Source organism: Leptonychotes weddellii, chromosome 12, assembly GCF_054177405.1.
Source record: "Leptonychotes weddellii isolate Sample4059 chromosome 12, ASM5417740v2, whole genome shotgun sequence".
Lineage (NCBI taxonomy): Eukaryota > Metazoa > Chordata > Mammalia > Carnivora > Phocidae > Leptonychotes > Leptonychotes weddellii.
The window spans coordinates 76,267,660-76,411,838 of record NC_138380.1 but is presented as its reverse complement, the minus strand read 5'-3'; the positions used below and the strand labels follow the sequence as shown (position 1 = coordinate 76,411,838).

Sequence of the window (144,179 nt, the reverse complement as noted above, 5' to 3'; positions counted from 1 at the left end):
CCCTGACTAGCAGTGGCTTATGGAACCCAAACTAAGTCCATCCTCGTGAGACTAGTTTGTTTCCTCCTTTCCTTCCTTCCTTCTTTCCTTCCCTCTTTCCTTCCTTCCTTCTTTCCTTCCCTCTTTCCTTCCTTCCTTCCCAATTAAAAATTTTAAGCAGCCAAAATTTAACCAAAATACATTTGCCCTCAATTCTGTGGAAACTAAAAGATGACAAATTATGTAGCTATTTCTATGATCTTTATAGTGATAGTGTTTATCTTTGTAATAGTTACTCTGTAGTTGTCACAAAAACTCATTTTTGCACCTGTTTAGCCTTTATCCTTAAAACATGTTAATTTGAGTTTTTTTGGTGGATATGTGTGTACATGTGTATACAACAGTACACACACACACACACACACACACACACACACGGCAGTGACAGAGGATCAAGACATCCTAGCCTTTGAATTCTTTTGGTTATGGAATTCTTTTTACTTGTAATGTTTTCCGTCTTCATCTGTATCCTTGCGAGTTGCCTGAAAAATTTAAAGGCCATGTGAAATTATATATTGTTTTAATAGGTCATGTCATGTCTCTAAGTTGTGGCTCTGAGTCACAGTGTCAGTCAAACTGTATGATAAAAGTCTTTGAGAATAGAAACATACCCGGATTTTTATCGTAAGTTTGTAACCTATCTGTATCCGTTCTTTTGCTGTAGAAAACAAAACCCTGAAAACCTAATGCCTTAAAGTGATTTCTCACAGTTCTTTGGGCTGTCTGGAGAGTTCTTAGGGTCTTTGTCATCTTGTCTGGGGCTGGGTGGCCTCATTTACATGTCTGGTGGTTGGCAGGTCAGTTGGTCTTAGGAGATCTTGCTTGTATGTCTGGTGGTTGGTGCAGTATCACCTGGAGTGATGATCCCATTTCTCTAATCATGTAGCGGGTTAGCCTGAGCTCATACACATGATGCTTGTTGTTGGGTTCCATGGAGCAAAAAGAGGGCAATCCCCAGTGCACAAGCCTCTGCTTGTGCTGTGTTTGCTAATGTCCATTGGCCAAAGGAAGTGAAAAGGCCAAAACCACATTCACTTCATGATGATAGGACTGGTGCAGTCATGTTGCTCAGAAGTGAGCATACGTACTTGAGAAGAATTTTTGGCTATTTGCAACCTCCACATTTGTTCTGATTTTTCTACCATCTCCACTTGGCTCAAATATTCATTTGATAGTAGGGAAACAAAAAGGCAAGTGAGATAGGAGTTTTATCTGTCAAGGAATAAATAAGATTTCTTTCTTGTTACTCAGTATTTAAGCAGCATATACTCTGAACCCTGTAGTTAGAGCTGTAAGGATATGAAAACGGAGCAGTTGTCTTCTCACCACCTTTTCCCCTCCCCCAAACTCTAAATCTTGTTTTTATTTTATCCTGGTTCTAAGTTGTTTGTATCAGGTAACTTAGGTCAAGGTGTTAACTAATCATGACTAAGTGGCTAATATCTAATAGTTAAACAGTTATTAAATCTGATCTGATCTGTTAAGCTTTGCCCCTCTGCAAAATGGAGAATTAACTTCTTGCTAGAATCATTCACTGTGCTAGGCAATAAAGATAATTTGGTATGCCATCTTTGAACCATTGGCTACCTTTGCACTAAATTCTCATTTTGACCATTTGTGCCTGTCACATCTTCCTTGAAAGCTTATGAGCTGATCTGTACAAAATATTACTGTGGCTGGTACCAGATGCTCTAATTGAGAAAGGGGACTTTTTCCTTTATTGTACTGATTTTAAAATGAATAATAACACTTTCATCCTTATTTTACATGAAATTATATGGATATTTTTGAAATAGAATGTTGACTAAATGTCATTACCTATTATATTTTGATTTGGAAGAATATGCCAGATGTGATGGGAAATGGCTCCCTCTTGTGGCACACTCATTTATGTTAGATTTTAGATTGCCTCAGAAAGAATGTGATGAGCTAAACCTTGTTTTTTAAGATAAGACTTTCCCTCACCTTCACCCCTCCCCACAAAACACCCAGAATTGCCCTCACCCCCTCAATTTTTGTTCTGATAACTATCCTGTTTTTGTATTTTCTTCAGATTGATGCTTATGCTAGGTAGGAACATCTGTAATATCTTCTGTATTTATTATGGTTCACCATTGTTCTGTGGAACTTTTAATGTCTTGAGATGTTGATAGGTATGCTAAAACAACTATGAGAAAAACAGGTTTTGAAGTCAGAATACTTTGTGTAGTACTGAGCCAAATAAGTTATGTTTACCATTTAAGACCTCTCAGAAACTCAGTAATAGTGTTGTGTGGTAAACCTCCCAAACAGAAGAGTTTCCCAAACTTAGTGGACTATATAGAATCCTCTTTTCAGGGGCTGCCATATAAGGTAACATATTTTCGGAAACAGCAAGTCGTTTCAAGTGAGTCATTCATGGTTTTTTTGAATTACTTATTACCATATTTGCTTCTTCCCTTGTTGTAGCAATTTTTATACATAAAACAGTCTTAAGTCTAACAGATTTATTTTTGGCAATGTATTCCCTGTCAGAAAAGCTACTTTATTCTTTTTATAGCGGGCTGACCTCAGAATCATAAGGTCTTTTGTTTGTTTGTTTTAAAGATTACTTTTCATAGAACGAGTAATGAATAGGATTTTAGTTTATTTTTTAAAGATATTTCAGAGAGAGATAGTACAAGCATGAGTGGGGGCCGGGACAGAGGGAGAAGCACACTCCCCACTGAGCGGAGCGGGGGCAGCCATGCAGGGGCTCAATCCCAGGACCCTGGGATCATGTCCTGAGCCGAAGGCAGACGCTCAACTGACTGAGCCATGCAGGCACCCCTAGGATTTTAGTTTAAATATAATTTAATTAAATAGTTCATTTCTTGTTAACCAGTATTTCTGAGATTTTGTTATTGGCACTTACTGGCAGTGGGTACAAGAAGTCTCCTATTTCCTGTTTTTTTCTTTCCCTCTATAACATTTGTAGAGAATATATGAGGGGAAAGGTAAACATGCAGTTATGATATTGGTAGGTTTTTTATTTTATTTTTATTTTTTTCTAAAGATTTTATTTATTTATTTGACAGAGAGATAGAACAGGTAGGCAGAGAGGCAGGCAGAGGGAGAGGGAGAGGCAGGCTCCCCGCCGAGCAGGGAGCCCGATGCGGGGCTCGATCCTGGGGACCCTGGGACCATGACCTGAGCCGAAGGCAGCCACTTAACCGACTGAGCCACCCAGGTGCCCCGATACTGGTAGGTTTTTTACCAGAGCTGGGGATGGCAAGGGGAGGAGCTGTAGGGAGGAGATTTAGATTAAAATCTATCTATCTGTTCTAACAGGCACTATTTAAATGTGAACTATTGAAATATAAGTATTTGCAAATATATAAATAAGTATTGTTTCTATCTTTTACTGTGTTGTCTTTTGAAAGAGCTATACCTAAATTGGGAGGAAAAATATGTGTACTCTTTGTAACCATGCATTTTTCTTTTAGGAAGCATATAGAATATGTTTTAAAACAGTGACATGTTTTGATATTTTCTAGTAATTATTTTAATTGCATCAGAAAACTGATGGTTTGATTAATGTTTACTGAAGTGGAAAAAAAGCAAATACAGTAATCTCATGTCTAGTATTACCATGATGTGAGGTTTTCGAGATAGGTGATTTTTCTAGATAATGGAAGTCTTTAGTTTTGGGTACCAAGATTTTAGTGAAGCTATCCTTTTTCAGTCTAGGTTTGTCATTATGATGCTATAATAAATCCTAGGGGAGCTGCAGCTATGTATGCTTGCTTCCTGCTACTCCTCCCCCTTCAAATTTGTAGTTTCTTATCCTTTATGATTTTAGAGGTTAGTGAGAATTGTGCCTAATGTAGAAACATGTGTCAGAAGAGACCCTTTTATGAGTCATGGTCTTACGGCATTTATTTTGGCTATCTAGAGATTCTTTAAACCCTTATCTTTTTCCTCCCCTGCCCATTGCCCTTGAGTGTAATAGTAGTTGGATAGATGATTTTTGGAGAATTGAGGCTTTTTAATCTTATGATATTGTAGATTTTATTTCATTCCATGTAGTAGGGGATATTTGTTATATAGTATTTAATAAAATAGGTGTCACCTAAATTGAGAACTATTTCTATTTTTCTGAAAGGTGTGTGGATTGTATTCTTATATTTTGTTTTAACTGCTTAAGTGCCATCTGTATATTTTCTCAAGAGATACGTGTTTTTTAATTTGGTTGCATTGTTTTATGTAATTTGCCATGTTTAAAACATTAAATTAATGATTCCAACTGACTTAGTGAATGTTTGAATATTGGGTTATTAAACTAGAAAGTTGGGTTAAATGGTATATAAGTAAAAGTATTACAATGTACTTTATTTTTTAAGATTTGTTTGTTTATTTTGGAGAGAGGAAGTGCATGCCACACACGTGGAGGGGGAAGGGGCAGAGAGAGAGAGGGAGAGAATCTCAAGTAGATTCCCCGCTGAGCATGAAGCCCCACTTGGGTTCGATCTCATGTCCCTGAGATCATGACCTGAGCCAAGATCAAGAGTTGGATGCTTAACCTACTGAGCCACCCAGGCGCCCCATGAAAGGAAGTTGTTTTGCTTTATAAAGATTCTTGTTTCCTAACATTAGGGTATGAAAAGGCATAGATTTCTTTGCAGGATTTAAATGTGCTTACCAGAATTCAGGTATCAAGATTCTTTTTTTTTTTTTTAAAGATTTTATTTATTTATTTGACAGAGGGAGAGACACAGCGAGAGAGGGAACACAAGCAGGGGGAGAAGCAGGCTTCCCGCTGAGGAAGGAGCCTGATGCAGGGCTCAATCCCAGGACCCTGGGATCATGACCTGAGCTGAAGGCAGACGCTTAATGACTGAGCCACCCAGGCTCCCCTACCCATGTATCAAGATTCTTGAGGTGCAGGTGGTTTTATTTCAGTTGATACTTGAATGCTACCCTGCTAGCATTGTGCGGGTGGCTTTATAGCTTTACGTAATTATTAAATTTCCTTCAGCAGTCTGAGGTAGATCATTCCACTTAAGGAAACTAAAATACAGGAATTTGTGTGATTTCTGAAGGTCACATAGCTGCTAGATAGTAAAGGTAGCATTGTGACCTAGCACTCCTGATTCTCAATCTCTAGTAGTTTTTCTCAGAGTTAATCATAGAAATATAAACTGGATCCTAATTAATATGGTATGATCTAGATAGAAGGGAAGATCATTCCTGGCGGCTTTTCAGACATACAAACCACTGGTAATGGTTAAATGTAACATTTCAGGCAGTCTACTTTTAGTAAGTCTGATAAAAAGATATGAACCGTTTAGGAAAATGTAGGTATATGAACTTTTGACTATAAATTTCATTGGCCTTATAGATCAGATAATAAACTGTATAATGAGGAGAAGTTATAGTCTGCTATCTAGAATTATACTGTTTATCTTACCTGTGTTTTCATAAGCAGTGTATAGGAATAGCTAGAGAAGGTAAAATAGCTTGCTCTGGTATGGATTTTTTTTTTGCCTTATTTTTTATTTTATTTTTTTACTGTTTGTAAAGGCCTTTTTGTTTTGATTTGCTTACCTCACATTATGTTCTAATATTCTCAGACAATATAATTTGTTGTTACACAATGATAGCAAGCATTATCTTATTTATAACCTTTAATTAAATCCATATCCTTCAGGTAAAAAGAACATATTCTCACGGTACTTACAGAGCTGGCCCAATGCGGCAGATCAGCTTGGTGGGAGCAGTTGATGAAGAGGTGGGAGATTACTTCCCTGAATTCCTTGACATGTTGGAAGATTCACCGTTTTTAAAAGTAAGAGAAAACAATATCAAGCAGTCTAAATTGTGGGTGTCACTCACATGCTGTCGGTGACCAAATCATAGTTGTTTCAGAAATATAATTCTTGTATAGTGTGTGTGCATGTGACTCAGATATTAATTATAATGGCAGAGCTAAGTGGTGAACCAAAAAATAACGCTTGTTGCTGCCACTTTAGGAAATTAGGTTCCATCTGTTTATTAACTTTTTATAAACTGAGTATCAGAGGATTTAAGAAGTATAGGAAGGATGCCTACTAAATTAAATGTTTAGGACAAAAGAATGGCAATTTGGCATTGTGGAAAACTGGCTTGGGAAATCGTACATCTGTATTTCAATCTTGACTCTACCTCGCTGGGTTGGGCAAGCCATTTAAACTTTCTGGACTTCAGTTTCCGCATCCATAAAACATTGCATTTAGGCTACATAGCTTTAAGGCCCCTTTGAATTCTTTAAATGATTTCTAGCCAAATTCTTTTTATTTTTTCAGTAATCTGTGCATTCTAGAAAATATTTCTTCTTGTGGGCTGCTGGGGCTATCCCACTGAGAGAGAAATTTCTGAGCTGTGTAGTTATTTAATCAGTAATTCAGAGGTCAGAATGTGACAGAATCCATTTGTCTCTAATATTTGCCACGTAATCTGTTATAGATCTGTTCTTTTTTCACTTCCTCTTGTTCCATTTTCTAACTTTTTCTAACTTATCTTTTTGACTCCAATCCATTCCCCTTTCATTTCCTTTTTTATTCCTTTTAAACCTTTTGTTACTTTTCTCTTTTTCCCGACTAGTAATACTATGGAATTTGATTGCATTTATTTTGAGTGGTATTTTAAAAATACCATTATTTAAATATTTATGTTTCAGATTTTAATTTTAAAGACAAATGAGCTAAATGCATTCTTTTAGGAGAAATTTCATGTGACAGTTCTACCCTTTCTTAAAAGGGGATGGGATGAATGGTTTTTTAAAATAACCATTCTCACTGTTCCATGGACAATGGCCCTTAGACATTTCTCTTTTTTTTTTTTTAAGAAAAGTTGCTTTTAGACCAGCAAACTCTTTAAGAAACTACTAAACAAATAAATTTTGATTTTGATTTGGTTTTCCTTTTTGTTTTGTTAAATTTTCATTATAGCTAATCAAAGAGGTGTCCATTTTTTTGAGATTTCTATTTTTTAAAGCAAATTGTTCATTTTTATAGATTCTCATGGAGAACACTTGCTTATTTTGCCAACTTACTAACATCATATGACCCTTATTATATTTGGTAGAAGGAAGAATAACAAATGATGAATATAGTGAATCATATTTCTGGCAGGGTTAAAAGGAGGGCGCCATCCAAGAATAATTACTCTTGGTATGTTTGAAATCCTACTTTTGAAGGAAAATATATGACTACATAGGAATATGTTCAATGTAGGTTTGTATTTCAAATGTATAAGTATTAAAGGTATATACGAAAGTTTGTCAAGGGGGCAGTATTTAATGTATATTTGAAGATGCGTTTTGAAAATAATTGGTTTCTGTGTAATTATTTGCCTCTAGTGTACACTGCCATGGGGGACCCTATCTAGTCTAAAATTAGAGAGTCGAAAAGACAGTGATGATGGTCCCATCATGTGGGTACGCCCAGGAGAACAAATGATCCCTGTGGCTGATATGCCAAAGTCACCTTTCAAAAGGAAAAGGTATGTTGAATACCAATTTTTATTGCCAGGGATAGATGTACATTGGGTGAGTGTGTGTGTGTGTGTGTGTGTGTGTGTGTGTGTGTGTGTGTTGAAAATCGGAGAAAGAAGAAAGGGAACGTTTAGAGCATACTTGGAATGTGAATTCAAAAATGGCTACACATGCTAATGAAATTTCTTGTAATATATCAAATATAAATAAGGCTTGAAAAATGTGGGCAAATGACAATAAATTGTAATTAGGAGTGGAAAAAATGTCCTTCACAACAAAGACATTGTAAGCTTTTAGAATAAATTTAATAAAAAATATTCAGAACCCATACTAAGAAAGCGTAAACATCTTCTGGAGGGTATAAAATAATAGTGAAACAAATCAAAAACCCTACTATGTTCCAGATTGGATAAAAATGATAGTCCTTTGAAATTTTTGGCATTTTAGTTGAACTCACACTTTCAGCACTGGATTTAATGATTTTAAAGTTTAGAGGGAAGGGGCGCCTGGGTGGCTCAGTTGGTTGAGCGACTGCCTTCAGCTCAGGTCATGATCCTGGAGTCCCGGGATCGAGTCCCACATCGGGCTCCCTGCTCAGCAGGGAGTCTGCTTCTCCCTCTGACTCTCCCCCCTCTCATGTGCTCTCTCTCTCATTCTGTCTCTCAAATAAATAAATAAAATCTTAAAAAAAAAAAAGTTTAGAAGGAAGAATAAGTAAAGTCAACAAATAGCCAAGAAAACTGTGAAAGAGAAGATAAGTGAGGGGGGCCTTGTGTTACTAGATACTAAAAATTATTATAAAGCTCAAAAAGATCACTGGAGTAGGGTAGAGTACCCAAATAGATCAAAGTATATTGAGAACTTAATGTATGAGATAGATGGGAAAAGGAAGATTTATTTAATGAGTAAGGGTGGTATAATTGAAGTCCATTTGAAAGAAAATAAAGCCATAGCCCCTATCTCATATAAGAAGTAAGTTAGAGATTTGAACATAATAGATAAAAAAATTAAAATATAAGAATAAAGTTTTTAAACCTAGGAGAGACCTTTCTAAGCAATATAAAAATATGTAACGACAATACTATTAGAGAAAAGTTAACAAAGTTCAGAACTGTGATACACTTAACTAAAACATTTTGTAACATGTGACAGACTAAAGTTAATAGACATAGAGCATTCCCAAATTGATAAGAAAAATGTAACATATCCCAGTAGAAAAATAGGCCTCAGCCAGTTATATTAAAAGAATTATGAGATATTATTTTTTACCTATTACACTGGCAAAAAAAGTAGAACAATAATATTAGACTCATAGGTATGTGAGGAAACAGGATCATTTATATATTATTGGTAGAAAGATGAGCTGCTACAATCATTCTGTAAAAGTAATTTAACAATAGCTCATGAAGTTTAACACATGTATACATGCATACATTCTTTGATCCAGTGCTACCACTTTTGGGAATCTGTCCTAAGAAATGAAAGCACTAAAGGTAAATGTATAAGAATATTAATTGCATCATTATTTGGAGTGAGAAAAAGAGTTTAAAATGGTCTGAATGCCCATAAACAGTGGAATGGTTGAATTCATTTTGGTACATTCCTATTAAGAATATGGCGAAATAAAATCTTTAAAAAAAAGACAACCCCAAAACCCCAGTATCCATTCCTTTGGGGCTGCTAGCTAGCTCAGTCGGTGGAACATGTGACTCTTGATCTTGGGGTTGTGAGTTCGAACCCCATGTTTGGTGTAGAGATTACTTAAAAAAATAAAATCTTAAAAAAAAATATGGTGAAATAGTTCAAATAAATGAGTTATTTATGTGTGTTGATCAGGAAGATTGTTCAGGACATTTGAAAAGAGCAAAATATAGAGTAATATGGCCAGTATGATTCTGTTTGTATGAAAAGAAATAAACATGTGTTAAGTGTATATTTATGTGAACACAGAAAAGTGTGGAAAAAATGTACACAGAATTAACATTGGTGGGAATGGAGTGGGTGATAGATACCTTTTTTTAGGTCTATAAAGATGTTTTATTATTAATTACAGTGATTATTAATCTTAAAAACCAGGGAAAATGGTCACTGAGTAAACTGTAGGTTGCATGAGGACAGGAGCCCATGTTGTACTTGTTACTTAATGTGTCTCTAGCACATAAACAGAGTGCCTGCTGCTTAATAAATATCTGTTGAATGAAATTTTTACAAGTTAATTTATAAGCTGGTAGTAAATGATAAAATTGGCGTATTTCTCAGTGGTTCTTAACTAGGATTTATAAATCATTTAGAGATCTGAAAGCCTCTCCCCAGAACAAGTACAGATATCCACAGTTTTACATGTAATTTAAGGGAGTTCACCAGGCCTCTGAGGAACCTGCTTGTATGTACTTCAGGAATTAGCATCCATGTAATGTGATTTCACATCACATTGTAGTCTGAGCAACTACTAACACTGCCCAAGGCACGGTGCTAAAGGCTTCATATAAAGTCTTTTTTTTTTTAAGACTTTATTTATTTATTTGATAGAGAGCAGAAGTAGGCAGAGTGGCAGGCAGAGGGAGAGGGAGCAGGCTCTCCGCTGAGCAGGGAGCCGGACATGGGGCTCAATCCCAGGACCCCAGGATCATGACCTGAGCCGAAGGCAGCCGCCTAACTGACTGAGCCACCCAGGTGCCCGGCTTCATATAAAGTCTTAAATCATTAGAATGTGGTGTTAATGACTACATCAAAAACTAATGATGTAATGTATGGTGATTAACATAACGTAATAAAATAAAATTTAAAAAAAAAAAGTGGTGTTAATGGGACCAAAGTTGTAGGCTTGAAAGTCTGTTAGCTTTCCATAGGAATTAGCTTTCCATAGGAATTAAGGTCATCATCTAGCTTTCTGACACCTATAGAACATCAATCACAAAGGGCAAAAAAGGTATGTTGTAGCATCACCTGTGTGTGCGAGTGTGTAATACGACTGTAATACAAGAGTGCACAAAGAGCAGTAAGTAGTAGAGATTGAGAGTGGGAAATTAGAGAACTAGTAAGAAAGGGTGATTCTAGGTAAATTAGAGAACTAGTAAGAAAAGAGTGATTCTAGGGAAATTAGAGAACAAGTAAGGAAGAGCGACTCTAGGGGTTTAGATGAGGATGAGAGGAGAAAATTGTGGGGGCAATCTGGAATTGTCTCTGAAAGCAACAGAAAAACTCTACAGAGGGATAAATAAGATGATGACTCCCAAAGGAATTCTCACTCATTTTTCCCTTCTGCAGCAAAATTAGAGAGGGTTTTTGCATTGAATGAGGCTAAGTAGCAGCTTCTGTGTGCATATCTAGGTGAGCAGTAGCTCTGAGAGAGTGCCGGTGGCAGGTGGTTGTCCTTCAAGAGAGAGCTAAGGTTTTCTTTCTGCCTCCAATAAGTCCTGCGTGTTTTGTGGAAGTAGTTATCATTTGGTGTTTTCTTGCTATTTATTTGTTGGTCTTTCTCTCACTGGAGTATGAACTCTCATGAAAGTGGGGAAACTTGTCTGTTATTTTCATTACTGTCTTGTTCACCAGCTGCAGTGCCTAGATAGGACCTGGTATTCGATAAATATTAATCCATTTTTAAAGTTACCTGTTTGTTCCAGATATATATCTTACGTTAACCATGTGACTTGAGTGGGGGCATGGTTCTACAGGTAAGACCCAAACAAACCTCAGGTAAAGATTCTGGACAGGGGAACTTTCGGGTAAACCACACCATCTGTAATTCAGTAGTCTATCCACACTACAGCTGCCACTTTTGTGAAGCGTATGTTAGAAAAAGGAGGGGATTATATATGTTTTTGTTTGTACTTGTTCATTTTAAAAATAGAACCTGATTTGGGAGCAGGTGATTTAAAATTTCCTTCTGTCTGAATTACGTGATCTAAATGCTTCATGGCAATTAAGCCTCAGTACATCAATACAAATGTTTGAAGGCAATTAGGCCTTAATACATAGGCCTGCCTCTCTCTCCCCACCTCCACTTTATATTATATATATGTAATTTTATTTTAACAGAACTACCAATGAAATAAAAAACCTGCAGTACCTACCTCGAACCAGTGAGCCCCGTGAGATGCTCTTTGAAGACAGAACAAGAGCCCATGCAGATCATATAGGACAAGGTTTTGAACGACAGACTACAGCTGCTGTCGGAGTGTTGAAAGCTGTGCACTGTGGAGAGTGGTATATATTAACTACTGCTTTTTTTGTTTGTTTTTGAACTATTGCTACTTTAATGATAGGTTTTCTTGGCTTCTAAAATTTTTCTTGGGAAGTTTCTCAGTAATTCTCCTTACTGTAAGGAAAGTAAGTTTCATTTTTCACTGTATTTGGATATCCTAATTGTATAATTGCACCAAAGGTTTTCAGTTGTTAGAATGTAGTCTTACTCTTTGGGTTTGACTGGAGAGGGAGAAGCAGGCTCCCTGCTGAGCAGGGAGCCCGATGTGGGACTCGATCCCTGGACCTTGGGATCATGTCCTGAGCTGAAGGCAGACGCTTAACCGACTGAGCCACCCAGGAGCCCTAACATTTAGATTTTATCACTGTTTTTGGGTTTTTTTTTTTTTTTTTGAAGATTTTATTTATTCACTTAGAGACAGCAAGAGGGGCAGGGGGAGAGGGAGAAGCAGGCTTCCTGCCGAGCAGGGAGCCTGACGCGGGGCTCAATACCAGGACCCCGGGATCATTACCTGAGCCGAAGGCAGATGCTTAACAACTGAGCCACCCAGGCCCCCCTTTATCACTGGTTTTTAAAAATTTCTTTATGATTTGCCTTGGTATGATTTTTTTCTTTTTTTTTTTTTGGATTTATGTTGCTTGGAATTTCATTTCAAAATCCATTTTTGAGCATCTTCTGTAAAAATGTGTTTGTATATTGCTAGCTAATTGAAGAATTTGGGATTTTTTTTAGAACTATATTTAAAGACACTATTAACTCCCACAAATAGAGTGATAATAGTTTATTAGCACTTTTCTAAATGAAGGTCTCTTAATTTATTAAGGGTTACTTAGGAATTTTAGATATAACTGCAGTTATATATGTCTTTATTAGAAGAAAGTACTCTTCTCCCCATATCTACCTCTAATTTTTTTTTTTTTTTAAAGATTTTATTTATTTATTTGAGAGAGACACAGCGAGAGAGGGAACACAAGCAGGGGGAGTGGGAGAGGGAGAAGCAGGCTCCCCGCTGGGCAGGGAGCCCGATGCGGGGCTTGATCCCAGGACCCTGGGATCATGACCTGAGCCGAAGGCAGATGCTTAACGACTGAGCCACCCAGGCACCCCTCTACCTCTAATTTTTATGTAGTAGTTTCATCTTTAGCATTTAATTTGTTGAAGTATTGACCTTTAAGACAAAGCCCTTAGTTTTTTGATTTGCATAATTAACCAATTCAGATTATTTTAATTTTTCAAAATATGGTTATATACATAGCTATAATAAAATGAGGTTAGTTTTTATTTGTGTTTAGGTCAAAACTCATGGTTTTATCCCTTTGTTTAAATATGTAGAGTGATTTTCTAATTACATTTTAACTTTATTTCTAGGTACTTTTGTTTTGACCACAAACTATTTTTGCTTTAAATTTAATAAGGACTTAACAGAGTGAAACATTAATGGAAGATTCTTCATTATCTCATGTTCTTTTTTAGGCCTGCTCAACCCCGAATAACCAAAGATGTAATTTGTTTTCATGCTGAAGATTTCTTAGAAGTAGTTCAACGAATGCAGTTAGATTTACATGAACCTCCACTGTCCCAGGTATATCTTAAACTATTATTGTCTTCAGTTTAATTTTTATTGTAGAAAAGACTTAATGGTATTCCTGTTTCTTTTTTTTAGTGTGTCCAGTGGGTTGATGATGCAAAACTTAATCAACTGAGGAGGGAAGGCATCCGCTATGCCAGGATTCAGCTGTATGATAATGACATTTATTTTATTCCAAGGAATGTTGTTCATCAGTTCAAGACAGTTTCAGCAGTATGCAGTTTAGCATGGCATGTTCGGCTCAAGTTGTATCACTCAGAGGAGGAGACTGCTCAGAATACAGCTACTCACGAAACAGGCACATCACCAGATTCCACAACATCAGTTCTTGGACCTCACACTGACCATGTGATTTGTGCTGTAAGCAAAACCTCCTTGGATTCTAATTTTTCAGACAAACTTCATTCTAAATCTGAATTACAGCCGATTAAACATGAACCTATTGCAGCTGTAAGAGTCAAGGAAGAACCTGTGAATGTTTATATTCCTGAAAAGACTAGAGCACCGAATAATACGGATGGCAAGAATGTTAAAGCAAAATTGGATCATGTTCAATTTACAGAATTTAAGATTGACATGGACTCTAAATTTGAAAATAGCAACAAAGATTTAAAGGAAGAATTGTGCCCTGGAAGTCTCATAAGTCTAGTTGATACAAGGCAACATAGTTCAGCACATTCAAATCAAGATAGAAAAGATGATGACATTTTGTGCTAAATTTGTACATACCATTTAAAATTCTTTTTTTTTTTAAAGTTAATAATGTAATAAAGATTCATGAATTCAGAAAGCAAGCCAAGGACTTGCTCCCAAGTCTGTTACAAAATAGAGTTTATGTAGCTTTGTAACATTCCTCAGTGCCTGTCCATAACTGTGAAGGATCAAAGCACTTAGGGCCAGATGCACTGTAAATATTACAGGTTTAAACAAAAGGAGTCTTTAAAGAATCATTTGATTTGGAATTGTAGGTTTTAGAATAGAGCTGACATTAACATATATATATATATTTTTTGTAATATGAGCCAGAATTCTTTTTTGACAATTTAAGGCTTTTCCATAGAGCTTATTTATACCAATTTTTTTTTTTTCATTTTAATGTGTCAGCACTGTAGTGTAAATAGCTTTTAAAAAATCTTTTTAGTGTGATTTATACTGAAATGGGAGCCACTTAATAAAGGTTCATAATAATAAAATGTTTTATGTTGGGTCTGCAAAAAGACAAACTGACAATTCAGTTAAGTCATTTATTTGGTCTATTACGTTTCTGCTGGTGTATCCATTTAGAGTGGTAATGGAGTGCAAATGTAAGTATTCGAATCTAGTGAATATTTAAATTCCCCACACTGTGTAAGCATTTTTGAAAACAAGATTCAGTTATGAAAGCATATTTATATAATGCGTGTATGTATGGGAATATATATAGATATGTGTATCATATTTTGCATAACTTCTTAAATTGCTGAATAAGATGAATATGTGAAACTTCCTAGCCTCACTCCCTGGAATACATTTTAAAATATTTATATTCAACATTCAGAAAGCAGTTTAGGTAATAGAAGCAGTTTTATAAAGTTGGGAGAAACAAGGTCTGTGAGTGGTATTGAACTCTTCTAACTCCTGAAGTTATGTGGCCAGATTACACAGCCGTAACGTAAATCTTCTCTATATAGAGTGTCTGGAATGAGAAAAAGTTGAGAAAATGTTCTTACTAATAAGCACCTGTACTATATTTAATAGTAGCTGAGTAAAAATCTTTAGTTACAGAATGTTTAGTTGTGAGCAGTTAAAATCCTCTTTTACATTTTTCTCGCAGAACAGGAGGAAAGTCTGACAAATACAAAACCTTAAGGGCCATGACTCAACTGCCATATACAGAGATATAACTAACAAAATAAGATGCGTTACCTCATTTTTCTAAGGATCCTTCTCCCTACCTTTTTCCCAAAAAAGCCCTGGAAAGTAAAATTCGGGTAGGATTGCCAGTGCCTAGCTAAAGATTAAAATAGATCTCTTCAGTGATGGGCTTCAGCACTATTTGAGACTGCTTCCGCTACTGTAATTAAAAGTCAAACAAATGTCTTTAATGTATGCTTTGGTGTAAGGAACACTGCTCATTGCACATTTATTTTATTTATCTTTGGTATTTTTCTGGGCTCATACTTTGGTTGATGTCTTTTAACTGAGATTCTTTGTGCTGTCTTTTGTTTAGTGTTGCTGTTGAAATTGTTTCTGCTCCAGCCTCATTTGTGGTACCCATAAAACTGCTTATCTTTATGGTTAGGGAGAAGCCACTAAAATCAGTTGCAGCAGTGACATCATTTCTGGCCCGCAGTTTAAAAGGGTTAGGCAAATACTGTAGGAAATCTCAGTGGTTTATAGGAAATCAATATATTTGCAATATAGGAATTTTCATGGGTTAAGGAAGGTATAAATCATGATAATGTAAATAGGGATTTTGTTTTATATGTTACCATCTTAGCCTACTCCTCACCACTTTAATCTTCTCTTTTAAGCTAAATTTATCATTTGCATCTACTTTTTGGGGATATAAACGTTCATAGCAAACCAGTATTGAGAAATAGGAGAGCATGTGGTTAAAATGTTTTCTTTTTTAATTGAAGTGGTTAAAATGTTTTTTTTTAATTGTAGGGTGATATATTTAACAATATTTTAGTTTTCCAGTAGTATACACATAGATACATGAGATCATACAGTAATAAAATGTCTTTAGGGTATCCCTCCAAAATATCTTGAGCCTTAAACTTTTAACTAAAAGACATATCTAAAACAACCACAGTGGTTGCTTTTACGTAGAGTTTCTTATATAACCAATACTCAAACTTCTCCATATTTTGAAAATTTATAAAGTTTTGTAAAATACATATATGTATGCATTTTACAATATAAATATATGAAACATAAATCAGTGGGCTCAAGATTTCAAGATACAGCTTTGTCACCTTGAATAATGTTACATCCCTTGTCTTACGGGTTATAATTTTTCAAATCCTCTTTGGATGCAATCTAAGAACTTGCTGATTACCTTTGTTAAACACACATAATTTCTATTTCAATATTGCTTTATATTAATGGTTTCCTAGTTACTACATTCCAGTTCTTTACCTGAACACACGTTTTTTTGTTGATTTTTCCAATTTCTTGGACCAGAACGATAAAGCACTTAAGATGTAGTTTCTATATGATCTTATGCTATATAAACAGTTATTATGTAAATTATTAAATCGATACACAGACCTTTAAAAAAAACTAAGGGACCTCAGTGGTGTCTGCTACAGTGCTTTTTTTTTTTTTTTTAATTACTTTGGTTCATACCTATTAGCTATTGAAGAAGTAGAATCTTTTCCATTCTCAGGTTAGCTGGTTAGCTAGCAAAAGAATTAAGCATTTGTGATATTTAGTTGAAAACTTGACTAAAGCCATATTCATTATTCATTATCTCCCTTGTCCCTAAGGCTGCTGACCTTAAATAAAGATTAGGTTGATCAGGCACAACACTCGTGTGTGTGTGTGTGTGTGTGTGTGTAAGATTATTGGAAATACTGTTTATTCCCACATATATTCATTTTCAATCGTGTGTGTGTGTGTGTGTGTGTAAGATTATTGGAAATACTATGTTTATTCCCACATATATTCATTTTCAATCTATTCTATAACTTTAGGGAGGGAAGGGCCAGAGAGGTAGGACGAATTTTATTTCTTGTGTTATGTCCTCAAGGTATTTCATTAGTGTTCCTGAGTGTGAAACGGTTTTTTTCCCCAAATACATAATGGCAGGTGAGATCATTTTTGTAAATAATAGATTAGCACTGTTTTGGTAAATTTGCATTCAGTTATTTTGTTGGACAAGTTTATTGTCATGTAAAGCAAATATCTAAAAATTCATTTTACATTTAGCAGATATGCAAGATTTGTTTTTAGAGTTTGAGAGGAATTTTCCTTGTCTTCCACCTTTCAATAAATACTAAAATTGATAACTGTAATCTTTTTACCTTTGTTTTGTATTATTTTCTTATATTTGACATTTTATTTTCATCTCGTCATCTTCAAAAGTTGTTTCTTTGTCTTCAAATGAAACCATAAGATCTTGAAAGTGATTCCAATCTGAAAATCTTTTTTTTCTCTTAAAAATTATCAAAAGGTGATTCATGCCAACCTAGAATATTGAGGGTTACCTTAAGCAAGGCTGTTAAACTAGTTCAGTGTGGGTGCTGGGATGGCATGCTAAATCACTTCCCTTCTCTCTAGACAGGACTATTTCTGTCCCAGGAGGGGAGGACAAAAGTGCATTGTTTTCAAGATACTTTTAAGCTGGTAAAAAGTGACATGATGGGTTTTAGGTCTTCAGAGTGATAGAAGAGCTCTTGATTATTAATATTCCACCTGATGTAACTACTTTGATATGTAAACAGAATTTTACTGGTTTTAGAATGCCTTTTCTGTTTCATGAAAGAGTTATGTTTGACATGTTTGGCACTGACAGTGTACCTCAGATAAAATAATTAAAAGGACAATTCGGAAGAAGTATAAATCTCTATCTCTGCTCTGGCTTTTCTTTTTTTAACATACTGCATATTGCAGATGGAAACCATCGCTTTTTAGAATGTCAAGCACAAGAGGCTAAAAGCAGAGATGGCTTTTCTTCTTTACGTTTACAGATGTTCTAGGTCATATCTCTACTGGAAGATAGGGAAAAAGGAGGGGATAACATCTTGCATTTCAGGTTATCTTCCCTTCTAGGACTTTAGGCCCAATCAGGGAGTGTGAATGAGCTGAGAATAAAATGTAGGCAAATAGAATTTATGTTAACTAGAAATTAAAAGTAAAATTAAAACATACTACTTATATGTTTTATTACTATTATTTGCCTTCCAAGAACTGCACTATTAAAATATTAGCACTCTGGATCCTTCTACACATTTTGAAATTCAGAATTTATGCATCTATATTTTTAAAATGTTAAATCTGTATGCTTTTCTGTAAAGTTCATTGCCTTGGTACTACTGAAGACTACAAGAGGTATGGAACAGATTCAGAGACAAGTCAGTATAGTTGCAAATATTTTGCATAATATGGTGTTTAAAATTTTATTTGGACAGGCAGTTCTACATCCTCTCTCTACCCAAGTTTCTTCTTTCTTTGAAATTTTGTTTTTGTTTTTAACTGAGCCAGACATTTATGTGAAAAATCTCGAGTCTTCTATCTTCTTTAAAAAAACAAAAACAGAAACTTTAGTCTGGCTTTTGTTTATGCTGTTGTTCCATACCTCTTCCTGACTTCACTTCCTCATTTCACTATAATTTTGTCTTAATCCTCAAATTTAATCACCCGGCTGAAGTGGTTCTCTCAAAGGTCACCTTTTGACTGCCAAATTCATTGGCTTCATTTCATACTTCTGTTTGTTTATTTATTTATTTGACAGAGACACAGCGAGAGAGGGAACACAAGCTGGGGGAGTGGGAGAGGGAGAAGCAGGCTTCCCGCTGAGCAGGGAGCCCAATGCAGGGCTTGATCCCAGGACCCTGGGATTATGACTTGAGCCGAAGGCAGACGCTTAATGACTGAGCCACCCAGGCACCCCTTAATACTTCTGTTTAATCCTTGCGGCACTTGTTAGCAATCTTTTACTCCCTAAAACTCTATGTATGACCTATCTGTTCTGTTTTGCTTTTCCATTTCTTTGGATATCTTCTTTTGCCTTAGCCACCACTATTTAAAGCAATCTCAGGTTCTTTAGGTCTCTACACTTTGTCCCCGAATTATCTTCGTGACCTCATGACTTCAGTTAGCCTTGATTTCTCACTTCAGCTCTAAGGATCTGTGTAATCAGAATTAAATCCTTCTCTTCTCCCTTGCCCCCAAGCATTAGCTCTTCCTTTCCCTCCTAATTTGGGTATCGGCATCACTATGTCTCTACCTAGTCATTGCAGTTATCTGATTTCTCTTTTCTTCTAACTATATACAATGTGTCATGAGATTTTCTTGAGTTGACCCTGGAAATGTTCATAATTTGTCTACTTTCTTGTTATAGTAGATGTTCATCTTACCTGGACTCTTAAAATAGCCTAAAATGTTCCAGGCTGCCTGCAGTCCTCTGCCTCTACCCCCATTCCAATCCATTCTTTGTTACTACCAGATTAATCTAAGATAGATATGATTGTTACTCTTTTGCTTAGAAATATTCCGTGGCTCCTTTCCTAAAGTCTAGAAGCCAAATCTCAGTATCACACCAAAAAGCCTTCATGATATGGCCCTTCCTTTCCAGCTTCATCCACCAGTCTTCCATTAATGTGCCCAATTTTCAGCTTTACCAGGAGCCAGGACTTGCCATTTCCTTTGTGTACTTTTAAAATTCTTTGCTTTTGCTGGGGAAATCTCTGCTTGGAATATAATACCGTGAAATCTTTTTTCAAAACTCTAGTTAAACATCTTCTCTTCTGTGTCTTTTACTGAGTTCATCTGTTCCAACTGTCCCCTCACCCCAAAGCTGGTGTAGAACCATTTCTTCGCTCTGCTTCTTGTGTCCCTTTGTTCACATCATTTAATGTACACATTAGTTAAGTACACGTTGGGCTTTACCTAAACCATGAACTAGAAGTTACAAGTTTTTTCTTTTTTAATCCCTTTGAATCCTTGACACCTAATATATACACTTGGTATTCAATAAATATTTGAAGGAACAAAAGTTGTACCTTAACTTTACTGGGGTGGGAAAAACTATGTGGGTTTCTATGATATAAAAACTGACTTTATTTCGTAATTAATTCTAGAATTGCAATAGAAAAGTGGAGAAAATTAGATTAGCAGGCACTATAAAGAGACCGAGTTTCTATTTTGTACTTCAGTCTTATGAATAAAGTTTAAGAAGCTACCTGTTAAATATCTAGGCCCATTGGGCAATGTGGAGAAAGTATTGTAAAGATCGTTAAACCTGTAAAACTCACCCAACTTTTTTCTTCAACTAGAGATACACTCATTACAAATTGAGGGTAATTTTAAACTAGACCTAAAGTGATTAAAATGGCAAATATCATATAAGAAGCACCTTAATATCTTAGTCTGAATCAGATTTTTAGCGTGGTAAGTCTTAACTTGGCAAGATAAAGTCTCCCTATTGATATAAATATTCAAAAATTGAAAATATTGAAGGTGATAACATGCACTCATATTTTTAGTCAATATCCATTCTGTTGCAGGAGTGGGACAAGGACATAAAGGTGGCACATTTTCACAGACCTTCACTAGTATGACACTATGCTGAGGGCATTTGAGCAGTACAGCTATGGCTCATGAAAGGGGAATACACTTGTATAACATTGAGAAATCACTTAGCTTTTATTTCATATCAGTAAAAGGGGAGGAGGGAATACCTATTCTGCTAATTGGTGGTGAAAATTAAATGACAGAACATGCCCAAGGCTTAGTGCATTGGTTTATATATTGTAGATACTACAAATGTTAGCTTCTGATTCTGGAATTAACATAGTAAAAAGAATAGAAGAGCTATGTTCTGGGTCAGCCTAATCATTTTATGCCTTTCTCACTATCTTTTCTCTGTATTCCTCTAATTTTGGGCAAAGGATAGGCATCTGGGAAGAGGAAGATGTTTATCAAGGGGTCATGAGGTATGGTGGAGGTAGGTAGATTTCCAAAACATACTTGTTCCTAGTTCACTATTTTGCCCAGGGCCAGCAATTCAAAAATCATGTTACAGACTGCCTTTTCCTGATTACAAGTTTGGGTTTGTAGTATATAGATGATAGTGGTAGTAAATTTACTTTGTGGTGTAAGATATCAGTATGATTACAGTATGGTAATTTGAACATAGGACAAGCAAAATGAGAGTAAAACATTAAAGTGTAAAGTAGATCCCTCTCATAAAAGTTTTTAGCCTAGGGTTACTTTATTTGGCATTTGATAACTGGTATGTATCTTCCATGGATGAATTCTTATTTTTTTTTTCTTCAGTAGCAAACCTATTTTGGAAATAGCATTTGGAGTTAAAACTTCTCCATTTATCAATGACCAGGGACTGATTTCATTTCATTTATCTGTGCTTTAGTTTTTCCATCATTATTATAATGAGGGTTTTTTCTTTGTTTTATCCTGTTTCTAACACTGTAATTCCCATGTACCTTCACTATGTCATGAATTATAAGAACACCAAACAATTGACATTTACTGTGCAAACATGACCAATCAAGATTAAAGGAAACTCCTTTTGTAGTTTGTGGCCTGTTTCTTAATATAATGCTAAAAAAGGATTCTGATTAATTTTCTCTCAGTAAAGAGAACTATTCTTGATGACACAGGTGCATAGTAATATGCCTGCCTCTAATGAAAGTTCTGTGGTCTCCTCTCCTTTTTTGGCCATCACTTCTGTTCATCAGTCACATCGGTTTCTCTAATTTGCTGCACTGTAAAAAAGCAGAGAGGAAAGCAGATGACCTAATTTGTAAGGTGGTTAATAACTTTTAAAATCACAGTAAACTTTAGCCCACAGATGGATCTTTACTTCTAGAAGCTGTGAGCAACAAATTTTCTTGGTGCTTGAAAGCTCTCTGTTGGTGGATTTGTGCTCATGTTTCATGTGGTGGATTGATGGTACCACCATACCCAGCCTCTGTGTTCATGAAATATTGCTGAACAAGTTGTGAATTCTTTGAATATTTTCTACTTTTCATATTTTCAAGTCTTAAAAAAGTTATTTTGTTTACAAGTTGCTTTTACTCAGAATTTTTGATAAATCTTTTGCCCCAAACCAGAATAAGTTACTTCTTGTCCATACTGACCTGGAAAATACTGGCTTCATAAGGAACCTTTCATGTTTAAGTTAAATCTTTGTATTATAAAGGAAATATCCTAGAACTAAAAACAAATGGGAAAGTATTTTTCTGCAATATTGTTTATATATTATTCCGTTAGTTTTGCTTTTTCTATCTGTGAGCATAATTTCTATCTGCTCTGTCTTTAATTATTTAATGTTTTAAATGTATTCCAACCACTGAGACTGTGACATTGTAATGTATAAGAAATATACATCTGGTCTTTATCCTTATTCTGGGCACAGGAATTCCTTGGAATTTCCTGTTAGCGTGATAAAGGTGTCTTTTGAGCTTATGTTAATGCGGTGACTTGGAAAACTCCTAGGTAACCTAAGGATGGGGGCTGGTTGCCAGGGAGAAACAACCATGTGATTAAAGGGTTGGAACTTTCCTCCTTCCTTATCTCCCAGGGGAGAGGAACTGGAGATTGGGTTCAGTCACCAATGGCCAATGATTTAATTTATATGCTATGTAATCAAGCCTCCATAAAATCCTAAAAGGACAGGGTTCAGAGAGCTTCTGGGATGGTGAACACAAGGAGATGGGGCAAGAGTGGTATGCCCAGAGAGCATGGAAGCTCCTTGCCCCTTCCCCATACCTTGCCTTACCATTTCTTCCACCTTGCTGTTCCTGAGTTATATTCTTTTATAATAAACTGGTAATCTAGTATGTAAAATGTTTGAGTTCTGTGAGCTGCTCTAGCAAATTAATCAAGAGAGTCGGAACATCCAATCTATAGCTGGATTTGTATTTGGTATCTGAAGTTTGGAGGGAGGAGGAGTCTTCTGGGATTGAACCCTTAACCTGTGGGATCACATAATATTTCCAAGTAGTGTCAGAACTGAAAGAATTCCTTGGTGGTATGGGGATAAAACACACATTGGAATTGGTGCCAGAATCAAGGAGGTGCACGTCAATAACTTAATGCTGCTTCAAGTTGTTTATTTAGTCTGTCAGTATACTAATTAAGAAAAAGTTCTACTTTCTGGGAACCTCTCAGACACTATTACAATTAATTGATCCTCATGGGTCAACAGGTTGGTTATTGTGCTGACTTTTAGATATAATTCTTACCCAGTTTCTCTTATTTCCTTGGAGACCTGTCCCACCTTTTCTCTTAGAAATCTCACACAGAATTTCTGCTTTTGCTTGTTTTATGACCTAGCTTAGAGGTGTTTTTTGTATGGCTGTGAGGCAATAGTTTTTACAGCTTTAAGTAATTGGAACAAAAGTCGAAAGAATACTACCTTGTGATATGTGGAAATTTTACAAAATTTAAGTTTCATTGTCCATAAAGTTTTATTGGAACATAACCCATGGTTTATGGCTGCTTTTTCATCACAGAGCTGATCCGAGCTGTTGAGATAGAAATGATATAGCCCACAAAGCTTAAACTATTTACTAGATAAACCTTTACAGAAAAAATTTTGCTGACTCCTGACCCAGCTAATTGTTTGCACGTGGTGCTGTCCTTTTCCTTTTCCCTGTGAGAGATCATACTTAGATAATACTTGCACAAATACAGCTTTTGCTGAATTTCAAAATCCTCCTATCTGGTTTCTCACTGAGATGAAAGCGTTTTTCTACTTTGAATCTATCATTAGAGAGACCAAATTTTTTTGGATCTCTCAGCTGAATTAGGAATATCTAATCAAGTCTGGAACATTATGTTCCCCATATTAACTATCCTTTTCCATCCTATTTTTAGATGCTCAAAATAGGAATATATACCAATTGTAAGACAGGAAAACGCTTGTAACTGATCAATTTTTATTTATTTAGCGTAGCTCTGTAGTTTCAAACAAGGAGTTCAGCTATATTAATTTGTGGTGTTGTAGTTTAAACTTTGTCATGTTATCTGCTTTACAAAGGAGAACTAGACCAAAGTGCTATATTCAAAGCAATCCTCTCAAGTACTAGCAGCCAGAAATCACTTTCTTGTGTGTTAGATATTTTTAAAACAGACAAAATACTACTTTGGGTTCTTCCCAAAGCTAAAAGTGAGGGCTGTATAGGTCAAGAACAATCACCTGCTTTAGAGTTATAATGTACATAAGACTGTTTGGAATAGTTAATGTCACCTATGCTTCACTGGAATGGGTTGAGTGCCTTGGTAGGATCATCTATAAATTCTCAAGCCAGGACACTTTTAAGAGTGAAAGGGGAGGGGCGCCTGGGTGGCTCAGTCGTTAAGCGTCTGCCTTCGGCTCAGGTCATGATCCCAGGGTCCTAGGATCGAGACCCGCATCGGGCTCCCTGCTCAGCGGGAAGCCTGCTTCTCCCTCTCCCACTCCCCCTGCTTGTGTTCCCTCTCTCGCTGTGTCTCTCTCTGTCAAATAAATAAATAAAATCTTTAAAAAAGAAAAAAAAGAGTGAAAGGGGCACTAACTTCCTGAACCCCAGGACAAAGGCATAAATAGGAACTGTCCTGATTCAACCATGATGAAAGGTCCCTCTAACTTTAGGAAGAGGCAAGCCTCTGCTCTGTTTTAATATGCCACCTGTAATTCATGGGTCATAAAGGGAGAAGTAGCAATGATGTTAGCTTAGATAAAAATCTGTCAAACTCTCAGATTCCTTCTGAATGTAAACATGAAGTGGCACAACTATTTCAGTAACTAGGTTTTTTTCCTCCGTAATTTACAAGCACAAATGATCATTTACTTTGGTCATAATGAGGCTATGATCTATTAAAACTTCTACCCAAATAATGTAGATTAAAGACTTCTTATTTATATACTTTAAAAATTGACCACATATGTACAACAGATTATTAAGAGTCAAGTAGAAAAATAAGGTCAAAAACAAACTTTATTTATATAGGGATAATAAGGATATTAATAACTGAAATATTGAATAAGCTTTGGATTGACTAGAAGTCCATGATTCACAAAGACTATTTTATGGAAGCAGTATAAAACTACATTTGGTTATTTTCTCAGTTCTCTGGTATTCTTCAAGCTTGCAAGGATTCAGAACACTTTAATGATAGCTTGTTGAACGGCAATAAAATGAATGATGTCCTTAGAAGTCAGTCTCTCACAAAAAAGACGTTATATCCAAGTTCTATCAAAGCCCCAGCCAGTAAGGCCCATAAAGGAATGAAGACATAGGACAGATTCATGGTAGTAAACTGTTCCAGTTTAGCACAGAGTGCAAGGCAGAAGGCTAATTTAAGTAACATTGCAATGAGGTACCAGGCTTTTTTTTTAATATTGTGTGATCCATGTCGAGGGTCAAAGCCAGACTTACATCGCCCAGCCATTTTCACAATCAGCATAACAAGAAGGATAGTATCAAATATCCAGACTGGAATAAATATGAGGAACCAGTTCCAAGGTGCCTTCTCATCCAGTTTCAACACCAACATGATCAAGAAGAGTAATGTGAAAAGCCAGGTGAGTAGTACTCTCTGAGCCAAGGACATTCTCATTTAAACAGTTTAAAGAGGCTGTTGCAGAGTCGAAAAAAGGGAAATATACCCTAAGAGAAGGAAAAAAAGTCAGGATTGTTTTGATACCAGAAAAAAAAAAATCACTTCCATTCCTGGTGAACAAAGCTTGTTCTTCCCCACTCAGAGATTTCCTAATTTTGAAAACATTCTATTCTTCCTTTCAAACCCTGTAAAATTTGTAGACATCTTTGACAACATTACATTCATCATTCCTTATAGCCCATGACAAAATACAATAAAACTTTTAGTATATCAACTGGGCGTAAGCTCTATTCAAAATGTCTCAAGAATAGTCTGTTCCTTTTCATTGCTGTCACTCAAGTCCAGGTACTCATGACTTTATTCCTGTACCTCAGGGATATTCTTAAATTCTTTTTGTACATCTGTACATCTATAAATTTTCATTCAATTTCAAGATGTACTAAGAAAAAGCATTCAAAAAGTAGTGAAAAAGGAGGAAGTGCTTATCAGGTCAAGGGAGGCGAGTTTTAATAAGGAGGGAATGGTTAACAAAAATTCAGATATTAAATAGAATTAAGAGTGTGAGGAGATCTTTGGGCTAAATAATACAAAATATATTGGTAATACTGGATTTTCACACAGCTTAGTCTGTGGGTCTTTTTAAATTCAATTTTCTCAAGGCAATTCTTATAAATACCTATTAGTCTGAATTTTTCTTTTTAATACTACTCATTATATATTTTTTGGTTTGTGGTATAAATCCTGATTTTTTGCTACTTGCTATCCAATAATCAAGACCACTTAAACTTTTGACATTTTGTTATTATTAGATGCTAAATTATTCAATAATTTAGGCTCTTTCTCTCTCTCTCTCTCTCCCTTTTTTTAAAGAATGTGGGGCTTGAACTTAGGCCTCTGAGATCAAGAGTTGCATGATCTACCAACTGAGCCAGCCAGGCAACGGAAAGTTATTTCTTACATCCCTAAAATATAAGATCTGTCTATAGATCTGTCCTACTGACCTATATTTCTGTTTTGCACTAGTACTATATGACTATGATTAGGTATGTTCTAGGATATACTCTAATATCTGAAAGGACTAGTGCCTACTACTCATGGATTTCTTTTCCAGAATATTTTGCCCTTTCATTTTTTTTTCACTGCTAAAACCATTAATTCTTAAAAACTTGGAAGTTTGATTGGGACACATTAATCTATAATACATAGGTATAAGCATTTATTTAGTCTTCACATACGGGGTTGATAGTATGTTCTATACTTGTTCAAGCTTTTTATAACAACCTTGTGACCATTTGGAAAAAGGGTAAGTAGAATGGAAATCAGAAGCCAGACTGCAGCAGTTGGGTGAGGAGTTAGCAAAATGTAAACAGTTGACAACACTTTATTCCTCTGAAACATTTGAAGAAGAGAAGATGAAAGACAAGACATATAATGAGATTGAGAAAGGGTCAGGAAGAAATTTTTCAGTAAAGGAAGAATCTAAATATGATTATAAACTGAGGGAAATAGGCCACAAAGGAGAGAGAGACGGAGAGAGGATACCTGATGGAAAGAGGTAAACATCAGAAGGTGGTGGGGTAGCAAAAGCATGAGGGGTAGGAGTAAAAATGCAGGAAGAAATAAGAAACAAGGAAAAAGTGAAGAAACTGGCTAGATGAATAAAATGCCCTCGACTAGCATGTTTAATTAATTATATTTTAAAACTAACTTTGAGGGGCGCCTCGGTGGCTTAGTTGGTTGGGCATCTGCCTTTGGCTGGGGTCATGGTCTCACAGGGTCCTGGGATCAAGCCCCACATCAAGCTCTCTGCTCAGTGGGAGGTCTGCTTCTCCCTCTTCCCTCCCCCGCTCGTTCTCGCTCTCAAATAAATAATCTTAAAAAAAAAAAACTAATTTTGATATTGTTTGCTACACCTCTACTACTTTAAAGAGTGGGTGGCTATCATGGGGCAAGAGTGCATATCTGTTTTACTATAATAGTGACTTACGGATCTCCTAAATCCCCTTTCCCGACACCCATCTGCTAGCACTTGTTTACTTAGCTGGCAGATCGGATGCTTCATACTGCAGTATGAAAAGCAGATGCTTTTGCTCCCAGGAGGGCATTTTCTCCAGGTCGCCTTTCCTGACCAAAGGCTGCCATGGTGGGATATGGGGCTGAATTTGGAAGAAGAGGTGCAAAGGGTGTGAACTGATTATTAACTACAAATGGATTTCATGCTGGAAATCAAGTTTGCTCAAACCTGATCTCCAATCTATCTGACCATTTTTTGTGAACGTTTAAAAAGTTTATGATAATACACTTGCTTATTTTTTTAAAAGGTTTTACTCATTTATTTGACAGAGTGAGAGAGGGAACACAAGCAGGGCGAGTGGGAGAGGGAGAAGCAGGCCTCCCACTGAACAGGAAGCCTGATGAGGGGCTCCATCCCAGGACCCTGGGATCATGACCTGAGCCGAAGGCAGACGCTTAATGACTGAGCCACCCAGGCGCCCCAATACACTTGTTTAAACACAACTTTTCCATCAGCCATTGGGTAAGTCAGGGTTCAAATTTCTGCATATAGGACTGAGTAAGCAACTGCTCATAGAAACGGTTGCTGCACTCAACATAGGTACTTTAGGGATGGAGATGGAAGAATGATAGAGCACAGTCCTGTGGCTTCAAGTTTTATAATGTGGGATGCAACAAAGTTCTGTATGCACTTATACTAAAATGCCCTCAACTGGGAAGCACTATGCCGATATTTAAATGAGGTTTGAAGAATTCTAGATGCAGGGCGTTACAACGCCAATTTTACTTGTTCATAAATCTTCATTAATTGAAGTAATTTATTTCCTACTACTGGCCGTCTTTTATCTCAACAGAGGGGGCTGCATGCTCCAAAACAAAAATTTGCTCTAGTAAAGTCCTATTTGAGGTGACTACTTCTGGTACCAGGAAGATAGTTAAGTATTAGTTCATATGCTTTCTCATCCATTGTCAAAATCTTCTGCATTGTCCCAAGATGGAAATCGAAAGGGCTCTGCCCACAATTCCAGCATCTAGCAGTTGTGTGTGCACTCATTAATTTGCCCACAGTGCGTTCTACACAACCCCCATTTCCTTCTCTGGCTACTGCCAGCACTCTTCCAAATGAACTCACCCCATCCCAAAGACAGTTTTGCTTATGAGCCCACAACACAATTCCTCTAAATAATGAGTCGCTTTCGAAAGGCTCCTGCTTCAACAGCCTTGTCGAACTTAACCCTCCTTCAGAGGAACAGCGTTCTGCTTACAACTTACATGATTTTTGGGCCTACTTGTCCCTAGAACTTCAGGACGTTCCTAAACTATCCTCGCCCTCAGTCTTCCTACACCTACGGTTCGCCCTAATTCGGACTATTCCCATTCTGCGCTTTGGGCCCAGCACATTTTGGGAGCTGAACGCGGTTTCTTGCACACGATCCAAAACGCACGCAGAAGCCTGGTGCCAAGCAGGTGTCTGTACGTTTGGCAGGAAGTGTAAAGGGGTGGGAGGCAGCGACAAACCCCCTGAGGCATCGGGAAGCCAGCTCCGGGGCACCGGGTGGGCAAATGCACCTCGGGAGAATGCCGGCCCACTGGAGCCCGGGACTCACCTGGCAGCGCCGCTGGCCGGAGAGCGGGGAGGGGCGCGAAGATCAGAAAACTCGCCAGTTTGGATCCTTGGCCTTTTCCACGCTTTCTCCTCCATTAAATCCAGAACCCGTCACATGATAATCAAGAAAAAGACCTCAGTTCCGCCTCCCCAAACCACCGCGGTGGTGGCTCTGTGTTCTACCTCAGGGCCACACCCACATCCGGGGCAGGTTCCCACCGCCCCTGGGTCTACCCTCTCTACCTATAGGTAGAGAGGATGCCAATCTAGTTTCAGAGGCCCTTTTCCCTGTGGTAATTGGACCATTTGGCCACCAGTGCGAACCAACCGACCTTTTCTTACGTTCGGGTTTGTCAAAAAGGCTGCTCTACAAGAAGCCACTAGGCCCGCCTCCCTACCGCTACGGGCTAGGAGGAAAGTCAGTCTAAGCACAGCCTGGAGTATCCGTGGTCCCATTGGCCCCACAGATGCCAATCAGACCAGCCAACGCTCGGCTCCGCCCCCGAGGGGCGCCCCGCCCCTTCTCTCGCCCTCCCCGCCAGCGCGCGGAGACTGCCCGCTCCGGCGCAAAATCCTGCGGGAGAGGGGGTGGGGCGACAGCTGTGGAGGCAGCGCTCCCGCCGGCAGCCTCGTTGTGACTCCTCCGGCTCCCGCAGCGGCGGCGGCGCTCGCCTCGGAGTCTCCCGCGCGCACCCCAGCCGCCTCCTAGCGGCGCGGCGCCCGCTCCTACGGTAAGAGCCGGCATCACCTCCGTGCTTGGGCGGGCCGTGTGGAGGTCTTTGGGTTCTGACAGAATCCTGGGGATGGAGCAGGACGAGGGAGGAAAGCGGAGGGCAGGATGGAGGTGGGGGCTCCGGGGCCAACGCATCGCCCTACGCCGCCGGTGACTTCCCCGGCAGCCGCTGGCACCTGCGTGCCGGGGGCAACCGCGGTCCCCTCCCATCATTTGACCGGTGGCAGAGGCTCAGCCTCCCTCCTCCCGAGCCCGTGCCGTCCTCGAGCCTAAATGGTGACGGGCCGAAGCTCAGCGCCGCCTCCCGCCCCTCCGCCCCCTCTCGCGGCCCCTCTCCTCCGCTTCCTTCCCCTGGCGCTGTGCTGGGGGCGCGCCGGGTCTTGGAGGGCGTGCAGGGGCATCGGGTGGCGGAGCCCGGGCGGGCGGGGGAGGTCAGCTAGCCGCCGGAGGAGTGGGCTCGGGCGGAGGGGGCGACTGTGCGCACGCAAGACGCAGGCTGGAGGGAGGGTCTTTGCCCTGCACCCACTGAGCAGGCAACAGTTTAGTTCTGATTCCAGCACTGCGGAGCGGGTGCTGAAATTCTCTCAGGGGCCTTAAGGGCTGTTTTCCCCTCTGGAAACAATACTGCAGTCCATCAGCTTGCTTTACCTTTTCTTATTTTTATCTGCCTGATATTGACAGCCAGTATTTTGGTATTGTTCCTTCGAGTCATGACTTTTAAACTCAACCTCCTTCTATAACTTCGGAGATCATTCTGTCACTGATCCATCACTCTTTATTTTTAGCCTGATCAAAAAAAAAAAAAAAAGAACTGCTTTATATCACCATGTACTGACTGGGAAGTACAGAATCTGGAATAATTTATTAATCTAAGTATTTATATACCAAGTAGTTTTTAAATTCGTGAATTATTAAATATTTTGTAATTTATACTTGCTGTCTTTGTTTATGGTATATCCTGCCTACTTTGAGGTTATTTTGTTAATTGTGTGCTTTGATTTTATAGTTTTTGGTTAGCTTGAGCCAACTAGATATTTTAGGATTTTTCTTTTTTTCCCCCCTAAGACTTTGGGCATAGCCACTTTATTTGCTCTTGTTATTAGAGATCATGTATGTTTTAAAAAAATTTTGTTTCCTCCCCAGCTGGATTTTTTCATAGCATTTTAAAGTTGGAAGGGAGCATTCTGAGAATTTGGAAACCATGCACTTTAGCCTAAAGAGCTGTAAAATAGCATAACAATTTGAAATCCTAACTTCTTGGAGTAAACATTGCTAAGTTTAAGAGAAGGAAATGTTCAGTTATAGTGGCTCAGCCTCCAGATTCCAGAGGAAAGCAATCTAGAGGTCTGAGGAGAATGAGCCATGCCTGAGACCAGACACAAGGTGGTTCCAGGAAAATTTCTGGCTGGGGAAATAGCCTGTCTCCCATGCAGGTTAGTTGTGTGCATGCATCAAATAGTATTAAGTTAGGTGTTAGTAAGGTAGAAAGTGTCTTTTCTGACTTTTACCACTTTCTGATAGGCCATGAAAACATAGTAAGAGAAAAAAAGTATAATGGGGGCACTCTTGTATAGTCAAACCTCCCAGAGTAAACTCTTTTTTGAGTCCAAACTGGCAGTGGACAGTTGGCCCTAAAAATCAAGTAGGTGGTCTGAGCAATTTTTATTTTTTTATTCTATTATTATTTTTTAAATGTTTATTTGTTTGGTTTAAGTAAGCTCTACATCCAATGTGGGGCTTGAACTCACAACCCTGAGATCAAGAATCACATGCTCTACTGACTGAGCCAGCCAGGCATCCTGGCCTGAGCAATTTTATTTTATTTTACTTTTTTTGGCCTGAACAATTTTTAAACCTATGAACCTTTTTGCCAGCCCATTTAATAAAATTTCAAGGAATTTGTAATTAAAAAGGCTACACTAGACTAAGCCAAAGAAAATTTAGGGTGGCATGTAGAAAAAATGAGGATCGAAAAATAGTTGGATTGCTTCCATACTGTCTTGTTTAATCTTTATAATGCTGTGAGGCATGTACTGTGATTACTGTTCTGTTTTATAGATGAGTTAACCAAAACTTCGGTTAACTCATTTGTTCAAGATTTCTCAGCTCATAAGTTGGTGGAGGTGGGATTCAAATCCAGGCAATCTGATTACAAAGCCTAAATTCCAAGCCAGTATGTTTTACCACCACAGTGGCTTCGTAGAGACCTGGTACAAAGGAGACTAATCAGTGAAAACTAATGCTGCAAAGTCATAAACTGAGTAAGAATATTGTACATATTCAGTAACACTTTGAGTCACTGTATAGTAGGCATTGTTGAGTATTGTTGGGGATGTAAGGATGGAGTCACCTGTCCTGTCGTTAGTGGGGGAGAGAAATAAACAAATAATCATAATACAATACAGTGTATACTATAGAAGAGTGCCATAGAGTTTGTGATTTAATAGAAGAGAATTCAGTTGAAGTTTAGGCATAGCAGCATTTGAATTCCTGTTTGGCTTTGTGACCTTTAACATGATAGTAAACCTTTTTCAGCTTCAGTTTTCTTATCTGTTAAGTGAGATGAATTACTTCAAAGCAGAGTATTAAGCATTAAACAGAATATGTAAAGTACTGGCACACTGGTAAGCCCTGAATAAAGAAGACTGAATAATATTCAGAGGCGGAGTGGAGAAGGGTTTGGAGGTGTGGCTACCACTGGAGCCTTCAAGGGTAAGTAGTAGTTTTCATGGTTGGGGAAGGAGGGCATCCTACACAGATAGAACAGGAGGCGGGGTCACAGAACAGGAATGTGGATTGTTGAGGGAATGGCAAGTAATCGTAGCTTTGTATAAAAAGTATTTGTGAAGGCCAAAATTTAAATGGTAATTGTGTATAAATGTGGCTAGGCAAGGTGAGTACTACCCAATTTTGATTAAAATTATAGGAAATCCTCAACGGTTTGGGAATTGTTACATTTTTATTTAATATTTACCGTTTAAGACTTTTTTCCCCCAGTGACAATTAAAACTTCTTTTCCAAACGTGTCCAGCTGAGCACTTTCATTATTTCATTGCAGTAGTTCATTCTGAGCTATAAAGGAAGACTTACACCACCACTAGAGGCATTTGCACATAATTTGTGGAATGTATTTTGGGATTACTTTAAAAAGAAGAATCTTAAAGTGACTGTTGCTTCCCTTAACCCTTTTACCGAGTATGTAGCCACATAGGGCCACTGTTGCAAACTACGCTTTGTATATATGCCGACTGCCTTTTCTGAATCCAAATTTGAGACGTAACGGTGAGACAGAATGTTTCAAATTGGGGCTGTTCTTAAAAAATCTGAGAAAAAGTCCCATGTGTAAATCTTCCCTTCAGGTTAGCACAGACCCATGAATACTTCCACTGGATTTATAAATGTAGATTTATATGTAATGTATGTATGTACATGTATGACATGTAAATTCATGACCAGAATTATCTAAGTTGAAAATATTAAATGCCATTTAGGAAAGCTGCTTTTGTATTCCAACTTGTTATTCTCATACAAATTGCTAAAATGACACAAAGATCAGATTTCACATGAGAAAAACGGACTGCTTCCTAGACCAGGTAGTTTTAGAGTACTAGGAAAGAAAATATGCTGGACTTCATTCTGAGTGGTGAACAGGAACTGGGCAGGAAATGGCTGTGGCTGAACCACTACCTGATAATAATCATAACATGATTGAATTTGACATTTAATGAGAGGAAGTAAAGGAGAGAAAAAGTGCACTGTATGCAGCTTTCCAGTTTCAAAACAGTAGGGGAAAAGGACTGTTAAAAGTGTTTCTACAAAAAAAAAAAGTGTTTCTATAGAAGTTTTGAAGGTATGTAGTAGGCACTGATATTTGTTGCATGAATGAAAGCACCTTAGTAAAACATTCCATAAAAGGTCTGTTACAGATAGCAAAAAACTAAAGTTGTGTGGCACGAATTTTGGTGCTCTGCAGACCTACGTTCAAGTCTCAGTTCTACAGTCCATCAGTTGTGTGACTTTGGGCTCATTATGTAATCTTTTCGAGGTTCAGTTTTATTTAATCATAAAATGGAGATACTGTGCAAGATTTTGAGAATTAAATTAGCTAATATACGTAAAGTACTTGACACATTGTCTGGCTTATAAGACATGTTCAAAAAACAGTTGTTGCTGTTATTTGACTAAGTTGAATAGGTGTGATTTTTATTTTATTTATTCATTCATTCATTTATTCATTTATTTTAAAGGGTGGGGTGCAGAGAGGGAGAGGCAGAGAGAGAATCTTAAGCAGGCGCCACACTGGGTGTGGATCTTGAGACAGGGCTCAATCTCACAACCCTGAGATCGTGACCTGAGCGGAAATCCAGAGTCGGAGGCTTAACTGACTGAGCCACCCAGGTGCCCTGAACAGATGTGTTTTTTTTAAAAAAAATACAATTCTCAAACAGAGTAAGGAGAGCCAGAAAATGGCAAACAAACAAATAAAACCTTAAGAGGAGATGATAGGATGTTACACAGGCAGTAGGCACAGTTGAATAAAAAAAACAAGTCATTGCAGCCACATACAAAACAAGGGAAAAGATAGGGAAAGGGCGTCATATTCTCAATTTTTTTTTCCTGAAGAAAGTACGTCAGACTCATTAAACCAGATAAAGTAAATAAGATTTTGCTATTCTAAATGGCAATAAAAAGAATACTGAAATTGGGTCTCTTGTACTGTGAGTTTACTATATACACGGAAAGGGACTTTTTTCCTCAAATCCCTTAGCCACATTCTTATCTCTGAAATTCTTCCAACAGATAAAAGCCATTAATTTTACAGTCATAGAGAAGGCTTTAATTGCAAGTAATCTTGGGAGATAGAGCCAGTTAATTTAACTACATATATTTCCCAAGTATTGATTCCATATATCTCATTGCCTACTATATATCTTTTGGGCAGTGAATGTCTAAATGTATTATATGTTGGAAAATAAACATATCTTCTTGTTCCCAGATCTGTTTCTCCTCTGTATTCCCAATCCTAATGAATAGTTCTTCTATTGTTCAAGCCAGGAATCATGGAGCATCCTTACTCTTTCACTGTCTGTACCTTTCATATCCAGTCAATAACTACATCTGGTCTTTCTCTTTACTGGTCTTTCTCTTTACTAGCTATCCATCTTTTAATCATGCCCTGTCCCAACACCCACCCCTCATTGCCACTGACTTATTTTAGGTACTCATCATTTTTCCCCCAGATTATTATTAGTCTCCTTGGTTTTAATTTAGCCTCATATTAATCAGTTCTTCACACAACTTCCTTCTAGAATGATGTTGCTGAATACTAATAAGTCATATTAAAGTTATATTCTTAATGCCAGCACATGATGATAATTAATAAATATTAGATCCGTCCATGTATCTTAAACTTAAGATAGTACTAAGTGACTTGTATACCTATACCTAGAGTTTTCTTTGTGAGAAAGGTTTTATTTATTTATTTTTTTAAAGATTTTATTTATTTGACAGAGAGAGACACAGTGAGAGAGGAACACAAGCAGGGGGAGTGGGAGAGAGAGAAGCAAGCTTCCCACCAAGGAGGAAGCCTGATGCGGGACTCGATCCCAGGACCCTGGGATTATGACCTGAGCCGAAGGCAGACGCTTAACGACTGAGCCACCCGGTGCCCCGTAGGAAAGGTTTTAACAACTACTTTATTTTCATCAATAGAGGGCTACTTAGTTTATTTATTTGTTTTTGAATGAACATCAATAGTTTGTATCTTTTTTTTAAGATTTATTTATTAGAGAGAGAGAGCATGAGTAGGGGTGGGGGGTGCAGAGGGAGAGGGGAGAGAGTCTTAAGCAGACCATGCTCGGGACTCCATCTCACGACCCTGAGATCATGACCTGAGCTGAAACCAAGAATTGGATGCTTAATGGGCTGCTCCATCCAGGTGCAGCAATAGTTTATTTCAAAGAGTTTGTCTGTTTTATCTAAGTTGTTAAATTGGCATAAAATTGTTCATAATATTCTCTTATTATATTTTTAATGTTATAAGATCTATGGCTATGTCCCCTCTCTCGTTCCTGATTGTTAATTTGTGTATTTTTTCATTTTTTTTCTTTTCAGTTTGGCTAGAGATTTGTCTGTTTTATTGATTTTCAAAGGAGCAGCTTTTGGTTTTCTTTATTGATTTTTTGTTCGCAGTTTCACTGATTTCTTTATTATTTTCTTTCTGTTCTTCACTTTGCATTTTATTTGCTTGTATCTTAAAAACTTAGCTCATTAATTTATTGTCTTCTGATATAAATGTTTAATGCTGTAAAATTTCCCTCTAAATAGTGCTTTGGCTACATCCCGTGAATTTTGATACGTTGTATTTTCATTTTTGTTCAGTTCAGAAATCCTTGCTGATTTTATTTGTGATTCCTTCTTTGACCCCATTGGTTACAAATGAGTATGCACATGGGATTTTTTAGGTATTGATTTCTGATTTAATTTCATTGTGCTCAGAGAACATACATTGTAAGATTTGAATCATTTTAAATTTATTGAGACTGTTTTATGGCCCAGAATATGGTCTGTCTTGGTAAATGATTCATGTGCACGTGAAAAGAAAGTTGGGTGGAGTGGTATAAACGTCAGATCAACTTGATTGATAGAATTGCTCAAGTTTTCTCTATCCTTACTGATTTTATGTCTACTTGTTCTAGCAGTTTTTGAGAGAAGGGTATTGAAATCTCTGAATATCATTTTGGACTTGCCAGTTTCTGCTTATACTTTCATCAGTTTGGCTTTGTATATTTTTAAGTTCTCTTACTAGATGTATGCATATTTAGGATTGTTGTGATTTCTTGATGAATTGGATCCCTTTATCATTGTGAAATGGCTCTCTTTATTTCTGGTAGTATGCTTTGCTCTGAAATCTACTTTGACAATATTGCCTCTCTAGCTTTCTTTTGATTGGTATTAGCATGGTGCATATTTTTCCATCATTTTACTTTTATCCATTTGTGTGTATTTGAAGTAGTTTCTGGTAGATGGCATATAGTTCAGTCTTCGTTTTTTAATCCAGTTTTCTAATTCTTGCTTTTTAGTTTAGACCACTTATATTTAATGTGATTATTGATATTGTTGGGTTTAAATCTGTTACCTTGCGATTTGTGTTTTATTTGTCCCATCTCTTTTGTTTTTGCTTTTTGCCTTCTACTTTGTATTATTTGAGTATTTTTTATGACTCTCCTTTATATCTTTTTTTTTTTTTTTGCTTTTTATCATCTATAGGTTTTTGTTTTGGTTTGTTTTTTGGGTTTATTGTTTGTTTGTTTATATATATCTAACTTATCACAGTCTGTTTTTGGGTAAAATACCACTTCACATATTATATAACAACCTTAAAACACTATAGTTCTATTTCTCCTTTTCATTCTTGTGTTGTTGTCATACATTTTAGTTGTACAGTATGGTTTTAGTTTTTTAGCTTTAAATGGTCAGTTCTCTTAAGTGGATTTAAAAATGATATTTAGGAAAGGGCTCTTATTTTTACCCACATTTGTCCCATTTTCAAGGCTCTTCTTTCCTTTGAAATTCCTTTTCCATCTGGTATCATTTTCCTTCTGCCTATGATTACCTTTAGCATTTATTGTAAGTTGAACTACTGCTGAGAATTTTTTCAGCTTTTATATGTCTGAACCCCCCCCCTTTTTTTTTTGTACTTCAGTTTTCAAATGTATTTTTACTGGGTATAGAATTCTAGATGGACAGTTTTTTTCTTTCAGGACTTTAATGATACGACTTTAATGATGCTCCGCTATTTTCTCATTTGCATGTTTCTGACATGAAATCTACTGTTATCTTTATTTCTTTATACTGAAAGTGTTTTTGGTCTCTGGCTACTTTTAGAATGATCTCTTTACCACTGGTTTAAAGCACTTTTTAAAGATTTTATTTATTTATTTATTTGAGAGAGAGAGAGAAACAGCATGAGAGGGGATAGGGTCAGAGGGAGAAGCAGGCTCCCTGCTGAGCCGGGAGCCCAATGTGGGACTCGATCCCGGGACTCCGGGATCATGACCTGAGCCGAAGGCAGTCGCTTAACCAACTGAGCCACCCAGGCGCCCTAAAGCACTTTTATTATGATGTGCTTTGGTGTAGTTTTATGTCTCTTATGCTTAGGGTTAGTTGAGCTTCTTGGGTGTGTGGATTTGTCATTGTCATCAAATTTAGAAAAATTTTGGCCATTATTTCTTCAAATAGTTTTTCTCTATTCCTTCACTCTCTCCTTTCATTCTGGTACTCCAGTTACACATACATTGACAAATAGATATTGTTCCACACCTAACTGATCCTGGGTTTTTTGTTTTTTGGGTTTTTTTCTTCCCCTCCTTGTTTCAATTTGAATAATGTCTATTGCTATGTCTTCAGAATTACTAACATTTTCTTCTACTGATTTCTAATCTGCTGTTAATCTTATCCATTGTATTTTTCTCGTTAAACATTGTATTTTTCATCTCTAAAAGTTTGATTTGAATCTTGTTTATATCTTCCATGTCTTTCCTTAACAGTGGTCATGTTTTCTTCTTTTACTTTCTTAAATATATGGAGTCTATAATAGACGGGTTTTTTTTTTTTTAAATCGTGGTTAAAAATACGTCACATAAAATTTACCATCTTAACCATTTTCACCCTTTTTACTTAACCAATTTGAGAGTTTTAAGTATATTCACATTGTTGTGAAACAACTGTCTGGAACTTTTTCATCTTTTTAAAAAAAATTTTTTTTTAGATTTTATTTATTTATTTGACACAGAGAGAGAGAGCACACACAAGCAGGGGAAGTGGCAGGCAGAGGGAGAGGGAGAAGCAGGCTCCCCATTGAGCAGGGAGCCCGATGCAGAGCTTGATCCCAGGACCCTGGGACCACAACCTGAGCCGAAGGCAGATGCTTAACTGACTGAGCCACCTAGGCGCCCCAGAACTTTTTCATCTTACAAATCTGAAACATCTCCTCTTTTCTTCTCCCCCCAGATCCAGGTACCTACTCTTCTACTTTCTGTCTCTATGAATTTGACTATACTGGTACCTTATATAAATGGAATCATACAGTATTTGTCTTTTTGTGACTGATTTATTTCATTTAGCATAATGTCCTCAAGATTCATCCATGTTGTAGTTTATGACAGGATTTCCTTTAAGGCTGAATAATATCTTATTGTACGTATATACATCATTTTCTGTATCCAGTGATCCATTGGTAGATGTTTGGCTTACTTCTACCTCTTGGTTATTGTGGATAGTGCTGCTCTGAACATGGGTATGCAAATATCTTTTCAAGACCAAGCCTTCACTCCTTTTAGATATATATCCAGAAGTGGGATTGCTGGGTCATAAGGTAATTCTGTTTTTAATTTTTTGAGGAACCTCTATACTGTTTTCCATTGTGGCTGCACTATTTTACCATTCCACTAACAGTACAAAAGAGTTCCAGTTTTTCTACATCATTGCCAACAGTTGTTATTTTCAGTTTTGTTGATAGTAGCTATCTTAATGGGTGTGAAATGATATCTCATGGTTTTGATTTGTATTTCCCTGATGACTAGTGATGTTGAGCACCTTTTCATATGCTTGTTGGCATTTGTACATCATCTTTGGAGAAATGTCTATTCAGGTCTTTTGCCTGTGTTTTAATTGAGTGATTTTTTGTTGTTAAGAAGGAGTTCTTTATATATTCTGGTTATTAACTCCTTATCAGTTATATAATTTGCAAATATTTTCTTCCATTCTATATGCTTTTCACTCTATTGATTGTAGCCTTTGATGCATAAAAGTTTTAAGTTCGATATAGTCCTATTTATATTTGCTGTTGTTGTCTGTACTTTTGGTGTCATATCCAAGAAATCATTGCCAAGGCCAAAATCCTGGAGTTTTGCCCCTTAGTTAATCTAGGAGTTTAATAGTTTTAGCTTCTTTATTCATTTTTTGTTAATTTCTGTAACTAGAGAGTCACGTGCATTCTTTTGCACGTGACTCTCTAGTTCTCCCAGCATCAGTTGTCAAAGAGTGTATTCTTTTGCACTGAGTAGTCTTTGCATTCTTGTCAAAGATCATTTGACCGTATATGTGAGGGTTTATTTCTGGACTCTGTTCTATTCCATTGGTCTTTTTGTCTGCCTTTATGTCAGTAGTACACTGTTTGGGTTAGTATAGCTTTGTAATATGTTTTGAAATAAATTGTGAGTCCTTCTACTTTCTTCCTCTTTTTCAAAATTATTTTGTCTATTTGGGGTCCCTTGAGATTCCATATGAATTTCAGGATGGATTTTTTTTTTTTTTTAAGATTTTATTTATTTATTTGACAGAGACACAGCGAGAGAGGGAACACAAGCAGGGGGAGTGGGAGAGGGAGAAGCAGGCTTCCTGCTGAGCAGGGAGCCTGATGCGGGGCTCAATTCCAGGACGCTGGGATCATGACCCGAGCCGAAAGCAGACACTTAACGACTGAGCCACCCAGGCGCCCCAGGATGGATTTTTTATTTTTGCAAAAAAATACTGTGGAATTTTGATAGAAATTGCACTGAATCTGTAGATCACTTTGGATAGTGTGGACTTCTTTAATAATACTAAGTCTTCCAATCCATGAACATAAGGTTGCTTTCCACTTACTTTTGCTTCCTTTAATTTTTTTCAGCAATGTTTTATATAAGATACCGGTTTTAATGTCCTTCCTTACTTATCCTGTCACTTATGTTATTCCTGGGTCCGTTTTTAGAACTGATTTTTCTCCTTATGATGGATTGTATTTTCCTTTTTCTTTGCATGCTTGCTAATTTTTGTTTGGATATCAGACATTGTGAATTTTGTTGTTTGGAGCTGCCTTTCCTCTGTATTATTTTTAATATTTTGAGATTTCTTCTGAGATACAGTTAAGTTACTTAGAAACAGTTTAATTTTCTAAGCCTTGTTTTTTAAGTTTCGTTAGGTGAGACCTGAGCATCCTTTAGTACAAGGCTAATTTGTTCCTAGTACAGGCACAATGCCCTTCTGGATATTCTAGCTATTGCCCATTGTTACAGGATTTCTTCACTCTGTGAATTCTTATCATCCCTAGGTGAACTTTGGTAATTGTTCTCCTTGCTCCTTTCTGGTGGTTCTATCCCTGGTTTCAGATAGTTTCCTTGCATACATGTGCTGATCAGTATTCAGCAGGAGACTCAGGGGAAATGTTCTACAGAATTCCAGAGCTTTCTTTGTGCTTTTTTCTCCTTCCTGGTACTTTGCCCTGGGAACTGTAGCTGCCTTGGTGTCCCTGAACCCCCTTATCTGTCTTCTCAATTTGGGGAGTCTGTCTGGATCTGATTTTCCTATCTTAGTATTGTATCCCGGAAACTCTACCCTTGGGAAGTCATCCGGCTTACTTTTATTGCCTCTTTCAGAGATTGTGCTGCCTGTTGCCCAGTGTCTGAAAACTTTTCACTATTGTGTCCATGTTTTTAGTATTTAAGATGGGGAGATTAATCTGGTCCCTGATACTCCATCATGGTTAGAAATGGAAGTCCCTGTATATTAAGTTTTAAAGTAATAATTTTAATAGAAAGTATATAAAGTACCATTTTTTTATTGTTTTAATTAAGTCCCATGATTTCAGAATGTATTAGTTTTGCATATCCAGAACCAAAATATACCGTATGTTTTGACTGGATGAATGTGTCTATGTTCATCCCCCTTACCATTTCTATTTCGTTTAAAACAAATGTATGAAAGTATGATGAGTTAAAAGGTGAGCAACTAATTGCATTTTCTTCTTTTAGAAACCCAGTTCTCATGACAAAAATTGTGTGAGTGTGAAAAACGTGACTAGATTATTACTAGGGGAAATTAATGAGAAGTGTTTATTTCTCTAAGAGTATAATTATTCAGTTTTTATCATCATTGGAAAATACTTGTAACAATGACTAAAAATGCTGCTATGATCCAGAGTTTTAGTTTATATTTTGAGCAATCATTTTAACTTAACCTTTGAAGTAATAGGTATTAAATACACTGTTAAAAATCTCTGGAGGAAATGGGCTTTAAGATATTAGAAGAGTGTATCTAAAAATCTGTCTCCTCATTGATCATAGGCAACTGAGTATGACCTTTTTCTTTTGATGGAGGTGGATTTATAAATTTGTAAAATCAAAACACAGGGATAGTTCTCTTGTGCTTATCCTATTCTTTTCCATCACTGCAACCATACTAAATGAGAAAATAAGCTTGAGGACGGCTTATGTATATTAAGTTGATAGTTTGTGTATAGAAAATTAACATGAAAAAGGAGGTATTTTAAAACTGAATTAAAGCTTATTATAGCTATTTCTTTTTTATTTTGACATAATTTCAAACTTTAAGGAAGTTATATAAGAAAAGTATAGGGGTGCATAAGGAAAAATGAGGCAAACTCTTTTAATGGAGTGAGCTGCCTTGAAAACTTCAAACTCAGTTATTACCTCTGTAAAATCAGAGGGAAAGTTTGCCCATTTTTATATAATTAATTCATGCTGTGGGAATTTGGAACTACTTGAAAGACAGCTTAGTATGCTATATTTAGTGGCTTAGTTAATTGTATGTCTCACAAGATGCATCATGAGGAAAAGATTCTGTTCTAAATAAGTGTAAGACATAACGTGTACATAGTCTTCTTTTGGATATTTATAATGCACAGGAGAAGGCTCTGAGACGTCCTTAAGTAAGGAAACTTTTATCTGAGTTTTTCTAAACCAGTAGATTTAGGGGACAGGTTAGGCTGCTGATGGAATCTACATACCTGGTATTTAAACCAAGGTACCTGAAGTGATCATCAAGGGACTAAATAAAGCCAGAGAAGATGTCCAAGTGCTGAGCTCAGGGAGAAGAAGAAAGCCAGCAAAGAAACTTGAGTAGTAGCCAGACAGTTAGGAGCAAACCCAAGAAAGGTTTCCTAGAAGCTACATAAATAAGAAGCGGCATAAATAAAGTGTTCCAAGAGGAGGGAACATAATCGGCTACATCATATACTGCAGGTAGGTTGAGTACAATGACCATTGGATTTAGCAACTAGAAGTCATTGGTATCCTTAAAGAGAGCTTTCAGTAGGTTGTGGGGAGTAAAGGCATGGTTGGATTGAAGAGAGAGGGTGGAGGAATTGGAAGAGATAGCAAAGCTTTGCTGTGACAGAGAGAAGAGAAATGGAATAGTTGCAATTGTTGAGCACCTGCTCTGGTCTTTTATTGTTGAAAAGATAAGGCAAGAATGAAAAGAATAAACTATACGTAGTTGAGCTAATGATTCTGGTTTAAGTAGTAGTTGTAGCATGTTTATAGAGTACTTTTCTCTGTGGTATGGATTTGAATGGGCTGGAAATTGAACATTGGTTTCTTGATTTATAGAAAATTCCCTCAGATTAGAAGAATATTGTCAGTTTAGGGACGCCTGGGTGGCTCAGTTGGTTAAGTGTCTGCCTTCATCTCAGGTCACGATACTCATCGGGTTCCCTGCTCAGTGGGGAGTCTGCTTCTCACTCTTCCTCTCCCTTGCCCCTGTCCTCCGGCTCATGTTCTTTCTGTGTCTCAAGTAAATAAAATCTTACCAAAAAAAATGTTGTAAGTTTAGTGGCTGTTAAATTGTGTTGCATTCTTGAGTTTCCAGGCAGTTTAGGCCACTTGGCTTGGTAGTTAGTAGTAATATGGAACAAAGCCCCCAGATTTCATTTTTATTAATCCTGACTTGATGATGTGGACATATTAATAATGGTGTTACATAAAATAGTGAGATTTGTTGACCAGCAGCGTGTTCATCATTTTAAAAATGACTTGGTTTCCAATGATAATTTGTCCCCTAAGAAGTATTCTGGTGCATAAAAGCCATAAATCCTAGTTTTAAATTGGCCACTGTAACTATAGGATAAGAAAACTCAGGGAACACAATTTAGTTCTCATTTTCTATTTTACCATTAACTCTCCATCTGCTTTCTGAGAATTAAGCCCAGTCACTAAGTCCAATTACAGTTGATTCTTGTTATTCACAGTAGTTGTGTTCTATAAGGTGGCAGCAAACATTGAATTCATGAACATTAAAGCATAGCTCCTAGGGGTAATTCAGGGTTAAGTCTCTTGTTAGCCACCGGTCACAACATTTTCATCAACTGATCAATACATAACCTTGTTTCATATGTGTTACTGTTTAAAGACATCTTATTTATTTTTTATTGTTGGTTTATTAACATTGAATTCATGGTCAACAGCACTATAACTCATGTAAATGAAACTTATCTAACACACATTTTCTTCATAAGGTATATAGCAAAGCCTTCTTTTAAAAAATTTTTTTATTTAAATTCAATTTAGTTAATGTATACTGTATTATTAGTTTCTGGGGTAGAATTTAGGGATTTATCAGTTGCATATAACACCCAGTGTTCATTACATCACGTGCTCTCCTTAATGCCTATCACCCAATTACCTCATACCCCCCACCCACCTCTCCTCCAGCAACCCTCAGTTTGTTTCCTAAAGTTCAGCATCTCTTATGGTTTGCCTCTCTCTCAGTTTTCATCTTATTTTATTTTTCCTTCCCTTCCCCTATGGTCATCTGTTTTGTTTCACATTTGAGTGAAATCATAGCTATTTGTCTTTGACTGACTTATTTCACTTAGCATCACCCTCTAGTTCCATCCATATCATTGCAAATGGCAAGATTTCATTCTTTTTGATGGCTTTTTGAGTAATACTCCATTGTGTGTACACACACACACACATATATACATATATATACACCACATCTTTATCCATTCATCTGTTGATGGACATCTGGGCTTTTTCCATATTTTGGCTATTGTGGACATTGCTGCTATAAACCTTTGGGGTGCATGTGCCTCTTTAGATCACTATGTTTGTATCCTTTGGATAAATACCTAGTAGTGCAATTGCTGGGTCGTAGGGTAGTTCTATTTTTAGCTTTTTGAGGAACCTCCATACTATTTTCCAGAGTGGCTGCACCAGTTTGCATCCCCACCAACAGTATAAGAGGGTTCCCCTTTCTCCATATTCTCGGCAACATCTGTTGTTCCCTGAGTTGTTAATTTTAGCCATTTTGACCGGTGTGAGGTGGTATCTCATTGTGGTTTGATTTGTATTTCCCTGATTCCAAGTGATATTGAGCATTTTTTATGTGCCTGCTGGCCATTTGTATGCCTTCTTTGGAGAAATGACTGTTCATGTCTTCTGCCCATTTCTTGATTGGAATTTTTGCTTTTTGGGTGTTGAATATGATAAGTTCTTCATAGGTTTTGGCTACTAGCCTTTTATCTGTTAAGTCATTTGCAAATATCTTCTCCCATTCTGTAGGTTGCCTTTTAGTTTTGTCGACTATTTCCTTTGCTGTGCAAAAGCATTTTATTTATTTATTTATTTATTTATTTAAAGATTTTATTTATTTATTTGACAGAGAGAGACACAGTGAGAGAGGAACACAAGCAGGGGGAGTGGGAGAGGGAGAAGCAGGCAGGGAGCCCGATGCGGCGCTCAATCCCAGGACCCCGGGATCATGACCTGAGCTGAAGGCAGACGCTCAACGACTGAGCCACCCAGGCGCCCCTGCAAAAGCATTTTATCCTAATGAAGTCCCAATAGTTCATATTTTGCTTTTGTTTCCCTTGCATTTGGAGACGTGTCCAGCAAGAAGTTGCTGCAGCCAAGGTCAAAGAGGTTACTGCCTGTGTTTTCCTCTCAAAGCCTTCTTTCATTAGGAACACTAGACAGCACTTCAGCCCTACCCTTGGGGGCCATTTTAAACAAAAAAAAATTAGCAACAAAAAGCAAAAATTGAAAAATTGTCACAAAACAGACCACAAAAAGGATACTTAATTATAGTATGAAAGCTGTCTTAAGAAGACAGAGCATCATCTTGTTCGATCTCAGCTGGTAACCTGCACATCAGACATCTCAATTTTTTTGCTACTCTGTACATGTCTGGAAATGATTAGGAAAGTACTATGAGTATTGATTTTGAGCTTACAAATTAAAAATTAGATAGCAGGCAAATTTGTATATAGCAGAATCTGTGAATAATGAAGACTATATTAGGTAAGAGGTGGTTGTCCAAAATGTTAAATGAATATTTTGGAAGATATTTATATAACCAAATCATATTTATGAATATTAGGATTCCAGTTTACTGAAACTGTAACTATTTGGAAATTGAAATCTAAAACTTGTAATTTTATCAAAGTTCTACAAATATGTATCTTAAGAGTATAATTCTGGCACCAATTCCAGTGTGTATGTTTTTCCCGCACCATCAAGCAATTCTCTAGCATCAGCTGGGTGTCCTGTAATTCACCTCAATTCTGACACTATCACCTGGAGGTAACATCTCATCCTACCAGTTAAGGGTTCGGTCCCACAAGACTGCTACCCGCCCCCCCCCATGCCAGTCACAAGTCCAGTTGTCACCAGTGCTTCTTACTTACCTGTAGATTGGAGGTTCCCATGACCCCTCCTGGAGTTCAGTTAATTTGCTAGAGCAGCTCACAGTACTCAGAGAAACATTTTCTTTACTAGATTACTGGTTTTTTACAAAAAGATATAACTTAGGAACAGATAGGTATGAGATACATAGGACATGATATGGGGAAAGGGCACAGAGCTTCCATGCTGTCTGAGCACACCACTCTCCCCAAATCTCCACATGTTCACCAACCTGGAAGCTCTCTGAATCATGTACTTTTGGGTTTTTATGGAGGCTTGATTATATAGGCATGATTGATTAAATCATTGACCATTGGTAGTTGAACTCAATCTCCAGCCGCTCTCTGCTTGCAGGAGGTTGGGGGAAGGTAGGGAGTACAAGACTGAAAGTTCCAACCCTTTAATCACATGGTTGACTCCGCTGGCAGCCAGTACCCTTGTTTAGGTGCTTTCCAAAAGTCACCCTATTACAACAAAACACACCTTTATCACTCTCATCATAGGAAATTCAAAGGGTTTTAAGAGCTCTGGGCTGGTAATAGGAACGAAGACCAAATACAGTTGACCCTTCAGCAACAGGGGTTTGAATTCCGTGAGTACACTTATGTGCAAATTTTTTTTTCATAAATACGGTACTGCAAATGTAATTTTTTCTTCCTTATGATTTTCTTTTTTCTAGTGTCCTTTACTGTAGGAATACAGTATATGATACATATAACAGACAAGATTTGTGTTAATCCACTGTTTATGTTATCAGTAAGGCTTCCAGTCAACAGCAGGCTATTAGTAGTTAAGTGTTGGGGAGGTCAGAAGTTACGTGTGGATTTTCAACTTTGCAGGGGGATCTGTGCTCCAACCCTTGTGTTCAAGGGTCAACTACATTTCTTACTATGAATCAAAATATCACAAAGAGATGGTTATACAAAGTTTAGGAAAAATAACAGCCCTAGAGCACGTTACCCACATTTTCCCTTTTCCAGAGGCAAATACTTTTAACTTTTTTAGTTGATAAATTATACTTACCTGTCTTTGTAGAGATACACATAGGACTTTGTCATCTGCAGGAACATGGAGAAATAGTCACACAGTGGTATGCAGTGAGAATGCGGATCTGCTCTTTTAATAGCTTTCAACTAGACCTCCTTTCAGTCCCACCTTTACTCCCACTTCAAGTGGAACCTGTGCCATAGTCTTTGAAAATTTGTTGGTTTTTATGGTGTAAACTGGGTTGATATTCTCTTTGGTCTACTGTTGTTTTCTGCTGTCTCAGACCTTCTAGGTCAGTTACTAGTCATATATCTTATTTCAAGCTTCATTTTAATTTTTATTTTATTTTTTTATTTTATTATGTTATGCTAATCACCATACATTACATCATTAGTTTTTGATGTAGAGTTCCATGATTCATTGTTTGGGTATAACTCCCAGTTCTCCATTCAGTACGTGCCCTCTTTAATACCCATCACCAAGCTAACCCATCTTTTGTTTTTAGTTATATATTGTAAAGGAGTAAAGTTAGATGCCTGTGTTTAGTCTGCCTTTTTTTCCCTGCTAGTTTGAAATACTTAAATCTAAAATTACTCTTTAAGTAATTAAGTCATTTGAACACCACTGCTGATATGTTCTTATAATTTAATTTCCTGATGATCGTGGCGTAGAAGAATCTGATATGACTTGTCAAGTAGGTCAGAACAGAGAGAAAGTTACTTTAGACAGAGAAAATGTGGCAAGGACTAGAAGGCAAGCATGAAAATGTATGGTGCATTAAGAAGTTGGCTCAGTTGGTTAAGCGACTGCCTTCGGCTCAGGTCATGATCCTGGAGTCCCGGGATCGAGTCCCACATCAGGCTCCCTGCTCAGCAGGGAGTCTGCTTCTCCCTCTGACCCTCCTCCCTCTCATGCTCTCTGTCTCTCATTCTCTCTCTCGCAAATAAATAAAAAATTAAAAAAAAAAAAATTAAAAAAAAAAAAAAAAGAAGCCCACATGGCTAGATTGTAGGATATGTATATGGATGGCAGATTGGAGAGGGTAGGTGAGAGGTTGTGCATGGGAGAAGATAAAGATGATGGATGCTACTGATTGTAAAGGTGATAAATCTGTGATTGGGTTGTTAAAAAAAAGATCTTTTGTCTACTGTACTGATTAAACTATTTTCTTAGGCAATGGGAAATCATTAGATAATTTTAAGGAGGAGATAGACATGATGAGGTCGGGAGTTTAGAAAATGAAGAAGTAGTAAGAGGCTGTTAGAATAGTCCTGGTAATAGATGATGTGGACGGGCGCCTGGGTGGCTCAGTTGGTTTGGCGACTGCCTTCGGCTCAGGTCATGATCCTGGAGTCCCAGGATCGAGTCCCGCATCGGGCTCCCTGCTCAGCAGGGAGTCTGCTTCTCCCTCTGACCCTCCCCCCTCTCATGCTCTATCTCATTCTCTCTGTCAAATAAATAAATAAAATCTTTAAAAAAAAAAAAATAGATGATGTGGACTTGCACCAGGTCTGCTAGTGGGTCAGGGAGGGGTTATATGAGAGGTGTTTTTGGCAGTATGACAAATAGACTATATTAATTTATTCCTTCATATTTACTAAATGGTTCCTATGTGCCAGATACCGAACGGGTGGTGGTAGGAAAGGGAGAGAGACAAGAAGGATTCTAGGGTTCTGTGCTTGAAGAGCAGATTGGGTAGACAGTAAAAAAGGAGTCGATTTGAGGAGGGAAAATGCATTTTATTTTTTTTTCTTGGAAGTATTTGTAACGGGTTCACAGAAGAGCTTAATTTATGGTCCTGTATTTTCTGTTTAGTATCTTCAATTTATAAGAAGTGAAACTGGGTGTCTTCCCTTTACTTCCTCTGTTAGGACTAACAGAAGTAAAAGTGCAACTGTTGTTAGTTTTGTTAAAAAACAAAATTCAGCTGAGTGATTTTAAAGATTCAGTTGGCTTTGTTCAGTGATTCTTGAATTGGGTGGCGTCCCATCTAGCAAATAGAAAGGCACTCCAAAGAGCAGGTACCTGTGATCCCATGCCCCCATCCCCCTTTCATACTCCATCTTGAACCACTGTCACTTATGTCCATTATACTTGTGGCACATTGGCTTCCTTTCTGTTCCTTAAAAATACCAAGCTCATTCCCACCTCAAGGTCTTGTGTTTGCTCCTCCCTCTGCTCAGGATGCCCTTTCTCAATTCTTTGTGTAGTTGGCTCTTCTCATCCTTCAGATCTCAATTCCCATGTCATCTCACGGGGACTTCTTTGACCACTGTTTTCAAAACTTCCCACCGCATCCCAGTCATCTCTCCCTATGTCCTTCCTGGCACTTCTTCAGCACAAAATTATCTTGTTTGTTGTTCATTTTCTATCTTTTCTCTTTGAAGTGTAAGTTTCATCATGACGGGGACCTTGTTTCTTGTTCACTGTATCCTCAGTGCCTAGAATAGTGCAGTATTTGTAATGTTGGTAAATAAGTATTTTTATTAGATGATCAGACACTGGATTAAATATCTCTGAAGTAATGATTTTCAAATTTTATTCATAGCATTTTTGATGAGATATAGTTAACATTTTTTAATCTCTAAGTAAAATCATTTTTTTTTAAAGATTTATTTATTTATTTGAGAGAGCGAGAATGAGAGAGAGAGAGTACATGAGAGGGGGGAGGGCCAGAGGGAGAAGCAGGCTCCTTGCTGAGCAGGGAGCCCGATGTGGGACTCGATCCAAGGACTCCAGGATCATGACCTGAGCCGAAGGCAGTCGTTTAACCAACTGAGCCACCCAGGCGCCCTAAGTAAAATCATTTTTAAGATCTATTAAATCTTTAAGCCATTTGAATATTATTTAGTGCATTATTATTTTGATAAAGAGTACCTGGACCACTTATTTAGTTAATGTTTCTACTAGAGGCCAATAATAACATATCCATATTTGAATGGAGCCTGGTTGGTTGATGGCAAAAATTTCTTGGGAGTAAATGAGGAATTTAAACCATTTAAATGGATTGTAACTATTTGATTTTTCCAAGTGGCACAACAGTTAAATAAAAGTATTAAGTATTTTTTTTTAAAAAAGCACAAAAGAATTCTTCAGAAATAGTAGAGATGTTGTGGGTATATGCTAAGGTTAAGATACCCTGAAATTTACAAAGTTGCATTAAAGGACATACAGGGTGGGTTGGTTGTACCCATCAGGAAGTTCACAGAGGTCTTTGTGGGTAGTATTAAAATGAGAACTCTAGAGATTCTCTTAGATTTCACAATAGCCCAAAATGTTTTTGTACATACAGCTTTAGAGAGAAGTTACTTGCCTATAATTTTCCAATTAGCTTTTATCCTCTAGCCTAAAATACACAGACATTGGAGCCATGCAGGAAAATAAAAATTATAAATATTCTTTTTATGAACTGGTTGGTGTAAGAGGAAATAGATAGCTCTTTTTATTAGACCTCATTTTGCTTTTCATTTTTCTATCCTAAGATTGAAAACAACTTTAAACATGTAGTATGTGGTATTTATTCCTCACAACATTTCCATGAAATCATATCCTCATTCCAGCTTAAAAACTTTCTAAGAAATTGTAACAATTTATAGGTCACATGATTAGAAAATAGCAGCCTGGAAATTAGTAGATTTCCTTTTGCCCATACCATGTTCCCTCTACCACAGTTTCACTGTTTTCAGTATCAGCATAAAAATTTTGATTTGAACCTTAGCATTTCTTATCTTTTTAAGGACAGGACCGCTTTGTTCCTAGTTTCTGAAGTAAAGAAACTGGTTATTTTAGCTGTGGAGGAAGCAACTGAGTTATATTTAATTTTAGCATTTAGAAATGAAGTTAGACTCGATGTGGCAGGTTTGGCTTTAACTCCTTTTCATTGTACTTTTTAAATCTACAGATAGTTATATATTGGTTGATTGACATGTCAGTAAAAACCCGCCGTATTTATTATACTTCACAATATATTTTTTTTAAGTTTTCTTTATTTATTTGACAGAGAGACACAGCGAGAGAGGGAACACAAGCAGGGGGAGTGGGAGAGGGTGAAGCAGGCTTCCTGAGGAGTGGGGAGCCTGATGCGGGGCTCGATCGCAGGACCCTGGGACCATGACCTGAGCCGAAGGCAGACGCTCAACGAACTGAGCCACCCAGGCATCCCCACAATATTTTTATACCTCTTAGTGTTAGGAAAGAGTGTGTTTTTGTGTTTATGCACATGTCGCGGTAGTACAGGAGTTGGAACAGGTAGAATTTTCAGTTCTGGTCCTTAAATTGGTTCATCTGTGAGGGTATTTTGGCTAGCAATTTTTAAATTTGGTTTGTAAACATTGTGTTTAATATATACAAAAAAGCTACAGAAGAATTCAGAGATAACGAAGACATTAGACTGCTCTCAAATTTATGGATGGGATGGGGGCACATATCAACAAGTACATAAAAAACAAAACAATATATTAAGTATAATGGGAACATAGAACAGGATAAGCAATCTTTAGTGGAGGAATTTGGGAGAAACCCGTAGAGAAAGTGGAATTTAGGAGGCCTTCTTCTGGAAATCCCTTGTGTTTTGGAAAGACGTGTTAATTTGGGCACAGAGGTAGAAAGTGTAGGAAATGTAGTGTGGGGGCGCCTGGGTGGCTCAGTCGTTAAGCGTCTGCCTTCGGCTCAGGTCATGATCCCAGGGTCCTGGGATGGAGTCCCACATCGGGCTCCCTGCTCCGTGGGAAGCCTGCTTCTCCCTCTCCCACTTCCCCTGCTTGTGTTCCCTCTCTCGCTGTGTCTCTCTCTGTCAAATAAATAAATAAAATCTTAAAAAAAAAAAGGGAAATGTAGTGTGGTTGAAACAGGATGTGTGAGAAGATGGATGGTAGCAGTAATATTGGTAAGTAGGCTAGGGTGAGATTTTAGAAGGTCTGAATATAATTCTAAAGGGTAGTGGGTCTAAATAGTTTTCTAAAGGCAGTAGGGAGTGATCTAAGGTTGTTGAAAAGAATACCGAGATCAGGGCCTAAGGAGATTTACATAAACTACCTTTTAAAAATAACCTGTGTTCGGGATGCCTGGGTGGCTCGATCGAGTCCCACATCGGGCTCCTTGCTCAGCGGGGAGCCTGCTTCTCCCTTTGCCTGCCACTCCCCCTGCTTGTGCTCTCTCTCTTTGATAAATAAAAAATAAAATTAAAAAAAAAATAGCCTGTGTTCCATTTTTTCTAAAAGTTTCTGCTGTATTAAGTTCTGTATATGTAACATTGATTTAACTAATAGTAGTGTTTTTGGGTGAGTTAGTAAAGGAATTCAGAGAAACTCCTGTACGTTATTGGAATTGTTAGCCTTTATTGATTTGTGGAATGTTTGGCTAGATGGCAAACATTCTCTTAGGTGAGAAACTAAGGCCCAGAGAACTCAGAAATTTATTCAAAAGCACATAGCATTTAGTGTCAGAACTTGGATCTAGAACCCATTCTCCTGACACTTAGTCATAGCTTTTTCTCTGCTCTACTTCCTCTCCTGCATATTATAATGTACTGGAGGATTAGAATCATGAAGGAGGAAAGATGCCTCTTTTTTTCCCTCTAGGTGTTTATATATAATCAAATGACGTGTAGGTATACTGCTTTTCTTTTATTTATTTATTTAGGATTTTACTTATTTACTTGACAGAGACAGAGAGCACGAGCAAGGGGAGCAGCAGGGAGAGGGAGAAGCAGACTCCCTGCTGAGCAGAGTCTCCTGGGATCATGACCTGAGCCACCCAGGCACCCCTCGTTTTTATTTAAATACCAGATTTATCAGTACAGGTAAGTGCTAGAAGAGCCATCAGGCTTCAACACTTCTTTCCCAAGTGAACACTTGTAGGAAGCTTCATCTTAGAGTAAGTAGGATTTGAACTGACTTAAGAGGATGGATGAGTGGAAAAAAGGAATGAGAATAACAGCAAAAGCCAAGTGTCAGGGACGGACATAAGTTGTTTCCGAGCACAGTGAGAGTCGTTACTAGAACGGAGAAATTTGTTTCAGAATCATGAGAGAAGTGCATTGTAACATGTAGTATTTGATAGACTGCCTTTTTTTCTAACATAGGGAATGGTTAAAAATGTGACCATTTCTTTGGCTACAAAGAGTACCCCTGGGTATTACTCTATTTGATAGTGAGATTTTATAAAGGCAGACTTAACATACGATCTCCTTGTAGTCCTCCTTTTCCTCTTCCCGGGCTTTTACATCATCAATGCATTTTGTCTGGTCCTTGACATGGTAAAGAATAATTTCAGATGTTTTGACAAGGAGTAATGATTAAAGCAGTGTCAAGGAGAGAATTAGCTCAGAGTAACTGTCTATACCAAGATTTAAATATTATGCCTACAGTTAGCTCTGTGGTTTTATAATTGGATTATTTCTATATCTTAATACCCATCCTTCTATCAGATCAGTTGATCAAAAAAGATTAAGATTCTCAATTCAAGGTACCCAGTAAGCTTTCTATGCTCTTTTTCTTTTCCTGTGAATTAATTCTAATTTCATAATTTAGCATTAAAACAGTTGGTTCAAACTGTCATGAGAATAGACTGTAAACCTGTGTTCCTGGACTGTCAGAATCAAAGAAGTTGGAAAGGCTTTGGAAATAATCTTAATTATTCATGGAATGATTGGTTGACTTATGCTTGTTATTGATATTCATGTGAAATTTGGGTGGCTCTGGGTGTGCTTTGTCAGATGTCTGATTCAGAACACTATCTCAGCATGCTGTAAAGCCTGTTTTAAAAATAGGTATGAGCCACTTGTGTCACTGAAAGGTGGTTGACACAATGGAAAAACTATTAAATGAGTTTGCAGAGCAAACCTTGCCATTACTGAAGAAAGGCTTGTGTTGTTTTTTTTTAAATAGAATTTTTACTTCTGTAGATCCAAATAAATGTAAATAAAATATTTATAACATTCCATATACCTTGTGTCCTATTATAGTTGATTTTTAAAATTTATTTCTAAGTGTAGCTTGGTATAAACCAAAGTGTATTAAAAATTACCTTAAAAGATAATAAAAGATCATTTTATTTGAAGGAGGCAATGTTTTCCTCACTTCCATTGAAGCTTTTTAAAAAAATTATTAGTACTTATATGTACCCACTTAAATATTCCCCGAATATGTTAAATATCTCATACAATTAATACATGGAGTGAATAAAAAATCCTTTTACATTTTGTATATGAAATGCATATTATTTACACTCTTGGGGGATTAGGAGAGAGGATCTTTATCTTGGTAGATAATCTGGAATTTTTGTCAGTAAAGATTGGGTGAAGTGAAAGGAGGATAAAGTGAAAAGTTGATATTCTCATAGTTTTTGTACCATTTTTTTGTAGTTTGCAATTGGCAAGGGGGGTGACAGGAGAGGGGAGAAGGAGAGTTCTAACCAGTTTGGAAAACATGTGTCTTGACAAGCATGTGTCTCAACAAATATAATGAAGGTGTAATGTTGTCATGAACAGTCCTGTAGCAGAATCAGTGGAAAAAACTTGTGGGATGAAATGTGTTAAAGCTGATGAATTACCCCCAGAGGTCTCCAGGACAGAAAACCCAAAATGGGGGATCTTAAGTCAGTAAGGGAAAGCTTCCCTAACTGGTGGGAGAAGTGAAAGTAGCCACACCTGACTGAGAAACTTCAGTGGAGGTGAACTTTGAAATCTCTAAATACTCCAGGTACATATAGTTGGGAATTGACATTGTGATTTTATGATAGTCTGGTGGCTATTTTTATTTTAAATGTCAACAAAAACTGATTGCATGCATTCCTTTTCTAAAACGTTTGCAATGTTTTAAAAAGGAAATACAAATATTTCCCAGTTCCTGGCTTGCAGAATTTTTAATATAAAAACTAATAATAAAAATAATTATAATTGAACAGCTGCTATATATCCTGGACTGTGGTAGGCATTTTATGTATCATATCTCATCAGTCACAGAAACCCTCCAGGGGATGAATAGGTAGTTATTCCTATTGTACAAGTGAAAGAAACTGAGGTTAGAGAGACTAAATTACTTCTTCAATATTATATACTAGATAGTATTTGAATCCGAGTCTTTTGACTCTCTGCTCCTTCTGTGACAAATGCCAGGGCATTTGTCGGGAATTTCAAAACCTAGTTTGCTTGAATTTTGTCAGTTAAAGACAGAATTGTTATCTTAGGAAAGGTAATAAAACAATCTGGTTTACAACACTGTCAAAAATACAGGCATCAAATAAATTCTGACTTAAATTTAGAGATTGATCATCTGAACATTTGACCTTCCTGATAGTAATTTTCTTTAAATTTGAATCCTAATATGCTTCCAAGAATGATTTATAAACCTCTGGTATTCTTTGGACTCTGGGCAAACTCTGGGGCTGTAGCATCTGTCTGTACAGTCACAGATCCGTGCGTGCGAGGATCAGCTCACTACGGTGCGTTACTCCCTGGATTTTTCCAAAATCCTCTGTGGCCTTGGATGATCCTGGTTTGTAATGAGTTCTGGGGCCAGTGTCCGCGTTTGAACCTGTTTAGGCTCATCCCTAACACCGTACCAGAGATGCCCTCCATGCCAGCCAGGTCTTATGACCAGAGAAGTATTCCAGAGTTAACTGGAATCAGCCTGGAATTAATTCTTTCCAGGGCTAAGGAACCATTAGGTTTAGTATGCAAAACTGGTTTAGGCAAACACAAACAAGATGCCTATGAAATGGTCTGTGGTAAATTTCTAAATATTAGCAAACTGTGATATCTGGGAAGTCTTTAATATTAATTATTTCTGTGTAATTAACTCTAATATTGGTTTAGTATTTAACATAAATTAATTAAGTTTTTCCAGTTATTTGATTTTACTTCAAATTGGTGTTTACTGAGTGCCAGGGAACATTAAATATGATTATAGATTTTGGCATCTTTATCAAGCCATCCTTTAGCAATGGTAATTGGCGTTAGTTCCCAGATGGGAACTATAGCAAAACCGATCTGTTACGGAGTGAATGAATTGATTTCTATCATATATGAATTTATAAATGAAGAATTTGCAGTATAACCTGGGAGATTCTGAAATTTATTTAAAAGGCTTATTTTTAAAAAATCCATCGTGTTAGAAAATTCGGGTGTTTAATTCACATAGAAAGATCCTTTTATTATGGCAACTGATTTTTGTTTGCTTAAGAAGAACCTGTTGCTAAAATAGTAATGAGGAAGGGTGTAATGTAAGTATAGTCATACACCCCTTGCTTTGCAAGTAACCAGAGTGCTATATACGCATGTTGTTCAGTCTCCTTTTGGAAGGTGGAAGTAAAGTCGTCTGTATGTTTTTCTCTCTTGCACAGCCTAAAATGACGAATGTGTGATTTCACTGGAATAAATGGCGTCCAAAGTCACAGATGCTATAGTCTGGTATCAAAAGAAGGTAAGTTCATAGTCAAAGTTTTCAACCTTCTAAATATTCTTATTCTAAAAATGTGTACTTTTTCTTTTGGTGCCATGGAATTATGTCAACTATTACCTGAAATAATGACAAATAGATTTCAGGATCTTTCAAGTGGAAGGGGGAGCATTTTGGTTTCCCTTGTGCTAATTTTACTTCTAAAGAAGTTAGAAAGATGATGCTTAACACTATTTTTTCCTCCACTTTTTATTCCACATTATTAAAGTAGCTAGATTAATTATTTTCAGCTATAATATAAGCCAAATTTCCAGGATTTTGAATATAGTTAGCATTTTATAAAAGCATTACTTTTTTCTTGCATTAATTTTTTTTATCGCTACGTTAGCAGAGCTGTTATAATTTTATAACTGTTTTATATCGAGAAACTATAATCTTAATCTGTTTCTTGTAAGTCACAATTCAACAGCTGAATCTTTTCAGTAAAATAAACCTTTGAGGACTGTATTTTTCAAACCAAAATATTAAAATGTTTATTTTGATGTTTTAGGATTAGTTGTCATAACTACTTAACTAGCTGTGTCATCCTATACGTTTCAAAATAAGTTTTGCAAAGTAATTTTTTATGAAGTGAAAGAGAATAAATTACTTTTTTGAAAATACAGTATTTACTGTACTTGTGTAGGAGAGTTTACTCCTGAGGAGTGTTGTTTACACTCTTTAAAATGTATGTTGTTATATGTGGTATTTTCAGTTTTTAGTGTATGTAGTGAATTATGTTTCTTTTCATACTTTAAAACATTTTTGGTGCCTGATTCTTCAGGTCCCTGTTCACAAAATACAATTATTTATATATTGAAAGCTTTTCCCATGGGGGGTAAAATCAAACAATTTGTAAATTTAGTTGTTGAATTGGAAGTGGTAGTTAGAGTGCTTTAAAGAACCTAAGAATACAGTCCATCTTTAGATGTGTTATTTCTTTTCTGTGTAGAACATACCACAGATACACACTATCACGTTTCATACTGATTCAGAAGTACTGACGTTGATCATACTATTTATTTAGTCTTTTGTAGCTCTATGTTAGTGTCATCTTTGCCTTTGAACTCCAGTCAGCTTAAAAGTGAATTAAATAAAACTAAAAATTATTTTGTCTTTCCTACATAGATTTTTGAAAGCGTTTCTCTTATTGTCTACTTATGAGAGTAGTAATGTTTATTGAACATCTAATCTATTTGGCTTTTTATGTTAAACATTTTGAACTTCACTGAAGATCATTTGTAGAACATCCTTGGTGGACCTTTCTTGGTAACAGAGGGTTTGAAATATTATACTTGCATTCAGTGAGTACACTAATACCCTTCTTATCTGAGGGTCATTTACCTAGCAGCTTTGGATATGTGCAACCAAAAAATTCTCCAGAGCAACCATTACAGATGTCACAGATGGTATCTAGCAAATGTGATCACACATTTTATGTTAGTGAGCCACCAGAACTATTAACCAGATTTTTATTGTTTTTTAGTTGTGCTTTTAATTTTAATTTTCTTGAAGAAATACATGTGAATACTTTGAAATATTACTGTTTTAAGGCCTATTAAAAAAAAAATAGCAGCTACTAATACTGCCTTTCTCTATCCTTACCCAGCCTCTGGAGTTTTGCTCCCCAGAGGCAATTATTTTAAATTCTCTATAGCTTAAACCAAAGTTCTACTCCTTATCCCTGGTAGGGAATTAGGAAGGATGGGTTGCAAATGTAGGGTGAAATTTATTACTTTTGGGGGAATGCTGACATTGTGGGTTGGAAATCAAAGATACTAAATGTCGGGGCGCCTGGGTGGCTCAGGCGTTAAGCGTCTGCCTTCGGCTCAGGTCATGATCCCAGGGTCCTGGGATCGAGCCCCACATCGGGCTCCCTGCTCAGTGGGAAGCCTGCTTCTCCCTCTCCCCCTCCCCCTGCTTGTGTTCCCTCTCTCACTGTGTCTCTCTCTGTCAAATAAATGGATAAAATCTTAAAAAAAAAAGGATACTAAATGTAATACAATACTCTAAACTAGGGTTGGCGAATTTCTTCCATAAAGGGCCATATAGTAAATACTTTAGGCTTTGAGGGCCATAGGGTTTCTGTGACAATTACTCAATTCTGCTGGTTTATAGTACAAAAGCAGCCATAGATAGTATGTAAGTAAATGAAAGGAATGGGGACGACTGTGTTCTAATTAAATAATTTACAAAAACAGGCAGTGGGCTAGATTTGGCCCACAGGTGTTAGCTTGCTTATCTGTGCTCTAACATAGCCCCACACAACAGAGAATTGCCCTGCTCAAAATGCAGTAGTGCTCTGTTAAATTATATTGATTGTTTTTTTTTAAATGGTATTTGTTTTATGTTTTTATGCTTTATGATTTATGTTTTTAAACCTTGCTTTTTCTTGATTATTTCATTAGAGATGTTACTTGTTGACTTCTGACTGTATGATAAAGATTTAGCCCCAGTCTTCCGTCCTCCAGTCCTCCCAAATGACTACAAATTTTGGTGAAATCAGTATGCAGCCTTTGTTGTTTAGAACTGTGTCATGTAATATACTATGATATTTTCTGTCTGCAACTTTTTTCCCCTTTGGCTTGATTTTTCTAATTCTCCAAAGTCTCTGATAGAACTATAAAACTCCTTTTGTTGTAGTCTCTCACATTCAAGTACTCCAGTAGTTAACTCCAGTAGTTCCTTTTTTTTCCCCGCCCCTTGGGAATGGCCTCCTAGAACTCTGCCCCATGCTCCATGCTGGGGGGGTTGTTAGCATGTTACACCTCTCATCTGCCATCTTGGTATTACTCCCTTTTATCATCAGCTTGAGAGCTCCTTTCGCTGCTCTTAGGTCATACAGACTTGTTTTTTTCTTAAATGTATGTTTATTTAAAAAGTCTTTTAGAAGGGGTTATGTTTCAGTGCAAAGAACGCTTGGGTACTGATGCTGATACTTGCTGATTATTTGACCATGGGCAAATCATTTCATTTCTTTGAGGTTCACTTACCACTCTCTACATTAACTTGATAAAGTTCTCAGCCTCTTTTCAGTCATGCATCCCTTTGAAATTGTGATGAAATTTCCAAGTTCTCAGGATCTTATTTCCAGAAAAGTGTATATAATATATAAACACAACAAAATTTCACGTCTGATTTGAACCTCATTAGTCTTAGATTAAATAATTTTTGAAACATTAGTATTTGAACATTCTTTGATTTTATGACTACCATTTGATAATATTCAGCTTAGTATCACTATAAATAAAAACCAAGCAATGTTCACCTTGAATTTTCTTGAAAAAAAACATATATATGTATATATGTTTAGTTGTAATTCACTTTAGTGTCACCTTTCCCACTAGAAAATGGTGACATATTTATATTTTTTTAGTACTGAGCACTAGCTAACCTGAAAGACCATGACTTGATTTGTAGACTGTTGTGACCATGAACTCTAATATCAGATGTGAAATTTCCAAGAGAAAATAAAAACAAAAATTTTTAAAGTATTAAAATGTGTGTAAAAGATCTAATTAGGTATCAGATACCTTTTAACAAATTATTCTGTGCATTATTTATTTTGAGATTTTTAAAAGTTCTTTAACATCTGATTTTAAACTTCATTTTGTACTATTAGAGCCATCCAGAGTCATGAATAATTTGAAAGTTCCTGTTGAAACAAAATAATTTTCAGTCATTAATTCAGAGGAACAATTAATGCTTCAAGAATGGAATTAGGAGAAACCAGAGTAGTTTGTTAATATTGGGCTGTTAAATGTTTTTTATAACATAATACTGTGCTTTCATATTTCTAGTTTCTTGTTCCTAAGGAGAGGGGATTATTTGTCTTTTGGAAGTCATTCTAAATAGGGGCCTGGAGTTACGTGGTTTCAAAGATAATTGACACACTACGATGTTGACCCATAGGATTTCGTTGTAAATACGCAGGTCAAATTATGAGAGAATGAGGTTTTATTTTCAGAAGGTGAATACATAAGAGAAGGGTGGCCCAGAAATAACCCTCAAATCTAACTTCATCTGTAGAAATGAGAAAGAACTGTATGATACAGATCTTGGTCCTTACCTTTATGGAGTCAATATCCAGCAAGAAAGTTTGAATGAATATGCCTAGTGGCTTTTAAATATAAGCTAACAGTGGGATTCATTTAAGGTTTAGTTTTAAATGAGAAACTAGCCTGAGTAACATCAACTTGACTGACACTTGAAATTCTCTACGTTTTTAGTAAAGTTCAGTTTTGTGTGTGTGTGTACTAAGTATTTACATAGAGCATTTCAGAGTTGCACAGATGATTAAGTGTTATGTCTTGGGGCTCCTGGGTGGCTGTCAGTTGAGTGTCTGACTCTTGGTTTCGGCTTAGGTCATAATCTCATGGGTTCTGAGATCAAGTCCTTTGCTCTTAGCAGGAAGTCTACTTAAAGATTCTCTCCCTCTGCCCCTCCCCTCACTTGCAAGCTCTCTCGCGAGTTCTCTCTAAAACAAATAAATAAACCTTAAAGAAGTATTAAATTTCAGCTTTTAGGACGCCTGAGTAGCTCAGCTGGTTAAGAATCCGACTCTTGATTTCGGCTCAGGTCATGAGCTCAGGGTGGTGGGATCGAGCCCCACATCGGGCTTCACACTCGGCACAGAGTCTGCTTGGGATTCTCTCTCTCCCTCTGCCCCTACCCCCTCTCATGCTCTTTGTTGCATGCGCGCTTTCTCTCTCTAAAATAAATAAATAAATCTTTAAAAAAAGAAAGACAGGGTCATGTATTCCAATTCTGGCTTAGGAGATGTGAAGCTTCTGGGACAAGTCTGCCATCTCTTAAAAAGAGACTCAACAGTAATAATAGCAAAAGTTACATGACATTTATTGTGTGCCAGGCATTTTCTAATTGCTTTACATTTATGAACTAATTCAACATAGGTAAATAAATGAAATGAAAGAGAAGGTCTGGGGTTACCTGGCTGGCTGAGTCGGTGGAGCATGTGACTCTTGATCTCAAGGTTGTGAGTTCAAGCCCTGTTGGGTGTGGAGCCTACTTAAAAAAAAAGAGAGAGAGAGAGAGAGAAGGTCTGTTGCCTGTTTCTGGACATTGGTGGGTGAGGCTTTGCTGCCTGAAGCTGTCATAGTGACCTGCTCCCATGAGGGGAGCTTGTCAGCAGGCTGGGGATGGCAAAGGTGACAGATGGAAAGAACCTGAGTTTTCAGGATTTTTGAGCCACAGAATTAACTCGGGAAATGTCCTACTTAGGAACTTCTTATTGTGAGAGTTAATAAATACCTTATTTTTTCAGTCACTTGAGCTGGAGTTTTATTTCCTTGCAGCTGAAAGTATTCTAAGTTATATACGAGAAATGCATTCTAATGGGATGTTGATTCCCATGCAGTCCTCTTTTGCCTCTGAATGGTTATAGTAGTAGATAGCAAATTAAGGCTTACCAAAATAGAAGTACTGAGCCTCAGACAAATGGTTTATTATATTTTCTCTATTAATTTTTTCTTTTTTTTTTTTAAAGATTTTATTTATTTATTTGACAGAGAGAGACACAGCGAGAGAGGGAACACAAGCAGGGGGAGTGGGAGAGGGAGAAGCAGGCTTCCTGCTGAGTGGGAAGCCCGATGTGGGGCTCGATCTTAGGACCCTGGGATCATGACCTGAGCCGAAGGCAGACGCTTAACGACTGAGCACCCTAATTCTTTTTCTTGAACCGTGTTCTCATATGTACAGTTAAGTCTTTAATGTAATTTTAGACTACTGTGACTCATAGTATGTTATGGTTGAAAGAACACTTGGTATTTGATGTTGTGACATCTATCAGCTTGTAATATTGAACATGTTACTTAATCTCCTGAGCCTCAGTTCCTTCTTTTGTAAGCTGAAGATAGTCATGGTTCCCCTATGTGCCTCACAGGGTTATGAAGGAGTAAATCTATTTTAACTATGATTTTTAAAAAAATTTTTAAAGTGGTTTATGAATTGTTTAATATATACGAAACATCACTCTTAAAAATAGTATTATGTATTTTATGAGTTAGGATATAATTGATGAAGAATTAGAGTGGTTTTGTGTACTGAACAGTTTCTTTAATAACCATATTTATAGTGCACGTATTCCTCCTTCCATCTGGCCAAAGAGGTGGCTATATGGCTAAGATAAGACCAGAGATGGTACCTCATCTCCTTGGCCATAGTAATTGGCCCAGGTATATCTGATGACCCAACTGTCCTTCTACAAACCCTTTTTCAATTAATTAGAGAGAGAGTGCACATGGGCACGCGCTGGGAGTGGAGGGTAGGGGCAGGGGGAGAGGGAGAGAGAGAATCCCAGGCAGGCTTGAGGCCCAGCGCAGAGCCCGACAGGGGGCTCAATTGTACAACCTTGAGATCATGACCTGAGTGGAAATCAAGAGTCGGCCACCCAACCGACTGAGCCACCCAGCTGCCCCTGACCATTTTCTTTTTAATTAAAGCTGATTGAAAAGACCTTTTTACTTCTTTTAAGGAGCTAGAAGGATGAAAATCAGCAGCCAGAAGAGAATGAGACAGCACCAGAGTGGGTCAGGAATTGGGAAAAAAGAGACACCACAGGCCACCATGGTGCTCTAGTCCCTGGATTCAGTCCACCCTGACATTCACTCTACCCCTGAACTTTGAGTTGTTTAGCCATGTCAGCCATTAAAGCCTCCCTTTTTGTTGCTGCTAGTGTGATTTGGAGTTTTACTTGTAAAAGAGTTCTGACTAATGCAGAGGCAATATATACACATTTTACTGAGGTACAACATACTCAGAAGCTCACACAGATTTTAGGCTTTCAGCTTCATGAATTTTGACCAACTGAACACCTCTTTGTGTCCTGTTTGTGAAACAGAACTCAGGTCAAGAAACCATGTTATGAGCTCTGCAAAGCCTTCCTCGCCCCTTTCAGTCACAACCTGCCCTCTTTGAGGGTGACCACTATATGAGGCAGTGTATCTTAGTGGGTAACAAGAACATAGGTTTTGGGGTTGGAAAGCTGAGATTTGAATCCTTGTTCTTGGAAGCCAGTATGATTTTGGACAGGTTGCTCAATATCTCTGAGTTTTACTTTCTTCATATATGTAAATGCTATTTTTTTTGTACTTATTTGAGGATTAATTGATGATACATGTAAAGTATTAAGCCAAGTGCTCCACAGGGTAAGCCTTCAATAAATGAAAGTTATTTCAATTACTCTTACTTCATATTCCCCTTACTTATCAGATGAATTGCTCCTCAGACTTATTTCATGGATTCTAAAAATTCTTATGAGGCTAAAAAAAGATCCTTACTCTTACTTGTAAATGAAAAACCTAGAATGTCAGGCTTCTAATATTCAGTGTGAGAACAGCGGGTATTTGTTGATGTTTGCTGTCTAACACTCACACAGTAAAGTCATGATTAAGTGTAATTTATGAAGCCCAGCTGTCTTTACTGTAGTCACCAGTCATGTTTTCCATTTCTTCCTTTTTCATGTCACTTACTTGCCAAAAACAAGACTTGTCCTACCAGAAATAGATTGTTTGGTTTAGTTACTAAAATATTTGCCTTTTCACTTAAGATTTTTCTCCCCGTTTTAGTCATGAAGTTCTTAATTTTCCACCTTCATCCACTCCCAGGTTGGCTATTTCTCTTAATTTTCTTTTTTTTCCTTTTTTCTTCTTTTTTGAAGGGCACCCACGTTGGCTATTTCTAGCATAAATAATTTGAGTTTCAGTTTTGTTTGCAAGGAAGAAAAACTATGCTGTGCAGTAGTCACAGTAGTTGGACTTTAGAGATCATCTAGTTTCTGTTAAACTTTTTGCTTTATAGATAAGAAACCTGATGCCTGTAGATCTAATAACTTGATCACGGTCATGAATTAGTAATAAAGCCAAAACTCGGTGTACTGACTTTGAGGTCATTCTTCCTTCTGTACTAAAGTTGCTTTGAAAAATGAACTGAAGAAACTTCTATAAAATTTCCTTATTTGATTTGAGAATTTTTTTTTAGATGACTTCTGATTTGAACGTGGGGAGGTATACATCTTCTTTTAAGATGATGAGTATTATATATACACATCTATTGATTTAACAACAGTAATGACAGTGATGATGATAGTACCACCACACATTTAAATAGCATTTATTTTTCAGAGTGCTTCTATTTCTGTTTTTAGGTTTCATTTATTATGATAATGAAATGACTTAACTTAGTGGCTATGTCAAGATATTAAAAGAAGTTTTATAAGGTCCCTGGGGCTTTCATAACACAGGACCACAAACTAGATTGCTTAAAATAGCAGAAATTAATTTTTTTCACAGTTCAGGAGGCCAGAAGTCCAAAATCAAAGTGTCAGCAGGGTTGGTTCCCTCCGTAGGGAGGCTTGAGGGAGAAATTGCCTCCTGCGTCTCTTCTAGCTTCTGGTGAACACAATCCTTGGTGTTCCTTGGCTTTCTGATGCATCATTCCAGTCTCTGCCCCCATCTTCACGTTGCCTCCTTCACTCTTCTTACAGGGACACCAGTCAATGGATTTAGTTCCACTCTAAATCCAGGACGATCTCATCTTGAGATCCTTAACCAATTACATCTGCAAAGACCCTATTTCGCAATGAGGTAACATTCCAAGGTCCTGGGCAGACATGAATTTTTGTGGGATACTGTTTTCCCCACTACGGAAGTATGTCTAAAGCGTAGGATTGGATTGGTTTGAATGGATTCCATGTGGAGATGTGTAGCTTTATGTCCTTCTTTGTAGCTGTATCCTAGACCACCAGTATTGGACTGAGTAAAAGAAGATCAGGATCCTCAATATTGTCTTCATATTCTTAAAAGTTAAGGTTGTGATTTACTTAGTTCCTCCTATATGAAATGTTAAGGAATAAGTTTGTAGTAGAATTAGGCACAATTTTCTGCATCTAGTTCTTATTAAATACATAGATATTTATGTTCTTTAATTATATGAGGTTTAGTGTCTTATTTATTATAAATAATAATAATATTCTTTCCCTTTAAAAAAGTGCATGTAAATTATACCACAATGTGTATTTCTCAATATTCTAGTCCTTGAGGGTCGTCAGATCTACTTTTTGATAAATTTTTGACTGTCTCTTAAAATGCCAATTGTTTCTATTTGAACCAAACAATATTGTATATAAAAGTAAATATTTAAATGTGTATTAAATATTAATCTATTGTTCCAGATATAAAATTATAGCAGTTGAGTTAAAGTATGAAGTTTGAAAAATTGAAACTTTTTTTTTTTTTTTTAAAGATTTTATTTATTTATTTGACAGAGAGAGAGATAGCGAGAGCAGGAACACAAGCAGGGGGAGTGGGAGAGGGAGAAGCAGGCCTCCCACTGAGCAGGGAGCCCGATATGGGGCTCGATCCCAGGACCCTGGGATCATGACCTGAGCCGAAGGCAGACACTTAACGACTGAGCCACCCAGGCGCCCCGAAAAATTGAAACTCTTATTGAATCAAATGTACAAGAACATATTTTTTTCTATTTTTTTCCAGTAATTGCTACAGACTTTTGAATAATCCTCTATCTCTTTGATGCTTCAGGGTTTTGTATTTGGGGCTAAATATGTACAACACGTTAGACTGATTATGTGCTGGAGGACAGATTTGGCTTTCCTGAACGATTTTAGGTTAACGGATTTCATTTTTATTTTGCTAAGCTTGAGTTAGTTTCTTAACTTTACTGAGCTTAGTTTGTCTACATTGTTGAGATGAGAATCCGTAAAGATCGCTATGATAATTAAATGAGATAACATATTAATACCAAGTACACTGGTGTATAGTATGTGTTCAGTAAATATTGCTGAATAGCAATTCCTCTGCCCTCTGTTCTCTTTCATTAAATATGGAGTGTTGATATTAATAATATATTTGGATAACTAAAGATTTTGGTTAGTAGTTCTTCTAAACTGAACATTTTGTGTCTATTAAAATAGAAAAACATCAAATTTTTTTGTATTTTTGAGAATTCTGTACTTGAATTTAATTGCTCTTTCCCTTATCCTTTGCTTTAATTTCTAGCACAAATAGTTTTTTTTCTCAGCCTATGTCATTATGTGTTTGAGATCATTATTTTCTTTCATGGCAAAGAGAGGTGCTTTGGGAAGGAACAAAACAAAAATACATTAAAAAGTGGATCGATTAGGCTCACCTAGGTGGCTTTGTTGGTTAAGCATCTGACTTGGCTAGGGTCATGATCTTGGGGTCCTGGGATCAGCCCTGTCAGGCTCTGCGCTCAGCAGGGAGTCTGCTTGTCCCTCTCCATTTCCCTCTGCCCCACCCCCACTTGTGCTCTTCTCTGTCTCTCAAATAAATAAATAAAATCTTTAAAAAAGAGTGGATAGATTAAATATAGAGAAGGACAGGTGCAGTTTCTTAAGTTTAATACCACCTAGCTTTACGTGGTATTTGCAAACACACACTGCACTATTTGGTGAATTTTCTGGGTATCTTTCCTTAAATGACCAAACTTTGTTTTATTTTTGGCTCTTTCCAAAAGTTCTTTAATACTCACTGCAAATGGAATAGAAATGGCCTCTTCTAATATTTTCCTGAGCAGTGGCTGTTTTTATTAATTACAGCTTTGGTGTACAGCTTTGGTGTAGAATGCATTGTGATTTATCTCTCTTCCTTTGCTGTGAATTTTCATTTCTATGGACTTATCTCCATTTGTTGTTTAATCAAGTAGTATAATTGTAGGTAAATTAATTGCATTGCCCTGAAGCAAAACCTGAGGGAAAGCTCAAGGGAATTTCAATTTGGGTAAAAATTCAAGTACTCCAGTGAACGGATTTTTCAGACAGGTCCTTAAATGGTTGAGAAACCTTCATTTCCTTCTTTCCTTCCTTCCTTCCTCCCATATCTCTTCACCTGAGGCTATACCTGAGGTTGCTTGGTGCTAGAATCTAGCTTCTTACCAAGGAATCAGAAATGTAGAGAGGGAAAAGACCTTAGAAAGTAACCATTCTAGTATTTTGAGTTCACAGATGAGGACACTGAGAGATAAGGGAACAAGGTTTTGTTTTGTTTTTTAAATCTAGTCTAGAGATCTTGTCAGCTGTACCATGAGTTATAGAATTTCACTTTTTGAATGAGCAGAACCTATACTTAATTGAGATAGCCAATTCAACTCCCATGGGTAAAGAAAATGGAAAAAATAGAAAAAAAAAAAAAAATACCTTGCACTGTTCCCTAGCAGTGTCCTTCTGGGTTGCTACCCAGTAATGTTTACAGACTGCAAAGGGACCTATATTCAGTACTCCTAAGTATAAAAGTACTGGTTTTACAAAAACACTTTCAGTAGAAAATTCTTTATCTATTTTTAAAGTTTTTGCAACATCTTTTTACCATGTTTAGATACTGTGAATACATAAACACCTCAATAGTTATTATTTATGTTTGTCCTCTTTAGAAACTGAGTATTTGGTAATAGAAGATTTTTGTTTTTGTTTTGCAAATACTTTGATACGTCAGAAGTAGGAATTTGTACATATTACATAACTTCTTTGAAATGCTGCGGTTTTCTTAATTTGCTTATGACTTTTTTTTTTTTCTTTTGGATAAACGGAGTAAGTTATTCCATTAAAAGGAAACATCTATTTGCCTACAGCAGTTGCCATATACAGGGCCTAATAATTAAAGTAGTTGTTTACACAGGTATGAGAAAATCCAAGAAACGGTGTTATTTGACTAGAGTTGAAGTTTTTAATGGATAAAACTTTGTATATCTCTTGTGAGTTGGGAAGAAAATTATTTTATGACATCCTGGAAAACTAGTTTCTAACCATTTTCATTTTCTGATGAATAGATTTAAAATAGAAATGTTAGTCAAGGATATAATGTTTGCCAGTTATATTCCAAATGTCTTGCAGTCAGTTTGTCTTTAACCGTGGTAACAGACATAGTGGTGAAATAAGTTGGTAGGTTGCCACTGACTGCCTAAAATTAGGCAAATGTACCAGGTTTGAAAAAGCCTGAGAATGTCTACAACACTGGTGTTAACCTGCTGTATGTTTATAGTTCCACAAAGAATAACATTTATAAATGCTGTTTAACAGAGTGACTTAGAAGCTAAATTGCTCTTTGCCATATGGCCCGAAGAGTTTATTCAAATGAAAGCTGTTAATTCAGTACCAAGGATTGATTCATAAGAATAAAATGCTGAACAAAGTATACAACTTAAACATTTAAGTTGTATTCATTCAAATTTTTGCCTAAAATTAATATCCTTATCAAATGGATATGTCATACTTGTTCATTTAAAGTGCATCTTACTTTAGTTTACTTTCTGTCTTTAGTGTCTTCCCTACCCCACCCCATGATGGGATTAGAAATACAGCTAAAGAGTTCTGGTTTACCTTTTTATGGAGAAATGGGTTGATATGTGGCTGTAACCAGGTAAAAGACAGTATTATAAAGAGAAAGTCAGGTGGCCTTATTAAAATTTAATTCTTTTAGAACTTTAGGAAATGAGAAGATGAGGTCTTATTTTTGCAATCTCAAAATGATAGACAGCAGGATATGTTTTTACTACTGCCTTATGGATAATGTAGTACTTTCTTATATGATTTATTTTTATTTACTGGTAGAAAACTAAGGAAATTGCTAGGTGAAGCCTTATTATATTGACTTCATATAGGGAAAATTCAGTACATTTAGTTTAGTTTTTTTTTTTTTTTAAAGATTTTATTTATTTATTTGACAGAGAGAGAGCACAAGTAGGCAGAGTGGTAGACAGAGGGAGAAGGAGAAGCAGACTCCCCGCTGAGCAGGGAGCCCCATGCGGGGCTCGATCCCAGGACTCTGGGATCATGACCTGAGCTGAAGGCAGACGCTCAACGACTGAGCCACCTAGGCGCCCCAGTACATTTAGTTTTATCCATACAGTTTGACTTTTAGGATTAAAGACTTTTATTACCAAGACACTCTCTCTTTCTCTCTCTCCCTCTCTCTCTCTCTCCCCAGAAACATAATGTCCTGGTAAAATTTGCATCTCTCTACACTTAAATAACATTTGTGGTAGACCTACTATGTATCAGGCACTGAGTACTTATCTTAATACAACTCTGCATCATGGGGGAACCAAAATGCAAATAACTATTAGACTTTATGGTAAATGCTACAATAGAATTATTTTTAAAGTGCTGTGGGAAGTCACAGAAAGTTCCATCTAAATTTGTTTTTCCAGTCACTGTTCTGTCACTACATTTATCTCCTAAATATTTTTCAGATATGCTATGATCTCCCTTTCTTCTTTGTTTTCTTCTTGTTACAGTTCAGTACTTTCTCCTCACAACCACCAGGGTGGTTTATCGTAAATAAAATTTGACCTTGTCTTTACCTACTGAATAGCACTCTTCTAAGACTTCCTCTCAAGTGTGGTAGAAACTCCAAGTTTCTTCACAAGGCCTTTAAGGAATTTTTTAAAAATCTAATTTCAGTTAGCTTTCTAGCCTCATCCAGCCTTTAGGTTTTTTATTCACTAACTCTGTCCTCCACCAGATACAACTTGCTGAAGTCTCCCCATGCTGTTTTTCACCTTCCTGCTTGGGATGCCCACCTCTGTTTTTTATTTCTCTTTCTCTCTCTCTCTCTTTTTTTTAATCTAACTCAAATTGATCCTTAAAACTCAAAGCTAGTCTTCTCCCTCAAGGAAATCTTTCATAATCCCGTGGAGACTGGATTAGGTCCCAAGTTAGTGCTCCTCTACGAAAGTTGTATGTGCTCTGTTCATGGCAGTCGTGGAGTGCTCTTTTTTTTTTTTTTTTTACCTTGATTCTTTCTCTTTTTACAAGTATACAAAGTAATGTGGTAGTTACCTACCATCCTTCAAATATCAACACTGTTATTTGTTTGTTTTTAATTATCATTGTGAACTCTTGGCCTAAAGATATTTGATGTGATTCAGCCCGTTGCACTTGTTGATGCTCAGACTGTTCTGTCTTGCCACAGGAGCCTATTTAGGTGGCTTCTGAGTCTCTAGTCATATTGGTGTTCTTTTGAAGAAACAAATTTGAAATGGGAGCAATCCTTTCTGCATAGAGACAGGGAAAGCTACAGAGAGATTTTGATCCTTTTTACCATCAGATACAAACATGCTGAGTTGGTGGTAGAGTTATAAACTGAACTCATTCTGCTCCATCCAAGAGCAATTTTAGGGAACTCTTTTTCTATAAAATCAGTTTTTCTTCTATCTCTTTGTTACAGTGGTATTTTGTGTATTCTGGCATTTATCACTGCTCGACTTGCATTATAATTAATTTCCTCCTGCTAATCTGTGAGGGTAGAAATCATTATTTTTGTATCTCCATTATTCTAGTGCCTTATCTTATAGTTGGTACTTGGTAAATGTTTGCTGCTTTGATAACAGTGCTGTCAGGAGACAGTACTTATATTAAGCTTCTATTTAGTTAATGTAGTTCTTCATTATTATATTGAGTGCCTAGGAGGTGGCATGCACCAAGCTAGACACTTATTCAAGTAACTTATTTAGTAGTAATAGTAGTGAAATAGTCCCTATACTATATCTATTACATTAAGTGCTAATAAACATAATGCTTTAGCCTATAACAACATTTCCCAAAGTGTGTACTGCATAATGTTAACAGGTGTTAGTAGAATAGAGGAATTTTGTTGTCAAGAAGTTTGGGAGATACTGAGCTAGACAAAGATAAACAAGTTTTTGATTACAGGATTTTATTATGCAAATATGTGTAGTGTTACTTACTGCCGAAGAGGCAGACAGGGAAGATATCATTTCTCAATTTACTGGACTTAGTTTTTTTCCCCTAAGTGTTTGTGGAACATACTTAGGAAAATGCTGGCCAAGTTACATCAGAGAATGTGGTGGAGTGGAAAGGGCATGGAGTTGTAAGTCAGAACTTGGGTTTCTGCCCCCAAATACTAAGTGTAGAACTTTCTGACACTTCTTAAAATCTCAGTTGTCTTATCAGTGTAAGAAGTTAATACTGGTCTATACGGCGTAAGACTGCAAATCCTTTACAAAACACTTGACAAAAATTGGTACTTTGTACAGTCTTAGTGCCAAGATAAATAGTTCATTATAAATTTAACAAATACTGTAAGGGAATATTTTATTTCTTCCTCTGCAGAGTTTTTCCTAAATCTCTATACTAAAGATTAACGGTGTAACTTCTGTAGATATACTTGAGTTTTTTTATTTATTTGAGAAAGCGCGTGCATGCACATGGGGCAGGGAGGAGGGGCAGAGGGAGAGGGAGAGAATCACTCAAGCAGACTCCTGACTGAGCACGGAGCGCAATGCGGGGCTCCATCCAGGGACCCTGAGATCATGACCTGAGCCAAAATCAAGAGTCAGCCCCCCAACCAACTGAGCCTCCCAGGTGCCCCACAGCATACCTTTTCTTGACCAACGATGATGATGGTCCAATTCCCTTAGATTCTTATTCTGAGGCATCTGGACTAAGCACCCAGAAGCAATTTATCTTAATTTTTTTCTCCATTTTAATGTTATCCTATATAGATAAATGGAAGGAAGCCAAACAAATTAATGTATTTGATTTTGAATAATTTAGATCTGTTTCATGGTCTCATTTTTTATTTCAGATGATTGAATGAATAGCAGTAATGTTAGGTATTTTCTAAAATACAAATGTACTTAAATAAACAATATGTATTAATACTCTTGGCATTGAAATTGACTTAAAAATATGATACACATTTTTATGCTATTTATAGTACACTGTTAGAAATATATAAACAAGGAAGGTACTGTCATCTTGATTGGTATTATGTACACATGGTTTAGTCAGAGTTATGTTTGAGAATAATAAACCAGAGTATATCCTATGATAAATATTGAAAGAATGTAAATAAAGCATATGTGTTCCTTCCTTGTCTCATGCTTCAGTATGAGGGAAAAGCAAGCATTGGGTAATTCATCCAAATGACATAATAGCTAACTTTTATTGAGCTCTTATGTGTCTGTTACTGTTGTTTGCTCAGTGTGTATTAGCACATTGTATCCTCATAGTTACCCTATGATTAATATTAACTATTTTACATATTTTTAGGCTGAATAAATTGGACTTTGTGAAGTTTTATGTTTTGCTTTTTTAACAGGGTCTGATAGCTTCCCTCTTGGCAAGGCAATCGGAGAAACAAGAGAGACAGAAGTATCTGACAGTAGTTAGGGGTTAAATGCCACTCTTCACAGGCACCTTAGTGATCAGAGTCAAGGCAAGAGAACATAAGTGGGTTTTGTGTAAGGATGTGAATGAAAATACTGGTAGGTAATTACTGGCTCAGTTGTGGAGCCAGTCACCTGGATTTGAATTCCTATATTGTGCTACTTATGTTTAACTTTGTATAATTTAAGTTTTTGTAACTGTGCAATAGGGATACTGTAATATCTACTTCATAGAGTTGTGAGGATTAAATGAGTTAGTACATGGAACATGTGTCTGGTGTTTCATAAATAATAAATGCTAACTATTATTATTGTTATTACCAATATTAATTGCCAAAAGTTCTCCCTCTGCCCCTCCTCCCTGGCTCAGGTCATGATCTCAGGGTCCCTGGATGGAGCCCCGCATTGCGCTCCGTGCTCAGTCAGGAGTCTGCTTGAGCGATTCTCTCTCTCTCCCTCTGCCCCTCCTCCCTGCCCCATGTGCATGCGCGCGCTCTCTCAGGACTGGAAACCAGAGACCGCGCTCTCTCAGGACTGGAAACCAGAGACCCTAATATCTTTCATCAAGATTGGGGTTGGGGCCTTCCATCCAGGCTGGGTCCCAGTCAGTCCATGGTTATTTTATTTTATTTTTATTTATTTATTTACTTATTTTTTAATTTTTTAAAAAGATTTTATTTATTTATTCATGAAACACAGGGAGAGAGAGAGAGAGACGCAGAGGCAGAGAGAAGCAGGCTCCCCGCCGAGCAGGGAGCCCTATGCGGGACTCGATCCCAGGACCCCGGGATCATGACCTGAGCCGAAAGCAGACGCTTAACCATCTGAGCCACCCAGGCGCCCAGTCCATGTTTATTTTAGAGATAGATAAGCTCTTATTGCCATCTTGGGTGGTGTAAAAGCTACTTGTTTTCAATGAATATTTCCCAATAACAACACTTTTTTACTTTTATTTTCAAGTTACCCATAATTTTTATACATATCATTTATCAAACAAAACTCCTGATAAACATGATGTTGTTTTAGGATTTCTTGAGGGGAAAAGTTAGGGGAGAGATTTCTAAGAATCGGGATATTTCTTCAGAAATCTCTCTCTACTATAATAAATGAGAAAACCCAGAGAAGTCAAAGTAATTTGACTGAAGTCATTGAGTTAGTAAGTGGTGAGGCCGGAATTTAAATCTAGGAATTTAATTCGGTGCCCTTACTACTAATTAGTTCTCCTGCTTTTAAAAAGAAACAATAAAACAAATTATTTTAGAGTGAATATAGATTTTCTGATTTAATTTCTTTTTGTAAAGAGGGTAATGTTTTAAGTTGGTCACGTAGTAGGACTAGGTTCCATCTTTTAAAAAATTGCTTTCCTTTCTAAGTATAGAAGGATTTTTTCCTGAAAGCAAATCCTGTGGTGTCAACAGACTATAGTTTGATATTGTTAGATTTTTAAAATCAAATCAAAATGGAGTTAAATATTAAGTCTGATATGTACAGTATCCTTGGTTGATGTCTTTGTATGATACAAATTAGCACAAGACTCCTTTTTTAATTCACTTGGGTGGTATATATTAGAAATTCCTATGAGGAAAATCCTCATTTATGTAATCTCAAGCAAAAGTAACTGCACAGAAATGCAAACCATTGAGGGGCGCCTGGGTGGCCCAGTTGGTTAAGCATCCAACTCTTGATTTCAGCTCAGGTCTTGATACCAGGGTTGTGAGTTCAAGCCGCATGTTGGACTTCATGCTGGGCATGGAGCCTACTTAAAAAAAATAGAGGGGTGCCTGGGTGGCTCAGTCAGTTAAGCCTCTGCCCTTGGCTCAGGTCATGATCTCAGGGTTCTGGGATCGAGTCCTGCATCTGGCTCCCTGCTCATCAGGGGGAGTCTCCTTCTCCCTCTCACTCTCCTTCCATCCTCTTCCTCTCTCTCAAATGAATAAATAAAATCTTTAAAAAAATAGAACTGTTTGCAAATGCAGCCATTTTAAAGTTTATTTATTTTTAGTAATCTCTATACTTAATGTGGGGCTTGAACTCACAACCCTGAGATCAAGATCGCAGACTCCTCCAACTGAGCCAGCCAGACACCCTGACAATTTCTTTGTTAATATTGATTTTCTCAGTTGCAGTAATTTGCACTACATAATGTTTAAATATCTCAAATCCCTTGGGAAGTAGATCTTACTAATATGCAAGTTAATGTTAAGCCAGTATTAAAATTAATTAATAATAATCTAGCATATGCACCAAAAAAAAAAAAAGCAGAAGCAGTCTTCTGGATATAGAGATGAAAAGCCTGCTACGAGTCAAAACTTGATGGAAAAATGTTTTTATTCCAATTCCCCTAGGATCTAATGTCTTTGTGTGGGGGTGTATGTATTTCCCTCATGTTATTTTTATTTGAAGAAATTTTACAGAAATATAGGTACTCCTTTTTAATAAAACAGCTCTATTAATGTACAAATAAGTACCATAAAATTCACTTGTTTTAAGTATTCAATTCAATAATTTTTACTGGAGTGCTGGGGTAAGCATCCAACTCTTGGTTTTGGGTCAGGTTGTGATCTCAGGGTTGTGAGATCTAGCCCTGCATCAGGCTCTGCACTCCTCAGATGTAGCATGTTTGAGTACTTCATTTTTTTTTAATTGCACTGTAGAATCCCATTGTGCCACATTTTGTTTATTCACAATTGATGGACATTTGGATTGTTTCTAGTTTTTGACTATTATGAATAATGCAGGTATAAGCATTTATATACAGATTTTTGTATGGACATATATTTTCATTTCTCTTGGGTAGGTAAGTAGGGGTAGATTTACCAGGTCATAACTGTCAAACTGTTTTTCCAGAGTGGCTGCTTCATTTTACATTCCCACAGGCAATGTATGAGGATTTCAGTTTCTCCATGTCCTTGCCAATATGTTATTGTCTGCGTTTTGGTTATAGCCACTTTAGTAGGTATGAAATAGTGTCTCATAGGTTAATTTGCATAGCTCTTTCTTTTCATTGATTGTTTATTTTGGGTATTATAATTTTAGTTTGAAATTCCCGTAGCTTTAGAAATCCTGGAAGAGACTTAAAGTGGCGTGATTGTCTTTACCATGTGAAATATTGGTTTCCCAGAAGATTCCCATTCCATCCTGTGAAATAATGTCTTTGAATTGTGATTTAAAATTTAGGTCTCTTCAGGTAAAATCAAAAGGAAAAGAGAATAAATACTTGTCACAAAAACAATAATCAATCTGAGTTGGTTGGCATATTACTGATCATTTTCTACTTTAGCTCTGCCATTGACTAGTTGATTTGTAGCGGTTTTGTGGGTTTTTGTTTGTTTTGTTTTTGTCTTGATCTTACCTATTATCATTAAATATTACTTCATTTTCCAGTTGATGAAGTAGTCATGGAATTTTCTTTCCCCTTTCTGGTATATCTAAGAAAAAATATCAAATAATAGATGGTCACTTGGCAAAAAATATTTCCATTTTTTTCATCTTCTTAGGTTGGGCAATAAAAGGTGTAGTAAAGTAAATATTTAATCTACAGTTTGATGCTTTAAAACATTATTGGAATTTTCCTCTTGGTTTTATTAGACTGATGAAACCCTGTTTAAGGAATTTACAAGTTGGGCAGAACTTTAAAACAAGTTGCATTTTTGGGTTAAATCATGCCCAGTCCCTGTTATAGTTAAACAGTACAGTTGGGAGGACATTATAAATATACACATTAATTTTAAGGAGATGTTTACTTTTTTTTTTTTTCCCCTCAGTCTACCTGAAGTGCCTTGAGTGGGGACTTTCCCCACTCTTCTGGGATGCCCCTTAACCTCTTCAATGCACAGGAAGTAATAAAGTTGGACTTTTAATTATAATCCTGAATACAAAGAAAAAATGATAGCTATTCTTGGGCATGTGATTAAAAACAAATCTTGGCAAGTGAAAGAATGGATATATCTGAAATAGGTGGTATGTTTACTTAATTCTTTTCTAAACAAATAGTTTGAAATGGTTTCTGCTCCTAAGACATAGCAGTTGCTACAGATTGCTATTATTTTGAGAAAAGACAATTAAGATTTATCTTAGAAAGGTAACACTGTGTAATGGAAAGCCAGCCTTTATGGGCATCTGTGCCTGGAGATGGGAGAGATTCTGTATCTTAAAAGCTGTTTGACCATGGGCAAGTTGTTTCAATCTCTCTCAGACTCCATTTCTTTGTCTTTAAATTGTAGTAATAATCATGTTAATTCCCTCAGCAATCATTTTTTGAAAACCTACCATGTGTTGATCTTAAGTGCTAGGAATACAAAACTAGACAGATGATTTGCACACCTCCAGGAGTTCACATTCTAGAGTTAGAGAAAGATGTAGATGAGAAAAAAATAAATGTTAATACAAAAAATAAAAAAAAATAGGAGTGAAAATGTTGATTTATGAATAGTTTGTGAGAAAGTTCTAGCATAGCGTCTGAGAGCTTAAAATAAACATTCCCTTTCATGTTGATACAGTTTGTGTTTGTACCTCACACAGATACTCTGTGAATCTTAATAACTTAGACAGCAATCAGGTAAACAAAAAATCGAGGTCCTTGGGGCCAGACATCTTTTGTTTGAATCTGGTTCTGTCATTTGCTGTCTTGTGACTTTGGGCAAGTTATAGAACTTCTCTAGATTTGTTCAGTTTTCTTTAAAGTTGGAATAACACTGTCTATGTCAGGGAGTGTTATGAGGATTAAATGACATTGTGTAAGTAAAGTAGTTGGCCCAGAGCTTCCTCTGTCATGAGTGTTGTACTGGGTGAATAACAACAGGTGACATTTATTGAGCACTTACTGTGTGCTACCCACTTTCCCATGTACTTTACATGCATGTAATCATCACAGCAACCCTATGAAATAGGCATTCCTGCCATCATCCTGATTTTATAACTAAGGAAACTAAGATTCAGAGAATTCTAATAGTTTCCTTACCGCCCCACAGAGAATGCATGATAGAGCCAGAATTTAAACCCAGCTACAATGGGCTACAGAATGTACACTCTTTAACTGAGTGTGAGTGATTCCACTCCCAACCTTACGTCCAAACCTGGCCTATTTCTTCTCCCCTGGCTCTGGGCTCTCAAATGGTTGTGGGTGATGGCATTAAATGTGCCTTTTGTGTCTTGTTCCCTGCCTGCACTGCAGCCCGTGAGGGACAGCAAGTGTTCAGTAAACAAAGCAGCAATTATTGTTGATGGCACTATTGTTTTAGCTTGAATGTACTTGCCTAGTCTATTGGAAGTCTTGTACATATACTGACTGGTTTTGGTCAGTGTTATTTAACCGAGTAAATTAATTTTCATAAATGCATGTTCGGCTAAGTGAATTATGACCTCTCTTGTTGGTGGAAGCCTTTTCTTAGACTAGGTGGGAAGATGAAATTCATGTTTTTTAGGGGTTTTTTCTCCCATTAAATTTGATATATAAAATATGAACAGCACTGTTAGTGGTAAAAGAGAAAATAGTTTGTGTTTGGTCTTTCATTAAGTTTTGACGATTTAGAAGCTAAAGAAGTGAAACCTTAATTTTTTTTAACTAAGCTGTTTAAGTAATAAATAGCTTTTAAAAAGCCATTTTAAATAGTTTAATAATTTATTTTAACTATTTTTAATAAAATTAAATTTTTTATTTAATAAATGAATTGTTGGGATAACATTTACTGAAAAATTCAAATAATTATTAATTAAGTAATGTTAAATTTTAAGGGTTTGGCCATAAAAACTTTAAAACCTGGGGATTAATGTTATAAATTTATTAACTAGAACTTTAGTATTTACCCTGGATAATATGTTTTGACCCTCTGTTTAATTCATGAAGTAAGGCGCATTTGAATTATTTTATATGATTAATAAAAGCCACTAATGATCTTTTTTTCCTCATTAGCAGGGTTCTTCACAATTCATGATGCCAGGTTAGGTTAAGTGGAAAAGGAGAAGTTAAATTATCTTTGCCAAGATGACTTCTTGGGAAAGGTTATTAATTGGGCAGTACCTTGATTAATAAATCCACCAAGAATGTACTGCCATGTACCAGCAAGTTGGAAAATAAACAGTCTTCTTAAATTATGCAGAGTGGTGTTGGTTTGCATTATCAGCAATGTTCTCATTAAAGTTGGGCCAGGAAAAAACACCGCTGTGTTCTGCTTCTACTTTTCACTACACATGTCAGCTGAGCCAACAGCCATAGCCAACACCTGGGAAGGAAAGGCAAACCAGGCCTGTGTTGGGCCTCTTAGTAGTAGAATTTCTAGAAACTTGTCTGTAGGGCCTTGTTGTTTAATTTTATTCTCCTCTGTTAGCCATCCATCTCTGTTTCTCTTGTTCTTCTGACATTTGGAATGGGGAGAGAATCTGATTGGCTCAGTGTGAGTCAGCTGTCTAGCTTTGGATCCCTGTGGTGGAGGGGTGTGCGCAGGATCAAATAACACAGACCTGGTCCTTGGCAGCACCCCTCACCATACAGCAGGCCTTCAGTTCTTCATGCTTAGTGATTTAATGATTCTACTTAAGTATAATTGAGAGACAGGTATTGAATCAATTAGGTACTTCCTTTTTAATCTTAAATCAAAGGTTATGTTCTTATTAAAGATGGGGGCTTGGCATTTGAGGATTATTGAGGGACCCCTGAAATCACACTGTATCGAGTAAATAGCTCTGAAGGTTAATCTTTTTAATGTCTTGGGAACTGAGGGGAATAGAGAACAGGAGTCAGATGAGACAGTCCATGGCTGCTGCTCTTTCTCATATGGCCAGTCCCTGATGGTTACTCTCAGGGCTAAAAAGCTAATGATGGCCTTCTCTCCTTGGCTTCCAGAACTTGGAGTTCTCCCAGTTCCACCATGTAGCCGTTTACTGGGCTCCCTTCCCTCCATTCCCTCCCTTTCCTGTGTGAACCGTTTGAATTCCTTCCATTACCACCTAATGCAGTTTAAGTTACCCTTCTGCCACTAAAGTCCCATTTGAAATATTTTTGTTTTCTGGGACACTTGGTATATATTTTAGCATCTTGGTTCTTTAACTCATCCCCCCTCCCCTTATATCCTAGGATGTCGGTATCTATCTGCCCTTCTATGTAATAGACTTTGACAGTTTTGTTATTAAGGTATAACTTCTTGGCTGAAATTTCCATTCTATAACTCATAGGAAACACCTTATTTATTTTCATAATGATACTTAATTAAACTGATTTTGTGCAGTGGCAATTGCTTTCTTAATGACTGCCCCCTCATAGTACTTTTCCATGAGAAAATGTATTCGAAAGCCCAATACCTAACATTTGATATTACTGTGATTATTAGCTTTCATTTTCTCTTGATTTTTAAAATGATGTTTTATCATGATTTAAAAGTAATACATGTTGGGGCACCTGGGTAGTGCAGTCAGTTAAGCGTCTGACCCTTGGTTTCAGCTCAGTCATGATCTCATGGTCCGTGGGATTGAGCCCTGCATTGGGCTCTGATCTCAGCAGGAAGTCTGCTTAGAATTCTCCTCTCCCCTCTCCCGTTGCCCCTCCCCTCTTCTCTCTCTTTTTCTCTCTCAAATAAGTAAATAAATCTTTAAAAAAAGTAATAAATGTCTATCATAGGAAGAGTGAAAAATGGAGGTAAATATAAAATCATGCAATTGCCCTACTGTTAACCTTGTGAATTTTCCCAAACAAAATTAGGATCCTATTGTATTTAGTTTTTCTGTTATCCTGTTTTCATGTAACATACCAAAAGTATTTTCTCACATCACTGAATATCCTTTTAAAACATAATTTTAATGAGCATAATATTTTATTGTATAAATATGCCATAATTTTTTAAACCCTTCCCCTGTTTATATATAGCATTCATGTCATTGAACTAATCTCTTATTTCTTTAATAGCTTTATAGGTAGAGATTTCTGAATAAACAGGAGTGAACATTTTCAGGCTATCAAGACCTCAATCTCCACATATGTAACCAGTCTCCCATCTCAGCTGCTATCCCATTCTGTATCTGGATACCCTTTTCATCTCGTTCAGCCTTTTTATTCTAGACCTCTTCACCTTTCTTGGGCTCTGACACCCATATTAAGATATTCTCCAGTTGAATGTCCTCCTCACTGTGCATAGGTTTCAACGACCTGTCTGTGCTGGGTTACCCCCAAATGTGGTCACCTTTCTCACCCTGCTCAGGCTCTGAGTCCACATAGCCCATGAGGCCCCCCTTTATACCCCACTTGGGCTGATACCTCACACCTAGCCCACCCATGTGTCAGACACTCTCACACTCTGCTTGGGGCCGCCATGGTTCCTGCCCTATTTAATGACTTTAGCACTGAATTGTTTAGGCAAGGCAGGGGAAAGGGCAAAGGAAAATGGAAGTTTTCCTGAGGGGTCTTGCCAGGTGCATAGCATCATGCCTGACTTACTGTAGGTATTTGGTGGCAGGGTGTGCATGCATGTATTTGATTCTTCCCCTCCTGATCCTGATCTTGGTGGTAAAAGGAAAAATACAAATATTACCCAGTACACTGCTTCTAATACCAACGCAGCCGTGTCTGCTCTTCATGGTATCCCTAATCTAACCCTCTAGTTGACACTGTATGCTTCTCTCTGAATGGTTGCTTCTTAACGTTTTTTATTGTCCCCCATGCTCCTCCCCCCCAAAAAAGGATTTTAATCTTTTTAAAAGTTTTGTATTTTTTTCTCAAGCAGCTTTTCTTTTCTATAGTTAACATATTTGATAATATGATTCTGCTAATAACTAATAGAAGAAATAAAGGACAGTTGAAGCAAACAGGTTACAAAGAAACTTTTTGCTTATAATTATTCATATTTATTTCATGATTTAGACTTCTTTTGATACTTATCCATGTTCTCCCCTACCCCCAAATAACTCTAGAACTGTAGAGGAATATTTTAATGGTTGGATTAAAAGGCTTCTGTGATTTGGCTTTTCATGTTTTTTAGAGTTCTAAGAAAAGACTGATTCAGAAGAATTAAAGATTTGGTAAAATAATTTGGTAGTTGTTATACATTCAAAAGAGTTACTGGCTCTTGCCATGTCCTCAGACCACACCTTTTTGACATCATCCTCTTTCATACTTCATATCATAAAATTAAATGATTCAATTTCCTCATTTGTTCCTCATCGTTAAAGTCACCTGAGTGTCTGACTTCTATAGGTCTGGGGGAGGGGGTGCGTGTGCACGCACATGATGGGCAATCACAAACATTGGGCAGTATGTTGATTAAAATAGGACATTGTGAAGAAACAAGAGAATAGAATAGGAGAGCATATAAATGGAGAAGTAAGGGGAATTGCTTTTAAGATAATAGGTTAGAAACAAGGCTCTTCAGGAGCAGTTATAAGGACTCAGAGATATTGCCAGGCATTCAATAGAGAAGTCTGTTTGAAAGGCAGCAGTTATGAGCAAAGAACAGTGAAAACCTATTTGATAAACTGGAGAGCTATACTTTGGAATTAAAAGTTTAAAAAAAGTCTAAAGAATTAGTTTCTACTAATGCTAGGTAGAGATTTATCTCAAGGTTAATCAATAATTCTAATAGTTCTGAGTGACCCAAATAGTTTCTTTAGTATAATTTAGTGATATGAACAGAAGTACTAGGTCTGATTTCAGAATGTCCTCTGTGACAGCATCATTTGGGGGATTATAGATACAAGTTTCCTTTCACTGGATATTTTATTCTCAGAGTCACTGTTTTGTTCAGTAACTTTAATTTTATTATATTGTTCCACACTTCAATTTCTCTTTTTTATCAAACTTGTGAGAATGAAAGTTACATAGTTTAGGTGTCTGGGCAAATTAGGTTTTGGGTGTTGACAGCCCTGTTTTCATTTATAAACTGTGAACAATTCTTTTTTTTTTTTTTTAATTTTATTATATTAGTTACCATACATTACATCATTAGTTTTTGATGTAGTGTCCCATGATTTATTGTTTGCGTATAACACCCAGTGCTCCATGTAATACGTGCCCTCCTTAATAGCTGGGATAACCCATCCCCCCATGCCCCTCCCCTGTAAAACCCTCAGTTTGTTTCTCAGAGTCCATATTCTCTCATGGTTCTTCCTCCCCTCCAATTTCCTCCCCCCTCATTTTTCCCTTCCTACTATCTTCTTTTTTTTTTTTTTTTAACATTTAATGTATTATTTTTTCAGAGGTACAGGTCTGTGCACAATTCATCAGTCTTACACAAACTGTGAACAATTCTTTAAAAAAGTATAACATTGGTTTTTAATTAAGAAAATGAATTTATCTCCACACACCTTATTTTTGTTTTCTTCTTTGTACCTTTTGCTCAGGCATTTCTAGCTGCTTTTGTTGGTTCTTTTTTTCATAGTAGTAATGGGTCTTTTCTGTCCCCATACTCACACATTAAGCAATTGTGGCCATCCAAATCATCATTAGTGAATATAAATATTGTTATAAAATTAAGTATAGGTCAACTTTATCAATTTAAAAATGAGGTATTAAAGCTTAGAGAGATTGACTTACCAAGAAAGGAAAGAACTAATATTTAAAGAGCACCAACTGTATACCAGACATCACCTTTTTACATTCTCGTTCTGTGAAGTATGTTTCGTTGTCCCCATTTTACAGATGCTCAGAGATCAAGAAACTTGCCAAGACCATAAGACTAGTTATGAAGGAGGCAGGATGAAAATCCACTTCTCTTGCACAATCCGGAGTCTTCTCTACTCCTGTCAGGAAACATTAGAAGCTGATCAACTAAGGCAATGAGAGAACGAAAGTTTAAAAACCAACACTCCAAATATAACAGGGTATTTTCTGATTGATAACTTCTATTTTTATAAAAAAAAAAAAAAGACTCAAAGTTAAAAATTATCTTTGGTTGTACAGCTATTAAATCACTGTTAAAATATGGGACTTGTCATAAGTGTAAAAGCAATATGAACTTTACCTATAAGGGTCTTGTAGTTGATGATGTATGTACAAAAAATAGTCACAGAAAAAAATAGAATATATTTACTGTCACTTTAGAGATGGAAAGAATCAGCAAGGTCACAGGCATCTCTTTCTTATTTGCTGTTGTTGTTTGTTTTTTTTTTTAGGATGAAATGGTCTCAAGAGATTCTTGAGCCTGTATCCTTGTCATGCTTTTAACACACACTCTTGCTACCAAAGGTGGACTACATTTGTCCTGGTCACGATTGGCCTCAGTTGTTTACTGAGTGCACCAAGCTAGGAAGGGATTTGGACTCTGTGTTAACTTTTTGAATTAAATTTGATGTTTATGAGAATTAATAGCTTGCTTTTCAGAGTTTCTGAAATGAGATTCCAAGAAATGAAACTGAGCATGATAGAAAATGATAGGAAAAATTAGGACTTTGATATATAGTATTATGGTCTATCTGTTCATTCGCTAAGGAAATGAGGTGCTTAAAATATGTGTGCAAATCTGGGCCTCTATTTGCCCAGCTTATATTTATTTGTGAACTCTAAATCTTTTATCTAAGCACTTAATCTAATTAAACTATTGGTAACTACCTTTTTGAAGCAAGATACCTTCTCTTTAGCCTCTTGATATCTGAGCCACTGCTGTTCTGAATGTGATGACCTAGGAGGTAATCGGATCACCTAAGAGTAGCTTTTCAAATTGTTTTTCAAACGTTTCTTTTCTAGAATTCCTTAGTGATACGTGTTTCTCATTTCACCATCTAATTGTCTAGGTTTTAACATTTGTACTCTTGATACCATCATATTCATTACAAATTTTTTTTTCTTAGAAGACTGATTCTGGCAGACACCTAGACAAAGACAGTCTTTTTCTCCACCTACCAGTCCTCTCCTCCCTCATCCCTCTCTATCCCTGACTTTCCCTCCTTGTCCTCCCCTCTTTTCCCCTGCCCCATTTTGTTTGTCTCAGTGTACAGAAACGTAAAAAATTAGACTGATGACAGGTAGAGGTAGAGGATTCCCTGTAAAGATACTATTTAGTGACAGTAACATTAATTTCCTAGATAATTAGTTCAAATTAACTTGGAGTCTACCAGACTTGCATTAGAATCCTGCTTTATAAAAGTAGTACATATCTGTTATTAGAAAAAAAAATGGTACAGTAACAGTGAATACAAAGAAGAAAGTAAAAATGTTGTTCTCTTATATACTTCTTTTAGATAATTTCTATTAATGGCTTTCATGTTTCTAAATATCTACTTCATATTTACATATATACTTAATGTAACATTAGCTACATTAATTTCAGATTTATACCATATACATTTTCCTTTTATGATAGTCTTCAGGAGGTCAGAAAATATCTATAGTATTCATTTAATTCAATTTTAATTCACTTGATATTACTATAGTGTCTTAATTTCTTCTCATTTTTTCCTTAAAAAAATTTTTTTTACCGCTTTCAGGATGCTGTTCCCTCAGTTATTATTATTATTTTTGGTTTGCTTTTAATCAGTCTTTACCTCTGTAAAGGTGCAAAGTTCATTTATAAAAATAGGAGGAATGAAAATACTAGAAACAATCGAGAAAATGGATACTAGAGATGGAGAAGATAGCAAACAAAGATATTTGCATCTTATGGCTTCAATCTTAGTAGTTGAAGTAGTTGGCTAGATGTTCTGCCGGGAAGGGTAATGCTCACAATAATTAGGAATTAAAGCCTGTGGGAAGGAAATTTAGAATTGTCCTTACTGTCATTATGGGAAGTATTATAAGAGATCAATATAGGGTTGTCAGACCTGCTGTTGAAGATGCAGGATGAATTTGTAGAGAGCAAAGGGACCAAGTTAAAAAAAAAAAAAAAGAGGTCAGCTCTGGTTGGGTAAGAGGACACTGGAAGCTTAAGGTGTTCATGGCATCTGTGCGAATAATAACCAGAGTGTTAATAAAATTGCTTACCATAGCCAAGCACCAGAGAATGAACTTTCTGAACATGTACAGAACTGTTGCCTGCACATCAAATGTAAATCAGGATTTAAGAGTCTTCTCTCATGAGAGAAGCAATGTTTTTCCCTCCTTGAAACAGCTTGTCAGTTATGAAGAATATGGTTGGAAGGCCACAGAACTACTCATACACTAATTAGCTTGGTATTTGTAAGTCTGTCTACCAACAAAGCATTATTTGTGTGTATACATCCTTTTGTTTCTGTAGAATGTTGGGCACTTTTCTAGACACTCGAATAGTGGAGGCTTTGTGGGGGGCAGGGGAGAATATGTTAGGATAGCTGAAATGTAGAAGTAGCCAAAATATTACATAATATTCTTTTCTCACTTGAAGAACATATTATCTGATTAAAATTTCTGTTCTGTTAGACAAATGTTACTACTGAGATTCCTTTAATCTTTTGTATGGAATTTAAAAAATAAGGTGATTTTTTGACCTGATTTTTTGCAGAGAACTATAACTGGACTCAGCTTTTGATTTAATTTTCTTTAGAAGAAATAAAAAAAAAAAAGTTTCAAGTTTAGGTGATTTAGTCTGCCAAGTGTCTGTGTGTCAGAGGTAGAATAGAAATAGAATCTTTAGAAAATTTGTTATTTGCTTTTAATTTTGTTAGCACAGCTCTACAAGTTATTCTTCATCCCTGACCCTAAGTCTTGAGCAGATGGTTCTTCTCTTTCAGTTTGTTTCACTTCTTTTCTTGCTCTACGATGATTGACCAGAAGATTGTTTCTTTTTTTTTTTTAATATTTTATTTATTTATTTGTCAGAGAGAGAGACAGACAGCATAAGAAGGGAGAGCGGCAGAGAGAGAGTGAGAAGCAGACTCCCCACTGAGCAGGGAGCCCGATGTGGGACTTGATCCCAGGACCCTGAGATCATGACCTGAGCCGAAGGCAGCCGCTTAACTGATTGAGCCACCCAGGCGTCCCGAAGATTATGTTTCTTTCAGGGGACTAGCTTGACCTCAGCTGCAGGTGTTCCGGTCTATCTTGACAGATTTCATCATGGAATCAAATGAGGCTTTAGATCAGAAGGGATCTTTAGAATTCCTTCCCTGGCCCTTCTGGCATCCTGCCACCACCCTGATTTCACAAGGCCTTTGATGTATCACACACACAACCCAAGATACAGACACAATTCAGTCTGAGTTTATATTTAAGACTAATTTGTTAAGGGCATATGCATTAGCAAGCAGAGCTGTGACCATGTAAAGAACCCGCATTTAGGTTCATGGCACCCTCACAGTGTTTTTCAAGAAAGTGGTCAATTTGTTTATGTAACTGAAGGGTGTATCTGGTAGTATTTTTAAAACAAAAATGTCTGCTGCAAAAGAAAACTGATGTCTCCACTGGAGAGACATTTAATTGCTTGTAATGGAAAGTGACATTTATCTTTTTTTTTTTTTTTAAAGGTTAAGATAACCCATCATCAAGTCTTTGAAAAAAAAATGGACTCTCCAATAAAATAAGCCACCTTCATCCTTTTTATAGGACTATCCCTCACCACCACTGTCCTTTTTTTAGGGTTACATTCTGCTATTTACAAGTACCTTGGCCTTCAAAAAGCGTTTCCACTTTTAGCCACCGCTTCCCTGCAAGATTTATTAGACTTTCTGAACCTTTTTAAGCCTGGAGCCATTGAGTACCTTGCTGGGATTGCATCAAACCTGGGTAGGCCAAGGATTGACAGTGCATTTCTGATTTGTTTTTTTGCATATGCATTATTTTATTTTCCCTGATTTTAAGATTGTGAGACATATATTTCCATGTCCATGTTCTTGTCATCTTGAAATAAAAATAGAGTTCTTTTTAAAGAGAATTTAGTGCATTCTTTTATACATCAAAACAAAATACTGTCAAAATAATCATTAAAACATATAGGTACCTATTCTTTATTAGTTTGGGTTATTGTTTCACTAAAAAGTATGCAGTGCCATTGAAATAGTTGCACATTTAAAAAAATAAATGTTGGGGCACCTGGGTGGCTTAGATGGTTAGGCGTCTGCCTTCGGCTCAGGTCATGATCCCAGGGTCTTGGGATCAAGCCCCGTATCCGGCTCCTGGCTCAGTGGGGAGCCTGCTTCTCCTTCTTCTGCCTCTCCCCCTGCTCATGCTCTCGCTCTCTCTCTGTATCTCTGTGTCTCAAATGAATAAATAAAATCTTAAAAAAATAAAAAATAAATGTTAATTGAATTAAACCCAGTCATTCTGAATTATCAAGTTAAAGCAGAATTGCTCTTGTGGAATCTGTGTCCCCATGCTTAACTTTTTTGATTTTAAGGAGGATGATTGATTGAATTTAAAATTTAGGAGGGTAAAGGACAACTAGTCACTGCAGGTCAGCTCGGCCATTAAGTCCAACCAATTGGTTATTGCTAATCTGTCCTGCTTTAGAGAGAGACTCATGGCAATTTTGGTTACATCTAAGTGAGTTGTTCAGTCCATGTGGCTTGGTCTAGATGTTCTAAGAGTCTAATTTGCAGTGTATATTATATGACAAAGTGATTTTAAAAATAAGAAAGGAGTCACAGGAAATTGATGAAAAAGAGAAAAGGATTTAACGGGCCAGAGAAGTTAGTACGAATAAGATGATGTGTAAGAGAGAATAATAGAAATAAAGGGTTCTTATGGAGTCATGTAATCATTTTATTCTACCCCCTTCATGTCTGTCTTTAAACCAGCTTGGATTCTCAATTTCTCATTTCTTGAAACAAGATTTTAAAGAATGTTGTAGATAAAAAAGACTTCTGGGTAGAATGATGTTATAAGTCAGAAAATACTCTTTGCTGAATATCCTCATAATATATCTGCCTGTCTCTGGTCTCTGTCTCATCTTGTAATTGTAATTAACTGAAGTGATTTTAATTTCTCAGGATTCTAATTTTCCATTAACGCCAAAAGTGAAAATCCTCAGTTAAAACTATAAGCTAATGACCCATTTCAGTGTCCCGTTGGACATTGGGGATTAAGGTGCTGGGACAATAGGTGTTAACAGCAAAGAACTTAGAGACAGAGAGTAAAAATGGTTTGTTCATCCTGCCCAGGTGAAGGTATAGTTCAGAGAACTTCCCAGCATCTGAGAGCGATGGGCATAGAAGCTAAAAGGAATTCTACTTCTTGATGTTTACCCTGTGTCTTCAGTCGCTTTCAAGACTATTTTCCAGTTTAAACTGTAACCCAAGTGGTAACTCTGATCTACATGTTTATGAATTTTTAATTCTGTAGAACATTTGTATTTTTTTCTTTAAAAATAACTCCATAAAACATTTATTATTGGTAGTTTTTTCTTGGAGGTACCAGAGCTGTGTTTATTTAAAATAAAGGATTCCCTAGGGCAGTGGTTCTCAAACTTTAGTAGTATATCAGAATCATCTAGAGGAATTTTTAAAACACAGATAGTTGGGTGCCACAGCCATATTACTGATTCAGCAGCTCTGGGGTGAGGCCAGAGAGTTTGCATTTTCAGCATGTTCCCAGGTGATGCTAAAACTGCTGGTCCTGAAACTGTACCTTTGAGAACTACTGCAGTACAATATCGATCCCAGAAGTCTGAGACAAAGCTGAATCTACTCTGTGCTGAATGAACACTGAGTTGCTTATAGTGCAAGCAGAGTTATACCTACTGGACGGGTACCAACAGTGATCACTTAATGCAGTGTTGTATTTTATTTATTTTCATAGATTGGAGCATATGATCAACAAATATGGGAAAAATCTGTTGAACAAAGAGAAATCAAGGTAACAAGTTTATTTAATTTTGTATATTCTGAAACATAGTTCTATAAATTGATTATTAACCACATTTTATCTTTTATCTTTCCATACACTTTTAAGGTATAAATATTACTTATTCTATCCAGACTTTTAAATAAAGAGGTAAACTCTTATGCTGGCATAGTCGTGTGTCTTTACCTCCGATGATTTTTTTTTTTTTTTTTTTGCTTTTTAGCATCTTTCTGTTCTTTTAAAATTTAATTTCTAATGATTATTTTTTTATCAGCTCTCTTCCCCTTTCACTTGTCACCTTATACTTCTAGTTTGCTTTTCCTCCCTTTTGATGCTGTCATTGCTCTGTACAGTTTATTAAACTGGTAAGTGTTTCAGGACTTTTCCCACCTGAATGATCCTGTCAAATGCTGCTCTGCTTCATTGAGATCTGCTTTTGGTGTTACTAACAGAATGACTTGAACGCAAGTAGAGTCGCTGAGGAGTTGGTCATTTCTTAAAAGAACTTAGGAAAGTAAAGCATTAATGGAAATGTTTTTGTAGTAGGTGGTTTATTCTTGAACATGTAATCACTTATGCTGATAAGACATTCTCATAGGCTACCTGGCTAGCATGAAAAATATTTTTTTAACTGAATTTGTTCTGTTTCTCAGCAATTGCTCCTTTTTGATAATAAGATTTATATTTTTCATTTGCATAGATAATACTAATCTGTGTGTTCCTGCACGAGCTAAATTTAATCTGAGCCCAGAGAATGTTACTTTAGTGGCTTGACATTTTCTATTTTGTATGAAAAGGTTTATGTTAGATTGGAAACCAGTGTCTATAGTTTCTTAAAAATCTGTCAAAAAAAAATCTCAGTGTTTAGACAACTTAGTCATCTATAATAAAGAGCAGGATTCTTTGCCATTGGTCAATTTTAATCTTTAAACTATTTTCATGAAGAATTAAAGTTGCCGTAAGCACCTGCTATGTGTTAAATACAGGATTAAATCATGGAAAAGATGGAATGGATTATAATTTTGTAGATGAGATTCATAATTACAAATGAGATTGGTTCAGTGTAGGTCTCTGTTGGGGAGTGCAGGGGGAAGCAGCCCTGGGTAGGTTAGGAGAGACTTCACAGAGGAAGTGACTCATGAGCTGAGTTTGACAGACATTAGGAAGAATGAGGAAAACATTCCAGACAGAATGAAGAGCGTATGAAAATAAACATGCAGGAAAGAAGGAGCATGACTGACTGAGGAATCCTCAAGGAGCTTGATTGGTAATAGGTTGGATGGAGGAAGGAGATTGGGGTGCATAAGCATGAAACTAGAAAAGAAAAGGGGAGTCAGATTGTGCAGGGGCTTGACTGCCTCACCTGGGAGAGTCTGGACATAATCTGGAAAACAATGAGGGAGACATTGAAGGATTTGAAACAGAAAATGTTACCTGATTAAATTTCTGTTTTAGAAACTTCACTCAGGCAGCAGCAAGTGTGATGGGAAATACTAGAAGAGGAGCAGATTTAAAATTGTGCTTTAGAAGTATTCAGGTGGTACTTGGGAGAGAGATTTGGGAGTCCTCAGTATGAAAGTGTGTGTGTATATAGGTATGTGTATATGTGTGCTGTATATATTATCTATAATAACACATATCAATACAGCTATAGGAGTGAGATTTACACTGGTTGATGACAGGAAAAGTCTGAGAACAGAACACTGGGAAACAACAGTTAATGGATAAGTAAAGGGAGAGATGTAAGTGAGGGAGGTAAGAGATCCATGAGACGGTAGTCTGGCAAGAGTATCATGAAGAGTAAGAATACTCAAACAAGTGAAGAGCAGCATGCAGGTTTAGTAAAGATGCCTTGAAACCTTTTAATCCGCTCATCACAAAATGCTATATTCCTCACTTTCAGAACTATCTTAATGCCTAAATAGAGGTTAGTGTAACGGGAATTATATTAGCCGTTCCTTGGTGCACTGACAGGATGAACTTGGAGAAGGCTAAGAACTATAACTTTTTTTCTGAAATATATCTCCCTTTAAAGATAGTATTTTGTAATAGTAAGTGAAGAATTAAAAACAGTATTAAAGCTTACTCTTATTATTTTGAATTAAATAAAGGGGTCAATTTGTTGATAAGCCTAAAACATTCTATTCTTGCTAAACATTTTAGTGGAGGCAAATTATTTATTGTGTAAAATAATTTTGCATTTATTCTAAGAAAGGTAGAGAAATAACTGTGGTGTATTAGTATTAATATTTGACCTAAAAAGAAACCCAAGGTTTCTAAGGACCAGGTACTTAGAAAACACTATACGGAATGCATTGAGTTTGTCCTCTCTACTCAATTGTCTGTCTGTCACAGCAGTGAGCAGCAACTAAAGAAATCAAAATATATTCTTTGGAAATGTTTATTTTTTTTAAATTGAAGACCCTTAGTTGATATTGCTGAAGTTTTCTGTAAGTTGCAAATTATTTTTTTCTTAAACATTTTAGAAATTATAACCAAAAACTTACCACTTTCTGTTCACCTTGACCCAAATTTAAAAGTAAATGTGGAATTTCCCCCAGTTTTAGTACTTACTAGAGTTATAAAGCTTTAGTAAAAAGAACCATGCTATTTAAAGTCATTATAGAGGAAAAACAGGATGGGGGAAACTAAACAGGATTTCTGGAAAGTGAAACTGATGGTTACGTCCTTTGGTGGAGTCACGGTATTATAATAGTTCCAAATATGGGACGTCTGCATCATTGAACAGAAGTACTTTCTAAATTTAAACAGCTGTTACAAGCTTTTTGGCTCAACATTAGCTGTGTACTTACAGATTTGAAAAAATACAAAACTTCATACAATTTGTGTTATTGTGCCTTAGGAATATACTGTAAGAGTTTAAGTGTATATTCAATAAAGAATATATTACTTGGGGGCGCCTGGGTGGCTCAGTCGTTAAGCGTCTGCCTTCGGCTCAGGTCATGATCCCAGGGTCCTGGGATCAAGACCCGCATCGGGCTCCTTGCTCCGCGGGAAGCCTGCTTCTCCCTCTCCCACTCCCCCTGCTTGTGTTCCCTCTCTCGCTGTGTCTCTCTCTGTCAAATAAATAAAATCTTTAAAAATATATATATATATATTACTTGGATTCTTGGAGAGTAATTGTATTTATAGTGCCTGATTGTTTCTACTTTCTAGTTAAGTCAGTAGTTATTAAATCTTTTCTTTGGAACTTAGTTTTCATTTTTTGTTTGTTCATTTAAACTTTTTGATAGTCCGGAAAGCTATGCTATTTTGCGTGAATATAGTTTACTCTAAACCAATTTAAAATTTTCCAACTTAAAATATCTACTTACTTAAAATCAGATTTTATGAATGCTTACGTATGGGTGCTGATATCTTTTAGTTTGGTGTTTAAAATCATTAATGTTAGAAGATTTATCAGTGATATTTTTCTTTGTTTTTCTTATTTTATTTTATTTGTTTTTTTAAAGGTTTTTATTTATTTATTTATTTATTTATTTGACGGAGAGAGAGAGCACAAGTAGGCAGAGCGGTAGGCAGAGGGAAAGGGAGAAGCAGACTCTCTGCTGAGCAGGGAGCCTGATGCAGGGCTCGATCTCAGGACCCTGAGATCATGACCTGAGCTGAAGGCAGCTGCTTAACCGACTGAGCCACCCAGGTGCCCCTGTTTTTCTTACTTTAAACCCTCTAAATATTCTGATAGGTTACCATGAAGGGGAGTTTTATCAAAACTGGCAATTATAAAAAATAAAATAAAATAAATAAATAAGGGGTGCCTGGGTGGCTTAGTCAGTTAAGCATCGACTTTTTTTTTTTAAGATTTTTTTAATTTATTTGACAGAGAGACAGTGAGAGAGGGAACACAAGCAAGGGGAGTGGGGGAGGGAGAAGTAGGCTTCCGGTTGAGCAGGGAGCCCAGTGCGGGGCTCAGTCCCAGGACTATGGGATCATGACCTGAGCCGAAGGCAGACACTTAACAACTGAGCCATCCAGACACCCCAAGCATCTGACTCTTGATTTTGGCTCAGGTCATGATCTCAGGGTTGTGAGATTGAGCCCCGTGTCAGTCTCTGCACTGGGCGTGGAACCTGTTTAAGATTCGTTCTCTCCCTCTCCTTCTGCCCCTCCCCCTTCCCCTGTTCATGAGCACAAACTCTCTCACCCTCTCTCTCAAAGTCAATCAATCAGTCAGTAAAACTGGCAGTTGTGCTGTGACTCTACAATGTAGCTCAAAATAAATGTTTAATAAAATATTACATAGGAAATGAACCACATAGAAAAAGGTCAAGAAGAATGAACATATTGAAAAACAACACAGTTGCATAAATCAGGTTAATTTACTGTTCCTCTCATAAGGACTTTAAGTTCTTAAAACAACCTGATAAAAATTTTAGGTGTACAGCAGTAAATTAAGCTTCATATTTGTCATAAAACATTGGCAATAAGGTTATTTTCAAATTATTAGAAAAAGAAAGTATAAAAGATAGAAGTAAATCAAAATATGTTACTGTTTTCACATTTGTTGGCAGTAACAAAGGTTAAATCTCAAACTTCATATCAAATCTAAATAGTGCTCTATTAATGAAATTTTGTTTTTACATGTTTGTATTATTAGAATTGGTTTTCCAATTTGCAAAATATTGGGGGTGATTCATAGTCTGCGAGCCACTCTATCATGACATTAAAATGGGAAATTAAGTACAGGTGCAGTCAAGTCTCGTTATTCGCAGGAGTTACATTCTGTGACGTCACCATGAACACTGAATTAGCAAATACTGACCATTGCTCCACCTCTAGTCATAACACTTTCGTCAGGTGATCAGTACGTATCCTTGTCTTATGTATGTTTCTGTTGAAAGACACCTTGTTTAATAGATATTGTTGATGCATTAACAACTGAACTCATGGCCAATGAAACTATAATTCACACTCAAACAGAGCTTATCTAGCGTGCATTTTCTCAGTGAGGCACATCATAGCCTTCTTTACACTTAGAACACTAGACCGCACTTCTGTACTGTGCTTGAGGTCCATTTTTAAACAACAAAATTGCCAACAAGAAGTACAAAAAAAGCAAAACCCAGCACTAATTGACTGTGAAAAGGATACTTATTTTCAGCATGAGAGCTGAAATAAGAAAGCAGATTGTTGCCTTGTTTGCAGCGGCGAATGTGCACATTGGGTGACTCAAATTTTTTGCCACTCTTACTTTGTGCATGTCTCCAAATGACTGCAAAAGCACAGCAAGTATTGATTTGGGGATAAAATAAATTTGCAAATGTAGAATCTATGAATATGAGGATCCGACTGTATATAAAATTACCATGGCTATGTCTTCTGTCCTCTTTTCTTCTCTTTTGTATTTGTACCTCTGAGTAGTTTTCAACTTCACATGGACAGACTGTTTGAAAGGGTTTGGAGTTCATTGCTTCTTGATTTCAGGGTACATTTTGGTTTAAACATCTCAGTTAATTCTGAGCTCAAATAGTCTCCTCTTCTTTGTTTTAGATGCAAACAGTACTTAACTAAATTTTTACCTTAGGGGTCATTGTTTTTTGGATCAGGACCAAACAGAATTTACTGCACACTTGATTAATTGAATGAATAGTAAACAAAGCATCTAAACACTGCGTCTCATATCTCAGCCTCTATTTGGCTCCTGCGGAATTTAGCCTAAGCTCTTCCAATTCTTAACATCCTAGTTTTAAGTGTAGGTTTTTTTTTTCCCAATGATTTTGATCTCTACCCTTATTCCCACTCTGTACATTGGTGGCAGAAACTTAATCTTAGTGTTCAGTAATTCCGAGTTTAAACTAATTCAGTTTGTGACTCCTGCTTTTCCCTCCTCCTCCTCCGCCTGGGCATGGCGTCTAAGTTCTAAGGTGATTAGATGGCATCGTGGTCTCGTTAGTGGTTGGCATGTGAACATAGTGGCGACCCTGAGATATGCATCATCCTCTCTGGGTCTCAGCTAATACATCCCCACATGCTGGCATCAGCTGAGAAGTCTGCATCCCCAGTCGGTCCCCAGCTTTGTGAGCCACTGCTTCTTGCACCAACGCCCCCAGCATCACACCTTGAGGGCCTTTCAGGGCCCCTGCTCTCCCAGCCAGCCTCAGTGCACTCTCCTGTGCAAATCTGGGGCCAACACAGTCTCGTGGACCATCTCAGACTGTACATCCAAATTGAGTGGTAGTGATAGTCTTTGTTCTAGAATTTTACTTTTAGTAATAAACAGGCCTCCCCTGTTACACACATCCCTAAATTTATCCTTCTGGAAAGTAATAAAATGTATTCAGTACTACAATTACATTCCAATTGTAACAAATATACAATGTGTTATATTTTTCTCCAGTATATTAAAGGTTTTTTTTAATTGAGATCTTTAGAATTTGATTATTTTCTGTTATTCTGGATTTAAAAATATATCTATTGAATTCCAATACTGTTTTTTTTATTGAGGTATAATTGACATATAGATTATATTTTAGGTATACAGCATGATTCAATATTTGTATGTATTGAGAAATGATACCACAATAAGTAGTTAACATCCATCCCCCTACTAGTCACAAAGATTTTTTTTTTCTTGTGATGAGGACTTCTAAGATCTACTCTCTTACCAATCCTACTTTAATATATTATAGGGTTTAAGGAATAAACCAAAGAAAACAGCGCATGTGAAACCAGACCTCATAGATGTTGATCTTGTAAGAGGTGAGTCTTGAATAAATAAAAGCTTAATGCAATTAGAAATTGACCTTGAAGAAACAGAATTCAAAGCGGGTTAGATATATGTTTGTAGAAATAAAAGCAAAGTGAGCATAAGCGAAGGCAGGAGTCGTACAAGAGATAATGGAGGTATTTACTGGTCTTTACTAGTCTTTACTCCCACTAGAGATCAGTCCAAGAAATAATAAAAAGGAAAGAAAACCAGCTTGTGTTTGCTTAGCAAGCTATATGGCTTGATTATAAAAATTAAAGTGGTAACTTTTAATTCCTAATTGGAACTGACATTTGAACATTGTCTTATATTTATAAAATATGTGGGAGAAATTCTGCTGTCATTTCAGTTAAAATAGTTTTTTTTTCAGAGTACCTGAGTTAATGTTAATATGATAGCATGAAGAATGTTTTTAAACTCTGTGTACTACCCAAAATTGGCCATTTCTCACAGTGTAATACAAAATAAAATTAGACATGGTTTTTTGTTCTTCAAATGTTGAAATTTTTTCTCTAAGGAAATTAAAGAATGATAAATGTACTCTGTCATTTATTTTACTTTTTTCAGGGTCTGCATTTGCTAAGGCAAAACCTGAAAGTCCTTGGACTTCTCTGACTAGAAAGGGAATCGTTCGAGTTGTGTTTTTCCCCTTTTTCTTCCGGTGGTGGTTACAAGTAACATCAAAAGTCATCTTTTTCTGGCTTCTTGTCCTTTATCTTCTGCAAGGTATAATTAAATGATAGAAATTCATTTTGCTTTTAACTTTCAGGATGTTATATTTTTAGGGTTACTAAGGCTTTTTAAAAAACATTATTATACCGAGTATGAAGATACATTTTTATTGTAATATTTCATTCAGTAAGACACAACTGGTTTGGTATTAAAAATGTTTGAGAAAACAAAGCAGTTATTTTCCAGTATAATTTTATGAAAATTAGAATCTGTGGATGACTAAAGAAAAATACAGATTGAGAGGAACTTAACAACTACACAGTCTCTTCAAATGCACATACATCCACATATACCTACCACGCTAGTCTTTTTTTATACAAGCAGTGGGAGTTCATTTTTCCTGTCTCAGCCATGGTTTCTCTTTTCTTTTGACCACTGTGTTCTGAGACTGTCCTCATTCTGTACTGAGAGTCTGTACCCCATTTTCTGAGTGCTCTTCAGATTCTCATTTAATTCTCACAGGCATCATGCAGGGAAGTGTAAGTACTGGTATTCTGCCTAGCTGATAGAAAGGGGCCCCGAAGGACCTGAGGGCGCAAAGTCACAGTTTGCAGGTGTGGGAGAGTCCAGATTCAAGTCTCAGCGTTCTGACTGCCGAGTCACACGCGTACTACACAGCGCCGTGGCGCGCTTGGGGGCGTGAAGGAGACACCACTCATCCCCGCACTCTAATAAAAGCAATGATTTTAATTTAGTGGGTACCCTTTCAGTCTTTCTAATGTCTTGCTTTTTAAAAAACATCGTTGTAACCTTGAATGATTATTTAAATATGGTTTATCAACAAACTCTAAGTAAAAAGATAAATATCTTTTTTTTTTCAGATAAATGTCTTTTAAGTAAATGAAAATGTAATAAAACCTACAGACTTTTATTTAGGTAAAGTTGTTTCTTTGAAGCCAGGGTACATCTTATATACATAAAAGGGAGTGAACTCTGAAGATTTATGATTTTTGTCAATAGAGTATGTGTGTGTTTCTGATTGAAGGAATGATAAATGTTCATTGTGGAAAATGTAGGAAAAAAACAAAAAACCCACCCATAATCTTGCCTTTCGCAGTTTACTTTGTAACATTTTTAAATGTTGAGATTATTCTGTATAAACAATTGTGTTTTTTTGCCTTTAAAAATACATTTTTAAATTATTGTAAAATATTCTATCCTACATCAGTGTTGGACACTTAAGCTTTTTGCTGTTTTTTTGCTATTATAATGACTAGTTTCCATTGTAACTAGAAGTTCACATATTGTATCTGAAATTCACTTACTGGCTTGTCTACGTTAAATAAGGAAGACAGGTTAGATCAGACATGAAATAGATACTTTTCAGTTCAGAACCAAAGTTTAACATTTTAAGTGGTGAACACTGAATATTCTCCTACCAAATCAAAGAAGTGACTTAACCTGTTTCGAGTCACAGCCAGTGACAAAGTGATGATATGACCCTTAATGACCCTCAGGAATCTGCTGGTACCTCTGGAAACCCCTGTGCCTCCATCTTTTTGCATATAAGGTGCAGTGCTCTGAGTTACCTCATTCTCTATCCCACCCTTACCTCCTAAAAGGTAGAAAGAATCATGTGCAGTCAGATTTGGTTTTGTATAACTAAGTATAGGTTTTTACTTCAGTTACATGCCTTTTAAGTATCGCAACTATGTATTCTCAACTCCGTTTATGCTTTTTGCTTGTATCATTTCTCACCCAGATTACTGCCAAGAGCCCTTATATCTTCTACCTTCTGTCCATTTACCTTTTAAATTGCAAATTCAAACCAGCCACTTAAGGTCTAAATCTCTTTCTAGTTATCATTGCCTTCAAGAGGAAAGCCAAGTTTTTTAGCCAGTCCCTTGTTGAATCTCTCCCCAGGTTTTACCAGACTAAATTAGCTCTTTGCTCTTTCTTTTTTGTGTTGTTTTGTGGTGTTTTTGTTTGTTTGTTTTATTTATTTATTTATTTTTAAAGATTTTATTTATTTATTTGAGAGAGCGAGAATGAGAGAGAGTACATGAGAGGGGGGAGGGTCAGAGGGAGAAGCAGGCTCCTCGCTGAGCAGGGAGCCCGATGCGGGACTCGATCCCGGGACTCCAGGATCATGACCTGAGCCGAAGGCAGTTGCTTAACCAACTGAGCCACCCAGGCGCCCTGTTTGTTTGTTGTTTTAAATCCTATATGCCTTTGAATGTGCAACTCTCTTTGTTTGGGTGGCCCTTTTGCCTTATATTCACCTAATCTGCATCTACTTGTTCTCTCAGTTAGATTAGGCATCCGGTGCCACCTTCTTTGAGAATCCTTTCCTACCCCCTCACCACCAGTTTAGCTATAGGTCTTTCTGTGCACATTATAGCACTCTTCATAGGAATTGTATTAGTTGGCTTGGGCTGCCATAACAAAATACCACAGACTGTGTGGCTTAAGCAACAGAGATTTATTTTCTCACAGTTCTGGAGGCTGGAAGTCTGACATCAATGTGCCATCAGCTTAGTGTCTGGTGAGGTTTCTCTTACTGACTTGTGGATGGCTGCCTTCTCACTGTGTCCTCCCATGGACTTTCTGCTGTGTGTGAGCAGAGAGATCTCTGGTATCTCTTTGTCTTAAAAGGACATCGGTGCTATTGGATTAAGGCTCCATCCTTATGACTTCATTCAACCTTTACTGCACCCATACAGGCACTGTAGGGTTTCAGCATATGAACGGGGGAGGGCACAGTTCAGTCCATTACAGGTACTTTGTTTCTTTATGTGTCCCCCTTTTCTTCTGAATTGAGGAGGGGCAGGGAGCAGAGACTATGTCTTATTTGTCTTACTACTCCCAGTGCCTAACATCTGCCACTAAATCTCAAAGATGGACAGACCTGAGAATTAAACTTGAGATATTTTGTATTTCTGACAATTATCCCTAGAGTTCTGCTTGGCCAGTATGTGGAGTCCTACCTTGGGACTTTTGTGCCTAATAAAACATGTTGTCTTGTTGAGCTCTTGGAGGAATCTGTAGAAGTACTGCCTAGCAAAAATCTCTAGTAGTTCTGTCTAGTTCATCGGACTTCATTAAATGATCAAAAAGTATAATTTAGCATTATATAAGAGAGGTGAATGATTTCTTCTTAACCCTTCACTCAAAGGGGAAAAATAGGTTGGAAGTTATACCAGAAACTTTGAAACAAGATCTTAAGTAGCATTTGCATCCCCCTTCTTTTTAAAGATAGTTAATGATGGTGAATAAAAGTACTATTTGCCAGCGTTAGGTACACATTTATTTATGTAAGGAGCTTTTCAAAGTGTTTTATTGTATTACCTCACATGTATTTATAGTACCTATATCCTGTTTTATTGTACAAAAAATAAACCAAGGCTCAAAAAGGTAAAGGAATTTAATAAAGGTCACATTAGAGTTCCTATTAAAGACAACAAAAACTCTATACTTTTCAAACTTCTGGACTCTTATAAAAAACAACTAGAGAATTTGGGTTAAATTCCAGGGTAATTCATAAAGATGATTGGCATTTTAAAAAATTTAAGTCTTTTTTTTTTTCTTTTTAAAGAAATTATTATTCAGGAGAATATAAAGCTGTAAGTTGTGTTTATGATACCTCTTAAACACATGTGAGGAGCTAAGCTTACATCTTGGTATGCTAGAATCCTTTCTTTCAGTTGCGGTGGCAAAAACCAAATGCAAACTAGCTTTTGCAAAAAGTGTTGGGTTTTTTTGTTTGTTTTTACTGCTGATCATAAAAATTTTCAAAAAAACCAGGAAACTAGATGGGCTGCTACAAAAACAATAACTGGGATGGCCATTTGTTTGGTTTGCTTGGGACTGTCCAACTGTCCAAACCTACTTGTGTCGTCCTGGTGTTTTTATTAACAGCTCTCCTTTCACTCTCAAAAGAGTCCTGATTTACATGATAAGTTATATAGTCATTCTAAATAGCATATGCCCATCTTTTTGATTAAATCATTATTAATATTTTGGAATATTTACTTAATATATTTTGTTAAATTATATACATCATGATGTTTTACTCCTGAATACATCAACATGCATCTCTTCAAAATATGCACATTACACAAGCACATTACAATAATCACACCTAACAAAATGCACAAAAATCTCCCAATTTTCAAATTCTCCAGTTGTTCCAAAACAGAATTAGGAACTCCTAGGCCCTGTGTACAAGTATTGCTGGATCTAGAGCCTCAGATGATATCTTCACTTTTTATACTGTTGATTTTGTTCTCATCATGCTGGTCTCTTAAGGAGGTGGCTGAGGTGGCCCTTGGCAATTTCATATTCCCATAGTCCTTAGCGTTTGTGATGTAAGAGAAAGACTTTCTTTCCAACTACCTGTATTAATCCCCAAGAAAGATTCTGATTGGTCCTGCTAAGGTTACATGCCCATTTCCTTACTAATTCCTGTGCCCAGAATTAAGACTCTGGTAAGACTAGATTACATGTCTTTCCCTGAAGTGGGAGAAATAAGACCATTTGATTGACAGATATAGGAGGCAGACTCCCAAAAGATAAAGAGATTTAATGTCTGGAAAGTATAAAGGATGCTGAGCAGGCAGAAACAAGATTTCTTCTTCATGTGGCAATGGTTAACATTGGTGAGTGTTTACTGGTTTCCCCGAAAAATGTACCCAAGTAAATTTATGTTATTATTTCTGAGCAGATAAATCTCTATTTGAAAAGAAGTCGGTTGGGCGGCTGCCTTAGGCTCAGGTCATGATCCTGGGGTCTTGGGATCGAGCCCCGCGTCTGGCTCCCTGCTCGGTGGAGAGCCTGCTTCTCCCTCTCCCTCTGCCTGCCACTGTGCCTACTTGTGTTCTCTCTGTATCTCTCTGTCAAATAAATAAATAAAATCTTAAAAAAAAAAAAAAACTCTTTATAGCCTTACTACACGCCATCATAGACTTCCCTTGTTTGTAAAACAAAGAAGTTAAGTACACCTGAGGTTAGTGGTTCTTTTGATTGTTTGTGATCTTATCAGGAATGCCCTTAGATTCATATGCAGCTGGTTTTCATTGCAGCATGAAAATGTGTACTTTAGAGACTATGTTGGATGTTATCTTGTTCCAGGAGTTTATTACCAAGTTGTGTGGTTAGCCAGTGGCAAACAAAAAAATAGTCTGAGAGAGCTTGTCTGCAGTAACATTTTTAACTTATTTAAATTTAGAAAAGTAATCTGGCAAGAAGCAATGTTAGAACAGTTTTTAAAGTTTTGAAGAAGTGACTGTCAGATCTATAATTAAACATATTTTCTTTCCCTTTTTGTAGTTGCTGCAGTAGTATTATTCTGTTCCGCTTCTAGCCCACACAGCATACCTCTGACGGAAGTGATTGGGCCAGTATGGCTGATGCTGCTCCTGGGAACTGTTCACTGCCAGATCGTGTCAACAAGAACACCAAAACCCCCTCTGAGTGCAGGGGGTAAAAGAAGAAGGTACTCTGCTGAAAGCGGTCTTTCTGTGGATTTGTGTAACTTGAATCTAAGATTGTTCTCGACTTGAATAAAATGTTACCTTGTAAAGTCATTCTTTTAGGTAGAGCAGGAAGCTTCAGAGTAAACTACCAAATGATTTAGTTTGTGTATTTGCTCCAAGGCCATTGTGAGACCACATACCTGTTTTTGTTCTCTTTCCTAAAGTTCATTCCCAAGGCACCTAATATCATTGTAGGGAATATATAAGCTGGAATTGCTGGTAATTCCCTCTATTTATAAAATCTTGTACTTACAAGATACTTTGGCAAAATCGATAGCCAGGAAAAAAATTCAGCTAAATTCTGTTTATTAAATGCTATTCAAAGCTGTTTAATATTGCCTCTTGATTAAGTAAACATAGCAAGTCTCGCTGGCCACTCAGCACAATGGAGTTCTGTTGTAAGGGTCTTTTGGAGCAATTCCTCTTTTGAATATCGTTGCTAAGAGATTGAGACATTTGCAGTATGGGGATGTGGAGATTTAAGCCCTTTTTGTTTTGAAAAGATAATACCTACATTAGATAAATAGCATTGTTGATCGGTTAGATTCTAATTCTCTCTGATCTAAATTTTCTTCTTTCTTCTGCAGGTAAGTGGCATTCAAATAGGGAAGAAATGCTTTGTAAAAATCTGTCCAATAATACCATTACAGCCTAATGTCCACTGACCTGTCAGTGTGAGCGAGGAACAATAACCTGACATTTATAGAAGTTGTTCTTCAATGTGTACCTTAACTTTTCTCCAGTTAATCTGAATTTTATTGTGTATTGAAGTTCCTGTTTTTATGTTTGATCAAAATTTTGAATGTGCTACTAAGAAAGTGGTTGTTAACATTTTAAAGCTACCTTCTGCTCTTCGTCTCTTCTGATGAAGGAAATTAAGAAAAGCAGCCCATTTGGAAGTCCATAGGGAAGGAGATGGTTCTAGTACCACAGATAACACACAGGAGGGAGCAGCTCAGAGCCACGGGACAAGCACCTCTTACAGCGTTGGTGCTGTCTTCAGAGATCTCTGGCATGCCGCTTTCTTTTTATCAGGGTTTGTATTTATTCAAGGCTTTATATGGAATAGAGATGCACTATCCCTTTTCTGGCACTTCAGTCTCAGGTAATGAATATTAATGACTTTAACTATGACAGTCCCATTATGGATTTTGTTTTGATAAATAATAATGCTATCTAGAAAATGGAAAAATAGAGACCATAAAGTTTACTTTGGGATATGTGTAAAAATATACCTCTGTGAGCATAAGTAGATACCATCAAAGTATATCTAGTTGGAATTTCTTGATTTTGGTTTATTTTGTGATTTCACAAGTACTGTTTTCCTTCTATTAAATTGATTATTCTATTTTTATCAGCACTTTGGTCAAATTGGGCGTTTTGTATAGTTTGTATCACAGTAAAGATTTACCAAGTATGAAAATATAATTATAGCAAACTGCAAAAATAAACCTAACTCAATCTTGTATTTTTATTTTGAATAGTTAATTCACAACATTTCAGAGTTATATTACTAGTTTACCTAGACATGTAATAAATTTGAAAAAAGTTAAAACGCTATGGCCAAACTACTGAGTATAATGATACAAGTTGCTAAGTTAATAAATCAAGAAAAGGGATACTGCACGTAACTATTTTTGATCACTTTTGTTAACTCCTCTACTAATATAATTATTTCATCCCCTTGTGATTGTGCTCTTATGATAAAGTTTATCATTTTATAACTTTATAACTGCATTATAAAATTAAGCAGTTGTATCCTGGGATATTTTCATTGCTTGTAATTTTGAGGGAAATTGTACAAAAGCCTAATAGTTTGAAGTAACTATGGCATTGAGTTGGATCCCCTGACTATTCCAACCACCTCTTCTTCATCCAGAAAAGATTTAGGTTTGGTTTGGTTTGGTTTTGAATTCGAATTGCATTCTGTCTCTCTTTGTTAGTCTTTTTTTTTTTTTTTCTTTTTAATAAACAGCTCTCCTTTCTGACAGTAGGAACTGATAATTTTATCTCTGCAAAGTCAGTTTCTTAAGCGCATTTCTCAAGACTTTCTGATGAGCAGTTATAAAATAAATGGCACAGTGGATATGTTTTGCTGTGGGGGAATCCTTTAGTTGTTATGGTTGACCAAAACTAATCTTCTGTTACATAGCATTCAAAATGCCCCTAGATCAGGTTTTAGTGCCTTTGGAATTCTGTTATGTTTCTCTAGTCAAATGAGATTCAGACTTCAATTTTCTTCTGTTGGGCTGGCTGTAGGATGATCTTGACTACCAGTCATTGATAATAGAATGGCTAAATCCCTTTGGATTTATTCTCTTTAAAATGACAACTTCATAATCTAAATGTTTTTAAAGATGCACTATTTTCAGCTGTCTTATTTGGAACTGGTTTGCTAGCATATGAATGAGAATGTTTTAAATATTAGGTACAAAAAGATCTTAAGAAAAATGTTAATTTTGGAAGTTCTAAACTGAGTTCTGAAATCTTGATGATGTCTTGTTCTTTCAAGTTTTGATAAGCCAGAAAGGCCTTAGACTGAAAGATCAACTGAGACTTAAAATTGTTTCTGGTGATAATAAATTGAAAAGCTGGATACTTCCATTAAAGTATCTGAATTAACATAACCGATGGGAAAATAAATGTATAACCACACAAATGTCTAAGCTTTGTGTATAGTGTCTTTTGGTTTTCTAGATGTTAGGACGAAAACTACTATTTTTACATGCTGTGTTTATAAGTTGGAAGGGCCCTATTTATCATTTCTAAGTACATTTCATTCCCAGGATAAAACTATTTTTTTAAACAAGACATAATATTTCTCACTTGAAAAAAAATAAGAATTATTGTAAAAGAACTCTATGAAACTGAGAAAACAAAGCCAAAGAAAGTATCAATTTAAAAAGATGTAGAAATCAACCATATTTCCTAAGTATTTAGTACTTTAATTTCAAAGAATTATAGTCTTAAATTAGCATAATTATAATCTCTACTAAAAAGATTGAGTAGGAAGAATTACATCTAGATAGTATATCTCTTCAGCATAATACCTTTCAGAATTCAGATACTAAGTTTTTTTACATGTTCTTTAAGATTAATTTCACCATCACAGTATCACTGAAAAACAGTCAATATAAATTGACTTGGTGGATTAGATGCAGATGCCAGAGTAAAACCTGGTCACATGTTAACTCACATGCCTGATGGACCTACTCTTTTTTTTAAGCCTAGAGGGTATTTTGGGGTTTTGTTTGTTTGTTTGTTTTTAAAAGATTTATTTATTTTAGAGGTGGGGGGAGTGGAGGGCAGAGGGAGAGAGTCTCACTCAAGCAGACTCCGTGCTGAGCGCAGAACCGGATGCAGGGCTCAATCCCACAACCCTGAGATCATGACCATGGGATCACAACCTGAGCCGAAACCAAGAATCGGACGCTTAACCGACTGCGCCACCCAGGTGCCCTCTGACTGACCTACCTTAAAGATTGCTGTCCCATTTAACCTCCATATTGAATGTTTTTAACACTTAAATGGATGTTAAAGATTTAATAAATTGATTTTCTTCACATAATGGAGTATAGTGTACAATGTAAGTAAGAGTGGGTATGTAGGTAGCCCCACCATAAATTTTTGGTACAAGGATTAAAAATTTGGTTTTTAGTGCCTGCAGTTTAAATAGTTCAGTCATTTAAGCTGTAAACTGGGTGAAGTGTCTCCCACAGACAAGGATGAAGACCATGTAAATGTCAGTATATCCCAGATTTTTAAAAATATGTATCTTAGGCCATAACTAGATAACTCATTAACTTTGCTATAGCCACTCTATTTTAGAATTGGACTAGTTCTAGAAAAATTACAGGTACCATAGACAAACCTGGTACATAATGCATAATTTGGTACACAGCTCTCAAACTCAGGTGTTGTAGAAGATACCTAGGGAAACATAGGGACCCAAAAGTCTTTGAAGGGCTATGTTAGCATGTCATCAAGATGTATGCACAGCTGCACACAGCAGTGATGATAATATGTAGGCGTTTGTGTCATTTTCTTATAAATGCATTTATAAGATTTTATGCAGTCTGTTACTCTAGCCTCCCCTCCCTCTGGATTCCTAACCTTGTAGAAATGAGAGCAGGACTAGAAATTTCATACCATGTTCTAGAACAAGAGCTATTTGCTACTGTTAACTTTCCCCATAGCTATTCTCTAATGTCCTTTAGTACTGGAAGGATGATCTTCAGTTGGATCTATTTATATACCTCTGAGTTCTAGAGCACCAATAAATACTTCCAACTTTTTTCCCCGTGGCAGTGCAGAGTACCATGAGTGTTCTTGTTCTTGATTACCTGACAAGATTTTTCAAATAGAAGCACACTGGTTTTTCATGTTTGATACAGTAGATTTGAGATTTCATAAGCTAGTAAGTTCTTTAAAAGTTGTGTTAACTCTCTGGTTAAAGTTCTTAATGTTGAAAAACACATCCAGTTTTATGATTGATTTATGGTGTAGGTTGTACATTTATTTGCATTTTTTCAGACAAGACCAAAAGCATCATTCATCTCACAAAGGAACTACGCTAATTATACTACTTACGTTTCTAAAAGTCATTTCCTCCCAAGAGTATTTGCAACATAGAGCTATCCTTCTTGAATGTCAAGCATAACACTTTAAAGAAAATTCTACACAGGCCATACCATTCAAAGATTAATGCAGTAGGGTAGTTACAGAATTAGCTCTGAAGTTATAAAACATGGCACACTTTAACCATGGCAGGGGAATTGCACATTGTTTCTTTGCAAATGCTTTTCGTTCAAAATCCAATGTTTCTATCACAGAATAAGTAAGATCACTATAGACTTGTATGTCTCCTGTTTTCAAGGCAGTACTAACCTCACTGTCTACATGACTATGACTCATGGTGTTTGGGTTGATCTAAGCAAAAATTGTTAACTCTGGTTTTACTAAGTGGATATATTACATGCATTCAGTGTAGCCGTCAAAAGGTAGATTTTTTGTGGATAATAGTAAAAAGTACCATTTCTTTCTATACTGCAGTACTTTTAATCCCTGATACCAGCTTTTTTCTACCCTGTTCTATTTTATTTTATTTCATTTATTTTTTTAAGGAGCCCAGTATGGGGCTTGAACTCATGACGCTGAGATCAAGACCTGAGATTTTAGCTAAAATCAAGAGTCGGACGTCCAACCGACTGAGCCACCCAGGCACCCTTTTACCCTGTTTTTTATTTTGGGTAGAGAATGATGATTTATATATATATATATATATATAAAATAAGTATATATATATGCTTATTTTAAAACCAAAATGCTCTTCACCTTGCTTTAATTTATTTTTGGACATATTTTAAAGTTGATTTAAATGAAGTAGCTTCCCTTTAAAAAATAGTCTAAGTAGAATTTTACAATATTAGTATTTTAAGTAAATTTCTCAGTCCCACTGCCTTTCCCTAGTATCTTTATGCCCTAAAACAAGGGAATAGGGGTAATTAAACATCTGAGTCTTGGTAACCTGTGTTCCTTTTGAGAAATTAATATTATTCTGTGAGGTTCTTAGTTTCAGCTGTTAAAGGCAGTATGAGCGAAGCAGCAGTCGGGGGTAGAATTAAATGTCACCTGGGGCAGTCAGAGGTTTTCAGCTGAAGTTAGCTCTCCCAACTCTTTCTCCTTTCAGCATTTTTCCTATGCTCACATCCAAAATGTCCTAATGAGGGTACAAATCAGCTTATACTTTGGAAAAGATATGATTTTATTTTGAAACAATTTCAAACTTTTAGAAAAGTTGAGAGAACAATGTAAAGAACTCCCATATATCTTTCACTCAGAGATCCCATTTAAATTCTGCTGACTGTCCCTATTAACAGCCTATTAACAGCCTATTAACAGCCTTATGCCTTCTGGCAGAAGCTCTAATCCGGGATCATGTGCTGCCCACAGCAGTCATGTCTCTCTAGTCTCCTTCATTCTGGAGCAGACATCAGCCTTTCCTCAAGTTTCGTGGTTTTCACATTTTTGAAGACTACAAGGCAGTCACTTTGCACAAAGTCCCTTAATTTTGGTTTGTGTCCCTGGTCGGGATCAGACTCCAAGTGACTTGTGAATGTGGAATATGTGTGTCTCTTCCCAACTCCTAGGTCAGCATTATCAGTTGGCACTTTAAGTTGGCCATGGTGGGATTATTTACACCATGGAAATCAGGAAGCACTACAAATAAGGACTTTTTACCTCTGGAGAGCTAGTTGTTTAACAGTTAGCAGCATAATACTGAGTAGTGTGATGTTTCTTTATTAAAACCAGTTATGCATTTTTGGCAGGAATATGGTAGAAGTGATATGTAGCTCTTCTTATTGCATCCTGTCAAGTGGCAAACAACATAAATTTGTCCCCATACTGATGATATTTACATTAATCACTTGATTAATATCTGCCAGATTTCTCCATTGTAAATTTATTTTCCCTTTATAATCAACAAATGTCCTATGTGGAGACACACTAAGATTATAAAAATAACCCATTTCTTATCCCACCTTCACCTTCTAGTTTTAACAGGCATTGATGATTATTACGTGAATTATTGCTGTGATGGTTGCCAAATGGTGATTTTTCTAAATCCATCATTCCTTCTGCATTTATTAGTTGGCATTTTGCTTTAAGGCTAAGCTTTCCCCTATTTATTTACTCACGGATTTCTATTTTTTTCAATTTATTAATGTCATTATTCATTTTGATGATCAGAATGGCCTAAATTGGCCAGTGGAACCCCTTTGAGCAGTTTGTCTTTTTTGATAGGTCCCTTTCATTCTTTGATCACTTTCTTACTTTCTAGGGCAACAGTGTTTTTTAGGTTCAGCTTGTCCTTCCTCTGCCTCAGCCTTGGAGTCAGCCATTTCTTCGAGGAGGGTGGTATATAGAGAGCAAGATCTGAGTGCTAGAAGTGCTTACTGCTGTTGTGGTGTTACTACCCACAGACCTTCTCCGGGGTAGAGCTGGAAAGTTGTGTGTGTGTCTGTGTCTATGTGTGTGCTTATCCCTCTACATTTTTATTTATCTCTATATTTAGATGTTTTATAAGCCATGGATTTGCAGTGGTAGCTCCAGTTCAAATACAGCCCCTCAAAGTTCATTTGATCTTGTCTTTATATCTTCCTTCTCCATCACTGAAAAACCTGGTTCCCACTGTCCTCAGTACACTTACTGATTGAGTTAATACCTGGATGTAGCGCCTTCCCAACCCAACTGGGCTGCGCCTGACACCTTGCCTAAACTTGTCTTCGAATGGGGCGCCATTCTTGCCTGCGTTTGGGCTGCCCCTGCTGTGTGGTGGCCGCAGTTCTCATGCAAGAGCTGTTACTACCAGCCACCGCCAAGCGGCCTCAATTTGTATTTTGAGCCACACTGTAAACTCTGAGGGTGGTACGTATATTTAGTATTTTCTTTGTCCTTTCAGCTCGGTTTGCAACTTAACCTGCATTTAGTTCCTGAGAAACATCAGCAAGCTGCTGACTTCTTGTTCATGTCTCCTGAGAGTGTCCTGTGTACTTTGAGGAGATAGTGGGGAAAGAAACAACCCAGAGGAGACTGGAAGTAGGCAGACATGAGAGAGAAGAGAGATAGCTGAAAGTGGTGTGCAGTGGGTACTATTAGTGCTTAACAGTCTTTACCCTGTCCTGGTGAGGAAGGAGTACCTTCCCCTTAGAAAAATCCCTTGAAGCAGCACTTCTTACTGATTCAAAGCCCTTTTTACTAGGCCCTTATCTTTTTGCCCACTAGGGTTCTGGTTCGCTCTGCAAGTTTTCAGCCACTTTTTCTACACTGACTACCTGCCTCCAGGCAATGTTTTCAACTGCCTAGTGATCTTTCTAAGGGTGTTCCTAGGCCCTTAAGGTCCAGCATTTCTATCCTTCTTCCAAAATATATTTCGCCCCTTGCCTATCCTGTCTGATTAATGGTTCTACCAACTCTCTAGTCTTCTTTCACCTCATCCACCTCCTTTTCCCCCCGTTTTTCCAGCCCAGTGTAATTTCCAGGAAACTTCACAGATACCTTTCCAGCACACGCCTTCTCTGTCTTTTGAGTTTCTCACATTTTTGGCATATCAGGAACTTTACCTCCCTCAGGTCTTTTTCTACATCTACATGTTGCACAATGTTCAAGGGAGAGGTGATGGGGATAATTAATAACTGGTGTTTTTTATCATTTTCTTCCTGAGGCCGAGAAGGTCACAAGTTTTCTCTGCACCATTTATTTTCTATTTTTGTCCTTCCTCTCTACTTTAATCCATTTTCCTCCTTCCATTCTTTTTTTTTTTTTTTTTAAAGATTTTTTTGTTTATTTGAGAGACAGAGAGCATGAGAGGGAGGAGGGTCAGAGGGAGAAGCAGACTCCCTGCTGAGCAGGGAGCCCGATGCGGGACTCGATCCCGGGACTCCAGGATCATGACCTGAGCCGAAGGCAGTCGCTTAACCAACTGAGCCACCCAGGCGCCCTTCCTCCTTCCATTCTTAAGTGATCTTTGTTCTGTGGCTCTTTCCCTTGGTCTCGCCATGTCTCTCAGGGTCATATAGAAAGAAAAGGGTCAGAAGATGGGGCTCCTGAGCCTTGCAACTCTGTTGGGATGTGTTCTGAACGACTAGAAAGCATCAGAGCTCTGTGAAGCAGGTGGGAAGTGGGGGTCTGTCTGTCTGTCCCCTTTAGTAACCTTGCAGGAGAAGGTCAGAAAGGAGAAGCTTTTGTTTTTGTATAAAACAAAAGCTTTCTAGGCTTTGCTGAGTGTGTTAAGAAATCCTATCAGGCAATTTCCCCAAGAGTGGGCAGTTGGAGATAGTGTGGAGAATATAATTACCCTCATGGTCAGAAGGTCTATATTCTAGTGCTAGCTTTGCCTCTGACTGGTTGTGTGACTTGACGTAAGTTACTTAGACCTCTTTATATTTTCTGATCCATTGTTTGCAAAATGAGCATTTAGAATAGGTGAGTTCTAAGGTCCTATACAGTTCTAAAAGATTCCGGTAGGACTGAGTAACTCCAGTGTTAAAGATAATTCTTTTGTGCATTTTTTTTTTAATTTTATTTATTTATTTGAGAGAGACAGAGATAGTGACAGAGAGCACGAGCGGGGAGGAGAGGAAGAAGCAGGGTCCCCGCTGAGCAGGGAGCCACGATGTGGGACTCGATTCCAGGACCCTGAGATCATGACCTGAGCCAAAGGCAGACACCCAGCCGACTGAGCCACCCAGGTGCCCCACTTTTGTGCATTTTTTAAGATTATTTATTTGAGAGAGTGAGAGCACTGACAAGCATGAGTGGGGGTAGGGGCAGAGAGAGAGAGAGAAGCAGACTCCCCGCTGAGCAGGGAGCCCTGATGCCCTGACGAGGGGCTGGATCCCAGGACACTGAGATCACGACCTGAGCCTAAGTCAGACGCTTAACCAACTGAGAGCCACTGAGGTGCTCCTCTTTTGTGCATTTTTAAAAAACTTTTGTTTTTTGACCTGTATGAAGGTGATATACTAATGTTTTTTTCTTGCAAAATGGATACTCTGCAGAAAATTCAAGGGGACTTATTTCAGTAAAATTAAATGCAATTGCTTTTTAATAAATTTCATGATAAACTTAATCTGCATTGAGCACATTTTAATTTTGTTTGGGACTTACACTATATTTCTACTAACCATTTCTTTTGGTAGCTATTCTTCCACCCACTGTAGTCTCTGAAGAAGACTCCTCAAGCTTTGGCCTATTAATCAAAAGTCTTGTTTATTACTTTCCATGTTGTATTTTGTGTATTGAAAAAATTAAATTTCTATAGATGAAGAACATCAGTGGTAGCCTTATAGGTAATTAATGGGTACGTGATGGTAATATTTTTTCCAGAGTATTTCAGTGGGTGAGAGAAGTTACTTCTTTATTTTTTTGGTTTTCTTCATTTCTACTTCTTCCATTATTTAGAAACTTGTATTATAAGGTTTTCCTTTTCTTCATATATTTTTATGTTACAATAGGTCCTATGGCTCCTTTGAACAGTAAAATGAATTTATCAGAGATACTTATGTATATATACTAGTAGTATTTGGGTAAGTGAAAGTGTTAAAACCAAGTTAAACCACTAACTGCAAATTAATAATTATAGAAACAGTTTTTTAAATAAAACTTTACAGTATATTATTAACCATAATAAAATTGGCAAAATTTTGATCATAGATTTTGTGCAAAGACCAAGTGATTTGACCAAGAGTTGTTTGTTAAGTTAGGGCATGTCTCTTAGAGTTGCTATTTGTTAAGACCTCAGAACCTATCAAGTAAGCTGAATGAGGGCATTGATTTACAACTATTGATTTATTTTATGTGATAGGTATTATATTTCTAAGTTACTTATTATAAAAATAAGGAAGCCATTCTGAAAAATAACTACCAGATTTAATTATTAACAGATCATAATTTCAGTCAGTAACTCATCCAAAGTAAGCTAAGCCCACATAACATGCTTCTGCAATTTTTTCTTTTTAGATCAAAGAAAGCAAAGAATTCAATTGATAAATCAACGGAGACTGACAATGGCTATGTATCCCTTGAAGGGAAAAAGACTGTTAAAAGCAGTGAAGAGGGAATTCAAAGCCATGAACCTCAGTGTGAAACTGTTCGACCAGAAGAGGCAGCCTGGCACCCAGACACACTGAGGAACATTCCCAGCAAAGTAAGTGTGATTTCCAAAATAGTTTGCTTGTGTGATTTTACAACAGAGAATGAAAAGTGACTTAGACATCGGAATCACCTTTGAACTCTGTATTTTCTCCAAAATTTATTCTGTGAACCATTATAAATCACACTGATAAAGTTGAAAATCAAATAAAGTTACATGAATAAACTTGATTGCTACTCTAACTTGGCACCTTCTGAATTGATTGATGGCTCCAATTTTTCCAAAATGTTAAGGCACTTCATAATTTATAGTTGATGTTTGTTAAACCCTGTCTTCTCTTTCCTCATTTCTATGTGTGTGTGTGTGTGTGTGAATTTGTTTAAATAGAACATCTAAATTATTTTAGAAACTGAACTAAGAATCTGGCTTTCCATTCCTGTTCCCCAAAAGAAAATATTACCTTGTTTTTTTCTACCTTCATTACCTTTGGTGTCAACACATTTGTTTTTAATTTGAAAAAAATTCTTATTGAGGATATTTGTTAAGAATAACAATTATTTGTTTACTTTTCCAAAATAATAATGAAATCTTGCATTTATTATAACAAAGCCTAATGTAATATCATCTCTGTCTTTGTTTTGCTGAATTTTTTTGGTTAAATAATTTTTTCTTTAAAAAACTTACAGTTAAAAAAAATGGCCAAATTAAAAGATGTTGCTTCGTTACATATAGAAATGGGAGCATGAACATTTGTGTTGATTCTTCAATTTTGAGTGAAGTATGTGTTAACTACTTGACGATACATGTGTTTTCAGTACCAGTAGCTATACAATCAATAGCATGGGGCTTCAGTGAAATAGAATCCCTTATTCTGATTTTGGAGTTTTGAAGCATTTAGCTCTCTGATAATGTGAGCCTCACATCATATCATCACTCAACACATAAGTTTTCAGTCATACAGCTTTCAAACACATTTTCAGCTATTTATTACCTACTAAAGTTATATGAGAGGAACATGAAAATATCAATAAAACTTAAGCTCTGGGGTCTCTCAATTTCAGAATTTCCAAAATCTGGATGTCTCTTACAAATTGATACGTACATAATGTTGTCTGTCTGATACGTACACGCATACAACTACTATTTACTTCCTCCTGCTTCATGTCATTATTAAATCAGTAATGGTCTTAAAATTGATGGCATTTGGGGTTTGTAGAAATAGTATAATTAGTTCATCTCCGTTTTCTCAGCTTCTTTTAAATGGCCTCTGTTCTACCTTTATCCTATTTTATATTCTTAATTTTCTAAGCTACTTCAAATCCTTTCATGAACAGAAATGTTATAGGACAATATTTGACAAATTGCTGTTGAATTACTCTTAAAGTTGAAATGACAGTAGAGTCACTAATTTAAGACATTTTTAAAGAAGATCAGGTAATACTAATCAATCACTTTGAGGTTTTTGAAGATTATTTGAAGGTGTACGCACGTGTGTGTACATATAATTTAAAATTTTACAGTTTTAAAGCTACAAATTCAGTCATAAATTACCAGTAATTCTATTTGTGTACTCCCCCCGCCCAGGATACTCAAAGGACAATAGCAAATGTCTCTGATGAAGTCTCCAGTGAGGAAGGTCCTGAAACAGGATACCCATTACGCCGTCACGTGGACAGGACTTCTGAGAGCATTCTTCGGAACAGAAAGTCACACCATTATAAGAAACATTACCCTAATGAGGTATATACTTTGTCCTTACGTATATGTATACGTACCTATTTTATGTGTTACTAATTTACAACTTCTTTCAACAATTGAATATAATTATTGAAATAAATATTTCCGATCAGTATCAATTATCTTGTTATATTATCTGGATTTATAGGGTAGCAGTTTTAGATTTCTGTCCTGCACACATGATAGAGAGCTATACATTTGTACTCATTTTGTGCATTATCTCTGAAGACTCATCCATTCAGTTTGTTGTTTACTTCTAAACACAACCACCCTAGAGAGACACTTTGTGAACTCCTGTGTTAAGTCTTTTTCGCAGTTTGAAAGGCTTTATAGCTTCTGGATCATAGCAGTTATCATTCTAAGTGACTTTCTTCATGTTACTATCACTAGTTATTAAGTTGCCCATATTATAAAATTCAATTCTTTTTTCTTCTTTGATTCTTTCTTTATTAATATTTGTTTTTCCCTAAACCCTTTTCCAACTTTATCATATCTCTTGGAAGTCATCACATCCCTTGAAACTATTTAAATAGAAAAAGAATTTCAATTGTATTTTAAATTTTTATTGTAAGGACAGAACATTTCATTATCTCACTTCAAGGCAAATGGCACTTACGACACTTTTTTGATAAACATTGCCTTCTCCTCCTTCGAGAGTATATTAGAATTTTTTTCTTGATGATTTAGGGCTATACTTTTGAAAAATAAGATATTATGCTGTTCTGGAGTGTGAATACCTTGATTGTTTTAAGCTTAGAAGAGTTACTTGTTCTTCATACAATCTTCTCTGTGGTTGTATCTCTATTTAATCTTAGTGGTGACTCTGGCTGTGTTTCTTCTCTCAGTGGCTGCCGTTAGACACACACTAACGCCACTGTGTCTGCTCATTGCCTTCACCCAGATCATCTGATATACTGTCCCCTTATCCTTGTGAAATTCAGTCTTGTGAATTTCTCAGTCAGAAGTCAGTTCGGGGCGCCTGGGTGGCTCAGTCGGTTAAGCGACTGTCTTCGGCTCAGGTCATGATCCTGGAGTCCCTGGATTGAGTCCCGCATCGGGCTCCCTGCTCGGCGGGGGGTCTGCTTCTCCCTCTGCCCCTCCCCCCTCTCATGTGCTCTCTCTCATTCTCTCTCTCTCAAATAAATAAATAAAATCTTTAAAAAAAAAAAAAGTCAGTTCGTACTGGAAGGGATTCAGGGCCTTCTATAGAAGGAGGTCTTCAGTCTCCAATAGATAAATTATTTGGCTTTAGAGGTAGTATTCTCACCCCATAATCTTTGCTCTCCTTGGTTTGCAGCTATATTTTGAACTCTTGAGGTTCTTGAAAGGCAGAATAATATTCTACTGATCTTAACTTTTAAATAAATATGTTGCCTAAAATCTTCTGGGTTTCAAGCTAAGTAACACTGATAACTAGCTAGTTAGCATTGATTGTTTTAAATCTTTTTTTAATGATGTAAAAATTACCTACAATTAAAACCTGGACTTCAAATTCTTTATCTGCAAAGTAGGAAGCTTTAGACTAGAAAATATCTTAAAAGGTGCATTTCAGTTCAAGAAAATTTTGACTCTCCCAAATCAAGCCAGCCTCACAGGGTAGTTTTAAAAAGCAAAACAAAAACTCCTTTGAAGAAGTAAAATTGAGACAGGATATGGGTAGTGTTGTACTGTTGTTTGACATCTTTATGTATGTATTATTCTGTTCTCTTCAAATTACTGGTGATATTTTTTCTTTAAGAGTGAGACACAAAGAAAGCATTTGGGAAAGCACTTTGTGCCTGGGTAGAACTCATGGTCTTCCTATAAAATGACTGGTTAGGGACACAGCCACTTGTTATAAGCCTCCCATATGTCAGTATCTATAGATATACTTTTTAGGGGTTTTTAGTTTTTCAGGGAGAATCATCCAATCTTCTGGTGGTGTGGGAGTAGTAGATATTATACTAGGCTGCCATAGTGTTTGGCATCCAGGGGATTGGGGATGAGGTGGCGATCTTGTCATTTAGTGTGTAGACTTTCACTTAACTCCCCTTCCTCCCACCCCCACCCCTGCCCCAGTTTCTTGCCTTTTTCTGCTATCTGCTGTGTATATCTGGTTTTCTTCTCGTAGTCTCCTGTTGGGAAGATGGTGGTGGAGTTACTTGATTATCTGGAATAGGAGGTGTCCTGTGGAATTGATAACTTCCTTTAAGCATTTGCCCTGTTTCCTACTTTCTCCTGCTTTGTTTAACTCTACAAGCATCTTTCAATTTTTATTCCCTATTGAAAATTAGCTTTTCATCTAATGAAGGTAGCATTTGATGGGAAGCATAATGAAGAAACCATGGGCTTAGACTCAGAACATTTAAGTGACTTTGGAAAAATTGTTTAACTTCTCTGAGTCTCAGTTTCTGCATCTGTATGGTGGAGAGAGGAGACTAGCTTCCTCAGATTGTTAGTATTAAATAAGATTATGCACAATTGCCTGGCACAAAGCATTTATGTTGTAAATTCTTAATTCCTTCAAATAAATAATTTTTCTCCCCTTAATTTGATTATATGCTCAGTTTTAGCTATCTGTCTGAAGATTTAAAATAAGCAGACCAAGGCAAATTAAATGAGCTGTTAGCTATATTCTTTAGTTCAAAAATTCCCAATTTTTAGCCTTTTTTCAGCAATTTTTAGTGAAATTCAAAGTGGCCATTAATAACCTAAATGTGGCAGGTAAAATTCTGTTTGACATGTAAGTGGTTATAGGTCATAATTTTTAGATTTTACATTTGTAAAGTGGCCCATTTTTTAATCAGTATTTGGCAAAATACTTTTACAAAGAATTAAAGATGCTTCCTATCCCTGAAATCATCCATTAGTTTCAGTTAAATAATTATCAGGTCTTTAATCTTGTTACTCATTTCTGTATCTGATTAGCAAGTCTGCATCAGAAATTAGTCATAGGTAATAAGCTAGCTTTTTCAAAAATTTTAAATTATCAATTACTGGTTACTTAATTCTTTCTGTGCCTTACTACCTAATGAAAACAGTTGTGATAAAAACTGTGTATGCTTCAAGTATTCTGGTTGACGTTAGTGAATCAAACATTTTTGGAGTGTTTTTTATAAAACAAAGCAGACTGATTCTTACCTTTTTTCTTTCTGAATTTTTTTTCTTTTTATTTCTCTACTTACTTTCTTGCTCAACTCTTTCAAAACATTTTTACTTCTCCTTCAAACAGATAATTCTCCTCCCATAAATAAATCCCTAATCAACACACTAAATATTATATTCATGGTGCCCCATTCTAAGATCAATAAATTAATTATCAATCACCTGTCTCATTCATTCAAGATATTTTGTTACATATGGTAAGAGTGGCAAAAAATAATTGGTTTTTGTCTTCTGTTGACTTACAGTGCATTTGAGAGTTACGACTTACTTGAGAATATTAAATACATGAACATTTAATAACACAGACAATATTATAGATGCTGAACAGCAATGTAAAATGTATCATCATGGAAATAAATAATAATAACCTCCCTTTAGGAACAAAGGGATCACTCTAAATAGAAGGCTTCCAAACTAACATTTGTGGAGCCTGTGCTTTGTACCTGGTTTGTATTAAAAGCTACAGTGCTCATTTAATTTTCAGTGTCTTTAAGATAGATAGTTTTATCCCCCATTGCCAGAAGACTAAACTAAGGGTCAGAGACAAGGTAAGCCAGCTAGAAAGGGATAGAAATGGTGTTTTCCTGACACTTGGTTGAGTAGGCTGTAAAGGAGAGTAGGATACAAGGTAGACACATAATCAGAGTCTAGAGGGACAAAGAACAAGCTGTGTTTAGGGGCTAGGGAGGAGCCCAGTGTCACTGGAGGAGAGGGTTATGGTAGGGACGAGTGGAGAACAGAGCCCAAAAGTAGCACATTTGAAGACAAGCTTGCTGGTGAAGGAATCTGAACTTTATCCAGGAGAGCAGTGGAAGTCAGTCACAGAAGGACTTTGGTCAGAGGAGTGAAAAAAAAGCTCCCTTTAGGAAGATTCATCTGGAAAATAGGAAAGGCCTTTCAGATAGTGGTCAATTAGGAGGCTCTTTATAGCAAACAAGGTGTGGATGATAAAGTCTGAACTCTGATGATATCCTGAGAAGAAGAAAGGGATACATCTAAAACATTTGAAAGGCAAAATTGACAAACTTAGTGACAGAGGATAACTAAAAACAAATCTGAAAATTTCAGCATACTTGGCTGTAAGGATGGCTATTACCATTCTTTATTCAGTAAAAGTTATTTTGAATTATTAAATCAAACTTTTACTCAAAGTATTTATTTTGTACAATAACAACTCCTAGGAAAAAAGTAAATTGATTAGAAATTATTTAACTTGTGCCTTTTAGTTTTTCACTTTTATACCATAGATTATCTCAAAAGTATGAGTTGGCAATTATCTTCCTGGTATAGATTATTTATTAATTTTACATCAATTTATTGAACTTACGTTTGTAAAACAAAAACAGTAAATATATGAGATCTACTCTTGCTAAAAAAAAAGACTAGAGTAAGAAAATAACTCCATTAAACACATCAGTTAAAGTTGGTTAATATTCACTGATAATATAATACCAATATATATACTGATAAAATAATAACCATATGAACTTAGGCTAATCTCTGCCTTCCTGAATTTTGAACTTTGTATAAAAATTTAGGAGGAAACAGGCACAACCTTTGCATGCAAAACAACACTTGAGCTGAGATGGGAAATCAAATAAATTTTGATATGAGGAAATTTTGTTATTCCTTAAAAACTAACATGTTTAATGTTTTGCTCTCAGTCCCACTGTCATTTGACGGTGTATTTGTTGTTGTAGCAAAAAAGTAGCAATGTATGGTTCTGATAGAACCCTTTGAGTTGGAAAGGGTACATAAATTGTATTAATGTCAAAGAATATCTTGATTTCAGGATGCCCCTAAATCGGGTACTAGTTGCAGCTCTCGCTGTTCAAGTTCCAGACAGGATTCTGAGAGTACAAGGCCAGAATCTGAAACAGAAGATGTATTATGGGAAGACTTATTACACTGTGCAGAATGCCGGTCATCTTGTACCAGTGAGACAGATATGGAAAATCCTCAAATTAATCCAAGTGTGAAAAAAGAATATAGAGACGACCCTTTTCATCAGGTTGGTTTACAGCATTGGGTTATTTGGGGCTCTCAGTCCAGCTTTTTTGAATGTATGTACAAATTTTACAGAGGTGAAAAAAAAGCTTACATTCAATTAAAGTAGAATTCCTGTGGGTGTTTTGTTTTTTTTTTTCTTTTTATGTGAGCTGTGGTCTGGCTTCATTGGAACATAGAATTTCAGTATTTATATTATGGTTTTGTCTGTCACCTTGCAAACGTATGTTCCTGAGAGTTGTTGGTAAATGGAGTTTTATAAGTCAAATTGTGTTTTAGATGCATTAGTCCTTTTCTCACTCAGCATACTTCATGGATCAGCACCCGTGGCCTTAACTCCACCTATAAGATTATAATTCACAAATCTATATCTCATGAATATCAGATTTATATCTCCCAAGAGCTTTAGCAATGCTCTCCAACAGAAGTCTAATGAGAGTCACCTATGTAATTTTAAGTTTTCTGGTAGCCTCATTTAAAATGTTTAAAAAGGTGAAATTAATTTTAATATATTTTACTTAACCCCATATGTTCAAAATACTGTCACTTCACCAAATAACCAGTGTGAAAAATACTAATGAAATATTTTACTTTTTTTATACTACATCTTCAAAATCTGTTGCGAACCTTTATAGCACATCTCATTTGGACGAGCCACTTTTCAAGTGCTTAGTGGCAATGTGTGAGTAGGGTGCCATATTGCACAGCACATGTCTATGCCGTATCTTTTTTTGAATCTCCCACCAGTATCTCAAATTTAACCAAACACCCCATCTTCCCTCATAAATCTGTTTTTCTTATGGCTCTCAAAATCTTAGTGAATGACATCTCCATCCATCCAGTCACCAGTCCGGAAACCCGTGGTCATTTAAAATCCTCACTCTTCCTCTTCTTTCTCTTACGTAATTTCTCATCAAATCCTAATAATTAAACCAACAACTACGCTCTTAGAAAATTAAAGTTAGAGGGGAGCTTACTTAATCTGCTAAAGGGTAGCTACCAAAGAACCTTCTAAAAACCTATCATATTTAATAATGAAATTTTAGGAGTATTTCTGTTAAATGCAGAAACATGTCAGAGATACCCATTATCACTGCTTTTTCTATCAAAATCCTACCAGTTATGTTTGTCTGTCTGGTTGAACTTAGACTGATTTAAAGACCACAGTAAAGAGCAAAATGTTGAGCATAACTAAAACAATTTTGGAGAAAAACAGGGAGACTTTCCCTACTGGATATAAAATTTTACTTTAAAAGTATAGTAATTAATAAAGATAGTATGGTATTATAGTTGTATGCTATGGCCTGAATGTTTGTGCCTACCCCCTCCCACCCATCAGTTCATATGGTGAAACCTAATGCCCAAGGTGATGGTATTTGGAGATGGGGCTTTTGGGGGATGATTAGGTCGTAAGGTTGGAGCGCCCATGAATAGGTTTAGTGCCCAAGGAAAGAGACCCCAGAGAGCTCCCTTGCCCCTCCCACCATGTGAGCCTACAGCAAAAAGAGGGTAGTCTGTGAACCGGGACGTGGGATCTCATCAGACACCAAATCTGCCAGCACCTTGATCTTGGACTTCCCGGCCTCCAGAACTGTGAGAAAGAGACGTCTGTTGTTTCTTAGCCATCTAGTCCATGGTATTTTGTTACAGCAGCCCAAGCAGACCAAGGTAGTGTATAAACAAATAGACCAGTGGGACATAATAGAAAACCCTGAAGTGTAATACGTGTCTTTGTGGGTCCCTAATATATGACATAAGTGGCATTACGGCTAGTGGGAAAAGGATGGACTCTTCAGTATATAGTTGTAGGTCAAATGATTACACAAAAATATATTCCAAATAGTTCCTAAATGTGAAGAAGCAAACTTTAAAATATTTTCAAGAAAATAAAGGAGAAAAATCTTAGTTACTCTTGATAAGAGAAGAAATTATGTTTTATTTTATTTTATTTCAGTTTATTTTATTTTTTAGACAGAGAGGGTGAGTGGCAGGTTGGAGGGGCAGAGGGGCAGGGAGAAAGAGAATCCCAAGCAGGCTCCACGCTCAAGAGAAGAATTTTTTAAAGAAGATACAAAAAACACAAGCAAACATCAAAAATGAAGGGATTGATAAATTTGAATATCCTGAAATTTAAAATTTTGGGCTACAAATTAAGCCATAAACATTGTTAAAAGATGGGGAAATAGAATTGAGGGAATGTTGTGGTCCCCATCGCCCTGAGATGTGAGATAGTTAAGCATATGTGTACGTAGGGGAAAATCAGGAGGGAAGGACTGAAGACACACTGGAGAAAAAGTTGTTGAATGAGATTTCTTAAGATTCTGGAGGGGAAGCATAATTAGGAAGTTTTGCCTTCGATGGGAAGGAGAACACATCTTCTGCTGAGATAGGAGGAGGAAGTGCACAGAGAAAGTAGGATGATGAGGATGCAGGAGGTCTATTAACAGTAAGTGAGATGATAGGATTGGGGGGCTTGTAGATGGTGGTGAAGGCTCGGAGTTACCATTTGTGGGAAATGGAGAGTATGTGTGCGCATGTATTCAAGTCAATGAACACATTAAGAGTCACACTGCCATATTGTTGAGGGTCCAGCTGGAATCTGAAACCATGAGTTTGTGGTTGTCCAATCCACACAGTTGTGTGATACTCTGTGGAACACAGTTGCGGTAATCAGTAATAGCAAACATTTAAAAGGCATTCACTATCAGCCGGGCACTGTGCATAGTAATCCTGATGCATTATGTCATGTAATTCTCACAACCTATGACAATGCAATGTATTTTGTATATATTTATTTTGTAGATGAGAAAAATTGAGGCTTGGAATTAAATAATGCACCCAAAGTCACACAGTGTAGGTGCTCAATAAATAGTTGCAATTCAAGGTACAGGAGAGGCCAAGAAGTAATGGATATGGTAAGCATCTAGACGTGTTAGATTGAGAAGGAAATGAAACCAAGAAAGGACTGATAGATTGAAGGATAGATGTGTTCAGAAGTGTTTTAGAATTGAAGGTTTGAGACACCCGGTAAGAGGAGTTGTGGTTGAAGACTCAGTTCAGAAGTCGAGCAATTCGGTGTTTTGACAAGATCCGGGCTGTGGCCATGGGAGTAGCTGAAGGTCCCTGGATTTTAAGAAGTAAAGAAAACAATGAACAATCCATGAGAATAGGGTGTTGGATGAGTCATCTGGAGATTCATCTGCGTCGCTGAGCATAATAACTGGAATTGAGGTTTCAGAAAATGCCTGAGAGCTATTTTCTCAGTGATACCATAAAGAGGCATAGAAGCAGGGACCAGGTGTTCTTTTGCTCATTGTTGAATCACACAGTGCTTGGTACATAGTAGGTGTTTAAATAAAATGGAGTGAATGAAAGGAAATAACATTTTTTTAATGAATGCTGTACAGAATAAATTGGCCCTAAATCTATCACCATTCTGCTCCTTTTTTGATAAGATTTTTAATGTTCTAGTCTGCATATTAATTTTAGTATCATAGGCTTACATTGGTTTTGCTTTTGGATTAAAGACTTGATTTTACACACATTTAGTATTCTCAGGCTTCTAAAAAATAACCTCAGTATTTTCAGTTTTAATAGTAGCCATGTAATGGAAATTAGCTCCCTTTAATGAAAAGCTACCAGTTTTTTTTCTTATTTGACTGAGGTCTGTATTAGGTTTGGAGGACCGTTTTCTACCCACCATAAAGACTAAAAAATCCCTCGTTATGAAGAAACAATGAGCATTTGAATCCATGTGTTCTAGTCAGGATGTTACCAAATTTGTAGTTTTGTTTTGTTTTGTTTTTTCTTTTCTTTTTTTTTAAAGATTTTGTTTATTTGACAGAGAACGACACAACGAGAGAGGGAACACAAGCAGGGCGAATGGGAGAGGGAGAAGCAGGCTTCCCGCGGAGCAGGGAGCCTGACATGGGGCTCGATCCCAGGACCCTGGGATCATGACCTGAACTGAAGGCAGACGCTTAATGACTGAGCCACCCAGGCGCCCCTGTTTTGTTTTATTTTCTTTGGCAATAGTAACTGAAACATTTCTACAGCAGAAAATTTCTCTCCTCTAATCATGGCTGAGTATATAATGAAGTATGAGGCCATGTTCAAGTGAAATTCATTTTTCAGTAGGAAAAGCCAGATTTTAATGTGTACAGCTCCCACAGGTAGAAACTCCAATAAAGCAGTTGTCATGGTGAATTTACTTAAAACACACCATCATTTAAGTGTTAAGGTTTTCAGGCAGTTCTGAATGAACACAGAGCAAAGCAGTTGAGATTTTGAATGAGGATAAAGAACAATCATTAAAAGAGTTCCAAATTTGGGGTTGAAAAACACTAAGAAGAACCTATGTGATAAAATTATAAAATGGAATTATTTGCTCTGTTTTCCTTGAGCCTTTTTGAAAAATGTTTCATGTAATGTTGTTCTTCATACACTGTAGGCAGTACATGTTTCAACAAGACTGTTACTTCAGAATATATTTCACACACACAGATACAGGGTTGGTTTGTTTTTTTTTTTTTTTTCAATTAACTCTTTTTAAATTCACCAGTTTCTAGTTGCTCTTTTTTCTCCTGCCTTCTGGCTTTCTAGAAATAGGAAGATGATATCAAATGCTAGTTAGAGTAACTGCAAAGGTAGCTGGGCAAAATGAATACTTCTGGAAGGAGGGTGAAGAACTTCTTGAATTCCTATTTCTGTCTCTAGATGGACCTTCTTGATATGCCTTGCTTCATGTAATCGGGAAGCCTTTAATTCACTGTTAACAGACTGAGAGTTTAAAAAGATTAGGAGCCTGTAAATCAGGGGTGGAAACCTTGCCTCTCAGACTTCATACTCTGTATTCAGCTTGTCCCGCTTGTTCCTGGCTTTGTAGTTCCGTTCCATTTCGTAATCACCTAGATTTCCATGGAAAGTTGGATATGTGTTTTGGTACAAATTACTTCTATGCTAGCTAGAATATTTCGTGGAATATTTGTGGAATTAAGTGGATAGTTAATAACTAGTATCTTACAGTTTTTAAGGCTCTCCAGTAGTGAAATATATGCTGTGATGGTTAATGTATATTAAAGTACTAATCTTTGGAAAAAAGATAAATATTAAGAGGAAACTTCTTCAGAGTCAAATAAACTAAATGTAAAAGAGCTTTGCCAATAATATGGCTACTGGCATTACATCAAGAAAGTTAATGTATAAGTCAGAATGATAATAACTTCCCATATCTGTTTTCTTACATATTATTAAAGTATTATTTTATATCTTTAATCAAAATGAATCAATACAATTTTATTCTCCTTACAGGAAAATACTATATTTCTTAAGTTTTCCAAAAATCTTTACCATATTTTAATCACATTTTTATTCTTCAGAGGATAAATATAACTATAGTAGATTCTTCTGTTCATTGTTAGAAGTTATTTTAATGAAATACATTATATAAATAAGTTAGCAATACTGTAATATAAATAGAGTCATCCCATTTGGGGTCTAATCTTCTAATGGTAACTTCTTTTATCAATATCTGACAATGTAAAGATTAGTGTTCTATTAATTTTGTTGCTATCTTTAATCCCCAACTATCCTATTTTGAAGTTTTATTTATTTTTTTTAAAGGTTTTATTTTTAAGTAATCTTTGCACCCAAATGTGAGGCTCGAACTCACAACCCCGAGATCAAGAGTCCACCGACTGAGCCAGCCAGGAGCCCTGCAGTTTTATTTTTTAAATTATAAATCTAAAACAAACAAAAAACCCCAAACTTAAGTGTCTGATCATTTGTATTAAGGCTTTCAATTTTTCTTTTCTTTTTCTATTCTTGCAACATTGAGAGGTGTTTTATTCTTGGGAGAGTACTTCTAGTTCCATGTGCTTCCGGTTGCAATATTTATAACGAAAAAAAAAAAGTTAAATCGATCCTTAGGGGAATGGCTAGACTAAAATATCAGAAAAGTAACTAAATCAAATACTGAGGCTGAAGGTGTGAGGGAGAGTCTCTTTCAGGATGAGATTGTGTCACCGTTTGGTCTTCCAAAAGGTTAAACAGACCTCTCATGTGCTTTTGTATTGAATGACCATAAGCTTGAGAGTCAGTAATATGAACAAATTGATAGCCATTTGTCTTGGAACATTAGTATATTAGTAGCTATGTAGACAGATTGACAAGTTGAGTGCTTTTGCTGACACATTTTAGAGGATTTTTGAACAATAGCTTGCCTAACTAACACTGTAATGTTACAGGAAGTTCTTAACTTATATGCTTTTTATTGTTTTATTTATTTTTTTAAAGATTTTTTATTTATTTATTTGAGAGAGAGAATGAGATAGAGAGAGAGAGCATGAGAGGGGGGAGGGTCAGAGGGAGAAGCAGACTCCCCGCTGAGCAGGGAGCCCGATGTGGGACTCGATCCCGGGATCCAGGATCATGACCTGAGCCGAAGGCAGTCGCCTAACCAACTGAGCCACCCAGGCGCCCACTTATATGCTTTTTATAACTGTGTAATTTCATATGCCATCTGCTCAATGTATATGCTAATTAACATTAAGATGGAATTTTAATGTCACTGATGTTGGGTGTGTGTAGATACACATATACCCATATATATATATATACGTGTTCTATTTATAAAATATGTGTATTCACCAGTTTGTTTTTTAGTGTAGTTTATATATACACACACGTTTTATTTATGAAATGTGACAAATGTATTCACCTATTTCTGTTTATTTTTTGTAGAGTCATTTGCCCTGGCTCCATAGTTCCCACCCAGGATTAGAAAAAATCAGTGCTATAGTGTGGGAAGGCAATGACTGTAAGAAAGCAGACATGTCCGTGCTTGAAATCAGCGGAATGATAATGAACAGAGTGAGTTTTTAAATTCTATTCTTTTAGTTCAAGAATAAGACAGTGATTATTAATACATTAAATAATTACTAGGAGGTTATATTTACAACTTACTCATTTCTTCAGCCTGAAAAAGACAGTTATTTGTATTTGGCGCTCTGATTTAAATAGTGATTTATCACCAAACCACTGTCATCTTTTAGTGTTTTCATTCTTCTCACCAAGAGTAGATGGTGCAATCTAAAATTTCCTTCTTTTGTGTTTAATTCTTTCTTTTGCTTTTCATGGATCAAACTGAGGAGCTGCTAGACACACAAGTGTTGATGAAGGCTTATTTTCTCCTGTGTCATCCCTCCTGCTTCATTTATTTCTTAGTACCCCAAAAATTGCAAAATAGAATATTTGTCTTGATACTTGCTTAAATATATAGAAGTAATGCAGCTAGTGGTGTAAAAATCGTGAGTAGTTTGAGGAGGCAGAGTACAAACACTATGGGTTTTAATTTCCATTTCTATTAAATTGTGTCTTTTATCAGACACAGTTTTTAAATTTTATCTGATTCCTCTGGAAGCTAGTCATGATTTAACTTGCAATTCTAAATTTCTTGTCTGTTGTTCGTTGTGTGAGAACTATGGTGCACACTTTCTGGAGGACAGAAATGAAAGTAACTGCTCTAGAAATTGATCTCTTTCCTATTACTAATGCAGAAGGAGTCTCTGGAGATTTGGCTCTAATTAGTTCTCCATACCTTAACTGCCTGTGAACCAGCAGGTCATTTACAGAATGTATAATATGATGATTGAAAGTTAGCTGGGATTTAAGATCCCTCATAGTCCTACCAGTCTTATATTTCCCATTATTTAATTTCCAATTTCCTTTTCTGTAATTCCCCTTTTCCCCTTTTCTTAATTTTTCCCCCTCTAACATACTCTGTCTTCTGAAATGGTTTTAGAGTTTAAGGAGAAATCCATTTGTATTTTGTGCTCTTTGAAGGAAAACACAAATTGCAAATTTATCAAATAAGTAGAATTTAGAAGTTTTGTTTTTATGAACTGAGCTTAAGTGGATATGAGATCTCCTCATTCTTTTTAATATTAAAGTATATATGAATATTTCTAACTTTTGAAATAATGAGATACATAAAATTTTTTTTTCCAGATCTAGGTAAGACCAAGATAGTTCATCTTTTTGCATTTGTTTAGTGAATTAGAACTCTGATAATGAACTATTTTTAAAACTGAAGACATAATGACTTAGTTTCCCTGTAATGTGCTCTCCAAACTTTGAGTAAATTTGAATTTCATTATTCATGTATTAAAACTCGTATTTTAACAAAATGTTTCATATGCCTATAAATAAACTAATGGTTAATAGGAATTCATTTTACTGTAAATAAAATTTGTGTACTTTTTTTTTTCTTATTTTTTCTTTCTCTGTAAAGGTGAACAGCCATATACCAGGAATAGGATACCAGATTTTTGGAAATGCAATCTCTCTAATCCTGGGTTTAACTCCATTTGTTTTCCGACTCTCCCAAGCTACAGACTTGGAACAACTCACAGCACATTCTGCTTCAGAACTTTATGTGATTGCATTTGGTTCTAATGAAGATGTCATAGTTCTTTCTATGGTTATAATAAGCTTTGTGGTTCGTGTATCTCTTGTGTGGATTTTCTTTTTTTTGCTCTGTGTAGCAGAAAGAACTTATAAACAGGTGGGTATAATACAGAATTCTGAGTAGAGAATATTTTATCCTTTTCATAATATTTAAAGAATTCCTGAAGTATTTTAGTATTTCATTAAATCATTTTGACCTGCTAATTGTTTTCCTGTTTTGTTTTTTTAAGACATATTTTGTCAATTTGTGTTTTTCTATGGTAATCTACTTGAAAATTAATCCTTACCCTAATCTTTTTTAGCGATTGCTTTTTGCAAAACTCTTTGGACACTTAACATCGGCAAGGAGGGCTCGAAAATCTGAGGTTCCTCATTTCCGGTTGAAGAAAGTACAGAATATAAAAATGTGGCTATCTCTCCGGTCCTACCTTAAGGTAGAATGACAGTGATAAAAGTACTCTTAACATGCGAACTCCCTCAGGGTTTCAGTCTTTTTGTCAGTATGGATGTGTATCTCGGTGTATAGTTACCTGTGTACTAGGGTGGTGCTGTGTGGCCATAATTAGAGGTCTTTTCAGTCCATATGCAGAAACTGGTTCTTGAGAGTAAAATACCTGAGGTCTAAAAGGCTTTTAAATACGGGGCGCCTGGGTGGCTCAGTTGGTTAAGCGACTGCCTTCGGCTCAGGTCATGATCCTGGAGTCCCGGGATCGAGTCCCGCATTGGGCTCCCTGCTCGGTGGGGAGTCTGCTTCTCCCTCTGACCCTTCCCCCTCTCGTGCTCTCTCTATCTCATTCTCTCTCTCAAATAAATAAAATCTTAAAAAAAAAAAAAAATTAAAAAAAAATTTTTAATAAAAGGCTTAAATACGTTTTAGGTAGGTTATTCAAGATCGGATTATCCTAAATATATCTTCTTTTAATTTATTTTTTAATTGAAGCATAATTGACATACAGTGTTACATTAGTTTTGGGTGTACAACATAGTGATTCACCCTCTCTCTGTGTTGTGCTGTTCTTACCACCAAGTGTAGCTACCGTCTGTCACCGTACAGCACTATGACAGTACCACCAACTATATTCCCTAACCTCTGCCGTTTATTCCTGTGACTTATTCCTTCCGTGACTGGAAGCCTGTACCTCCCTACCCCCTGCACCCATTTTGACCGTCCTCCCACCCCCCTTCCCTCTGGCAACCAGCAGTGTGTTCTTTGTATTTATAGATCTGATTCTGCTTTATATTTGTTTATCCATATGTTTTGTTTTTTAGGTCTGACATTTATCTTTTTTTTCGTAGATCTCACCAACTTCTACTCATTAAAAAGCTTAAAGATTTTGTTTCTACCTAGAATGGTTATCAGAAACCAGCAGAGGGAGCCCACTGCTTAAAAAAAGAATTAAAAAAAAACTAAAACTAATCAGTGAGTAGCCTCACTGAAGTGGCCTATTACTATTTAAAAATATTAGCTTGCAATTCTAAGCCATTTTTCTCATGCTGTTCTTTTCCTTTAATCTTTTTAAATAACTTTCCTAATTATGGAAGTAAGATATAAAAACTCAGGAGGGAGATGGGAAACACCTAAATTAGGTTTAGGAAAGCACTTCTTCTGAGGATTATTTCTTTGTTGCATTAAGACACAATGATTTTCATTATTAATGGAGTAATCAGGTCTTAAATAAAGTTGACCCAAAGACCAGAAACCCTCTGATATACCTAGATCTTTATTTTTTTGAAGTGACGATGAAAGAAGTAAAAAAAAAGTTTGCACTATTTGTCAACCCTTCTATTTAAAAAATTCATAATTCTGTTCATTGATTTAACTTGTTAGTCTCCATTGGGAAATGCTAAAAATTGGCTTCGATTATTTTTGCCCACTGTGGCTTTTCTGTTGTATGGAGGGACGAATGTGATTTTTGTTATGTAGCTTAGTAAGAAGCCACCTGGAATTCCTCCTCATTATCAACCCTAAGTAGGTGTTGCATTCTTTTGTACATTGTTTGTTTTATTTAATAAGCATTTATTTAATGTTAACCATGTAATATCCACTACTGATGACATGGAAGTCCTTATCTTTAGGAGCTTACATTTCAGCGAGGGAAACATGTAGCCTAGACCTAGGAATTATCCTTGGTATTTACTTCCCTCTCTTGCATTTCCAACATCCAACTTAACACCATTTCCCACCCTTTCTACTTGCAAAATATATCTTGGGTCCATTTACTTCTCTTTGTTTCCATATCCACCACCCTAACTGAAACTGTCAATCATCTGCTTTTGGGCTGCTGTAGTTGCCTGTTAACTGGCCTCCCTGCATTCCGGTTCCCTACTTCCAGTACATTCCTCAGTCTGCCACCAGCAATCTTTTCAAAATGTAGATTTCATCATATAATTCTTAAAACATTTTGGAGGTTCCCCATTGCTCTTAGGCTGAAGAACAAAATCTGAATAGGACCTGTAGTGCCCTTCGTGACCTAGCGCTTGAGGATAGCCTCTCTCTCCTTTCATTTTGAAACACTTTCCTCTCTCCATTCCAGCCACACTAGACTGCTTCAGTTCTGTAATTGCAATATTATTTTTCCTGTTTTGTGCTCTTGCACTTGCCTTTCCTTCTGCCAGGAACACTGCCATGTGCCATCGTGCCCTGGCACCTTATTTTGGCATAAATACCTCTTTATTAGGGAGATCTTCCCAGGCCATCTTCCTAACTTGTAATTGAGAGTTAGGAGTGTGAAATGGGAAAGATCTCCCTAAGGAAGTGATATTTACACCAAATTCCCTACCAGTTTTCTCAAAGCATCCTTTACCTTTCCTTTAATAGCACTCGTTACAATTGATCACAAAGATCTGTGGTTATAAGCTTGATGTCTGGCCTCCTGCTAGTTCCTGTGAAGGGTAGGGACTATGTCTGTTTTGTTCTCTGCTATATTTCCAGTACCTAACACAGGGCCCCATTCTGAGCAGGTGCTCAAGAAACATTTGTTGAATAAATGATTAGTGTTTGACAAAATATTTGGAATGAAATGAAATGAAAAATGTGGAAGTTACGCCAAGAATTCTGTGCTATGTATTCACCATCTTGACTGTATTGCAATCCTCAGGAAATAGTAACACTTTGTAATTAAAATTCATCTGACAAATTAGGTATATTTTCAACATTGTAAGCTATGATCAACCTGCAGGGATGGATCAACACTTCAATTGAAAGCATGGAATTAGCTGCTAATTAGTAAATATATTTAAAAGTGTTTTCCCTTTTTTCCACAGCGTCGAGGTCCTCAGCGATCAGTTGATGTAATAGTTTCATCTGCTTTCTTGTTGACTATATCAGTTGTGTTTATCTGTTGTGCCCAGGTGAGTTGACTTGTTCCAATGTGTAAAAATTAGATAATCACATCTATAATTATTTAGCTCCAGAAGGCTTTCTAATAATAATAAACCTAGTTATACAAGTTTTTTTTTTTTTAAAGATTTTATTTATTTATTTGAGAGAGAGAATGAGAGAGAGAGCATGAGAGGGGTGAGGGTCAGAGGGAGAAGCAGACTCCCCGCTGAGCAGGGAGCCCAATGCGGGACTCGATCCCGGGACTCCAGGATCATGACCCAAGCCGAAGGCAGTCGCTTAACCAACTGAGCCACCCAGGCGCCCTATACAAGTTTTAAAATTGACTTTTTGCAGTTTATCTTTTTTCAGTAGAATTAATGAATGTGTTTTATTCATTTCTGTGTATGAACAGTGACTAGCATATTCTCAGATGTCTGTTAATTGAATATATAGTAATTAGTTTTTACCCACCATTCACTTGGTTATCTAAATTTATTTCCCAAAACAAACTTACGAGTGACTATAATTATGAGATTGTTTCCGACTGTTTTTCATGAATCTCTGCCTTATTCACATTTAGTATTAATTCTTTCATTTTATATCTGGATTGTCACTGTGACTTGACTGCCTCAGGCTCTGAAAAAGAACTCTCATTGTCCAAGATTAGTCAGAAGCACAAAAATATCTCAGGATAGTCTAGGTTATAAAATTAAACTTCCATTTCAAGTAATATGACATACTAGATTACCTGAAGATTCTTATGCTATTTAAAACACTATATAATGCTGGGGGGAAGAAAAAAACTCAGCTTTTTTAATATACGTATATAAATTTTTTTATACACATATGACTTATCTGAGTTTATAAGACAGTAAGGGGCCAAAAATGAAGATAAAATTAAAAAACAGCAATTAAGTATATGTGTTAATGCTGTGGCAGCCCTCAGATAAAATGATGTACATTGTCAATCTTAGTATCCTAGAGACTTGAGATTTTATGTCCACAGGACAGAAAATGAGGCCTCAGCCTGCATACCTCCTTATACATGCTTCCCCTTAAAGGACTACAGTCTCAGTGAAAAGGTAGAGTAAGAAAAACAGCCTGCTCACCAGCACAGGAGGACAATAAGAAAGCTCATCTGACTCTGCCTGGACTGACAAGAATGAGGGGGGATAAGTCTCTCCTCTAAGAATATATAACTGTAGGTCAGCACTTATTATAGGTTCAGGGTTTAAAATGTACATTACAGATCTTGTCCTGTAACCTCTGTGTCAAGAAGTTAATGTGAAAAGTGGTCCTAGGTTCCTGGATACCTGGATACTTGGCAGAAATAAAACCAAGGTTGTTCTTAGGGGGATGTGACTTCAACCTAGGCCTCCTAGGATTTCCACAGATGAAGCCCCTTCAGGTTTCAAAACACTGTGAAGAGACAATCCATCGTGAGTGAGTCAACAGACCAACAAACAGCGGGATTAGATCTCCAGCTACCTCAGATGATAGACTGATCAGATAGGAACTGTAAGATAAAGACATAGATAACACTATGGAAAAAGGACAGACAGATTTGAAAAAGAACTGACAGCACTTCAGAGAAATGAAAAATACAGTTATTGACATTTAAAACACAATAAACAATAAATAGCAGATTGAAGACAGCTAAAAATAGTGAATGGGAGATGGAAGAAGTTACCCAGAATATAGGACAGAGATGAAGGGATGGAAATATGAAAAGGAGATTGAGACAGATGGGAGATCCAATAAATATCCAGTAGGAATTCCAGATGGAAAGAAGGAGAGCAATATTTGGAGAGATAATGGCTAAGAGTTTTTCTGTATTGATAAAAGACACTAATTTCAGATTTAGGAAGCACAAGAATGAGAAGGAGCAATAAAAGTAAATCCACACTTAGACATGCTGTGGAGAAGCACAGAACACCAAAAACAAAGAGAAAAATCATAAAAGCAATGAAGAGGAAAAGCCTGATTTCTTTTTTTTTTTAAGATTTTATTTATTTATTTGACAGAGAGAGACATAGCGAGAGAGGGAACACAAGCAGGGGGAGTGGGGGAGGGAGAAGCAGGCTTCCCGCTGAGCAGGGAGCCCGATGTGGGGCTTGATCCCAGGACCCTGAGATCATGACCTGAGCCGAAGGCAGGCGCTTAACGACTGAGCCACCCAGGTGCCCCGAAAAGACTGATTTCTGTACTCACAATTCCTTATCACATCTCAGCCATTTCTTCCAGATTTAATTTCCATGTTCCTGGAGTACATGTTGTAGTAGTTCTGTCTCTTAGGAACATAAAACCTTTCTATGCCTATCAACAAAAGACACATGGATCATAATAACTCTGAAAGGTTTTGAATGTAAGATAGAAAAAGCTACTGCAGGCAAAAGAAAGCTGGTGAGTTCATATTAATATTAGATGAAACAGACTGTAGTCTAAGTACAAGGGATAAAGGGAAACGACAAAAATTAAAAGAATAATTCATCAGGAAGATCTAATAATTCCTACCTTGCATGCATGTAATCATATAACTTCAAATATATGTATAGACAGCCAAAATCAATAGCACTAAGGTGAGAAATTGTAGAAAAAAACCTCATTAGGAGGTCTCAACACATTTCTTTCAGTAATTCATAGGTTAAACAGATAAAAAAATATAATGAATATATGTATGTAAGCAACAGTTAAGATTTTGTTCTAAACTCAGAGAATACATATTTTTTTCAGGCACAAGGACAGTTTATAAAACTTTCCCATGTACTTGGACACAAAGTAATTCTCAGCTGAGACCATTCAGGCCACTTGATCTAATGCAGTTATAGTAGGAAACAATGACAGCAGCAAGAAAACTCATGCATTTGGAAGTTTTAAAATGTACAATAACAAATGTTTAAAAAGAAAAAGCACAGTATATTAAACCATAAGCTACTGGCACAGTTAGGAAGTTTTTTTTAAAAGAATGCTAATATAAATTGTTACTTTATATTGTTGAAATTGAAAGCTTCAGCGGACAATTTTGTACAAATGCATAATTTATTAAAACTGACTCAAAACATAATTGAAAATCTGAGGAGACCTATTACTATAAAGCAGTATTGATTCAATAGTTTAAAAATTTGCCACCAACAAAAATCCCCTAGACCCACGTGGTTTTGCAGTTGAATTTTGCCAATTATTCAGATAACAGCTCATTATATTTTTTTAAGATTTTATTGATTTATTAGAGAGAGAAAGACACAAGCAGGGGGAAAGGGCAGAGGGTGAGGGAGAAACAAACTCCCTGCTGAACAGGGAGCCCGATGCAGGGCTCGACCCCAGAACCCCGAGATCATGACCTGAGCCGAAGGCAGACACTTAATCAACTTAGCCAACCAGGCGCCCCTGAACAGTTAATTCTAATCCTACACAAAATATCTAGAGAATAGAAAAAAAGGGAGTATTCCCCAACTCATTTTAGGTGACTAAAAGAATCTTGATACCAGTTGACGGGAGAGACAATATGAAAATGGGAAACTATGAACTAATTTTCCTTGTTCACTTCAATGCAAAATACTAGGGAGATGAAGCCAGCAACTTAGGAACAATAAATATGCCATGACCAATACAGTTTATCCCTGGAATGCAAAGATTTTCAATTTGGAAAATCCCCGAATCTGGCGTGAGCTCCTTTAGTTGATTTTTAGAGGAGAGAACATCTGATCATCTCAACAGGTGCAGAAAATAAATTGGTGAATTTTAGTGGAGATTCATAATACTGGGAAGTATGTTCTTAATCTGATAAAGTAGATCTTTAAAAAATTAGAGCAAACATTGTTCATATGATATTTATTACCTTAGGGGTATTTACTTTAAATTAGGAATGGGACAGTTATCCTCTCTCCCACTTCTAGTCATGGGTTTTGCTTATATGTTTTATGTGTTTGAAATATTCCATAATAAATGTGGAATGTTTTTAAAATGTACTACTACATTCATGATCCATTTGTATGAAATAAAATGTTATTTCCTTTTAAAAAGAAATTGTTTGAATCACATTGCTGTTTCCTGTTGCTTTTTTCATAACACTTTTAGTTGCTTCATGTGCATGAGATCTTCCTTGATTGTCACTACAATTGGGAGCTAGTAATCTGGTGCATCTCGTTAACGCTTTTCCTCCTAAGATTTGTTACCCTTGGATCAGAAACAAGTAAAAAATATAGCAATACCTCAATATTACTTACTGAACAGGTGAGAATGCGTGTTTATTCTGTTATAAGTTAATGTCTATAATCTACATATTAAACTAAAAATCTTTTCATTTACTTCAGATTTTTTAGGAACCTGTTGGATTGCATTTGTGTTACAAAACAAAACTTGAAATTTGATAGAACACAAGCCTCATCTTCAGTGTTCCTGCCTTGATGCAGATTTCAAATCTAATTGCTGTTTTTCTGTTTCACTTTTATTTGACAAGAAGGAAGTACTATTTATAGAAATGATGAATTTTAAACCATTAGTGGGATATATTTGCTTGGCAGTGTAGCAGAGCCATATTTGAATAAGTATGAATTTTTATTCAGTAGGAAGGGTAAAGCATAATAATTTTGATGGTTAACTGTATTTTGTATGAATTTGTTTAATATTTTCCTTACCGTTTCATAGGAATTATTCAGAGAAACTTACAGCCAATGAAAACCTTTTTAGTGTTTTTGTCAGGGATAGTTTGATTTTTAAAAATCGGTAACCCTGTCACAGGAGCTCGATTAAAGGGAAAGGGGAGAGGAACAGACAAACCAGTTGATTTACTTTGCTCTAGTTCTCACTTATTCTTGAGGTTGCTTTTGCTCTGGGACTACAGTGTTTCACCTATTATTAAATAATGACATCCGGTTTGCCTTTCTTGTGTCAGCTTTCATTATATTTGAAAATTTAAATAAGTCCTTGTTTTCTTATTATAAAATAACATGTTTATTGTAGGAATTTGGACTATAAAATATAGTATGAAGGAGAATATTAATGTCATCTGTAATCTCAATAACCAGAGAACCACCACTAATATTTCAGTGCCTGTCTTTCAGTTCCTTTTAAAAATGAGTATTGTAATTTTTTTAAAATTTTATTATGTTAATGTTAGTCACCATACATCATTAGTTTTTGATGTGTTGTTCCACGATTCATTGTTTTTGTATAACACCCAGTGCTCCGTGCAGTAAGTATTTTTAACTATTTATTCCTTTTTTATAAAAAGATAAACCTCTACTTGAAAATGGAGAAGAAACCTAACAAAAAAGAGGAACTGACACTAGTGAATAATGTTTTAAAGCTGGCTACTAAACTGCTAAAGGTAAAAATGAAATTGAAAATGGATATAATGTAGAATATGCTGTTCTGACATTATAACTGAGTCTTCTGTTTGCAGATCCTACCTTGTGTTTGGTTTTTATGATTATCCAAACTGTTTCCAAATTATATTTGAACACATTTATGCCATGTACATTTTACTTACTGTAAAATGAATCAAAGTAATCCAAATCATCTCATTTTGAAATTTTAATAACTTTTAAAAATTTAAGACTTTAATAATGTTTAAAGTATTGTAGAGGTTGGCATCTTTGGAAATTATGCCTCCTAGAACTTAAAATAGATTTCAAAAAGGGAGATTTAATGTTAACTTGGAAATTTTCTCATTTTGTATTTCTGAGAGCAGTCTTCTGCTTGGCCTGAGTTAGCTTAAAAAGTAGTAATACATAATAATTATAATAAGTATATATTACCAGTAAACATTTAAATTTTCAAATCATTTTTTGTAACAATCAAAAAGAATATAATTTCAAAATATCTGATTTCATAATAATAACTCCTTGGAGGTAATTCAATAAAATGTTTTTAGCACTGCTTTGCAGTGTTGGTAATGCTTTTCTTTCTTAAAAGGAAAATGTCGTTTAAAATCTCAATTTCTATAGCAAGTTGAATGAATTCTTAGAGTTGTTTACAAGTGTTCAGAGAATGGTACAGAATTAGTTGTGTCTCAGTGTTACGATTATTTCTTCAATTAAAAAGTCTTAATGGGCTGTGTGGCCTCACAGCGTACATTTGGCACCGACAAGGCTCTGAAGGGGCGGGGGGCTTGTCTCATGTGTGCAGTACCTTCAGAGTGTAGGCACTACGCTAGACAGGATGAGACTCAGAAGCAGTTTCAGTCCCCGAGTAGAGAGACATAGGAGATAACTGAAGTACAGAGCACAACAGTGTGATCCTTTTTGATCACACACAGTTGTACACAGTCTTCTACTCAGAAACCAGGGACTTAACATCGGTTGTTCCCTCTCTCTCCCTCTTCCCTGCCAAGAAATTCTGAGGCCCATTGATTCACCCTCTCAGATAGTTTCCAGTACATCCCCGCTTCCCTGTCAGTCCTGCCCTGAGTCAGACCCTCATTGTCTCACTATCCACTGAACCTTCAAGGCCTTCCTGCCTCTGGTCTTCCGGCTCTCCAGCCGGTCCTCCACGTTGCTGCCCCTCTGCCGGTGGTCTTTCTCACCTGCACATCTCATACACTTCTCCCCGAATTAAATTCCACTGGTGCCATTGTGTCAGTACAATCTGCATAAAGAATGACCCTTACCTCAGTGGTTTTATAAATTTGAAGGACTTCTTTCCTTGCCCCTGGGCTCTCAAATGCGGAGCAACCTGTAGCCATTCAAAGGTGCCATGTTGTCATGTGTCTTGCGGAATGCCTGTTCTCTCCTCCCTCCAGGGCCTGTACGTTTCATACACACCTCTTCTGTGGGAGGCTCACAGCTGAATTGTTTATTTTGCATTTCTGTTAGACCATAAAGTCCTTCAGCACAGGGACTGAATCCTAATTTCCCAGAGCCTAACACAGGGCCTGCCCTGTAATTGTAAATCCGAGAATTAATAAATCAAAGAATATTAAATCTTGGAATCAGTCAGTTCTTATATTCGAAAAGTAATGGTCTCAAAGGGAAGTTTATGTATGTATGTATTAATAATGGCAGAAAATTTGGCTAATTTTCTGATTTTTCCAAAAACCTTCCATTTTCTCTTCTTATCTTAGAAAATGTTTCCAAACCCCTTGGTAGCTACTGGACCGACACTTTACTAGTCATTCATTCGAGACAGGAATTAGAGTTACAAATATAGGTTATAGAGTTCTTTTAATGAAAATCCCTTCTAAAAAAAAAAACCACAGTGTATTTACTTCTTTCAAGTTTAATCGAGTTTATCCTTTCTAAAAGTACCCATGATTAGTAACTGTTTTTTGAAAGTGTTTTTGAAAATTCTCATTGTATATCGCCCTGAATTAGTTTAACTGATAATTCTTTTTTTTTTTGCTTTTTTTAAATTTTATTATGTTGTGTTAATCACCATACATTACATCATTAGTTTTTGATGCAGTGTTCCATGATTCATTGTTTGCGTATAACACCCAGTGCTCCATTCAATACGTGCCCTCCTTAATACCCATCACCAGGCTAACCCATCCCATTAACTGGTAATTCCTGATGAGTTTCCAGACTCATGGGTTTTTTTTCTTCTGCTAGGAATTGGACAGTCCCTTTAGATTGTATGGGCTTACAATGAATCCACTGCTTTATAACATCACCCAGGTTGTCATCCTGTCAGCTGTCTCTGGTGTTATCAGTGACTTGCTTGGATTTAATTTAAAGGTAAGACCTTCCTGGTATTTTTTATTTCTTAGTGCCCTGTTATATTTTGTGACATTTATTTTACCCCATTACTCTTTAGAGATCACCTATGCGCAGTGATGAAGTCATTTTAGTAATACTGTACGCAAAGAATGAATAATATTCTTGGTTTATAATGCTGACGGAATGCCTAATTTGGAACAGTGTTCATACAAATAGGACTCTTGTATAGAATAAGTAAAGGGATTTATTTTTACTTATATAATCTGAATCTAATATAGGTGATAAAAAAAGGAAAAGAAGAGCCCTATTTCTTTTTTTAGCTAAAAGTGATATTTATTATATAGCAGTACATACATCCTCTAACATATTCATATTATACCAGTAGTATGTATATATTGCTACTTCTCAGTAAAAGAAAGCAGGGGAAATCTGATTTTCACTTTTTTATTTTAAGGTGAATTCTTGAAAACACAGGGATAAAGGAGTTTAAAATAGTAGAACCTACTCTTGTTTATGAATGAAATTTAAACAAAAGCATTATGTGATGTAATTTAGTAATTTGCAGTAGTAAAACTGACTCTAATGATTACTACTTCTGTTATTTTTTCACTAGCTATGGAAGATTAAATCATGACAATTCAGAGAAAAGAAGATGTAGCCTCTTTTCCAGAATAAGAGTACCAACTAAGCTGCCTGCAAGCAGTCACTGACTCTTTGCTTCAGGAGTCTCAGCTGGGAAATCGAAGTGTTTACATCAGACTGTCTTGTGCAATTCTTATATTTATTTTACTTGTTCACTGTTTTTTTTTACATTTATTTTAGTCTTTATATTTTATTTTTAGCATTGATGTACTTAGTTGTTGCAAGGGTGATAAAACTGATATCCAGATACTTGAGATCCTGGTAATTGTTCATAAATAGTTGACAAAATAACAAATCGTGAGACTAGAAGCCATTCTAAGCACTGTTTCTCCATCAATGCCGTGAACTTGCCTTACTTGAAAGGAAAACTTCTTTAACTTTGGAATATTGCATTGGACTCAGCTAGACACAGGAAGCATCTTCTTTGGTAAATCAAGATCCAGTCAGGGTTTCTTTTGAATTATTTTGGAACAATGCCAGGATCTACACTGATTAAGCTGCAGTTACACACCCTTCAGTATTAATATATATGGTATTACATAACAGGTCAACAAGTGCTCTTTGATGATAAAACTCTTAATAGAGCAATAATTGTAAATGGTTACCATACTGTAAGATATTTTGATAAAAATTAACTAGTAATAATTGTATTTATTTGAAACACTGGGCTGTTTGCACAGCTCCAACTGTGCATGCTCAAAATGTGCACTTTTTAAAATTGTTACTTTTAAATGCGTATCTTTATATGGGATATGTTATAGTGTACTAGGGCATGATATGGTATCCTTTTGAGTGAGGTATACACTCATCTCACAAGTGAAGTGCCTATTGATATTACTAAAGTACATTATGTTTACTCAAGTAAAATAATTTTTCCCCATGGTACACTATAGTGTATACACACTCAAATGAACAACTTAAGAATAAGGTTAAGAACCAATAAAATATTCCTCTGATTGCTAGTTATTAAAACTATATCCAGATTTTCAGAAAAGAGCTTCAGTTTGCAAATTCTATCTTCTAAACTTAACCTGGTGCATCCCCCTTACCCCCAATTTTATAAGGGCTATTTTAGATGCTTTTAACCTGGAAAGTTACCTACTCCCCCTCCCCACCACCACCACCACACACACACACCCGCAATTTGCCAAGTGTCCAAATGAGAACTTACCATGTTGGCATGTTAGGTAAATAGAGTGAATATGATGGTATCTTACGTTGGGCCTTGATTTTAAGTTGTTACATTTGTACAATCAAGAATATATTAGGAATTACATGAAACATGAAATGTTTTTGCAATTTTTTTTAAACTGGGTATCTAGTTTCTAAAACAAAGAATTTATTTGAAACAGTATAGAATTTTCTTGGTGCAAGGTGTATCATGTTGAATATCCTCACATTTTTTACCATGTTTTAGGGAATTTAAAATAATTAATTGTAAATGATTTATTTGATTGGTGCCGTTTTAATCCCCAAATCGTAATCTTAAGATCAGGAATGCGTAGAGAACAGAGCCATGTCATAATATCTCTTTGCTCTTACCATTCCTTTTGATCAGCCTCAATTCAGCCTCATTGTGTAGTGTATTTTTTTTGTGTAGAAAACAACAAAAGCAATTTGTTTTATTTGCCTGTGTTCTCATATGTTTAATAATGACCAAAGTGCATTCTGAGTTTTTTCAAGGAATGTATTACTGGAGCTTTAAGAACATACTTATTTTCTCATGTGAAAAATTAGGCTTTGTTTGATACGTTTCTTCTTCCTCTATTGTCTAATGTTGAGGTTGTTTTTAGGAATTATATTTTATAAACTTTTTCAGAATAAGGTACATACCTATACAGAACTTAACATTTTGCACAGAATATATCAAATATATTTTGAGAAAAAAAGTACAGCATGAGTTCTGTTAGGAATAAAAGATAAAACTATTGTATCTCACAAAAAAAAAAAAACTTATTTCAGAATGGAAATATTTTTGAGAAAGGTAGCTGAGTATGCGTGTTTTGGATTGAAGTTCATTTTAACTTAGAGTTGGGAGTTGATTTGTTGAGTACAGTATACCTCTCAATGACCTATAAATAATATGAATTATGTCACTAAGGTGGGCAGCAGTAGAATACCAAAAGGAAAAAGTTGTCATTTTAAGCAATTTCAAAACATTAATGGAACTGTTTCAAAGCAGAAAAATTGACATTTGCTGCCTTTAAGAATACCATGAATGTAAGAAATCGAAAGAAATTGTAACATATCACATAATATAGAAAAGGCAGTTCAAAGATAGAATTGTGGCAGATGTTGTGTGTTAACTGTTGTTTCTTTGCCACATGTGTTGTATTTGAAAGTTTGAACAGCAAGTTTAAAATAAAATATTCTATGCTGACAGTGTCAAGCTGGAGGTGTTTTCTGTTTTGTTTTTTTTCCCATTTGCAATCCATATACACTTCTATGGTAATTTTGTATTTACTATAGCATGAACTTTAGTTATAACTCTTAGATTTCAGGAGAATGGAAGTAAATTTTTTTAAACTCCCTGACATTTAAGATTTTGTTATGATTCTTAACATGAAAGAATAATAATACATATGCAGGTCTTTCATCACCAAAATGCTATCATATCATTTTTTTTTTTTTTTTTTGCTTGTTTGTTTGTATTTAAATACAGAAAACTGGCTGTGGCCTGGGATAGTAAAACTCACTGTCAGAAGGATAGTGGTATTTTTAATCTAACAATTTTGCCACATGAATTCAGCGGGAGAGATCATGGCCAAAAATAAGATGGGTAAGCATTCTAATATTTCTATTACCTAATTGGTACAAGCGTTCATAGGATTTTAATAAATCAGGGGCTGTTAATTCAAGTGTACTTTCAAACTTACCTTAAGCTTAGAATTGGCTCTTTTAATGAATCTCCTTTCAGACTGCAAAATAGAGCCCATGATTGGCACCTCCTTGAATTGCTGTATCACTTAGAACACTAATTCTCAACCTTTTTTTCTGCCAAGCCTATACAAAGGATATCACAAATGCTTATCAATAACACTGGCTCCCCACAGAGCTTACCTCCTGGAGATGAGACTGCAGATCTAGGAGGCAGTATATTTTCAAAAAGATATTCCCCAAACGATTTGGAAAATTTGCCTCACCTGTCAGTCCTCACCACCTTGAGAATTACTACCTTAAGATCAGGAATTCCATGAGATTTTAACTATAGGCCTAGCACATAAAACGGTGCCTAATACATAGAAAAATCTCAGACTGAATGAATGAATGAATGACCTGAGTGAAACAGGACCTTAGACACCACCTTGTCCAGTTCTTATTTTACCAGGTAAAAAAACTGAAACCACAAAAGAGGTTAAGAAGCTTGCCCAAGGTTGCCCTAGTTAGTTAATGATAGAATCCACACTCTCTTTTATTCTCCTTGAAAGTATATTCTGTAGAGACAGGAAGATGGTGGAGTAGGAGGACCCTAGGCTCGCCTTATCCCATGAATACAACTAGATAACTATCAAATCATCCTAAGTACCCCAGAAATTGACCTGAAGACTGGCAGAATAAACTCCACGACTGAAGGTGGAGAAGAAGTCACGTTGAAGAAGGTAGGAAGTGCGGAGACATGGTTTAGGGGAGAAACAGATCCTGGCTGCTGTGGAGGGGAGGTAACTGTGGTTGCACAGAAGGGAGAGAGAGAGAGAAAGAGGAGTCACAGGGAATGCACAAAGAGAATGTTTCCTCGTAGCCATTGGTTTGGAAAGTGAGAGGGGCTGAATTTTGTGAGTTCTTGCAACCTGTGAGGCTTAAAGCCTGGAGTTTTTTTTGTTTTGTTTTGTTTTTAAGTTTTTATTTATTTATTTGACAGAGAGAAAGAGCGAGCACAAGCAGGGGGAGCAGGAAAGGGAGAAGCAGGCTCCCTGCTGACCA

At 36.5% G+C, this 144,179-nt stretch overlaps 3 protein-coding genes across 8 annotated transcripts in view; 2 read left to right on the top strand and 1 right to left on the bottom strand.

Annotated features, from left to right (window-relative positions):
* The window catches only part of RSBN1L (round spermatid basic protein 1 like), a 70,206-nt gene extending 48,639 nt beyond the window's left edge, over window positions 1–21,567 (top strand). For both annotated transcript variants that reach the window (XM_081799654.1, XM_006731912.3), the window contains 5 exons: window positions 5,708–5,845; window positions 7,397–7,539; window positions 11,570–11,737; window positions 13,209–13,317; window positions 13,399–21,567. In XM_081799654.1, coding sequence (XP_081655780.1) covers window positions 5,708–5,845; window positions 7,397–7,539; window positions 11,570–11,737; window positions 13,209–13,317; window positions 13,399–14,040 — 1,200 coding nt within the window. In that variant the 3' untranslated portion in view covers window positions 14,041–21,567. The remainder of the gene's footprint in view (window positions 1–5,707; window positions 5,846–7,396; window positions 7,540–11,569; window positions 11,738–13,208; window positions 13,318–13,398) is intronic.
* Window positions 21,568–24,959: 3,392 nt separating this feature from the next.
* Window positions 24,960–29,439, bottom strand: TMEM60 (transmembrane protein 60). Its single transcript, XM_006731913.3, has 2 exons — window positions 29,223–29,439; window positions 24,960–25,649 (listed from the first exon to the last, which is right to left on the bottom strand). The coding sequence occupies exon 2, from the start codon at window positions 25,597–25,599 to the stop codon at window positions 25,198–25,200; it is 402 nt and encodes a 133-aa protein (XP_006731976.1). The 5' UTR covers window positions 25,600–25,649; window positions 29,223–29,439; the 3' UTR covers window positions 24,960–25,197.
* Window positions 29,440–29,773: 334 nt separating this feature from the next.
* On the top strand, window positions 29,774–142,647 carry PHTF2 (putative homeodomain transcription factor 2). 5 transcript variants are annotated; one of them, XM_081799661.1, is made up of 20 exons: window positions 29,775–29,952; window positions 32,513–32,666; window positions 53,071–53,207; window positions 56,750–56,829; window positions 89,651–89,707; window positions 96,346–96,415; window positions 96,990–97,148; window positions 102,423–102,588; window positions 103,500–103,664; window positions 113,150–113,336; window positions 114,867–115,022; window positions 119,956–120,174; window positions 126,912–127,040; window positions 128,461–128,733; window positions 128,939–129,070; window positions 131,901–131,987; window positions 136,036–136,191; window positions 137,192–137,287; window positions 139,509–139,634; window positions 140,230–142,647. In XM_081799661.1, exons 4-20 carry the CDS (start codon window positions 56,785–56,787, stop codon window positions 140,248–140,250), a joined length of 2,244 nt encoding a protein of 747 aa, XP_081655787.1. In that variant the 5' UTR covers window positions 29,775–29,952; window positions 32,513–32,666; window positions 53,071–53,207; window positions 56,750–56,784; the 3' UTR covers window positions 140,251–142,647. The 5 variants fall into 5 exon arrangements, with proteins under 5 accessions (XP_081655789.1, XP_081655787.1, XP_081655786.1 ...); XM_081799660.1 differs by lacking the exon at window positions 32,513–32,666; XM_081799662.1 differs by lacking the exon at window positions 53,071–53,207.
* Window positions 142,648–144,179: the final 1,532 nt, after the last annotated feature.

Excerpts from the sequence above, each read along its gene's own strand:
- TMEM60 (XM_006731913.3), bottom strand. The coding sequence starts at position 25,599 with ATGAGAATGTCCTTGGCTCAGAGAGTACTACTCACCTGGCTTTTCACA.
- PHTF2 (XM_081799659.1), top strand. The coding sequence starts at position 56,785 with ATGGCGTCCAAAGTCACAGATGCTATAGTCTGGTATCAAAAGAAG. Across the intron at positions 97,149-102,422 it reads TGTCCTTTATCTTCTGCAAG|TTGCTGCAGTAGTATTATTC; the intron begins GTATAATTAAAT and ends CCCTTTTTGTAG. Across the intron at positions 137,288-139,508 it reads TGGCTACTAAACTGCTAAAG|GAATTGGACAGTCCCTTTAG; the intron begins GTAAAAATGAAA and ends TTCTTCTGCTAG.